This window comes from Onychomys torridus, chromosome 4 (assembly GCF_903995425.1).
Source record: "Onychomys torridus chromosome 4, mOncTor1.1, whole genome shotgun sequence".
NCBI lineage: Eukaryota > Metazoa > Chordata > Mammalia > Rodentia > Cricetidae > Onychomys > Onychomys torridus.
Window position 1 is genome coordinate 141,016,754 of NC_050446.1, and position 131,317 is coordinate 141,148,070.

At 46.3% G+C, this 131,317-nt stretch overlaps 3 protein-coding genes and 1 non-coding gene across 7 annotated transcripts; all 4 read right to left on the bottom strand.

The window, feature by feature from the left end:
- Nucleotides 1–1,780: 1,780 nt before the first annotated feature.
- On the bottom strand, nt 1,781–26,439 carry Mapre1 (microtubule associated protein RP/EB family member 1). 4 transcript variants are annotated; one of them, XM_036185850.1, is made up of 7 exons: nt 26,283–26,439; nt 21,509–21,632; nt 13,377–13,522; nt 11,656–11,863; nt 8,640–8,761; nt 5,900–6,052; nt 1,781–3,457 (listed from the first exon to the last, which is right to left on the bottom strand). In XM_036185850.1, the coding sequence occupies exons 2-7, from the start codon at nt 21,627–21,629 to the stop codon at nt 3,401–3,403; spliced, it is 807 nt and encodes a 268-aa protein (XP_036041743.1). In that variant the 5' UTR covers nt 21,630–21,632; nt 26,283–26,439; the 3' UTR covers nt 1,781–3,400. The 4 variants fall into 4 exon arrangements, with proteins under 4 accessions (XP_036041743.1, XP_036041745.1, XP_036041746.1 ...); XM_036185852.1 differs by lacking the exon at nt 26,283–26,439 and adding an exon at nt 26,031–26,094; XM_036185853.1 differs by lacking the exon at nt 21,509–21,632 and having other exon boundaries at nt 26,283–26,438.
- Nucleotides 26,440–34,587: 8,148 nt separating this feature from the next.
- On the bottom strand, nt 34,588–69,753 carry LOC118581961 (DNA (cytosine-5)-methyltransferase 3C-like). Its single transcript, XM_036184352.1, has 16 exons — nt 69,597–69,753; nt 61,803–61,930; nt 51,299–51,425; nt 50,188–50,310; nt 49,981–50,025; nt 48,480–48,559; nt 48,119–48,231; nt 47,348–47,534; nt 46,947–47,031; nt 46,294–46,439; nt 45,378–45,468; nt 44,888–45,036; nt 41,797–41,882; nt 38,425–38,494; nt 37,670–37,788; nt 34,588–35,000 (listed from the first exon to the last, which is right to left on the bottom strand). The coding sequence occupies exons 1-16, from the start codon at nt 69,751–69,753 to the stop codon at nt 34,859–34,861; spliced, it is 1,848 nt and encodes a 615-aa protein (XP_036040245.1). The 3' UTR covers nt 34,588–34,858.
- LOC118583323 lies at nt 64,409–64,568 on the bottom strand. The gene has a single exon (XR_004944903.1). It is a non-coding gene; the product is annotated as a U1 spliceosomal RNA (small nuclear RNA).
- A 10,039-nt stretch (nt 69,754–79,792) lies between the features above and the next one.
- LOC118582361 (DNA (cytosine-5)-methyltransferase 3B) lies at nt 79,793–117,916 on the bottom strand. The gene is made up of 22 exons (XM_036185167.1): nt 117,400–117,916; nt 104,246–104,423; nt 103,649–103,710; nt 103,010–103,129; nt 100,972–101,097; nt 100,183–100,389; nt 99,452–99,610; nt 97,187–97,294; nt 96,171–96,315; nt 93,884–94,006; nt 93,677–93,721; nt 92,395–92,474; nt 92,034–92,146; nt 91,259–91,445; nt 90,858–90,942; nt 90,204–90,349; nt 89,751–89,841; nt 89,360–89,508; nt 88,423–88,508; nt 83,858–83,927; nt 83,106–83,224; nt 79,793–81,301 (listed from the first exon to the last, which is right to left on the bottom strand). The coding sequence occupies exons 2-22, from the start codon at nt 104,415–104,417 to the stop codon at nt 81,160–81,162; spliced, it is 2,535 nt and encodes an 844-aa protein (XP_036041060.1). The 5' UTR covers nt 104,418–104,423; nt 117,400–117,916; the 3' UTR covers nt 79,793–81,159.
- Between the last annotated feature and the right edge of the window lie 13,401 nt (nt 117,917–131,317).

The window sequence follows — 131,317 nt, forward strand, 5'->3', positions numbered from 1 at the left end:
GAACTGGGAGTCACTAATTCCTCATCTACATGAAACATGAAATGTGTTTAGTGGAGAAAACAGGATGAAAACCGGCCTAGACAAAGGAGCTTGACGTCACCACCACCATGCTGAGAAAGAACCACTAAGAGAACTCAACACCCACTTTGCAAAATACCCAAAGCCATGTCCTGAATTCTCAGGGCACAAAATCCCATTCTAAATTTTTCCTAATCTATAAACAACTTCCGGCCATGAAATAACATCTCTGGAGAGCTTGCCAACCCTGCAGCTCCTGCACCGGCCTGTTAAGCTTCCTCTGATCCCAAATTGCATTGTGGGAGGCCCTCCAGCCAACATCAGTGCCCGATTTGCAGGCAAGAAAACAGAAGGTGGATTAGAAACCCTCATATCTGCTGTTCTCACTGAAACATTAAGACTTGATGCTACCTCTAGGCAAGGCCCACATCTAGGCCACCTGAGGGGCATGTTAAAATGCAGACTCATAGTCTCCCAACTCAAAGAACTTCTGGGGATGAATTTCCAAATGTTCTACTCCAAGCTCCCAAGAGATTAGGAAGCAATCAATTTAGTCTGAGGAACAAATCCTGAACCCCAATCTATCTACAGTACTCCATTCCTCTATGTGCCATAGACCTTGCCAAGCAGCATATTCAAACTCACTGCACCATTGCCTTAACATGAATTAGTCACACTGAGGCTGTGCATGGCTCAGCCAGGTACTGGACAGTCTCCACTTCACTTCTTACCTAGTAACTTCTCAGCTGACAGCACCCAACACGTCTCTGCAGGTGTCTTCTTAGAGATGGCCAATGCAGACAGTGCCAAGTTCTTCCCAAAACTGGGATGTTCCCTGGATGGAATCATGCCATTAATTCCCAGGGAAAGCAGTGAGTATAAACGTGATGAAAATCATCAAGTTCTGCTCCCAGGGCAGCCGTTAAGGTAGGTACTCTCAAGATCAGATCAATTTCCCTTCCCTCTATTTAACGTGGTTTCAAGGAGAAAAACCAGGGCAGGCCACCTTTTAAGCTCATGTTTAAAGGTGTTAAGATTTTACAGAGCAGAAAGGGACAACAACTGTGTTTTCTAGTTTGACACTGTGCTGCCTTTGAAAACGCATTTTCAGGAAAATGAAACAATCATCTCCACTCATCTGCCAAACAGTGTCCAGATGCATTTCTAAAAACAGCCTTAAGCAGCCAGGGAAAGCTTCACACTTCTGTGAAGAAAACTTTCTCAGGCTAGCAGGAATTTAAAACAGCAGGGGACTGAGAAATGTAATGTGAACGAAAGAGAGAGGGACAGAGAACCTTCGAAATAAACGTTTTAAAGCAGGCATGGTGGCACACACACAATCCAGCACTCAGGAAGCCAAGGAAGGAGGACTACTCTAAGTGTGAGGCCAGTCAGGGCAATAATGGTAAAGCCCTGCCTCAAAAAAAAAAGGGGGGGGGGGGAGGAAGAGAAGGATAGAGGAAGGCGAGAACCACATGGGTTTGAAAAAAGTGAGGGATTTGAAAAGACTAGTTCTACTTAAGAAAGCGGGAATCTGGGGAGGAGGAGATAGATGTGAGAGGAGTTAGCAGGAGTAAGGAGTGAATATGATCAAAATATATGAAAAAAACTAAAAATTTTTTAAAAAAGGCTCACTTCTCAGCCTGATGTCTAAAATCAGCTGAAGACCCTGACTCTGCCCCTAAAGGATGTATGGCTACCTTGTCCCTAAAATTAGAAGCTTATACCCAAGGCAAGACACATTTCAGAAGACAGGACACTCTTGAAATACAGAATTTTATTTAAAAACTGTTTAAAGTAGAAAAAAAACCCTGTCAAGAAAGACCAGGTGGAAAAATGGATTCCCAATAAAATGGAATTTGGGGGCAACAGAAGTCTAAAAGGCCACAGAGGAGAAATAATACCACTGTCATTTGAACAATGGCTAGTTACTTGCATTTTTTTTTTTTTTTTGGCATTGTTAATCACTAAATCTGGATTTTCCTCTGAATTCCACACAGAGCATGTACTACATAACAATCTGTCATAAAATACCTGTTTTCTACACACAGCATAAGACAAGCTACCACCAGAAACAAATCAATACAAACACATCAGGGGCTGAACAATCTCAGTAGTGGGTAACATACATTTTGCAGAATTCTGCCAAACAAAGAAAATAAATGAATAGGCTGCGGGCAAAGCAAATGAGGGAGAGTTAAGGAATGAAGTATTTTAAATATTAATATTCAGTCATGGTACTGTATATTCTTAAAAAAAAAAAATTTTAACATTTAGTAACACACTAGAGAATTTTATCTCCAAAAAGATTAGTGCACTGGCAAAGTATTCAGGTGACAATGGAGAGCTGTGGACAGCAGACACCGAACACCCCAGCCTCACAGAGCCCAAGGTGACACTGGCCTTCACTGATCACTTCTTTGCCAGAGGTCCAGAAAGAACTTGCAGCACGATCACCAGCCTGCTGTATTTACAACACTCAGCAGCAAAACTTAAGGAGCAGAGGAGTCCCCAGAGGTCAAGGGGAGTAGAGAAGAGAACGTGTTCAATGTAAACCTAAAAGACAGTACAATGGGGCTCAACGCCCATTCAAATCCCAGAGATGTGGGCAAGTCCCAGAAACACTATAATACATAGGAACTGTTTGAAAAGTCCTCAGGGGAAAGCCCAGTGAAGGCTGAGCTCTGTCTCAGGCACTGCAGGGCTGAGACACCCCCTATCTACCCAAGCTACTACCATGCTGCTTGCTTTTATAGCAGGATGTAACCAGTCAATGACATCAAATGGCTTTCCACAACAACTTTTCAAACCTTCCTGCTGGGCCAAAGACTACATCGGTGAGATTCAAGAGGCCTTGAAAGGCCTGTGACAGCAGGTTCCAAAGGGTCTAAAGTCTGGCCCTTCCTTCCCAGACACAACACCAGACACACAAAATCTCCTGTCATGTTATATTTTATATTTTGAAATATGGAAGCATATTTTAAATACTCTTAAGGCATTTATTTATTAAACGTTCTCTGCCAGAATTTCACATTAGCTTAAAATTCAGTCTTTACATTTCTCTGAGGTTGTCACCTCATTGTGTTACAAAACCCCCTTCTCCATCAGTCAGTGTGACCAGCATCCACATGAAGGCCCCATGGTTGGCCTCTCTGTTCCCCTGGAGAACCAACTAGATGTTAATACTGCTCTGCTACAAGGCAACAGCTCCTAACTCAAACTCATCGGAAAGAGACTTCTGCAAAGTGCACTTTGAAGAGGTACTTTTTGCTTATGAAAAGAAACCAGTGAATCCTCTAAGAATAATAAAAGGGAGTATTTAACAGTTAAGCACATGATTTGGAGTGAAGAATTCGGATGTTGCTCTGCTGGTCCAGGCTGCTTAATACTCTTCTTGTTCTTCCTGTGGGCCCCCTTCATCAGGTATCACAAAGCCTTCCTGAAACGGGAAATGAAGTGGGGGAAAGCTATTACTCAGCACTTAGAGCCAGTTCCTCCCTCTGCTCACTGACTCACAACTTAAGCCTCTCCATGTAGGCAGTTCTTCCTGTCTCACACCTCACACATACCTGGCAATTAAGCACATAGACCAGGTGACCACTATTTTATATTTTTAATCCTCCCCCCCCCCCCCAGCTGAGGTCTGAACCCAGGGCCTTGTGCTTGCGCTCTACCACTATTGGACAATAGCATCATTTCTTTTTTTGTTTGTTTTGATTTTTGATATAAGGTCTCCCTATGTAGCCTTGTTTAGCCTGGAGCTTGTTTAAACATAAACCAGGCTGGCTTCAAATTCAAATTGTCCTGTCTCTGCCTCCTAAATTCTAAGTTTAAATTCGTGTCTACCACACCCAACAACAGACCATTTCTTCTTCTTTTTTTGTTTTGTTGTTTTGTTTTGTGTTTTGTTTTTTCTTCCAGAAAGGGTTTCTCTGTGTAGTTTTGGTGCCTGTCCTGGATCTTGCTCTGTAGACTAGGCTGGCCTAGAACTCAGAGATCCGCCTGGCTCTGCTCCGAGTGCTGGGATTAAAGGTGTGTGCCACCACCACCACCCAGCTAGCACCATTTCTTAATGCCCAAAACTACACACAAATTCATCCTCAAAGCATTAAGTAATGAATATGTATGTGCCTCAATGCATGTTTAAAATATGCATTCCCAGCCAGGCAGTGGTGGTGCACGCCTTTAATCCCAGCACTTGGAAGGCAGAGGCAGGCAGATCTTTGTGAGTTCAAGGCCAGCCTAGGCTACCAAGTGAGTTCCAGGAGAGGCACAAAGCTATACAGGGAAACCCTGTCTTGAAAAACCAAAAAATAAAATAAATAAATAAATAAAATAAAATATGCATTCCCTCAAAAGTCCTTAACTCTAGTCCAGTAACAGTGGTTCACACTTAACACCTGTAATACCAGCCCTCAGTAGGCTAAGGTAGGAGGATGGCCATGAGGCTGGGGCCAGCCTGTGGCTAGAGACTTGAGTTCCAGGACAGCCCCGGATAGAATGAGACCCCGCCTCAAAAAAATTCCTGGCAGAGCACTTAACTACACAGAAGACAAAACTGGATTCAATCCCCAGCTACAAAACAAAACAAAAACATTTTTTAAAAAAATGACATTTGAGCAGGCAGAGTAGCACGCACATATAATCCCAAAATTCAGGATGCACAAACAGGAGTTCAAGGCCATCCTTAGCCCCATGGTGAGTTCAATTCCAACCTAGGTTATGAAACCCTTGATCAAAACAAAAAACCTGAAGTTGACTATCAAGTTCAGTATCCTAACTGGGTGTGGTGGCTCACACCTGTAATCCTAGCACTTCAAGAGGCTGAGGCAGGAGGATTGCTAAATTCAAGGTCAGCCTGGGCTATCTCAAAAGGAAAAGAACGGTTAGTGTTCTGCGGCTCTCAGGGCTGCCTGCATGCATCTGTGCTACACTGGACACCAGTGTTGCACAAAGGACCTGAGACAGCAGGACAGGGCTGGCCCAGGGCCAATGGGAGCTGGGAGGCAAAGAGCAGGGCAGACTCATGGCGCCTCCCCCGCTCATTACAGGGCACGCTGCTCTACCATAAAAATACATCTTGATTTTTCTTTGTAACTAAACTCTATAGCTTCAAGTAGCTAAGATGTACTTTCACTAAAAGACCAAAGAATCTTAGATCTTCATCATCTTTTCATTTCTAAACATGATGCAAACTTTAAAGATTTATTGCAAAAATTAGCAGCTTTTCAGTCATCTGTCTTAATCCTCCAAAAAATTCTAACAATATGTTTAGAAAACTACTAGTTTATATTTGTATAGTATTACATAGACCTTGTGAGGTGTGTGCAATCACAAATACTGAGAAGCAGTGGACACGGCCAGGTATCAGACCCTAAACCCAGGGGAAAGAAAAGCAGTCTTCTCTAATGAACGAGCATGTCATGACTACAAGCTACGTAATAAAGACAGATCCAAAGACAATCACACAGGGAAACAGGCAAGCTCCTGGGAGGGAGGAGGAGCAAAGGCACACAATCCCTGGAGGCTATGGGTGCAAACGGCAAGGACCAAGGACTTGCCTGGCTCCTGATAATGGCAACAACACCTCCAACGGGGTGGTTGAGCTGCAAGGGTGGGAGGCCTATAAACTACAGAAACTGGACAAGCCAGCCACTTCTCTAGTCTATTGCTTCCTTAAACAAAGACATAGGGACTTCAAGGGCTGAAGCTAGCTAAGCCAAGATGCTCTTTAGCTAACTTCCAGGAAATCAAAGATGAAATTTTCTGGTGAACCCGACACTAGAACACAGGTACCAGCACAAAGTGAGCTGAAATCAACAATGCCAATTTTTTTCTTAGTGGCAGAATGGAAAGACAAGACCTCCAGGTAAGCACGTACATCTGTGGCATAAAGAATGTCTACAATCCTCTGCAGTACAGGGTCATTTTCCCCCTCGTTCTCTTGGCAAATCAATTCAATGTTCCTTAGCTTTCCGAAGTAGAAGTCTCTCTCTTTCTCCAAGTCTTCAACAGTAAGCTTCAACACTTTGACCTGCACAAAACAGTGAAAACAGTGAGCATTGCTGTACCAGTATCAAACCCAAAAATGATGTGGTCTTTGATCAAAATAAAACATAAGCAAAAATCCAGTTCAGTTTGATGTCAATTTTCTTCAGCCTCAGATAAATAATATATACTAGTTCACAGCAACCTAGATTATGAGTTCCCAAGAGACTACACCTTAGTCAGGCACGGTGCCATATGCCTTGAATCCCAAGAAGGCAGAGGCAGGCTGATCTCTGTCAATTTGAGACTAGCCTGGTCTACTTAGTGAGTTCTAGGACAGCCAGGGCTACTCAGATAAACCCTTTCTCAAAAAAACAAAACAAAACAAAAACAAAGCCAGGCTATGGTGCATGCCTTTGATCCCAGCACTCAGGAATCAGAGCCAGGTAGATCTCTGAGTTCAAGGCCAGCCTGGTCTACAGAGCGAGATCCAGGACAGGCACCAAAACTACACAGAGAAACCCTGTCTCAAGAAAAAAAGAAAGAAAGAAGGAAAGAAAGACAAAACTGTACCTTAAACTATTAGGGAGCTTTTCCCTGAAATTGGATCAATGGAAAACTTCAGGCCAACTAAGATGGGAGTAGAACCCACAACCTTGCTTAGCAAGATCTCTGTGAGTTCTAAGCCAGCCTGGTCTAGATCCAGGACAGGCACCAAAACTATACAGAGAAACCCTGTCTCCAAAAAAAAAAAAAAAAAAAGAAAGAAAGGAAGGAAGGAAAAGAAAAGAAATTAAGAAACAAATCTTAGCCAGGCGGTGGTGGTACACACCTTTAATCCCAGTAGTCGGATCTCTGTAAATTCAAGGCCAGCCTGATCTACAGAGTGAGTCCCAGGCCAACCAGAGCTATATACTGAGACCCTGTCAATAATAATAATAATAATAATAATAATAATAATAATAATAATAATAAATCTTGTAATTTGGATCTGGAGAGATGGTTCACTTACTGCTCCTGCAAAGGACATGGGCTTAGCTCCTAGAACCAACATGGTGACTCACAACAACCTGTAACTTCAATTCCAGGGAATAGTATGTACCACTTCTGGCCTCCAGGAGCTCCTGAATGCAGCTAGTGAACAGAAACTCAGGCAGGCACACACATATCCACTTTTTTGTTTGTTTGTTTGTTTTTAAGTACAAATCCTGACAGTGTGACACACACCTATAAACTTAGGCCATACACAAGACATTCTAAAGACTTTTTTAAAGTAATTATGTCCACAATGACCTGCATATCAATCAAGAATGACTAAGTACTGCAAGGTAATTGGCACGGAATACAGTGCTGTTCTCAGCAGGGGTTCTCAACCTCCCTCCCGCTGGGACCCTGTAATAACATTCTTTATGTTGTGCTGACCTCCAACCATGACATTATTTTCATTGCAATACTCCGTAACTGCAATTTTGCTACTGTTAGGAATCACAATGTAAATATTTTTGAAGACAGAGGTTTTTTGAAGGCAGAGGTTGTTGAGAGGGGTTGTGACCCATAGGTTAAGAACCAGAAGTCTCCTTTTTCTGATGCACAAGCCAGCTCTAACTCATGTGAACTTTTAAAGAACACTGCAGCATCTACTCCATTCTATCCAGACTATAAGAACAATAAGCAGAACTGTCTTTTGTCCACTATCATTTATCCCAGTGGAGTCTATACCAAATACCATTCCAGACACCTGAATTACTGTGAGCAAGTGTTAGCTCACATCCAGGCATAGTGATACACATCTGTAATCTCAGCATTTGGGAAGCAGAGGTTGCAGCATGGCCACAAGTTCAAGGCCAGCCTAGTCTGCATAGTAAGACCCTGCCTCAAAAGAAAAAAAATGAACAAAAAAAACCCCACAAAGTATTAGCCCCCAGTTCACACATGAAGTATTTAGTCCAGAGAGGCTAACTGATAAGCATAAGTGAAATGGTGGCAGAGCTGGTCTCAGTTCCTCCAGTGCTCATCATGAAGAAAACTGTCTGTTCCTGCAGAATACAGGGTCAACTTGCCAGCCATGTGGCCTTAGCTGACCACTCTTCATGCTCTTGTATTTTTTTTCCTGCAACCACTTCCTCTGAAGTTTTAGGGAGGCCTCCCCTTTTCCTCCACAACTCTGTATTTCACAGTAACAGTGCCAGGTAGGTACCTGAGTCAAAATAATCACCCAAAAGCAACAAACAAGGGTAGGATTAATACAAAGAGGATCAACAGTCCCCAGTTTGTTTTTCTGATCTACCTCCTTAACTGTGAAGAACAGAGCCAGAAGAGCAACAGGCCTTTCCTAGCCCTTCCCTTCGCAATCTACAGAAAGCTACTCTTTGTTATCTTGTACACTCTTAATCCCAGAGAATCCAAGGGCATTCCAATGAGGCTCCAGACTATGATCCACACTGTGGGTCATAACTGCCTATAACTCCAGCACCAGGGGGATCCACTGACCTCTTGAAGCCTGAACCCTGTTCTACTCTGTAGCCAAAGGCTCACACATCAAGAGGACTGATCAGGCAAGCAGAGAAGCCCTGCCCTCATGAGTGAAGCAAGAAACCCACAATGACAGTGTCAACAACACAAGAGGAGCATACCTGCTGCATCAATTCAGCTGCTTCGTCGTCCCCATTGCCTACACCAGGATTCTTTCGCACCATCCCTGGGCCAGCCTTAGGAGCTGCAGTAGTTCTCTGTGTTGCAATGGGTCTCTGAGGAGCTGAGAGAAGACTAACCATGTTAGGAGAAATTTCAAAAACAGAAACACACAGAAGCAAGAAGTCTGTGATCAACTGCTTTCCACAGACAAGTCAGTGAGGGAACTGATATTAGAGGGCCCAGATAAAACAGCACAACACCCCTAACATAAAGTGGTTCTTATCATCCTGGCAGTAGACTTAAGCAGCAATTTTAGCAAGCTCCTTCATGCTGGAGATAGTCCTCCAATGAGATCTTAACTCTGTTGCAGTGAACTGTCAGCTGAAAGGTATAATGACACTGGTACATACAATGATGGACCTTAACCCACAAGCAGGCAGTTTCATGGATCAAAGGCAAACCTTGTATTAAGAACAAATCACAATCCCAGCTGGTACTGGAGTACTCTGTGCTCCATCTGGAAAACTAGCTCCCTCTAACTTATTGCCTCGGACTCACTGGATTAGGTAAAGAAAGGAGCTCATAAAGGCTAGTAGAGCGCGCCTTTCCCGCTGTAACTTCAGAGCTCACCTTTTAGATGTCTACTGGGTCAGGAGAGAAAAAGAACCTCAGTGACTAAGATTTACAGACAGACCTCTCAGTGTTTAAAACCAAAAGGCAGACAAAGCAGTGACAGCAAAGAATCTGCAAGTTAACATAACTAAGAATGCGCTACTTCAAGATAAACACAACACTTCTCACTTCAGTTATTCATCTAGCAATCATTCTGTAAAACAGACATCATGCCAGGTTTAGAAATATCCTATCCTCCCAGCACCCCAAAGTCTCTATCACAGACCTTTCATCCAACCATAGGCATTTCCTCTGGATGGCAGGCACACTAAATGTTTACTACAAGTCACCTGAAATACGCTGCGTCCAACAGCACCTATGCAGTCATCATTTCAACAGCTAAGGACTATGAAGTACAGTTTTGAGTGCGGTCAGAACCCTCCTACACCACTGACAGTAGACACTGCTGATGGTATGGCAGTGGCCAGCTGCTCTGGAAAACAGGCAGTTCTATACACACTTTAAAATACACTCTCGGGTATACATCCAAGAGAAATAAAATGTATTCCACACAGAAACTACACATGAACTTCACAGCAGTATTACTCTAGCAACAGCTCCAGTGACCACCAACAGACAATTGACAAGATATTCCACATAATGGAGTATTATCATGCAATAAAAATAATCAAGTACTAAGCCAGACAGCTTGGGAGGATAAAGCAAGAATATCACAAGTTCAAGGATCAACTGGGCAATTTTATAAGAGCCTGTCTCAAAATTTTTTTAAAAAGCTATGAATGTAGGGCTGATAGGGTTCAGAAGCACACAGTTTCCCTAGCATGTGTGAGACCGGGCAGGCGGGCGGGGGAGGAGAGAGATACAAAAGTAAAGTACCAGCGGAGTGTGGTGACACATACCTTTAATCCCAGCTTTTAGGAGACAAGCAGACAAGTAAGTCTCTGTGAGTCTGAGGCCAGCCTGGTCTACATAGTGAATTCCAGACAAACCAGAATTACATAGTGTGACAGTCTCCACAAAAAAAAAGTCAATAAATACTATAGCACAGATGAACTTTGAAATTAAAGGAAGTCACACACAAGATGACACAAATCCTAAGGTTTCGTTTATAGAAAAATGTTCAAAATACGTGAAGCCAGAAAACAGAAGTGAGTATCTAGAGCTGGGAAAGAAAAAAAAAAAAAAGATGGAGGAAATGAACAGTGACTGCTATTGAGCACAAAATGGGTTTCTTTTTGGGTGATCAAAATGTCCTTAAATTGTCTGTGGTAATAATAGTTATAAAATTCTTTGATTTAAAAAATAAAAGTTGCCTGGGGCAAACGTGTAACCCCAGCATTTGGGAGGCAGAAACCAGTCTGGTCTACATAGTGAGTTCCAGGACAGCCAGAGCTACATAATAAGACATGGTTTAAAAAAAAAAAAAAAAAAAACCACAAACAAACAAACAACAACAAAAAAAAAAGGTGAGGGCTTTTGTAAGCTTTACTGGCTTTCCGTCAGTAAAATGCTTGCCTTAGAAGCCTCAAGGCCTGTGTTGTATTCCCAGAATCCATGTAGCAATGCAGGTTTGTAATCACAGTGATGGAGAGGCAGAGACAGACAGATCCCTAGTGCTCCCTAGCAAGCAAGCTTAGCCTATTAAACAAGTTCCAGGCCAATGAGATATCTCAAAAAGCAGGTGAACGGTACCTGAGGAATATCCAAAGCTGTCCTTGATCTCCAAATGCACTGCACATACATACACACATGAATATATGCATGAACTACACACACCGAGGAGCTGGAGAGATGATTCAGAAGTTAAGAGCACTTGCTGCTCTTCCAGCGGACCTGGTTCAATTCCCAACTCCCACATGGTGGTTCACAACCATTTATAATTCCAGTTCCAGGGAATCCAACACCCTCTTCTGACCTCAGGAAGGCACCAGGTACATATGTAATACACACATACATGCAAACAAAACACCTATACACATAAAAAAACTTTTAATTTTTTTTTAGGTTGAACATTTTAGGAAGGTAAATTGTATGGTGTGTGAATTCTTTCTCAATAAAGTTATTCAAACAAAATTCCAATCGGTGGAGCAGGAGGAACAAACTTCAAAGTCATCCTTGGCTACAGTGGCTCGTCCAGGCCAGTGCAAATGTGATCTTCCCAGTTTAGAAAGAAGGAAGACCTGGGAGCACAGGAAAAGAGGTTCCCATGGAGCTGCAGAGCACAAGTACATATCTGCCGCATGCAGAATCCATGTCCCTGCCAAAAGCACAGGGCAGGCCTATGGCTACTCCTGATTCAGGGCTACAGCATAGTTCTACGTGAAGGACCTATGCCCAATGCTGAATGAGTGGAGTTAGTGGAACCAGGCTGAAGCTGTTTACCTGCACTGCCGGAACTGAGAGGTTTCTTCGGTTTACTCAGAGCTGGAGCAACAAGAGAAGGAGCCACTGCGGTTTCTTGACCTTGTCTGGCAGCTACAGGATCATACTCTTTTCCATCATAATTTGCATCAAAAAACTTCTTAAACCACTGAACGAATTCAAAATTGTCCTGAAATTTTCCTTTTACTAATTTATCCACAGGAATTATCTGCAGAGAAAGATCAAGACCATTTAGACAAAAGCAGAGGCTTTCCATCAAACCTATCCACTCGTCAGAACAACAGAAGTTTGGCCAAAAGGAGAAAATGGTTTTTTTAGAGATCTTACTGCTAAGATCAGTTTGCCTTCAATACAGTACCAACTCTTAGACCCTCCACAGAAAGGAGAATGCTGAACAAAAAAGGAAAAGGGACCAGGGATGGTTCAGTGCCAGCCTGGCTGCCCAAGGCCTTGGGCTGCATCCTCAGCACCACAGGGGAGCTAAGTCATAGCCACACATCAAGACACACTGAAAGGCAGCAGATGTTTCACTGTACCATAAAGAGAAATACCCTGGCTGGATGCAGTGGCACACATCTTGAACACTCTGGGAGCTGAGACAGGAGCATGTCAAACTTGAGGTCAGCCTAGGCTACATAGTAAGATTCTATCTAGAAAGGGAAAGGAGAAAGGGAGGGAGGGAGGGAAGAAAAGAGGGAAGGAAGGAGGGAGGGAAGGAGGGAAGAAAGGAGGGAGGGAAGGAGGGAAGAAAGGAGGGAGGGAAGGAAGGAAGAAAGGAGGGAGGGAAGGAAGGAAGAAAGGAGGGAGGGAAGGAAGGAAGAAAGGAGGGAGGGAAGGAGGGAAGAAAGGAGGGAGGGAAGGAGGGAAGAAAGGAGGGAGGGAAGGAGGGAAGAAAGGAGGGAGGGAAGGAGGGAAGAAAGGAGGGAGGGAAGGAAGGGTGAGTAGGTAAAAAACAAGTCAAACCGCAGGGTGGTGGCACTCACGAGGCAGAGGCAGGCGGATCTCTGTGATCTCTGGTCTACAAAGCTAGTTCCAGGACAGCTAGGCTGTTACAGAAAAACCCTTTCAGAAAAACAAACCAAAAAAAAAAAAAAAAAAGTAAATCTAGAAATTAATATAGCTAGGCCTCAGACTAGTAGAGATTAAAAAATACCAAGAAGACAAAACACTACTAGTACATATTGTGGAGTAATCTTTTTGTACACTGTGAAGAAATGTCACTCAGATTGGTTTCATAAAAAGCTAAATGGCCAATAGCTAGGCAGGATTTTCACCACTGCCCAGTCAAAAAATAAATTTTAAAAGAGCCAGCAAGGCCATGTGTGGTGGTATATGCCTTTAATCTTTAATCCCAGAACTTGAGAGAAAGAGGCAGACAGATCTCTGTGAATCTGAGACCAGCCTGGTCTACAGTGAATTCCAGTACAGCCAAGACTATATAGAAAGACTGTGTGAGTTCGAGGCACCAAAACTACAAAGAGAAACCCTGTCTCAGAAAACAACACAGGGTGGGGAGCAGAAGGATGGCTCCATGACACATGATGCCAAGCCTGGTGACCTGACTTCCCCCAGTTGTCCTCTTGCATGTGCATGTACACACACACACATACACACACACAGACACACACACACACAATCATTTTGTTAAAGATATCTAAAACAAATAAAAAATTTAAATATAAGAAAGAAACCTAAGCAGCAAAGGAATAAAGCTCACTTACTTTGTCAACACCCATCCTCTTGAAACCTGCTTGGAGTATTTTGAAGTTCTGGATGTACTCATGTTCTAGCTTAGCTTGGAATTTCACTTTCTTCAAAGCGATGGAGCCAGGGAAGAGCATGTCCATAAACTGACAGTATGCAGCCCCTGAATCAAGTGACACAAAAGAAAAATTCAATAAACTGGGTAACTGAATGCCATGTTTTCCCCCCAAGACAGAATTTCACTGTGTAGCCTTGGCTAGCCTGAAATTCCCAATGTAGCCCAGGCTGGCCTTGGACTCACAGAGATCCACCTGCCTCTGCCTCCTGAGTGCTGGGATTAAAGGTGTGCGCCACTATGGCCCACTCTAAATGCTACTAGTAAAAAAACATGGTCATCCACATCTACTTAACCCAAATACAATCTGTTAAAGATAGGTCTCATGTAGCCTAGAATAGATTCAAACTCAAAGGAGCAAAGATAACCTGGAATTTCTGATCCTCCTGCCTCCACTTCTGAGTGCTGAGATTTTTAAGCATGAGAAAATACACCCTATTATCTGTGTGGAGCTCAGGGGAAACCCAGGTCTTACCATATACTAACCAAGTGCTTTACATTTCCAGGCCCCAGATACCATTTTAAATTTGTACAGTGGACCACAGACAGCCAAAGAGATAGGGCTACAAAGACAGTTCAATGGTTAAGAACATACACAGCTCTCGTAGTGGACCCCAGTTTGGTTTCCAACAGCCACATCAGGTGGCTCTCAATCACCTGTAACTTCAGCTCCAGGAAAATCTCACACGTCTGTGGGCAACAGCACTCAGAAGGCAGAGACAGGCAGATTCTGTGAGTTTGAGGCCAGCCTGGGCTACAGAGTGAGATCCAGGAAAATGCAAAGCTACACAGGGAAACCCTGTCTCAAAAAAACCCTGTCTCCTGCAGAGAACCTGGGTTTGATTCCCTACACCCACACAGCAGCTCACAATTGTCTGTAATGCCATTTTCCAGGAGAACCAAATGCCCTCTTCTGGTGCCAAAGTACCTGGTGCACATGTAGCATACAGACATACATGCATGTAAAACACTCATATACATAATAATTTTTCAAATCTATTAACAAAATAAGGGGTCCTATGTTTGGTTTTAGAAATATGTAGCTCTGGGAGACCTGAAACTTACTGTGGAGCCCAGGCTGGCAATGAACTCAATCACACTGCCTCAATACGGAGTGCTAACTCAAAGCTGGTTTTATCTGACAAATTCTCTAACATACTTTCAATTTGGAAAACAGGAAGAAAATGAAGGTTGCTATGAAAGTCTAACTCTTTGTTTTTTGGTTTTCGAGACAGGGTTTCTCTGTGCAGCCCTGGCTGTCCTCAAATTCACAGAGATTCACCTGCCTCTGCCTCTCAAGTGCTGGGACTAAAGGTGTGCACCACCACCACCAAGCTGGACGTCTTAACTCTTGTTAGAAATTGTCATAAACAATCACTAGAAAGAAAAATGAATGCCCAGAAAAGGAACAAGGAAAAAAGAGGCAACACATTTCTAAATCTTCAAAGACTCACTCCTGTCCTGGGTGCAGTGGTGCAGACCTGTGGCCCCAGCACTGAGGGCAGGAAGCTGGGGCAGGCAGACTGGCTCAGTGAATGGCTCAGTACCTAAAGGTGCTAGCTAGACGACCCTGGCCATCTGAGTTCTATCCCTGGAACCCAGGTAAACAGAGAAACAATTCCACACGTTGTTCTCTGGTTTCCACTATGCCATCATGGCACACGCATGCCCACACACATACATCATACACACAGTTTTCGTTTTGTTTTGAAGCAGAGACTTACCATGTAGACCAGGCTGACCTTGAACGCACCTTGAATGCCTGCTTCTGCCTCTTAAGTGCTGGGATTAAAGCCATGCACCACCACCCACAGCACAATATTTTTTCTTAAAGCTAAATAGTAAACAAATATACTAACCAACCAACCAACTACTTAGCAGCCAAAGTCGCCTGCCTCTTAGTAAGTCTGCTCAAAGAATCATTAGTTTTTATTTTAGAACTCAAAGAATCCTTAGAAATACTATAACTTTCAAAAATAAACATGGGAGTTAGGGATATAGTTCAGTAATAGAGAATTTGCCAAGTACAAGGACTCTGAGTTTAAGCCTCAACACACACACACACACACACACACACACACACACACACACACACACACACAAGAAATTTAAAAACAAGAACCAAAATATGTGGCCCAATAAATATCAGAGAGGCCAGAAACCAATCACACTGAGCACCTGATTCCCATGCATGGCTGTTCGCATTAGAAGCCCATAGGACACCATACAGTTGGGAAAAGCAGCATTTTCTAGAAGGGGAGTATACCATGTGGCTACAATCTCATTGACCAAAATAGTGTTAATACATTTTTTTAAAAAAAAGGAAAGAAAAAAAATTAAGGTCCCACTAAAAGAGTTGGGGATAGAGCCCAACAGCGGAGAGCTTTCCAGCCGTGTACGAGGGTCCAGGGGGGGCTTGTTTGGTTGGTTGGTTGGTTGGATGTTGTAGAGACAGGATCTTGCTACACAGCCCAGGCTGGTCTGAAACTCTCAATAAATCTTCCTTCCTGCTACTCTCAAATTGGGTACTACCATGCCCAATCCTCCTATCCTTCCCATACATGTCTCAGCTAGAAGAAAATAAAAGAATCAAGTTAAAAGGGGAGGGGTCCTTTCCAGTCTCTGCCTGACTAAGCTTAACTAGGGCAAAGGTTGACAACCCAAGCAGAGCTTCAAGATAGCCCAACAATCTTCAGCAAGACAAGTCCATTCAGCCTCTAGCTTGACAGTGTGAACTGATAGGAGGAGACTAAGGCAGTGTCAGGGTGTCCACGGGCTGTCACAGCTCCACTCTAAGACTCTGCTTGGAAACAGAGACCACAAAATACAAGGCCAAGACACAGCCCAATACCAGACAATTTTTTTTTTTTTTTTCTTTTTTTTTTTTTTTTTTTTTTTTTTTTTTTGGTTTTTTGAGACAGGGTTTCCTTTCCTGGAACTCACCTGGTAGCCCAGGCTGGCCTTCAACTCACAAAGATCCACCTGACTCTGCCTCCCAAGTGCTGGGATTAAAGGCGGGCACCAGCACTGCCTGTCACCAGACAATTTCTTATCTCAAGTGTACTGATTGATGTTCAACCTGGTTCAGTTCAGGGCACTCTTGGAAAGTCTAATGAAAATCCTAGCCAATGGTACACATTTGTAATCCCAGAACTCAGGAAGCTAAAAAAGGTGCATCAGGAGTTCAAGGCCAGGCCAAACCCAGAAAAGGTCAGATATACAATATAATCTGTAGTCCCAGTATCCTAAAGCAGACAGGAAGGGGTCCCAGGAAATTGCCTGGAAGCTGTGGACCCAACCTGGAGACACAGAACTGCAGAAAAGGAGGAAACCTTGCCTCACCAAGGTAGAAGAGAATCAACTCAAGACCTGTCCTCTGACCTCACATGTACACCATGGCACACCAGACCCCTCAACACCCATACATCACACACAAAATAAATAACTCCAGTGCTTTAGTATTAACATACACAAAACACACATGACTGCTAAACATGAGAGTGTTTAGGCTTCAAAGAGCACCTGCAACTTGATCATCTTAGATGATGAATACAATCTGCAGAGAGAGGGCTGAAGAGTCATTAATACAGACCTTCAAATTCAAGCTCAAAATATTTTAACAAGGGAAAATACTATTTTGATTTTTAAAGCAGTAAACAGAACTGTATAACCAGCATTTGTTTTTGCTTGTATGTTACTCACTGTTAAGAATCTGGAAACAAACTACACAGCCAATCCACCAACAGAAGATTAATGCAAAGAAATGAATAGTACTGCCTGCCCACCAGACACAGGGAGGTAAAAAGCAACTCCTGGCTCCTTCTGGACAAAAGCAAGCTTGCTGTCAAAATCACTGTGTGTGAAGACACTCCTTCTCTGAGAGTATCTACGACAGACTTGACTGGCTAGCACTCCAAAGTTGATCCCTGACAGAACACAGGAAGCCTCTTTAATCAGCCTGCCAGTGTCACCAAAGTTCTCACTTGGAGAGTAGAGCCAAGGACGGGCTCCTTACTCTGTGAGCAGGTGGGAGCTAAGGGTTCTGACAACACTCGGTCACTCCACAGCCAGCAGCATATTGCCAGGGAAGGTCCCCCAGCTTTGTACTTGTAGAGAAAAATCTATCCTTACCTCCTAAAGACTGTGCTTGGTGGAAATTTCTGGTCTTTTTAATCCACTGCCTATTAGAAGTTCGATAAGGAAGAATCAGACCCAGTGCTGAAGGCCTTAGACACACAAGGAGCTGAGAAGCACCACCCCTCAACTCCTCAGGAATAGTCTGCAGCTTATCCTGTGTGGTCTCAGGCTACAAGTGAGAGCTGCCTTCCAAAGGCCAATGTGAAACATAGTGCAACCACCTACATACTCCAAGAGTCATCCCACGCAGCTTTCAAGAGGACAACTAGTAATGTATAAAATTTACTAACACATCAGTTAAATGTCCTGTACTCAACACTTTCTACTAAGGAAAAACACCTTATCTGGGATAAGTGGCAGAAGCCAGAAAAACTGAAATACTTCACAGAGTTTATGGTAAGAGTGTCACTATAATTAATTATACACAATTATATCTGTTCAATTCTTTTCCAAATGCCTCTATAAAAATGCAACACAAGCCATGTGTAATCAATCCCTTAGTAATACTACACAGGTAATCCCAACATGTGAGAAGTAGAGGCAGGAGAATGGCCACAAGTTAGAGACCACCTTGGCTATAGAATAAAACTTTGTCTTTTAAAAAAATGGTGGGAGTGGGCAGGGTGATTAAGAGCACTGGCTGCTCTCTCAGCAGACTCAGTTCCCAGACCCACCTGAGGCAGCTCACAGCATCTCTAACTCTGGCTCCACCATTCCAAATGTCCTAACTTTCACAGGCATCCACGTATATGTGAGACAGACAGACAGACAGACAGAAACACACACACACACACACACACACACACACACACACACACACACACACACAAACTAGGTTCAAACCCAGGCTCTGCAATATCTAAGCTATGCCCCATGAGCAATCTCCTCATCTTTAAAAGAAGAGATTTCTACTCACCACCAGGGTCTGACAGATAATCAATAATATTACAGGGACCCCGACAACAGCCACGCTGGTGAGCCAGGACTACTGCTCCAGTTCACAGCTGAGGAAACAGTACTAGAAGACCATCAAAGAATTCATCCAAGGTCACATGGCTCAGAGCAGACTAAAGGCCTCTTCATGCCATGACAAGTCCATGACAGCTCCCAGTCTAAAGAAGAGAAGCCCGAGGCCAGATCGGGACACACACAACTTATCTACACAGGAAGAGATGCATCTTCTAACTAAGTGAGAAATATTTTGGACTGCATTTATAGACAGAAAGAAATTTAGGGAAAAACTGCTAGTGAGCAAGCAGTCTCCAATGAAAACGAAGATGACCTCACCCCCACATTACTCATTACTCACAACACGAGGCAAACAAGTGCTTTAAAAAGCCTTCAACAAACTGTGGCACAGTAATAAAAAGCTGAGAAAATGAATAGGAGCTAGAAGACAGCAGCACAATTCTGAGGCAACCTACTTTATAACAAAATAAGGTTAGTAAAGGCCATTCATTCTTGGGAACCACGAGTTACTGTGTACCATGTACCACCTCCCTCTGAACACCTGTAAAACAGACTGGACCTCAGAGGGCATATGAAACAAACAAATGAAACCAGGGGTAAGAACCCTCCCTCCTCCAAAAAAAAAAAAAAAGGGGAAGTACAAAAGCTGAGCACCACAGGAAGCAGCTAAGGAATGGCAGTCTCTTTAAATCAACCCAAATGGCACCAGTCAGTTAAGAAAAAGTCCAGTGCAAATAGGGTGTAGGGACTGAAGAATACAGGTTCTTGATTTGGAAAAAAGTTCATATTCCCATTGCACTCTTGGCTCTATATGCCTAGATTCATTACTCAAATTCTCTAAGCCATCTATCTTTCCCATCTAAAATCGGAAGCACCTGTACCTTCCTCTTGGAAATACACTGAGTTATTTGAGATGTTTGAGAAATGTTTACATAGCTGAGCCTGGCTGTCCAGGCTGTCTGTAATCTTGGCTTCTTAGGAAGCTGAGATAGAAGGATGGTAAATTCTAGGCTCCACGATGAGTTAAAGCCAGACTGAGCCATTTAGGAAGCTACTGTCTCAAAATTAAAAAGGGGCTGGGACTCAGTGGCAGTGCACTTGCACAGCATGTGTTAAGTCCTAGGTTTAATCACTAGTACCAAAAAAGTTATTTACTAGAAGAGGCAGGGTTCTGATTCTGTGTCATTAATAAGACTTTCCCTCCAGTGCTGGGGACTGAACCCAGACTTGGGCAAGCTATCCAAGTGCTTTTACACTGCATTACATCCACATCCACTAAAACAAGAATTTTAGTAGTTAGAGGGAAAAATATCTTCTCTTCTCTTCCTCTCCTCTTCCTCTCCCCTCCTCTCCCCCTCCTCCTCCTCCTCCTCTTTTCTCTCTCCCTCCCTCCCTCCCTCTCTCCCTCCCTCCCTCCTTCTCTCTCGGTCTAGGGGGCGGAGGTGTTTTTGAGAAAGGGTTTCACCATATAGCCTTAGCTGACCCGGGACTTGCTATGAAAGCTATATAGACTAGACTGGCCTTGAACTCAGATCTCCCTGCCTCTGCCTTCCAAATGCTAAGATTAAACACATGTACCGGGTTGGGGATTTAGCTCAGTGGTAGAGTGCTTGCTAGGCCCTGGGTTTGATCCTCAGCTCCAAAAAAAAAAAAAGGGCTGGAAAGATGGCTCAATGGTTAAGGACACTGACTGCTCTCCCAAAGGACCCGGGTTCAAATCCCAGGACCCACATGGCAGCTAACAACTGTCTGTAACTCAAAGATCTGACCTGCAGGCAAAACACCAATGCACATAAAATAAAAGTTAAAAAAAAAAAAATGTACCCTCACACCCAGCTCTGGTATATATATTCTTGACTTCATATACTAACTGTGGAAGATCCAGTTTTATAACCCTGTGATGCAAGGCTGAGAACATGGCTCAGTGGGTAAGAATTCTTGCTCTCCAAACACAATGGAGACTATCTAAGTTTGAATCCCCAACACCCATGTTAAGAGTCAGGCATGGGGGGCTAAAGAGATGGGTTAGCAGTTAAGAATACTAACTGCTCTTCCAGAGGACCTGAGTTCAATTCCTAGCACCCACATGGCAGCTATCTGTAACTCCAGTACCAGGGGACCCTCACACAGACATACACGCAGACAAAACACCAATACACATAAAATAAATATAAATATTTATTTTTTTATATTTTATGTGTATGGGGTTGAGAGGGAGGAGACAGGATCTCAGTGAGTTTGAGGCCAGCCTGGTCTAAAAAGCGAGTTCCAGGATAGGCTCCAAAGCTACAGAGAAACCCTGTCTTGAAAAAAACAAAACAAACAAAGAAAAAAAAAGTCAGGCATGGTGTGCATGCCTAGAACTCCAGCACTGGAGGACAGACGGGCAGGTCTCAAGACCTCACCAATCAGCCTACCCTGGACTGAGAGCCTAGCCAAACCAGCAAGCTTCTACCTCCAGTCCTCAGTTCAGTGACAGACCCGTACCAAGGCAATTCAGTGGAGAGCAACAGACAAGACACTGATGTCTTGATCTCCACACAGACACAAACATTCATACACACACACTCTTCAGCCATCAAACTCAGTGTTTTGTGAATGCTAGCCAAGTACATTATCAACTGAGCCACACCTCCCAGTACTCAGCATGGATGGCTAAAAGAAAGAAATTATAATCTCTTTGTGGCTCTACATAGAGGTCTGTGCAAACCCTAAGGTCGCATGCATTTAAAAGGTGGTCTAGTGAGCCAGGTATGGTGGCGCAATCTTTAATCCTAGCACTTAGGAGGCAGGCAGGACAGCCTGGTCTAGAGTTCCAGAACAGCCAAGGCTATTCAGGAAAGCATTGTCTTAAAAAGAAAAAAAAAAAAAGGGTGTGTGTGTGTGTGTGTGTGTGTGTGTGTGTGTGTGTCTAGTGGGCCCTCTTACCTGAACACAACTGTTCTATCTTTGTCAGATTCAACTGCAGAGATTCATTGATCCAAGCCAGCATGTCATGTCGACTTAGGTTATCACTGGTGACTGACGTCGAATACACATTCACTGCCATCTTCTACAACATGCAATCAAAGAGAGAAGGCTCCTGTTATGGTGAGCATGAAAGTGAGGGCAAGCAGTTCCCAGGTCACCCAGAACAAATCTCTACAAATACTCAATTTTAAGCCCAGCCTTCTTCCCTCAGAGGTGAGACCAGACACTAAGATTCCAGTCAAAAGACAGAGTTCCATGCATAAATGACTTGAAATAAATGCCCCAACTAGTCAGTCTAAAACGTAGGCCCTACGTTAGTAAGACTGATACACAATTACAAGCCACAATAGGCACTAAGAGATTAGCACGTACTTTATGAAGGAAGGCTGCGGCACAAACAAGAACATTCTGTTCAAAAACACTAGTCCAAGGGCTTTGGGGCAGTTCACAGTATAGAACACGCCTGACACCTGCGCTCCATCATCAGCACCAGAGAAATAAGAAACACAGGTGTGTGTGGCAGTAGCATGCCTGTACTCAGGAGGCTGAGGCAGGACAGCCTCAAGTTCCAGGCCAGCGCAGGCTACAGAGGAAGACCTCTGAGTCCTCATCAACAGCACACACAGGACTGAGGGCCCTGCTCACCAGAAGAGTGCTTGGCACCAAGCTCTAGGCCAATCCATAGCAATACCTATCCACTTTCACAGTTTCCAATAACCTAGGTACTGGAGACAGGTGAGGTCAAGTGACAACCTCTCAAAGTCCCTGGCCCCCTCTTCTCTGCTGCACTCCAACACAGTATGAGGTCTCTAAAGACACCTGTTGCTGAATTGACCATCCTCTTAAGGCCCTCTTCACTCTCTTCATCCAGGGGTGAAGAAAAGGAGGCCCCGAATGTTTACATATACGCATGTGCGTGGAGGTCTAAGGAAAACTTCCTTAGTTCTCTCTTTCTACCTGCCCAGCCTCATTTTCCCATTTCTCAGAAAATGCTGCCCCTCACCTTTCAGAAAACTTCTGAAATAACCTTTTTATTGCCATGTTGCACAGGCAAGCCTCAAACTTCTAGGCTTATGTTATCCTCTTGCCTCAGGCTTGGGAGCAGTTGGGACTACATGCACCCATCGTTACATTCAACTATAAATTTCATTTGGAGCACTAGTAAATAATGGGTGCCATACTCTATAAATACCCATTCAATAATCGCTCTTCTGGGTATTTTTCATACTGTGTGTTTTTGTGTGCACATATACGCATGTGCGTGGAGGTCTAAGGAAAACTTCCTTAGTTCTCTCTTTCTACCATGTGATTCCGAGAGTTCAAATTCAGCTGGTCAGGCTTGGTTGGCAAGGACCTTTACCTGCTGAGCCATCTCACCAGCCCAAACAGTAGGTTTTATAGAGAACCATGACACTTAGAATTGTCCTAATTCCCTGAGACATCAGCCTTGCCACTGCAATAAGGGATGGAATTCACAGCAATTTACAGCAACCTTGAGACGCCCCCCCCCCCAGCTCTCCTGGGTGCTTCACTCCCTCCACCTAGTAACTAGTGTGTGAGGGGCTCTTCCCACACTCATCTCCTGCATGGAGCTGCTGCAAGCCTTGAGTCACACGCTCTAGTCTGAGAACCAAAGACGGGGTTCCTTCTCCTCCCACAGTGACTAGGAGAGGGACTTATGAGCAGTGGTGACTAGGCCTACAGACACAGATGACTTGGCAATCTATGCCCGATATCCCTGCCCTCTCCCCCACCCACAAAACCCCACCTCTCACACAGTGCCTTGAACAGAGTGAGTACTAGGTAACTGTGACGTGTTTCAGACTATGGAGGAGGAAAGAGTGTCTACAGAAACTCTCTTCAGAAAGCTAACAACCAACACTTTCCACACTCCCTAAAAGCAGCTGACAGAGCTAGCAAGAAGACAGCAGTGTAGCGCCTCATTTCACAGGGAAATCATTCCTCCTGCTTCCAGAGCACTTCATCCAGACCCCTGGGACTTCAAGTATCACACTAAAATTGTCATCATTCCTCCATTTTTGAGCTTCCCAGACCAGATGTAGGCCAGGAGGCAACTGGAGAGCCTGGGTCTGAACATGAGTCCATCACATTAGCCATGTGACTTGGGGCAAGTGACTGAAGTCAGTGTACCGCAACTCTAAATTAACACAACCATCTGAAAAGGACCTCAGAGAGAGGTATGAAATGAGGAACATAACATAGCTGGCATTATATCAAACATAAGTCATAGGAACAAACGGGGTCCAGGGTAGGGACCGCCTCTATTTTATGCTATCTTTGGTGCTGAAAACTGTGCCTGATATCTGCTGCCAACACCTCTCAAGATCCCCTGCAAGCCCTCAAATTAGTCTGTCTCAATCTGTTCCTACATGGCAGCCAGAAAGAATTTTCCTGAATCACAAATCACATGAGGTATTTCTCTCCTGCTTAAAAATCCCTGAACAAGTAAAATGCATACTGTGTGCAGAAGGCTATTATCAAGTATCAATAAGAGCCATCCAAACAAAATGACATGATGCCAGGCTGAGCACTTACAATCTGTCTTGGGCATACATGTATACATTGGGTATTGTGTGTCTCAGTGCCATAAAATGAAAGCAGCTGGTAAAGGCACATGTGTCTCCTGACCACACCCCAGCTCAGAAAGGTTAATAGCCCTTCACGATCATGTAATTTCAAACTCTTTCATTAGCAGTACATTAATACCAGGTCCCATGTGCTCCACAAACTCTGTGGCCACTAAATACATGGGATTAGGCACCCTGTGGATGTGCAATAAACATCCACTCACTCAACCAATTAATTGGCTCTTCCAGGCAGTCAAAACAGAGACACTCTCTCTCACTCTTCCTGGTAAGAATGTCTGATGTCTGAGCCAGAAGTGAGGGCCCATGCCTATAAACCTAGCACTCAAAAAGCTGAGGCAGAGACATCACTCCAAGTTCAGGACCAGTGGGCCACACGGTGTGGTGCATTCTAGGCCAGCCAGGCCTACAGAGTTAAGATCTTGTCTCCAAAAAGTACAAAAACGCCCGCTGCTTAGCCTTGGTTTAAGACCCCTGAGCACACCCCACCTTTTCAAGGGCTCTCTGAGCTAGGTATAACCAAAATGAAAACTATCCTTTCCACATACTCAGGTATCTCCCTCCCCCCCAGTGACTCTCCAGGAGTCTCCCTAACTCATTCTATCCCGCTCCTTCACAAAGTAGCTCATGATCTAGCTCTGAAGCTGGATGACCTTGAATTCCTCATTCTCCTGCCTCTACCTCCCAAACACAAGGACTACAGGCATGTGCCACCTCACCTGGCTCCTCGACTCACTCCAATTCAGCACAGGCTGAATTACATCATATTCCTCTCCAAGGACCATCCCTAGTCCTACGGAAAGGCAAGAGGCAGGTGGCACTAAAAAACCAAAAAACTATGTGACCCTGAATGAAACACTTCTCCTTTCCTCAGAAATGGCTTCCCTGTAAAATGGTAAGACCCTACCTTGTACAAAGCTGTGGTAAGGATTAAGAAAGAATCTGAGTGAACACCCCTAACAGAAAAGTTAGGCTGGCACTTTGACCCAAGAGGCATGCATGTCTGTATAAAATACCCTTGCTAGATGGGGAGAAGGGGTAACACACAGGCTATGCATCTGGACTGAGTTACCTTCTGGGCAACATAAGGCAAGTCATTTCACTACCTAAAGTCTCAGATTCGCCTCTGCAAGTGTCAGTGAACAGAGAGAGCAGCTCAGTGACCCAGGGCTTGCCCGATGTGGAGGGTGGGGGAACTGGAGTCAACTCCCAGCACCACCAAGAAAATAAAATGAACAAAATACATCAGAGGGGAAAGAAAGAAGGAAAACGAAGCTAACGTATCCTTAAGACAATGTGACTACTCAATGACACAATGCTAAATCAAGCTCTAATGGGCACTGCACACAGCAAGTGCCCATTAGAGAGCTATCTTGATTAATGCTCTTCAAGACATCCATCCCATCACGGGCAGACATCAGGCCTCGCTTAACTTCCCTCAATGGGCCTGCCTCCAGATCCTCATCTCCAAGGGGCAGAGGTCAGGCCGCACCCTGCGGTGCTAGTATCATCACCCTTTTGCAGTAATTACAGAAATCATCTTGACCATGTACTCATTTTCTTGCTTCCTAGCTCTCTGCCCACAAAGCAGACTCCTAGAAAGCATGTCTTTGCCTGTCTACTCCCTGATGGAAGCGGGGCCTGGCATCCACTAGGCACTCAACCAACACCGGTGACCGCCTTACACTTGCCAGGCACCGCGCCGAGACCTTTCTGTGCTTAATCCTACTGTCCCCATTTCACAGATGAGGAAGCTGAGACACAGGGAGGCTGAAGCGTCTGCCCTAAGGTCGCACTCTGGGGCCCAACACCGCAGACCCAACTCCCCACCCATCATGCAACGACGCCTCCTACACCGAGGGTCCCCACCTCACCCCTCGCGCACACCCTCCGGGCTCAGCCGTACAGCCAGGACCTCGCCGGTCGCCACTCAGTGGCCCCCCACTTCCGGCCCACGCCCCGCCCCCGGGACAACGGAGCGCGCGCCCCCGGCCCGGCCCAGGCCGCGCGCCGGGCCACGGCTCCGCCCTTCCCCCCACCGCCCGCGCGGCGCCGCGGCGCTCACGAGGGCCGCCTCCCGTGAGCTCCGGACCGCGGCCGCCGCCCGGGCCCGCCAGCCGCCTCACCGGCTCTCGGGGGACCCCGCGTCCACTGCTCGCGCGCCCGGCTCCGGTTCCGTCTTCGTCTCGTTCAAACCGTCGGACCCCGCCCGCCCGCGCGCAATGACTTCACACGCACCCCGCCGTGACGCGGCGACGCACGGGCTCGTCATCGCCCGCCGGGCCTTTTATAGAGACGGACAGGCCCGCGCGCCGGAGGCGGGGCCGAGCCCTTGATCGACAGCGGGGGTGCCCGGGGGCCGGGAGCAAGCCTGTTGTTGGGCACGTGGTCGGTTGTGGCCAATGAGTTGTGAGTCCTCTTAGGAGGCGGGGTCCAGTGGCACATACCGGTTCTCTGCTTGGTTTGACCGAGGTAAGCGTGTTGAATGGGCTCGGGATGAAGCTGGGTTGACGCTCGCCTAGCATGCATGAATCCTTAATTCAGTCCCCAACACCGCAGAAACCGGCTGTGGTGGAGCACACCTGTCACTCCAGCGGCTTGTCATCATCCCAGACCCTCTGTGAGTTCAGGCTGTGATAACATGAGACCCTGTCTCAGGAAAAACCAACAAACAAAGAAGAAACCGGCAGTGATGGGCCACTTCTGTACACTTGGAGAGGAAAGAATCGCTGCAAATTCAAGGCCAGCCTGGTCTACCTAGTAACTGGCCACCCGGAGCTACACAGCGAGATCCGGTCTCAAAACTAAAAGAAAAAGGGTCATCGAAATGGTTCAGCAGCTACATGCCCCCAAACCTGGGACCTACTGATAGAAGTTGTCCTCTGACTTCCACATACGTGTGGTGGCTCTTGCATGCCTACACACACACACACACACACACACACACACACACACACACACACACACTGTGCACACAAGTAAATGTAAAAATAAATGAATGAATGAATAAAGAAAGAACGAGAAAGAAAGGAAGGAAGGAAGGAAGGAAGAAAAAGATGGATTAGCCTGATGTGGTGGTGTAAACCTTCAAACCCAGGACTCAGTAGGTAGAGATAAGTGAATCTCTGTGAGTTCAAGGCCAGTCATAGTGCTGTGCCACAGTGAGACTTTGCCTTTAAAAAAAAAAAAGGTAGACACCTGTCTTAGTTAGTGTTTCTATCACTGTGATGAAACATGACCAAAAGCAACTTAGGGAAGAACGTGTTTATTTGGCTTAAACTTCGGTAACACTGTTCATCATGGAAGGAAGTCAGGACAGGAACTCAAACAGGGCAGGAACCTAAACTAGAGGCAGCAGGAGCAGATGCAGAGGCCATCAAGAGGTGCTGCTTACTGCCTTGCTCCCCATGACTTGCTCAGACTGCTTTCTTAGAGAACTCAGGACCACCAGCCTATCGCTGGCGCCTCCCCCATCAATGACTAGGCCAATGCCCTGCAGGCTTGCCTACAGGCCAACCTTATGGAGGCGTTTTCTCAATTGAGGTCCCTCCTCTCAGATGACTCCAGCTCCTGGCAAGTTGACATAAAACTATCCAGCATAGCACCTTAATAAAAAACTTAAGTCACCTCACAGGAGCACCTGCACCATCATGCAGTTTATTTCTGGCACTTCTGAGGAAGTTTCCTTGCCCTTCCTGCCTTTATCTTCTGCCTTCCCACGGTGAAGCTTTCCTATTCTAGTTCAGGACTGTGTCTCAGTCCTGTACGTTTGATGAAAGGCTGAACTATACCACTTCACAGCAGAGGAAGCAGCCTCAGAGAAGCCAGTTGGCTTGCCCAGAACCACAGAGTTGGATCTGTGTAACACAAATTACTAAATGTTCTTATTAAATAATAAATAAATCCTGGAACCAGATATTTGGGTGAAAGCTGGAAGATCAGAGAAGCAGAACAAGCCACAGCCAACCTCGCCTCGCCAACTCCTCAGCCGATCAATCCTGTTTCCATGAATCCTCAGACTGAAAGCCTCTGAGTCCTCACCCCTGAGGGTCTCAGTTGAACTGCTGCTTATTTCCTGTCTCCTCAGCCTTATATACCGTTCTCCACCCAGCCATGTCACTTCCTGGGATTAAAAGCATGTGTGCTTTCCAAGCAAAGGCATGAGATCTCAAGTGCTGGGGTTAAAGGTGTGTGCCACCACTGCCTGACTGTTCCCAGTGTGGCCTTGAACTCACAGAGATCCAGACAGATCTTTGCCTCTTGAGTAATAGGACTAAGGATGTGTGCCACCACTGTCTGGCCTCTACGTCTAATCTAGGCTCTGTCCTCTGATCCCCAGATAAGTTTATTAGGATACACAATATATCAATACAGATCTAGGTCTCAGAATGGTTTCTTTGTCTCAATACCACTTATTTATATACTTCACATTTTCTTGGAGAAGGGTCTAATATAGACCAAACTAGTCTCCCACTTCCTGTGTAGCTGAGGATAACCTTGAACTCCTGACTCTCCTGTTGCTACTTTCCGAATGCTGGAATTACAGGCCTGTGCTACCAGGCCTGACTGCAAGCATTTATTTTCTCTGACCAAACAGGCCCTAGGCACTTGATGGTGAGCTAAAACAAAACGGAGCCTCTGACTTCCTAAAGTTTCTACTGTGGCAAAAGAGGCAGAGTGGAGACATGAGTGACTCGACTCTTGGTCTAGGAACAGATCAGATTGAGGACTAGGCAAAGGTCGTGTATAGCAAGGTGCTTTCATTGTGTGCACTGGCTCTCTGAAAGTCTGAATCCCAGGGAATTTTTCTAAGAATGGCTAGAAATCTGACCAGGTAGGAGTAGAAGACTTACTGGCGATCCGTCTGCCTCCATCTGTGATGCTGAGGAGCAAACGCAGGCCTTCGGGCATCTAGGTGAGCACTCTACCGGCTGTATTCCCAGAGCACTCTACCGGCTGTATTCTTCCCAGCCTGCACACTGACAGTTTCCATGGTAGGCAGAACTCCAAGCACATCACAAGAGACTTGACTTCACTTTGCAGTATGGGAAAACATCCCAGAGTTGACATTGGTCCCAAAAGATGTGCTATTACCATTATAAAAGGGCTAATACAGGGAAATACCAGCAAGAGGAAACAGCAGAGCATGGTTTAATACCAGAATTTAGGAGGTCAGGAGGACCAGGAACTCTTAAGCACAACCTAGACTATGTGAGACTTTCTTAAAATTATTATGAAGCAGCCGGTGGTGGTGATGGCAGATGCCTTTAATCCCAGCACTTGGGAGGCAGAGGCAGGTGGATCTCTGTGAGTTTGAGGCCAGCCTGGTCTACAGAGTGAGTTCTAGGAAAGGCATAAAGCTACACAGAGAAACCCTGTCTCGAAAAACAAAAAAAAAAAAAAAAAAAAAAAAAATTATAATGAAGCATCAATAACAATAGTCCATCTGAAATACTTGTAAACACTCTAGAGAAACATTGGTAATGCCATTTTATATATGAAAACATATCCTAAGTAGCAAAGCTAGCAGATCTGGATTTAAACCCCGCCTCTGCTAGGAATTGGAATTAAGTGAGATATGTGCTGCCAGGGCCATAGCTTAGCAGTACAGTAGCTGTCTAACATGTACAAGACCCCGGGTTCCATCTCCACACACCCCTGGGAGAAAATAGATCTATATCAAGTTTTTCTTCTTTTACATATATATTTTTATGCATATGTATATATGTGCATGCATGCGTGTTTGATGTGTGCCAGTGTGCATGAATGTGTATCTATGGTATGGAGGCCCAGCGTTGACATCCAGTGTATTCCTCTATCACTCTTCACCTCATCTACTAAAACAGGGTCTCTCACTTGAACCCAGAGCTCACCAATTCTCTAGTCTAACCAGCCAGCTTGCTCTGGCGATCCCCACCTCTGCTTCCCATGTGCTGAGATTACAAATGGACCACAGTGCCCACTGGGCTTTTTTGTGGATGCTGAGCTCCCAACTCTTGTCCTCATGAATGGGCAGCAAGTGCTTTACCCAACCCTGTGTAAAGTCCTTAGCACCAAGCACACAGTAATTGCTCAGTAAGTGTTACTAAGGTCTCAGTGCTTTGACTTCGTGTCAATTATCAAATTGTGCAAGTTTACTGTTTCACTCTTTGCAGGCCATTCTGCTTGGGAGGTGAGGACATTCATGTGGGGATGAGACCAACGGACAAGGTGCTTTGAGATGTGCACACCTGGAATCCTAGCACTTGAGGCTGAGTTCTATGCCAGCCTGGGCTACACAGCAATACCCTCTTGTCTGGGGTGGGGTCGGGGTGCTTCCAATACAGGAGAGAAGTATAGATTCAGCTCTAGAAACACAGGGAGTCTCGGTGCCTGCATCAGAGTTTCTGAAATAAAGCTCACCTTCACTCCATGACAGCTCCCACAGAGGAAAGAGAGGAGCTCGTGGCCCACAAATCCTTAGTGACAATTTGATTATATCTAGAGTCCGCTAGAAGAGTCTGGGCATGGCTGTGAGGGCAGGACATTTTCCAAGAGGTTTAAATGAGGAAGGAAGAAGCCCCCTGCTGATCATGGTGAGGACCTTCCTGTGGGCTGGGGTCCTGGTATAGACAGAAAAGAGGGACAGGAAGAGACCAGCTGAGTGCCGGCATTCCCCTCTCTCAACTCCCTCTGCCACTGGGATGTAAACACACTGCCACACACTCACAGCTCCACACAGAGGCCTGTCACCATGTTCTCCTGACATGCCTGATGGACTTGCTCACAATGACAAGGAAAATAACTAATACACCAAGCTTATCTTCATCTCGCTACATTTTGATCAGAAAATAAATGGAAAAGATAATTTCATCCTGTCAGAGAAACAGTTTGGGAAACTGGGTACGGGTGGCCCCAGCCTCTAATCCCAGCACTTGGGAGCTGAAAGGAAGAGAATCACAAGTTCAATGCCAATCTGGGATACAAGCCACTCTCTCTCAGCGCGCGCGCACACACACACAAATACACATAAAAATTTAGTTCTAAGGTTTTTTTAATTCAATAAGTAAAATTCAATAAATTCTGACAGGAGAAGAAGAAAGGAGGAAGCAAGATAGGTGGTGAGGAAGGAGGGCAAGGGGCCTGGAAGGTGGGAAGGTGGCCTGAAGGCAACAAACTGTACAAGTGCAGAAGGCTACAGGGAATTTTAAGTTCCACCGAAGCAAAGCAAAACAAGATGCCAGCAGGATAGAGGAGCAAAGACAGACTGGCTGCAGGGATCAGGCTTCTACTTGCTACCCTCGGCCTGATAGCTGTGTGACCCTGTGAAGTGGCCTCTCCCAGTTCTCTGCCCCCATTGCTGCAGTGCTCAGGCCTCCCAGAAGTTGCTAGGAAGGCTCAACTACAGGAAACAGCATTTCTCAGCCATGCTTTCAGAACACTCAATCATTTGAGCCACATACCAGCCCTGTGAGGCTGAGAGTTCATAGCTGGGGAGTGGAGAGACCCAAATCAGATACCAAAACACCCACACTCACATGGAGGAATGGGCCGCCAATACAGGAACCCAGATAATCTGGCTCCAGAGAGGAATAAGGAACCAAGAACATCCCAGTGCAGACACTTAATTACTTAGCTAGAAAACAAGAGGGATGGATGGATGGAAGAGCCATGTGCCTTGTACTCACCCTACCACCACCACACAGCCATGGGACTGACCTGGGGCCAGGTCCTGACACTCAGACAAGGTCCCCACCTCTCACCAAAAGCCACCTTGCTCCTTCCCTAACAACACTAAGACCTCAAACAGTGAAGGACAATGAAGGACACAATACCAGATGCTGCTGTTGCCAGTGGGCAGCTGCTGCACATCTGGGCAATACTGTCTCATCCTTTTTAAGGACTTAATGATTCATAATCATTGCTTGTTGCTCTCATTACCACTGTCTTCGTTGCCATTAACATCAAGATGATGGATGGCTTTCGTTGTCTTAATGCCGTCTATTACAAGTGTAAGGCTTGCTGCCTAAAAGGCATGAAGCAAAGCATTTTCTCCAGATCTCGCCCATGGACTACCACCAACCTATAAAGTATAGAGGATGCATCATTCTCGCCTGTTAAATGTGAAATCAAAAGCTCCAGAACTCAAGGCATCTGCTTGAGGCAATACAGCCGTGTGTCAGAACCCAGACACAAACCCACCAGAGCGCTCCAAGAGACCTACATGGGATGCCAACTCCAACCTTTGTCCTAATATGTTCGTACTCCTCCACAGCCACACAGCCTGGGTCACTCACATTCAAGCCTAGCCCATGCTGAGAAAAGTTACAGATTACAACTGCCCCCATCGAGGCCTCCACCAGCTACCCCGCAAGCAGGCCAGAACACCCTAGAGCCCCTCACCTGGAGGGCCCGTCGGTTTCTTCTCTTGAGGTTCTGAGGGGGGAGCTGTTTATTCTGCTCCATCTTGTCCCGGCATTTGGTACAGTGCTGTGCACAAGATGGCTTAATTGGGCAGCAGCCATCCCTCGGGTCTCAAGTCCCTGGAGAGTAGAGTACACAGGCCCAGTCTTTTGCTAATTGCCAGTTGTGTCGCCATGGCAAACCTCAGCAGGGATGCTCGCTCTAGCCAGAGGCAACTTTCTAATAACCTATGTGGTTTTCCATCCTTCCACTTGCAAAGCTTCTTCTCACCCTAACTGCTACCAGTTAACCCTGGGCCAGACCCTTTGAGACCGGGACCTGTGAAAGTCATGTCACACAGTGAAGCAGAGAAGGATCAGTGTGAGGTTGATCCAGGGCCACATGCACCCCATGAACATCTTACCCTCTGTCCCGCATGCTGGTAACTGAAGTATGCTTCTTGACTAAAGGCTGGAACATGTCATGATGGGCTCTAGGTGTTGGACACCTTGATTGCTAGCAGGCTCCAGCCAAACTAAGGAGGAACCATCAGAGGCAGTTACAGTGTTGAGTGTGAAGAAACAAGTACATCTTTAAATGGTCAATAAATGTGATGTGAGTCTGGGCATCAACTCTCTATAAACCAGTCCCAATGAAAGATGATGTTAAGTGCCAGTAAGATGGGTTGGGGGAGGAGGGTACCTACTGCACAAGCCTGATAATTTGAGTTTGATGCCCAGGGAGAACCCATTCCACAAAGCTGTCCTGTGACCTCCACACACATGATGTGCTAAACACACATACATACTAATTAATAATAATAGATGAAATTCAAAGCTTGTTAGAATCACAAAAGCCATTCCCAGCAGGAAAGATAGCAGCACCATGTCAACTGGACAATTGGGAAATGAGGTTCAGCAGACTTCCACGGAAGTTGTGAGGAACAGTTAGGAAATCAGGGCTCGTGTTCTTCGTGGGTATCATCTAGTCAGCTTCCTGCGAAGTCTAGAGATGAGCGTCACAATCGAACTTTTGCCAATGTCCTAGTTAGTTTGTATTGTCAACTTGGCTCAACCTAGAGTGACCTGGGAAAGGGGAGTCTCGATTCAAGGAATGCCCAGAGCAGATTGGCCTATGACAATGTCTGTGAAAGATTATCTTGATTGATGACTGATTTGGGAGGGCCCAGCCCACTGTGGGCATCGCCATTCATAGGCAAGTGGGCCTGGCTATATGAGCAAGCTAGCTAAGTAAACCAGGGAGAGTGGGCCAGTAAGCAGCATTTCTCCATGGTTTTGCTTCAGTTCTTGCTTGAGTCCTGACTTCTCTCGATGATGGTCTGTGACCTAGAACTGTAAGGTTTGTTTTCTTTGTGGGGAGGGGATGTTTTGTTTCAGACAGGGTCTCACTGTGTAGCCCTGGCTAGCCTGGAACTTGATATGTAGACCTAGCTGTCCCTAACTCCTGGAGATCCACCTGCCTCTGCTTCCCCTGCGCTGGAATTGAAGGTGTGCCACTAGGTGTGCCCAGCAAGTCAGAGCAACAGAAAATAAACTGGAATTTAAGGCCTTTCTAGCCCTGGAGCAGCCACAGATGAAGCCGAGACTGTTAATGGGACTAGCAGCAAGGACCGGGAGAAGCTCCCAGGGGATGGTGGCGCAGTGTTCTGGGGGCACTGCAGGAGGTCTCAGGCTCCGTGAGCCCCTGCAGACCCTAGGCATCCCCGTGCTAGACAAATGGATGGCACACTTCCACAGAAGAACAAAGTGCAGATGAGAAATATTGATTTTAATTAAACAAAAGGGTAAACTATTCATCTGTCATCTTTGAGCCTAAAAATCAGCAAAAACTGTTGAAACAAAGCACAGTTTCTCCCATATTGTCACATGACTCTGGTTTGGGGGTTTTGGTTTGGGGTTTTCAGTACAGAGTTTCTCTGTGTAGCCTTGGCTGTTCTGGAACTTGCTCTGTAGACCAGGCTGGCCTCAAACTCAGAGAGATCCATCTGCCTCTGCCTCCCGAGTGCTGGGAGTAAAGGCGTGTGCCACCACCACCCGGCTTGGTTGTAAAGTTTTAAACTGGGAAAACATGAGAACCATGCTGGGCCACTGTGAGATGCCAGATCTGAGCTGTGCACAAATAGGTTTCCCTGTAGGGCCAGAAGGCTCTGCTACCATTGAGCAGAAGAGAACTGAGTATATAGTGAGACCCCACAGAGGCGAGCTAAGGAAGGGCAGACCTGGGGCACTTCGAGGATCAGTATGACTCCTAACAGCTGCCAATAGCCCCAAGAACCCAAGCTCCCCAGTCCTGGGTAGAACTATTCACATGCAAAGTAGTCCTTCAAAGGGGCAAAGAGGTGTCTGATGACTGGCACACTCCAGGACTTTCCCAGCAGCTTCTGGCGGGCGCCACGGCCCATGTTGGACACGTCAGTGTAGTGGGCAGGAAAGCCGAAGATCCTGGGAGAGCACAGAGCAAAAAGACACAAGGTTAGAAGGGCCCATGTCCCCAACACACCAAGAACAGCTGTGTTCTGGAAGCCCAGGCTTAGGAAAGCTAGCAGGCTGCCACTGTCTCTGCCCACAATTACACTTCCCCATGCCTTCAGTCAGGACTGTTGGGCTCAAAGGAACCTTCTAGACTACCAGTTCCACTGCTTCCTCAGAACACTTGCTGACAGCTGATAGTTGAGTCTCAGGGCACTGTGCTGTCTTGTGTCCCCCGCACTGGGACTATGCTTCTGGTCTTTACGTGCTGCACAGGGACCATTCTTAAGTGCCTAGTGTGAATTAATCCATGCACGATTGCCAGTCAGCCCGCACACTTGTATTTGACTTCAAAACACAATGAGAGAAGTTTAGCAATTTCTTGGGGTGGAGAGATGTACGTGTGCACACGTCTGTGGCCATGTGGCCAGAGGTTATCCTCAGTCCTCAGGTGTTATTTTTCAGGGGCCAGGCATTCACTTTTCTTTTTTCTTTTTCTTTTTTTTTTTTTTTTTTTTTTGAGACCAGGTCTCTTGGAATTTACAGATTAGGCTAGGCTGGCCGGTCAGCAAGCACCAGGAATCCTCTTGCTTTGCCTGCCATACTTGGCTTGAACTCAAGTCCCCATGCTTGCCTGACAAGCACTGTAATGATGGAGCCATCTCCTTAGCCCCATGGTTTCTTTGAGAAGGAACAAAGTAGCTGGGCGTTGGTGGCGCATGCCTTTGGTCCCAGCACTCGGGAGGCAGAGCCAGGAGGATCTCTGTGAGTTCGAGGCCAGCCTGGTCTACAGAGCAAGATCCAGTACAGGCAAACAAAACTACTCAGAGAAACCCTGTCTCAAAAAAACCAAAGGGGGGGAAAAAAGAAGGAACAAAGTCACTCCCAAAACAGCAGAGCTGATTTTTCAAGCCCAGTTCAGTTGAGTACAATTCAGAATTCAGAGTCTGCATTTGTCCAGGCACAGACAAATATGCAGGCAAAACACCAATAATAATAACATTTTAAAGAAATACATTCTTATAACCCAGTTCTAGAAACAGCACCAATGAGCCAATGACTGTCTCCAGTGTGGTTTTCCTTTGCTTTGACATTTCCATTGTGTCATCCTTCCTCACCAGGCCTCTGAATCATACCTCTGAACACCTTGCCAGAAGGTTTCCAGAAGGTTCTCTTCATAGATAGACTGAGCAATGTTATCTACAGTTCTTCTACGAATGAGAAATTACTATTTTTCAATTATTTGAGTTTATTTAGTTCGTGTATGTGCATGTGTATATGTGTTTGGGCAGAGGACAGCCTTCTCGGGTCAAATTAAGGTTGTCTGGCTTGTGTGACAAGCGCCTTTACCTGCTGATCCCTCTCACCAGCCCAGACACTAACTTTCTAGGCTGTGTATGGTGGCCCATGCCTATAGTGCAGCCATTGGGAGACTGAAGCAACCTGACTGCCATGAGATTGTGGGCAACCTAGGCTACATACTGAGTTCCAGGCTGGCTACAGAGTATGCTAGCTACAGACTGAGCTTTGCCTTACCCCTAAAAAGAGGTTACATTTTTATTAAAACTATTTGTTAAAGAAAAAAATAAAGGGTTAGGGATTTAGCTCAGTGGTAGAGCACTTGCCTAGCAAGCACAAGGCCCTGGGTTCGGTCCTCAGCTCCAGCAAAAATGGAAAAAGAAAAAAGAAAATCAGAACTAAGGTTTGTGATGAAAATATTCAATACTAAAGTCTTCAGAATAGAGCTGCAACATAAAAAGAAAGAAAGAAAGAAAGAAAGAAAGAAAGAAAGAAAGAAAGAAAGAAAGAAAGAAAGAAAGAAACTTGAAATCCAAGAGTCTGATCTCCACATGACAGTGGAAAACGTAGCCCAATAAAGTGTCAGAGGTTGAAGACAGACTGTGACCAAGGGGAAATCAGCTGCCCCATGAGGAGTGTGGCTGAAAGAGCTGAGGGGTTTCCCATTTTCCTAAAAGCCCAGAAAGCTGGGACAGGACAATGTCAGGGCAGCGCAGGTGACAGAGAGGCGGTGCTATCTACTAACCTCATGCCTGCGATTTCTCATCACCACAGTGCTGCCATTTCTGTGGGGAAATAAGGGGCAGTTCTGAAAAACTACTATCATGCAGACCCCACTGCTTAGGGCCAGTGGGACCTGGGGAAAACACAGCAACTAAGACTAAGGAGCGAGGGCTATGTGTGCTCCTGGCTCTGATTCCACAGGTTCCCGCTCCCAGTGCAGCCTTGTTCACTGTGGTGAGTAGAGTGATAAACACCGTGTAGTCTCAGATATTTGAATACAGTCCGCGGTTGGTAATGCTTTCTGGGTGGGGTTAGAAGATGCAGCCTTGCGGTAGTAAGTGTGTCACTAGGGGAGACCTTTGCGAGTCTAAAGATTCCACCATTTCTAGTTCTCTCTCTCTCTCTCTCTCTCTCTCTCTCTCTCTCTCTCCTTTCACGCTTGCTGTTCAAGATGTAAGTTCTCAGCTTGCCATCGGAACCACCATGCCTGCTTCCTACTTCCCTGACATGACGGACTCTTCTTCCTCTGGAACTGTAAGCATAAATAAACTCTTCATTTTATAAATGTCCTCGGACCTAGTGTCCTAGCACAGCAATAGAAAAGTAGCTGACACACTCACCTTTCGAGCTCAGTACACCACAAAACATCGTCCTTGCCGTTCATGACTACAGGGAAAAGCTGGTTTTTCCCCTGTCTGATGGAGTTCGACTTGGTGGTTATTGTCTGTACTTTCTTTAACTGGAGGGGAAAAACATTTCGGGGTGAGCACAGAAGGCTTCCAAGTGGGGTCAGGCTCAGAAGCATCCAGAGGGCAGAGGATAGAAGGCGTGAGTTAGAGGCGACAGGGACAGGCATCCACAGAGAGAGAACAAAGAGACTTACTTGAAGAGATTCTTTACGCTTCCCACAAATGCCACATAAATGTTAGCCAAAAGTGACCATGAAGGATCACATGGGAGCCAAGAAACCAGTTATTGATCAAAAGGGTCATTAAGAGCAAAAACCATCCAGACTCAGAATGGCCAACCAGAGCTTGGGCAATTGGCCTTTGCTTTTTGCAGACATGCAGGAGTAGGCACTCGGAGGCCTTATGTGCATCTCTGACTTGATAGCATCCGCCACTGCTCCTCACTGCAAAGACCACAGCCTCTAGACCTCCAGCATTAACCACTGCAGAGCCCGCTGGCATTTTCTCACTGAGGTTATTCACCAAGAATATCTCCTACTCTGTACTTGAAGAAGAGACAGGACAATTCCGTGGGGAGAGGAAAGAGGCCCAGCACCAGGAGTCTGTGAGGGAGTGAGCAGGAGCCCCATGGACAGAGCCAAGGTCAGTTTTCCAGAAGGTGCAGCACAGACCACTCAGCATCTTACCTTTGCTGTCCTACTGAACTCCAAGCAGTCCTGCAGCTCGAGTTTATCATTCTTTGAAGCTATCACGGGCCTGGGAACAGCCAAAACCCGTTACTCTCCAGCCTCTGCCCTGGAGGTCTACACTAGAGCCCTCACAAGTCAGGCGAGGAGAGAATCTAGCTTTACCCACGTGTACTCTGGCAGTGACCATGTTCAGCCACAGGATGAAAACTGACAATTCTGTGTGGTAAGACCAAGAATCCACTAGTCCCTGAAGAGTACAGCCCAGGGCCCAGAGGCAGTGTTTCTCTGAACTTTAGCTGTTAGTATTGGGCAAAGTGAGGCTCCACAGAGGGACAGGAACACTACAGTGAGATCTGTGCAGACCAGGAAAATGTGATAGAGGAACTTGGTCTAGATCAGCGGTTCTCAACCTGTAGATCTTGATCCCTCTGGGGGCGGGCAACCCTTCCACAGGGGTCGCCTAAGACTATTGGAAAACACAGATATTTACATTAAAATTCATAGCAGTAGCAAAATTATAGTTATGAAGTAGCAACAAAAATAACTATGATTGGGGGTCACCACGACATGCATTAGGAAGGTTGAGAACCACTGGTCTAGGTGTTGGTGAGTCATCTTCGTAAGAGAACCCCACACTTTAAAAATGAAGCCCAAGAGACTTTAAGTGGGTGCCACCCTTGCAAGGAAAAACACTCAAACTTGTCACTCTCTCTCTGGCAACCAGTTTTGCAAATGCAGAGACAAGCAAGCTGAGAAGGCAAGAACTAAGAAGCGGATGTCCTCGAAACATCTGCCTGCGGGAGCCATCAACACTGTGGCGGCCCCAGTTAGGGACCTCAAAAGGAAGAAAAGAGCAAGTGCCGCAGAGGGGCTGAGGAATCCTACCATAATTTCCCCTGACCACACCTTTCAGCTGTCCAACGCCAGCCCTAGTTCTTCTTTTAAAAACCTATTTATTGAGTTGGGGATTTAGCTCAGTGGTAGAGCGCTTGCCTAGCAAGCGCAAGGCCCTGGGTTCGATCCTCAGCTCTGGGGGAAAAAAACCTATTTATTGCTAATGTGTATATGTGTGTTTGATGTATGTGGACATGCATGCCACAATGCATGTTTGGAGGTCAGAGGACAACTTGGTCAAGTCAGTTCTCTCCTTCCACCTTTACAGGAGTTTCGGGGATCAAACTCAAGCCCTCAGGTTTGAACAGCAAGCTCCTTTACCCACTGAGCCATCTCACTGGCTCCCTATCTCCTTTTACATCCTCCATGGACCTAAATAAGATGAGGGGCCAGGACAAAAGGGACATGGAAAGCTTGGCATTATATAGATTCAAAGATTAAGATTCATACAAACACCAAGCATGGTGGTGCACGCCTTTAATCCCAGCCCTAAGGAGGCAGAGGCAGAAGGATCTTTGTGAGGTCAAGGCCAGCCTGGGCTACATAAGGAGTCCCAGGCCAGCCAGGGCTATACAGTGAAAAGATCTGCACAAACCAGATGATTCAGGCCTCAGCCCACCTGACGCCTCATACACCCGCTCTGTCCCACATCAGCGCTCGGTTACAGCAGCCCATCCTCTTAGCCTGGAAGCCACCAAATGTATAAACCAATGTTCAGAGGTCACTGCCACCAACCTCATTTGCTTTCTCACCAGATGGCACCTTCTGGGACACAGTGTAATAATAGCTGGCCATCCCACCTCCTTCTGCAATGTACCGCTTCACTAGTGTCCTCATCTCTGCTCCTTCTCTTTTCCTTCTACTAGACACAGTATACCTTAACTGCTTAAATTCACTACAATTAATCTCTTGTAATGCCCTATGCCCATGTACAACTAAGTGGCACCATGTATCAGGCCTTCAGGATCCAGTCAGAAATACCTGCATCTCTCTTTTCCAGTCACTCTTGACCTAAGAATACTGACCTACAAGCTGGTCTGGGGATTCCTGCCCACCATCTATCCCAGAGCCCTCCCTTCTGCCTGGATTGGCTCCATTCCTTTAGTTCTGTTGGACGAGGCCTCTCTCTTTCCTTACCCTACTTTCCAATGCCACACACCCCCCAACCATGAACACACAATTACTCACTGTGTTCTCTACCCTTCCCACTAATATGGCTACTCTACAAGAGCCGCTGACATCACTGTGTCTCTCATTGAATGGGTAGCAATACAGTGCTTGGCAGGGAGAGCTCGCATGTTGAATAAATCAGCCCATGTGACTCCAAACAAAAATATGGTGCCTTTTGATTAGATGGTTAGCTGAATAAATATTAACTATCTAAGGGGTAAAAACAATATTAAGAATTTGAATTTTAAAATGTCACAATAGCTAAGAGAAATCTCCACACTGTTCCAGGATCCTCTGACTTCTGTCCACACTCTGCCAGACTCCCAAAGTTTAGGCTTCTAACACATCTTTCTGAAAGTGTTTCACAGCTTAACTCATTTGCATATATGGGATGGTCACTATGGTCACATTGCGCATCTTAGTTATTAACAAGCTGTTCTTGAAATCACAAAGGATGGTATAAGGAGGCGTCTGCAAAACTACTCACTTGGGTCTAATCCTGAGACTAAACACTGGGGACGGCTACACAAAGGCAAGCTGAATAAGGACGACGCCAACGAACGTGCCAAGGTGGACGAAGAAAAGCCCATGAGGCCTCAGCCCTACACAGAGAACTATAAGCAACTGAGGAAAGCTGGGGACAGGAAAGGTGGCCTTCCCCAGGGAAGATCACACCCAATGGTTGTCTAGTGCCAAATAGTCAGCCCTGAAAACGTACATGCAAATAACATTATACGGACATAACAGATTATATTTAGGAGTGCATATGTATATACAAGTACATATATGAAATACAATAACAATTCATAAAGAGAAAGGCCATGAATTTGAAGGAGAGCAGGGGGGGGTATAATGAAGGACTTGGAAGGAGGAATGTTATAATTAAATTATAATCTCAAAATTTTTTTTAAGGGTGGAAAATGTTCCTGACTGAGCAAATGAGAGGGAGCCAGCATCTGTGCTACTGTCTGACACTCAGCTCTTCCCCCTGGTTGGTCACCGGTCACCTCACCTAGGCCAGGACCCACTTCATCTGAGGGGCAGAAGGAACAGTGTCTTTGACATTCAACATTCGCACTGGAAGACCGCACAGCAGGAAGGCCAGGGAGGCTTCACAGTTCTCAGTCATCCTGGGGACTCTGAGAAACGCCCGCCCTGCAGCTAGAGCAAGGCAGCTGCCCCAGGAGTCCTGCCCAGTGCTCCACTCATCCAGAGCATCCTAAAGCTCTAAAACTTTCTAGAAGGTTAGGATGTCAGTCAGACTTGTATAACCTGTCTGTTACCTGTCCCACTCAGGGTTCTTACCTGTTCATCCCAGGTAGGTTGCCCCAGAAGTATCGGGCCCTGTGAGCAGCAGAAACCTTGATGGCATCGATCATCACTGGGTTACACTGCAGGAAGAGAAGGGGAGCTGCTGGACACACCTCAAGACTCAGCTGTCAGCCCAGGTCTGACCTGTCAGGTGACAAGGCTTTCTCCTAGCTAAACAACGAGACGAACCAGTTCCCACCCAGAGACTGGCTGGAACAGAGCTGATGGATGTTCACATCAAAGAACAGGGGCCAAGACAAAAGTTGGTACAAGAAGTTGGGTAGTGCTGTGAGAGACCTGACTATGCTGTTTGTTGGCAGGATGTGGCCTTTGGGACTTTGGATAGAAAAACAGTTGAACACTGAAGCTTAAAAGTGGGGCATACTAGTGGGAACACGGATAGTAATGCTGAGAGCAATGTGGGCCCAGCTCAGGGGAGAAGAATATTAGTCAGTGGCCTAGAGACCATTCTGGTGATACTTTGGCAGAGAAGGTAGCTGCTTTCTGCTTTTATCCTAAAAATCTACCTGAGACTAAATTGAAGAGTTTCAGGATAACTGTGTAGTATGGTTATCAGTAATCACTCTTATGCAGATCTGTAATGAAAAGGACCAAGCTGGATAAAGAGAAATACAAAGTGTACACTTTGAGGAGAAAGGAAGCACCAGGAAGTGCAATGGAGCTAAATCCAGTGTTCAAGGAGATAAACAAGTTTTTTGAAAAGCATGATGCTAAATGGAGTAAAGGGAGTGGTGACCTCAGGGCAAGGCAAGACCCTGCCCAACGTTGTTTTCAGCTTGTGAAGAGGAATTAAAGAAAAGCTTAATCAGTGAAGGAGACCCTCAACAAGAGAAAGCTGATGCAGATGTTAATTGAAAAGGGCCCTTTTAGCTCAGTGGTAGAGGGCTTGCCTAGCAAGCGCAAGGCCCTGGGTTCGGTCCTCAGCTCCAGAAGAAAAAAAAAAAAAGAAAGGAAAAGGGTCCAAATTCCAGCCCCACCCAGCAGCAGAACTTGGTTCACATGGTTCTGGTTTTAGAGTCAAAAATACAAGAAAAGGGTTGTGGAATCTTCCTCCTCAGCGAAGGAAAGCAGCTGAGGCCATGAGTGTGTCAGGGTGTCCCTCCATAGAGGCCTAGAGAGGTCATTATGTGAAGCTGTGAAGGTGAAGCCTGAATTGTATTGGCGAACCCAAGACGCTGGAGATGCCAGAGCCGTGGGATATCTGCGGAAGAGAGCATCGGCCCAACTGTGAAACCAGCCCAAGAGAGAGAAGTGTGTTGTGTGTTACATTCAACAAAGCTGAAACGAATTGGAAATCTGAAATGCGCTTTGACATCAGATGTGGAGATGCAGAATTTAGAGTTTGCCCTGCTGGTTTTCAGTTCTCTATGGCCCAGCATTTCCTCACTATGCTCCCTTCTCTTTTGAAATAGTAATGTTCTGTGCCATTGTATGTTGGAAATATGCGATCTGCTTTCTTATTTTTACTTTTACAGGGGGTTACAGCTAAGAGATTGCCAGGAGTCTCAAAAGTGATTTTGAACTTTCGACTTTTAAACAGTATTGAGGCTGTGAAAGATTATGGGAACTTTAGAAGTTAGACTGAATGCATTTTGCATTATGGTATGACTATAAGCCTACCGGAGTGGGGGAAAGAGTAGAATGCGATAGTTTGAAAAAGCCTGGCTCCCACAGGCTCATATATTAGAATGCTTAGTCGCCAGGAAGTGGAACTGTTTAAAAGGATTAGAAGGATTAGGAGGTGTGGCCTTGTTGGAGAAAGTGTGGCACTCGGGTGGATTTTGAGGTTTCAAGAGCCCATGCCAGGCCCAGGCTGTCCCTCTTCCCGCTGCCTCTGGGTCAGGATGTGGAACTCTCATCTACTTCAGCAGCATGCCTGCCTGCATGCTGTCATGCTCCTCACCATGATGGTCATGGACTACACCTCTGAAACTGTAAGCAAGCACCTAATCAGTTTATTTTGTAAGAGTTGCCTGTGTTACGATGTTTCCTCACAGCAATAGAACAATAATAAGACAGCTGATCTCTGCTTGAGAATGGGGGTGACAAGTCAGACCAGACCTGCACACTCTGAGTCACGCCAGTGACAGATGTGCTCAAAGGCAGAGATACTTCACATCAAAATCTGCTAAGTCAAATCCCAGCTGCAGAAAGGCAGTGTGAGCAATGCACGACTCAGGACAGCCACCCAGCATGTGACAGCTGGAAAACACCAGATTCTATCACCTGAGGTCAAAATTGTAAAATTCCAAAGAAAACTAAGGTACAATCTAGGTGTGGCATACACTTGTAATCCTGGCACTTTAGAGGTGGAGACAAGAAGACCAAGGGCTGAAGAAAAGCCTGGACTACAAGAGACTCTATCTTAAAAAACAAACAAACATGGGGCTGGAGAAATGGCTGCTGTTCCAGAGGACCTGAGTTCAATTCCCAGCAACCACATGGTGGCCCACAACCACCTGTAATAGGACCCAGTGCCCTCTTCTGGCATGTAAATGTGCATGCTGACAGAGTACTCATATACACGAAATATATAACTTAAAAAAAAAAAGAAGAAGAAGCCAGGAAGTGGTGGTGCACGCCTTTAATCCCAGCACTAAGGAGGCAGAGGTAGGCCTCAGGATCTCTGAGTTCAAAGCCAGCCTGGTCTACAGATCGAGTTCCAGGACAGACTCCAAAGCTACACACAGAAACCCTGTCTCAGAAAACAAAACAAAATAAAACAAAACAAAAAATGAAATCCAAACACCTGCTTGCTACAGTGTTTGATGTAATGCAAGCAGCAGATAATCACTTCTCTGTAACTCCTAAAGCTACCATCTTCGGAAGGAAAAGGAAACAAGGAACCCACTAAAGTGGAGCAGAGCTGGTGTCATTGTCGCTGCCTTGCACAGGCTGCGTTGTGTCAGGGATAAATGTCTCCCGAGCACTCAAAAGTGTACTGTGTCTTCCTCCCCAGAACTAGCCACACACTGGGGAATCATTCCCACCTGTCAACACTCAGTAGCCTTAATGCCAACGTGGTCTCCCTGACCCAAGTAGTCTTGACACTCAGGCCACTCACCTCCAGGAATCGTGAGATGTCCCTCTTGTCACCAACCTCCATGGCCACCACATTCTCAAACATCCAGAAGAATGGACGGTTGTCGCGCTCCTCAGGGCGTGAGTAATTCAGTAACCGATAAAACTCAAAGAAGAGTCGGCCGGTGCCCTCTACATCCATAAAGAACGTCAGAGAACAGGGTGTGATCAAAAGCTTCAATGCAAGCCCCCACATTCCCTGAGACCAAGAGAATCTCAATAAGCCCCATCAGGGAAGCCAGTGCCCTCACATGCCAACCCCGTTAGTCCCCCGGAACAACCAGGCAAGGACACAGGGAGCAGCAGGACACCAGTCACTTCCTCTGGGGGCTGAGGATCTGCAAAGGCAGTGCTTAAGAACCAGCACTAAACAAGAATGAACCGAAGCCAACAGCTTCTTCTCCGGCCACCCCACATGGACCAGCACTCAGATATGGTAGGATCTTTGGGAGCCAGAACAAATGGCTGCTCACCAAACAGGCCTTTCCTGACAGGATTCACACAGGAGAGGTCATTGCAAGGGCTTCCACCAATCACCAAGTCGAATGGGCCCCACTCATCAACCTGGGGGAAAGCACAAAATGCTTGGATGAGCCCGAGGGAGGAGGGAATCCTTGATTCTGGGGCAGGCAAGATGGCTTGAAGGTGTATAGGTACCTGCCATGTGAGCCTGGCAAACTGAGTGTGATCCCTATGTAAATGTGAAAGGAAAGAACTGACAAAGTTGTACTCTCATCTCCATATATGTGCCCCGGTACTGGCACCCTCATCCAGGTACTTGCACGCACACAATGATGATAATGATAAATTGTTTTAATTTAAAAATTAAGAAAGCGGGGCTGGAGAGATGGCTCAGAGGTTAAGAGCCCTGGCTACTCTTCCAAAAGTCCTGAATTCAATTCCCAGCACCCACATGGTGGCTCACAACCATCTGTAATAAGATCTGGCGTCCTCTTCTGGCCTGCAGGTATATATGCAGGCAGAATACTGTATACATAATAAATAAATAAATCTTTAAAAAGAAGGAGAAGGAGGAGGAAGATGAAGAAGAAGAAGGAGAAGAAGAAGAAGAAGAAGAAGAAGAAGAAGAAGAAGAAGAAGAAGAAGAAGAAGAAAGCTTAGATTATTAGAAAAGTTGCTAAGAAAAGTCAGTTCTAGAAACTTGCTCTGTCAGCAACTACAGTTCCAGCACATGGAGCCCCAGTCAATGCTCACATTCCACTAGAAGTCCTGAATTATTCCTATTATGTCACTTTTTCTGAAATGTCTCTAGTTCTTTTATACCCACAACCCTAGGCCTGAGGGAGAGAGATAGCACACCATGAGACCAGGACCCAGGGCATAGAAGAACAAGCAAAAGATGAACCCCAGGGAAAAGGTCCCCCTCACATCTCCCTTTGTGATTATCCTGACGTCATCCACGTATTTGATTTGGCCTTCATGCTTAACAGTCCCCACAGCGATGGACTCTGAACAGACTTCGGAGGCGACGTACTTTTCCACTTGGATACCCAACTCTTTGAGCACCAAGTACCCTGTGAGGGGTCAAACAGAAATGTGAGGACAAGGGGCCAAGTGCAGAGCCATCAGCCCTGCAGGGTCCTCCTGAAGCAGAATGGAGATCCCCCCTCACTCCATCATGGTCACTTCAGAGTAGCCGTGTCAACTCCAGGGGCCCTCACAGCATCGCCCACAGTGGCTCCACTCACTCCTTCCATGCATGAGACATCTCACAAAACGGAAAGGAGCCAGGATTGAGGAAGGTCGCCTAACTGACCATAAATGTATTTATGCACACAGAAGGAAAAGTTTAAAAATCAAAGTTAAAATGCAAAGAAGTATGTCCTCTTAAAAAGGGAGCAAGCACCCTGCATGAGCCAGAGCAGACCTGTGCATGCTGACTGATTGCTGCGTGCATATAAACGGTAAAAACTAGAAGGAGCCAAGACTGAGGGGCTTGCCAGCAAGCTGATTATCCTCAACTGGCACAGGGGAGACACCTTCAGCCTGTCTAGAAGCTTCTTTCACTGCCTCAAACTCACCTGTGGCAATTCCATCAAACAGGGACAGGACTCTAATGGGCCTCCTCCTGGCTGCAGGAATCGCTGGGTACAACTTGGGCGGCTCCTGACAGATAAGCAAAGAGAGTGATGCCTCACTCAGGGTGTCCATCCTCCTCCTGTGCCCAGATGCTTTGATGGGAACCGCTGAGAAAGCATTAGCCACAGGCTGGCCATTCTGTCCTTAGATCGGAGGACAGCCGCCTCCTACAGACACACAGACCAGATAAGGAGCTGACCAGTAACTGCCAAGGCCTCTCAGCACAGAAGATAAACTCCTACAATGTGGGAGCAGCTGCTCTTGTCACCCCCAGGCTCTGAAGATTCCCTCTTGTTCCCTCCTCAGCAGGCACTGGAAGAGAGAATTGTCAGCTATGGCTTACAAATTCTTCGAGGTCAGGATCAGTAGTGAAGAAGTCTTGCAGGCGCATGTTCCAATCCTTCCTGCGCCTCAGGACCCCATGGCAGCGCTGGGGGAGGCACATATAGCAGCTCCAGGGTTCCTTCAGCTTGGCATCCTCAGCTGTCCCCGTACCCACCAGCACCTCCAGACACTCCACACAGAAGCACCTGTACCGGAGTATCCAGAGAATGGGCATCAAGGTTTCCAGACATTGGTCCTGCAGGCCCAGTGAGTTCCCCAGGGCACGGCCACTCCTGCCTGGTGCTCAGCCTCTGGCCTCCATCTATTTTGAGATATAGGATAACAAACCCTTTTTTTTTTTTTTTTTTTTTGGTTTTTCAAGACAAGGTTTCTCTGTGTAGTTTTGGTGCCTGTCCTGGAACTCACTCTGTAGACCAGGCTGGCCTCGAACTCACAGAGATCCACCTTGCTCTGCCTCCCAAGTGCTGGGATAAAAAGTGTGCGCCACCACCACCTGGCTAGCAAACCCCTTCTTGAATATGGATCCTTCACACTCCCTTCAGATCTAGAGCCTTTCAACAGAAACCTCACAGGGCTGACCTCACCGGCACACCGACCTGAGTCCAGCACTATGCAACAATGCAGTTCACGCCCGGGAGCACCAGATTCCACAGACTATCGACTGGGTGCTCATTTTCTGTTTGGTTCTAGCTGCCTACAGACTGCAGGAACTGTGAGGTACACCCGGGGATCTGAGGCCCTCTCGTCCGGCCCCCAGAACGACACTCACCTGCAGCAGCTCGTGTTGCTGCACAGAAGCAGCTCGCGGCCCTCGCAGCACACGGTGCAGTAGGACTGATAGCCGTCCTCATCATACATATAGAAGAGCTCCAGGAAGCGATCCTGACCACCAGAGAGAGCACGTGAGACCACAGCCCTGACCTCAGCCAGGCCTGGCCAGCAAGCTGGCTGGGGCCCTAGCTGGTGGCCTGGCCTGCTCTTCAGAGACAGTCCCTGTGATTGGAGGGGGCCTTCTCTGCTGCAGCACCTGTCCCCCAAACAGGAAGTGGGGGGATGTGCCCTGGGAAGCTGTTCACTATGGGGGCCTGGACGGGACGGACCTGACAGGAGGCAGGGGCAGGAAGACTCACCCGGCAACTCTGGCAGAGCCCACCCTCAAAGAGAGGGTGGAAGGACACAGGGTTCTTCCTACCGCAGGACAAACAGCGGTCTAAGAGAAAGACAGGTGTCAGAGTTAGGGAAATCAAGGGCCTAACATCTGCAGATGGAGTCTTACACAGGACAGCTCTGAATATGTGCCCCTGGCCAGCCATGTGTCGAGGACTCTGCACCACATCCAGTGTTTAAATCATTTCAGCAGCATTAGATGAGATATGGTGTGTTCGAGGTGGTTGGCCATAGACCCAACAATGTTTAACGTGCCATCCCCACTTCATAGTCCAGGAAAGACAAGTTCAAACTAACAAGAAGAAGCACAAGGGAGGCCAAGGCATAGCCAAGCAGAAAGACAAGAGACTGAGTATGGTTTTGGGTTTAGCATCTCTATCTTTTATAAACATTAAATCTCAGACATTGAGGCACTAGTAGTGATTCTGACTGGCTTGGTGTCAGATACAGAACCTGCCTGCAGCCATGCCCTGTAAACCCAGCACAGATTACCATCCCAGACTTTGGTTTTTGTGGGGTTTTTTTTTTGTTTGTTTGTTTTTTTAACCAGAAAGCCACTCTGCCTTGGCTCTTAACTGACTCACTATTCAAGAGGACAAAACCTTTAAATGGCCAATACTGTTCCACTGGTGGAAAGGGTCAAATGGTGGATGACTTTTGGGATGCATGGAGGACCATGGGTCAAATATTTGTAAAATTAGATGGGTGGTGGTCATGCATGCCCTTAATCCCAGCACTCAGGAGGCAGAGGGAGTGGATCTCTGTGAGTTCAAGGCCAGCCTGGTCTACAAAGTGAGTTCCAGGATAGCCAGGGCTACACAGTGAAACCCTATCTTGAAAAACCACACACACACACACACACACAAAAAAAAAAAAAAAAAAAAAAAAAAAAAAAAAAAAAATTCTAATTGTAGGTACTGCTCTAAACTGCAGCTTTTCTGGGGTACCACAGATCTAGGTCAAGGCATATTGGACCAAGAATTTGAATGAAGAGTCCATCACATATTCAAAGTCCATTAAGTCTGTTCTTGGAAGATTTCTGAATCCCAGTGCAATACCCAGTTGGGGAAAGGATAGCAGAGTTAGCTTGAGGAGGAGCCAATAACAAAATGTGTCTTATTTTAACCTAAAAGTTAGCTGTGCTTACTGAACGGCAAATTCAAGGTTCCACTGATCTTTTCAGGTATTAGCTAAAGTGCCACAGCTTCCATCCCTCCCCCACTCCAGTCACCCTGGTCAGTGGCTGCATCAGATCCAGCTAAGAATGGAAGCGAATCACACCGCTTGATCAAAAAAAAAAAAAAAAAAAAAAAAAAAAAATGTAGCAACGAATACAGAAGAAACAGAAATGGTCCTGACCTAGGGCAATGCACAGCGCTCTAGATTAAACCCATGCAGAAGGTCAAAGCCAGGCTAAGGCAGGCCTGGGGCATCCCTGAAGGGAGGGCCAGGAGACAACAGTACCTTCCAGATTGCCCTTGTTGTTGGTGACATCAGAAGCCATCCGTTCTGTTGAGGAGAGAGGGACAGGTGTGAGAGGAGGTGGGGAAGTCTCTCTTTTCCCACACAGCTGTGCCCCTCTGTACCCCAGAGCAGTGGTCCTGAGGACCTGCTGCTCCTGGTCCTGCACCATGCATGGCCAGACCTTTCAGCACCCGCCCCCCAAATCACCTCGGCTCTCGTCATCCTCTCCTCGGTCTTTCCCGCCACAGCTGTTTGTCTTGAGGCGCTTGGGTGGGGGACAGCACTCAGAAGTGGCAGAGTCATTGGTTGTGCGTCTTCGACCTTTGTTCTCTGGAAGGGAAGCAGACCATGTGACTGAAGATCTAAGAGGCGAGGCAGGCCTAGGACAAGACCATGCTTTGTCTGGGATCCAGCTGCATCTAGAGCAGGGGACAGTGGTGGGTGTAGAGAACCCCAGAGGGGAACCCAGAGCAGAAGCCAATTCAAAGCTCCTCTCACCCGGGAAGCAGGCCAGACTCGTGTTTGTGGGGTTTACACATCGGAATGTGTAAGAGAACCCATCCTTCTAGAGTCAGCCCAGAGCACATGCTGGACCATAGCTGGAACTCCGAGGTTCCTACAGTGATGCCCGGGACAATGCCCAGTGGGAGCATCGAGCCACTGAGTATTTGAAATGTCAGGAGGGGCAGGATTTCACACTGAGGTCAAGTCCAAACTGTCAAGTGATGTTACTGATTTGGTTAATTTGGACTGACCTGCACCCTGGAATCTACTTAGCCAATTTAGGAAATTACTATATGTTCATTAATCAATTTCAGTTTAATTTTTACCTAAAGACATCATTTTCTTAGGACAGCACTGGAGAAAAGTGAAATATATCAATGTTTTATATAGATTAAATGTTGAAATGCTAAGTTTTTAAAATAGTAACATAAAACTACTAGAAAATAAGTAAATTACATTCTGTGGCTCCCATTCAATAATGTTTCTTTTTAGCTTTATTGAATCTATTGAATCACAGTGGACATGGTTGAATCTGACTCTTCCCCATTCACACATACGAAGAAAGAAAATTAGATCCCCATCAAAAGTCACGAGGAGCCAGATGAGGTGACATGTGCTTACAATCCCAGCCTGAGACCAGACAGGACTACATGGTGAGACTGTTGTCTCAGAAAACAGAAACACAAGGAGCCTGTGGCAAAGTGACATTTGCCAACGCTTACATATGCCATTAATATTAAGACGTAACAATATTAAAACATAAACCCATGTCTCCTAGGTTCTAAGTTCCTGCTGTCTGTACCATCCATCCCACCTGGTTGCTTGTTGTTTGGTTTGAGGCCCTCCACGTCATGGGCCCACTCCAGCATGGGCTTCAGCTGGTCCTCCAGGGAGTCTCCCGGGCTGCTGGGGAAGGTCTTGCCAGCTCGCACCCTGGCTCTCTGCCAAGACACAAATAAAGACAAAGTCTGACCATGAATGGGAGCAGGCGAATGAGGTATGTGCCAGAGTGAACCAAGGGATTCCTCCTGCTGGGGCCTGCATTCCCTAAACACTGGTGTCTTTCAGAGCTGGACAGCTGTCCTTGGCTTTGTTATGTGTCTGCTTCTGAGAGACTGGTAACAAAACAATAGACTATAGGGCAGGCACCACATACGAGCTGTCCCCTGTAGAATCAGGGAGTGGTCAGCTCTCTCCCAAAAGAGAGCTTCAACTCAGCTTTGTTAGTTAATACGCAGGAGCCTCTGGCAGTCTTACCGTACCCTCCTGTAGCTTGTCTCAGACAGCAGACTTCTTGCTGTGTCTTCCCTAAGAAGATCTGGATATAGTCACGCATTCTTCAGTTTAAGGCCAATGCCAATTTACATGCCTAATTAGGCACTTGGCCAAGTAGGGCAGGCTGGTAGGGGTTGGAGGGAAGTGGTGGGGAGCCTAATGACTGAGAGGAGATGGAGTCTACAAACCAGGAGAGGAGGCAACAGGCTGCCTCCTCTAGGCCTTGAAGGACCCTGCTTGAAGAAAGAAAGCTCCCCCGTCTCTGGGGCAGCCTGTTCCACAGTATCACTGTTTCCCCTCTGACATAACACTGGTCCGAGGTCACGCAGTGCTTAAGCTCACTGAGAGCTGGCTCTGGAAGTGAAAGGCCCTCCCTCATCTCAGACTCAAGCGTATTGATTTCAAGTGTCTTCCAAAACTCCCTGTCCTGGGCAAGCTGGGCCCCTAACACTGTGACAGGGACACAGAAGAACAGCAAACAGCCAAGGGCATTAAAAACCTCACACCCTTGAGAAAAGGTCACGGTACCCATCTTATGCTCAGAGCCTCAACTCTGTGGTGCAGCCACCATGGGTGACAAGGAAGTGCCAGCTGCTGTAGCCAACATGAACAGAACACAGTGGATACTAGGTAGGCTCTGGACCATAGCACGGTGTAACCCTATCCCATAATGCTCTCTCACCATACTGCACTTTACTGCCATCTGACCCTGTCTAGAAATGAATATGTTACATCTCATTGGCTATAGCAAGCATCCCTCGTCTATGCCAAACAAGTCACTGTGCACATATCCCAGAGTGTGATGCTTCAATGGCCAGCATAGGCCCGGGACACTTATCCTTTTCCGCCCTCTGCTGGTCACACAGCACAACTGCATGAAGTTTCTCATAGATTTAATAACTTTTTCTTCCACTCTTGGGAAATTTTATGCGTGGAAATGACCCCAATGGAAAGTAACTCATAAGAAAATCAGAACCTCCAATTGAGGCTGAACCCTAGCAATGTTCTTTTTAAAGGACGTATAATTGTTTATGTGTATTTGTCCATGTGAATGTATGCCACATGTGTGCTAGTGTATTCAAAAGTCAGAAGAGGGTGTTATCAGATACCCTGGAACTGGAGTTGCAGGAGGGTCTTGAGCTGCCCAATGTGGGTTCTGAGCACTAAACCTCTAGAAGGGCATCAAGTGCTCTTAACTGACAGCTGAATCATCTCTCCAACCTCCTCCCTACCCCCAGCAATCTTGCAATGTTCTTTTTTTTTAGGATTTATTTTTTATGCATAGTGTTCTGCCCACATGTACACCTGCAGGCCAGAAGAGGGCGCCAGATCTCATTAGAGATGGTTGTGAGCCACCATCCTCCAATTCAAACTCTGTGTAGCTCTCAGAACATTTGTTCAACAGCTGTTAAGATCCAAACTGGGGTCTGGTGGAGAGGCTTGCTGACAGAGTCTGCCTCGCTCCTACCCAGACATGGCCTCCTGACCTCCATGCAGGACTACATGGCACTAGGGGCAGTGCTATCTCTCTTGTCTCTCCTAGGCTTCTTTCTAAATGCATGGTTGTATGCCTGGCAATTCCTCTGCTATCATGGCCGGTAATGGTGACGTTGACCCCAAAGAAGCAATTACCAAAAAAATGAATTTAAATCCATGGGGCTCTGAATCCAGAACTTTCTTTCTTTCTTTTTTTTTTTTTTAATTTTTTTTTTTTTTTTTTTTTTTTAAGATTTATGGAGTTGGGGATTTAGCTCAGTGGTAGAGTGCTTGCCTAGCAAGCGCAAAAGGCCCTGGGTTCGATCCTCAGCTCAAAATAAAAATCATTTTTAAAAAAAAATTTATGTATTTATTGTGTATAGTGTTCTGCCTGCATTTGTCCATGTGGGCCAGAAGAGGGCACCAGATCTCATTACTGATGGTTGTGAGCCACCATGTGGTTGCTGGGAATTAAACTCAGGTCCTCTGGAAGAGTAGCCAGTGCCCTTAACCTCTGAGCCATCTCTCCAGCCCTGAATCCAGAACTTTCTAACCCTTCACCCTTTTCAAGAGTAGACTTGTCTTTGATCCCACATGCCACCAAGCGTCAATTTAAGGGAAGTAACTCAGGAAGTCTTTGTCCAGACCCAGTGTCAAAGTTCAATGCACCCATTGGCAGAAAACTGTCTTCAGAGCAGCCCCAGTAGGGAAGCCAGCCCTCAGGTCTGTGAACCCCCAAACCTGCCTTGCCCTGAGGTCACCTCAGAAAACTTGCCATCACCAAACCACCATCCCCATTGCATGCCAAGCCCAGCCTGGTGCTGGGTGGTGGCTTCCCAGGACACCAGCATGGCAGGCCACTAGGAGAAGCCCTCCGTCTTTTCCCACATGTGGAAGAGGGGGCGGAAAGATGGTAACACTCTGGGAAGGACTGCAGGGAAACAGTGTCTTCAGGACATGAGAGTCTCACTGCACTCATGAACTCACCGCAGCTTGTCTCCACAAGACTGCACAAGAGAAAGCAGTCAACCTTCTCAAGTGAGGAAGGAGAGGCTCTAGAGCCCTCACCCCTAGCTGAGAACCACGGACAGTTGACAGCTTCTTGGGGAGGAAGAGTCAGCTTTCTTTAAGAGTGTGAGTTCAAGGCCAGCCTGGTCTACAAAGCGAGTTCCACGGGTATGTAAATGGTACACATACATATATGAAGGCAAAACATCCACATACATAAAATGAAATTTAAATTACATTAAATTCTGCATGCAATAAAAATAAAATAAAGTAAGGTAGAGGACTCATTGGATAAAGTACTTGCCATGCAAGTGTGAGCTTCAGGACCAAAACCAAAACCAAAACCACCATACTCCTGTGGATGGCCCCACACCCAGGAGTATATGGGCAGCACAAGTTGGATTAAGTGGATTAGTTTTCACACACACACACACACACACACACACACACACACACACAGCTGGGAGCAGGTTGGATTAAGTGGATAGTTTTTACACACACACACACACACACACACACACACACACACACACAGCTGGGAGCAGGTGAGGGAGGATGGTCTGGAAGAAGGGGGGAGGTAGAGGGTGAATGTGATCGAAATACATTACAGGTACTATGAAATTCTCATCTGATCACATTATGTTAAAAATCGTGAAAGCTGGGCTGGAGAGATGGCTCAGTGGTTGAGAGCACTGGCTGTTCTTCCAGAGGACCTGAGTTCAATTCCCAGCAACCACATGGTGGCTCACAACCACCTGTAATGAGATCCGGTGCCCTCTTCTGGCCTGCAAGGACACATACAGACAGAACATAATTAATTAATATTTTTTTTAATTGTGAAAGCTCAGCTAGAGTGACTCTCAAGAAGTCCATGCCTATTCTTGAGTGTGTAAGGTCCTTGTCCTAAGCCTCCCATTCCACAAAAGTCTGCTTAAATCTATGTTACTTCTTTTGCTAATTCCCACACTACTTCATTCAAACAAACCAAAACTGGGCTTGCTGTGGATATCGCTCTATATAAATAAAATGCTGTTTGGCCAGTGGCCAGGCAGGAAGTATAGGCAGGACAATAGAGAAGAGAACTCTGGGAGGTGGAAGGCTGGGAGGAGGAGGGAGAGACACCACCAGCCGTTGCAATGACAAGGAAGAGATAAGGTACTGGTAAGCCTTGAGCCACATGGCAAAGTATAGATTAATAGAAATGGGCTAAATATAAGAGTAAGAGCTAGACAATGATAGGCCTAAGCTAATGGTCAAGCAGTTTAAATAATATGAATGTCTGTGTGTTTATTTTATAAGTGGGTTGTTGGACTAACAGGGCTTGGAAGGGGCTGGAGAGAAGCTCTCCAACTACATGAGCTTTTTAATCACAACACTCAGGAGGCAAAGGCTGGTAGACCTCTGTGAGTTCAAGGCCAGCCTGGTCTACAGAGTGAGTTCCAGGTCAGTTAGGGAGGATGCCTATATAGTGAGACGCTGTCTCAAAACAAAACAAAAGCCAACAAAATCACAGAGCTACAGTACAAAGGAGTGTGAAGCAGTACACATAGAAAAGACTTCCACCGGGAAACACCCGGGTGCAGGAAGGCACCATCCAGTGATGCATACATGCAAGCTCAGTTGGCTAAATCAGTGGTGCTCCAGACCCTGGATTCATGATGGATGCTTGAATGTGAGCCCACCCGAGTACTTAGGTGGCAAAAGCCAGGATACAAGTCTGCACAGAAACAGAATGTACTTTATTCTTCGTGAGAGAAAGAAAACAACATTTGGGGTCTGGAGAGATGGCTCAGAGGTTAAGAGTGCTGACTGCTCTTCCAAAGGTCCTGAGTTCAATACCCAGCAACCACATGGTGGCTCACAACCATCTGTAATGAGATCTGGTGCCCTCTTCTGGCCTGCAGCCATATATGCATTGTATACATAATAAATAAATAATTTTTTTAAAGGAAGAAAAAGAAAACAACATTCAGAAAATAGTGTCCATGAGGCCGGGGCAATAGTTCCATTAGTGAAGTACTTACCGTGGATCCCCAGCACCCACATCAAAAGCTGGTTGTGCTGGCACGTGGGTGGAATCCCAGCACCAGGAAAGAGCAGACTGAAGGATCTCTGGAGCTTCCTGGCCAACCAACATAGCCCCATGGGTGAGCCCTGAGCCAATGAGAGACATTGTCTCACAAATAAGGTGGAGAAGGCTGGAGAGATTTCTCAGTGGTTAAGAGCACAGGCTGTTCTTCCAGAAGACCCAGGTTCAATTCCCAGCACCCACACAGTGACTCATAACTGTCTGTAACTCCAGTTCTAGAGGATCTAACACCCTCTTTGGATCTCTGAGAACATCTGGCATGTACACGGTACACATACATACATGCAGGCAAAACATCCACATACATAAAATGAAATTTAAATTACATTAAATTCTGCATGCAATAAAAATAAAATAAAGCAAGGTAGAGGACACATTGGATAAAGTACTTGCCATGCAAGTGTGAGCTTCAGAGTTCAGAACCCATTTAAAGCTGCATGCAATAATGCATTTCTGTTATCTAGCATGCCTAGAACATGAGATAGGTGGAGACAGCAAAACCCTTTGAAGCCTGGGGGCTAATGCCTGTCTCATAAAGTGATAAACAGCAAGAGACCATGTCTTAAGCACAGTGGGAGCCAAGGACTTGAGACTGTCCTCTGCCTTCTACACACACTATGGCATGTACAACCTGTACTCTCATAATCACACCAACACAACAATAACAGGTGGAGATGGGACTGAGGAAAACATCTGATGTCAACCTCTGGCTTCAACCTGCACATGCACAAACTATGCACATACACATGGGGGTGTGGGAGAGACACTGTTCATGTTGATGTCCAGGAACAGAACAGGGCAAAGGAAGGGCCATGTTGCATTTGGAAAATACTTAGAATTCTTATGTATGATAAAAATGACAACAATCACTGGGCATGATGTTGCACGCCTTTAATCACAGCACTTAGGCAAAAGCAGGTGGATCTCTATAAGTTTGAGGCCATCCTGGTCTATAAAGAGAGTTCTAGGATAAGAAAAATACTCAACTTCATATGGAAAAGCAAAAGACCCAGGATAGCTAAAAGAACCTTTGGAGGCATCACCATCCCTGACCTCAAGCTCTCCCATAGAGCTATAGTAATAAAAACAGCTTGGTACTGATATAAAAACCAACATACAGGCCAATGGAATCGAATTGAAGACCCTGACATTAATCCACACACATATGAACACCTGATTTTTGACAAAGAAGCCAAAACTATACAATGGAAAAAAGAAAGTATCTTCAACAAATGGTGCTGGCATAACTGGATGTCAATATGTAAAAAATTACAAATAGATCCATATCTGTCACCATGCACAAAACTCAAGTCCAAGTGGATCAAATACCTCAACATAAATCCAGTTACACTGAACTTGATAGAAGAGAAAGTAGGAAGTAGTCTTGAACGCATTGGCACGGGAGATCACTTCCTAAATATAACACCAGCAGCACAGACACTGAGAACAACAATTAATAAATGGGACCTCCTGAAACTGAGAAGCTTTTGTAGGGCAAAAGACACAGTCAGTAAGATAAAAAGACAGCCTACAGAATGGAAAAAGACCTTCACCAACCCCACATCTGACAGAGGACTGATCTCCAAAGTATATAAAGAACTCAAGAAACTAGACATCAAAATACTGAACAATCCAATTTTAAAAATGGGCTAAAGAGCTAAACAGAAAATTCTCAAAAGAAGAATCACAAATGGCTGAAAGACATTTAAAGAAATGCTCAACATCCTTAATCATCAGAGAAATGCAAATCAAAACAACTCTGAGATACCACCTTACACCTGTAAGAATGGTATGATCAAAAACACTAAGGAAAGTCAATGTGGGAGAGGATGCGGAGCAAAGGGAACACTCCTCCACTGTTGGTGGGAATGCAAACTTGTACAACCACTGTGGAAATCAGTATGGTGGTTTCTCAGAAAATTGGAAATCGATCTACCTCAAGACCCAGCCATATCACTCTTGGGCATATACCCAAGGAATGCTCAACCATACCACAAAGATACATGCTCAACTATGTTCATAGCAGCACTATTTGTAATAGCCAGAATCTGGAAACAACCTAGATGCTATGGATTAAGAAAATGTGGTACAAAAAAATAAATAAATAAAAAATAAAAATAAAAAAAAGAAAATGTGGTACATATACACAATGGAGTACTACTCAGCAGAGAAAAACAATGACAGCATGAAATTTGCAGGCAAGTGGATGGAACTAGAAATATCATCCTGAGTGAGGTAACCGAAACGCAGAAGGACAAACATGGTATGTACTCACTCATAAGTGGATTCTACATATAAAGCAAAGAACAATCAGGATCAGGGAGGCTATATGGGGGGGGGGGGGCTAGGATGACTGTGGCTTATAATAAGTTTTGGTTTTACTCAATTACTGGGCAAGCATCAATCAAACATTTCACTATTAGGATAAGAATTTATACTGTATCAAACTGATAATAGAAAAATAAATTAATTAATTTTTTAAAAAAGAGAGAGAGTTCCAGGACAACCAGGGCTGTTACACAGAGAAATCCTGTCTCAAAAAATATATGACAACAATCATAATGGTTGGTCACTATACAACTGTTATCTCTTCCCTATATTCAGAGGCCTAAGGCAGTGTGGTAGTTTGAATGTAACTGGGCCCCCTAAGCTCATAGGCAGTGGCACTATTAGGAGGTGTGACTTTGTTGGAACGTGTGTGGCCTTATTGGAGGAAGTGTGTCACTATGGGGGTGGGTTTTGAAATCTCCTATGCTCAAGCTACACCCAGCGTCACAATTCAATTTCTGTTACCTGTGAATCAAGATGTAGAACTCTCAGCTCCTTTTCCAGCACCACATCTGCCTACTTGCCATGTCCTACCACGATGATAATGGTCTAAACCTCTAAAACTGTAAGCTACCCCAATTAAATGGTTTCCTTTATAAGCATTGCTGTGGTCATGGCGTCTTTTCACAGCAATAGAAACTCTAACTACAATGGAAGTTGGTACCAGAGACTGGGGTATTGCTGTGATAGGCCTGACCATGTTTTGGTTTGGAGGAATTTGGACTTTGGTACTTTGGGTTAGGAACATGGTGGAATGCTTTAAGCATTGCTTAATGGCCATGCTGATAGGAACATGGAAGCTTTGAACTATGGGAGGCTGGCTCAAGAGGTTTCAAAGGGAAAGAATTTTAGTATGTTGCCTAGAGATCATTCTTGTGATATTTGGATGAAGGAAGTGGCTGCTTTTTGTTCTTGTCTGAAGAATCTATCTGAGGCTAAATTGAAGAGATTTGGATTAATTCTATTGGCAGAGGAAATCTCAAAACAGCCTAATATAGACTCTGTCATATGGTTATTAGTGTTAATTCTAATGAAGGTACATAATGAAAAGAAAAAAAAAGCTGAGCAAGGAAAAATACAAAATGTACAATTTGAGGAGGAAAGGAGCATTGGGAATTGGAATGGAGCTAAGTTCTGTGTTCAAAGAGATAAACAAATTAATAAATGGAACAAAGTAAGTGGTGACCTCAGGGCAAGATCCTACACAGCTAAGTTTCCAACTTGTGAAAAGGAATTAAAGGCTGGGTGGCAGTGGCACACGCCTTTAATCCCACCACTCAGAAGGTAGAGCCAGGCAGATGTCTGTAAGTTTGAGGCCAGCCTGGTCTATTAAAGAAAAGTTGAGATCTGGGTGTGATAGTGCACACTTTTAAACCTAGCACTTCAGGACACCCAAGTTTAGGAAATGAAGGGAACCATTGAAAAGGAGAAAACTGGGGGCTGGAGAGATGGCTCAGAGGTTAAGAGCACTGGCTGTTCTTCCAGAGGTCCTGAGTTCAATTCCCAGGATTCACATGGTGGCTCACAACCATTCATAATGGGATCTGGTGCCCTCTTCTGGAGTGCACGTGCAGCCATACATACAGGCAGAACATTATATACATAATAAATAAATAAATCTTTAAAAAAGAAAACAGAAAACTGGTGAGAAGATGTACTTGAATGACAGGGCCATGTTCCAGCCCCAGCAAGCAACAGAATTTGGCAGCTTCAGCCATGTGGTTCTGGCTTTAGAGTCAAGGATACAATAAAGAGGTTATGGTAGTGGAAACACATGAACTTTGGACCAATAGCTGTGGAGCTCTCATGGTACTGGACTAGGCCCTCTGGATAGGCGAGATAGTTGTTTAGCTTGAACTGTTTAGGGGGCCCCTAGGCAATGGGATTGGGATCCATCCCTAGTGCATAAGGGGGCTTTTTGGAGCCCAGTGTCTATGGTGGGACACCTTGCACAGCCTTGGTGCAGGGGGGAGGGGCTTGGACCTGCCTCAACTGAATGTACCAGGCTCTGCTGACTCCCCATGGGAGACCTTGCCTTGAAGGAGGTGGGAATGGGGGGGGTGAGTTGGGGAGAAAGGTTGAGGGGCGGGAGGAGGGAGGAGAGGGGGAATCTGTGGTTGATATGTAAAATGAATAGAAAATTACTTAATAATTAAAAAAAGAAGAAAGGGATTATGGAATCTTCCTCTGTGACTAAGGAAAGCCACTGAACCCAGACAGGTGTCGGGGTGTCCCTGAAAGGAGGCCTAGAGAGGCCACTGTGTGAAGTTGTGAAGTTGAAGCCTGGATTGACTTGGAGACCACAAGTGGTTGGAGATCCAGAGTCGTGGGAAACCTATCAAGGAAAGCTGCTAACAGAGAGTTGAACCAGTCCATGAGAGAGAAGTGTGCTACAGTCAACAGAGCTGGAAGGAGCTGGAGACCTGAAGAGCACTTTGAATCAGACATGGAGATGCAGAGTTTGGAGATTGCCCAGCTGGTTTTCAGTCTTGCTTTGGTCCAGTATTTCCACACTGTGCCCCCTTCCTATGTTTTGGAACGGCAATGTATATCCTGTGCCATTATATGTTAAAAGTATGTGATCTGCTTTTTGATTTTGATATTTCAGGGGATTACAGTTAAGAGATTTCATGAATCTCAGAAGAGACTTTGAACTTTAGACTTTTAAATAAGTTTGAGACTGTTATAAACTATGGGGACTTTTGAAGTTAGACTAATGCATTTTGTATTATGATATTGTTACAAGCTTATGGGGAGTGAAATGTGGTAGTTTGAATGTAATTGACCCCCATAAGCTCATAAGCAGTGGCACTATTAGGAGGTATGACTTTGTTGGAGTAGGTATGGTCTTGTTGGACAAGTGTGTCACTGTGGGGGTGGGCTTTGAGGTCTGCTATGCTCAAGCTATCCCCTGTGTCACAGTTCACTTCCTGTTGCCTGTGGATCAAGATGTAGAACTCTCAGCTCCTTTTCCAGCACCATGTCTGCCTGCATGCTGTGTCCCACCTTGATGATAACTGATTAAACCTCTAAAACTGTAAGCTACCCCAATTAAATAGTTTCCCAATTTATAGTTTCATGGTGTTTTTTCACAGCAATAGAAACCCTGACTAAGACAGGCAGAATCCCTTCTCAGTGGTACCTGATACTTGGTGTCATCTCCATCTCTGCTTTCCACATCCATCTGTGCGGTATCCATGCCCTCTTGATAGCTGTCCTGGCTCAAGTCAACCAATGGGGTACTGATGCTCTGGGGTATCACTTCTTCATCTGTGAGGTCAATGGTGGGGTAAAGGCTGGCAGGGGACAACCATGACATGCTTGCTGAAGTGGTTGCTTGCCAACTCAGGCACTGTAGACAAAAAGAAAAGGTTGAGTCCCAGCAAACCAAAGTATGTGGGGATGCATATGAACAGCCTCCCTCCATTGGATCCCATGCAAGCAAGAGTGAAGAAACAAACCAAGACCCTTTTGTTTTATAAGAACGAGAGTTGGTGGTCATTGACCCCAAGGCAGAGCAGAAACAGAATAAGGATGTGAGTGCAAGGGCAGGTAATGACCAGAGGCTCTGAAGCTGAGCTCAGAGAGGGCGGGGTCTCTGAGGAACTGGCTCCTGTGCATCTGGAAACAGAAGTAAGATGTTCTGGACCTGGTGGGGTTGCCTCAAGACAGCAGGAAAAGACACAAGAGACATGCAGAGTAGACACCAGTGGCTTTCAGCTCAGCTCTAAGGTAGGCCAGAGCTGGGCCATGGGAATTCTTGTCTCTTCAATGTAATTCCAACAAGGCCAGTCCAAGAGTGAAGCCACAGGCTTAGGAGCTTACCTAACACCCAGGAGAAAGAGGCAGACCTTGTCCTATAGATATATTTGTTTGTTTGTTGTTTTTAATGAAACAGAGCTGGAGCTAGTTAACAGAAAGATTTAGGGGCTGGAATGATAGCTCCAAAGTTGAAGTCTTTACTGATCTTTCAGGGGACTTGAGCTCAGTTCCAGGCAACTTCCTCATGTGGCTTACACTGCCTGTAACTCCATCTCCAGGAGACCCCACGCCCTCTTCTGGCCTCTGAGCACAGGCACACATGTAACAAACACACAGAAACATATGAATAAAAGTAAAATAGCTTTTTAAAGACTCAATACAGTTTTTTTTCCTCTTTTTGGTTTTTTAAGACAGGGTTTCTCTATGTAGTCCTGGCTGTCCTAGAACTCACTCTGTAGACCAGACTGACCTCAGATTCACAGGGATCTGCCTGCCTCTGCCTCCCGAGTACTGGGATTAAAGGTGTGTGACACCACAGTCCGGTTGATTTAATATAGATTTAAACACAGGCGTGGACAAAGACTTGCTGAACCATCTACGCCTCGTTTTCTCTGCAGGTCTGTGAGTGGTGGGAAGTGGCTGGGCTCAGCAAGAGGAAACTTACTGCTGGGGACTTGGAGGGTGTCCTGGGCATCACTGGAGTGCTACAGCCACTGTTCTCCTCCACCTCGCCATCGCTACCTTCATCTCCATCTCCTGTCAGGTCCTGTGAAAAGGAGACAGCTTTCCAGTGTAGCCAAGTCACACAAGCAATACAGCTAAGGAAAGCAAACGGCGTTGAAATGCCAAAAACAACAACAATGACGGGCACATGGAAGAAAGCCAAACCTTAGTAAACAGAGGATACTGAGCAGACCTCCAGAACAAAAGGAAGTGTCAAGATCTGAGAAAGAACAGCCGAAAGAGTTCAACAGCGCCGTCACCTGGGGTGATGGCAAAACCTTACAAAGCTCTGGAAGGCAAAGCCATGGCCTACCAATGAGAATATCCCTGTCTTTCCTGGCACAAACCTTTAATCCCAGTGGTCAGGAAGCAAAGACCAGAGGTTCTCTACCCATTCAAGGCCAGCCTGGTCTACACAAAACGCTACACTAGCCAGGGCTGTGCAGTGAGGCCTTGTTTTAAAAAAAAAAAAAAAAAATACTATTCCTGTTAAGATGTTTGTTGTAGTTACACTTTGTTCATGGTAAAATAATTTAAAACTATCTAAATAAACCACTCTGTATTTTATGAATTACATGGATATGCTTATTATTATTGTGGTGTTGGTGATTATGACAAGCTCATGTCCTTACCACCCTCTTTGAATTTAATGGACTGGGGCATCACATTCTACAATATCTTGCTGACTTGAACATGACTGTGTTCTAAATATTTGCACAAAAAAGTGCACAGTGTGGGATAATGTAGAGACGACTCAGCAGTTAAGAACACTGGCTGCCCTTCCAGAGGACTCAGTTCCCAGCACCCACAAGAGTTACAAGCTCTTAAAGACCGGTAACCCCAGTTCTAGAAGATCTGATGCCCTATTCTGGCCTCTGAGGGTACTGCATGCATGTGACACTCAGACGTACAATGCAGGCAAAATACCCATAGACATAAAAATAACAGTAATTTAAAAATAAAATAACAGAGAAATCCTGTTTCGAAAAAAATAAAATAAAATAAAAAGTGTACTGAAGCCGAGCATAGTGGAGCACATCTTTAATCCTGGAATTTGGGAGGCAGAGGTAGGCGGAACTTTGTGAATAAGAGGCCAGTTGAGTTTACAGAGTGAGTTCCAGAACAGCCAGAAGAGCTACATAATGAGTGAGATTCTGTCTGGAAATGCCGGGGGATGCAGGGGTGGGCATTACAAGGCCAGAAAATTTTACAATCTTTTTCCCGTATATTATGTCCAGTAGTAAGATTGTCCTCTTTATTTTTTTAAGGGAGAACCCAAACACACTGCCAGAAATTATATAGTCGAGCTTCCCCCATTTGAGGAAATCGCAGGGGTCAGTGCATCCAGCGTACAAAGAATAAGCATCATCCTGGGAAAAACCTCTCCATGATCGTGGTGGCATCTCCCCTCCCCGGAAGGTGTCACTTACCCTTTTTATGAAGTGAATTGCAAATGCACTGATTAATGTCCACTTACACATCCCTGTATAGAAATTATGATTTTGTGATTACAATAATCACAAAATTACAGTACAAACAATATGTCCCTGTGAAATATCGGCAATAAATTACCTCGGTGCATAAACGCTAAAAAGATTTTATGAGCGGTAACCACAGGCTCACAAATACCAAAAGGGACTGAAGGGCAAAACCGTGTGATCAGCAAGTGGCAGGAATTGGACAACACACAATGCTGCCTAGCAGAGGGTCCTGGCGATTTTTGACACTCACAACATGTGTGAGAAGGACACAGGCCAACTGGCCAAATCAGACACCTGTTAATAAAAGGACCAAGAAGCAACTCTGTCCTTGGCCTTAGACTAAGCCCAGCACACACAGACCACAGACACAGAACAGTAAAAAGCTCGGCGCCCTGGTCGAGGCATTAAGAACCTAACTTTTCATTTGGCAACTGTGTGGCCTTGCTGGTGTGTTCCTTTCAAATTAGATGACTAGTCCTTTTACCAGATCAGCATAGGCACATTTATTTCAGTGCCAGGTTTAGATTTAAGTGCTATTACTGCTAACTAGCCACAGAAACACAAAAGCAATCCCGGCCCTCTGACCCCCGCAGGCCACCTCTCCAGGTGTCCCTTTTATTTCTGAGACAGTCTCACAACAAAGTCCAGGCTGCCCTCAGAGTGCTGGGGTAGCAGGTGTGTACTACTTGCCTTAATTACATTGTTCCTGGACATCACCTAGGTCCCCTAAAGTGGCTTCCTACCATCTTCCAGGGGAACAGAAGCCGAGTGGAGATGCGTGTTTACTGCTGTGGTTTGTCTGGACTGTCCCTGCTGCCTGACAACTGGGGGAAAAGCTAACAAGAGAGTGATAAAATGAAGGGAGAAAGTCATGATGGAAATATAACTCAGCCAGGCAGTGGTGGCAGGCGCCTTTAATCCCCACAGTCAGGAGGCAGAGGCTGATGGATCCTTGAGTTCAAGATCAGCCTGGTCTACAAAATGAGTTACAGGACAGCCAAGACTACATAGAGAAATCCTGTCTCAAAAAAAAAAAAATGTGAAAAAAATAATTTACCAGTAACTAAGCTGAGTTTCTAAATAAAAACTAGATATAACTAGCTTGGGGTTTTAATTTTTGCAGTTTTTTATCTACTCAGGTTACCAAACTCCTGTCAAAAACCTGGTGGCAATGGTTTTCTCCCATTCTGTAGGCTGTCTGTTTCCTTTGCTGTGCTTGAAAGTTTTTTTTTAATATTCATTTATTTTTACTTCATGTGCACTGGTGTTTTGCCTGCATGTATGTCTATGTGAGGGTGTCAGATCCCTTGGAACTGGAGTTACAGACAGTTGTAAAGTGCCACGTGGGTGCTGGGAACTGAACCTGGGTTCTCTGGAAGAGCAGTCAGTGCTCTTAACCACTGAGCCATCTCTCCAGCCTTGCTGTGCAGAAATGTTTGACTTCATGTGGCTGCATCTCTTCCTTCTTGGGACTGTTTCAGATGCTACGGGAAGCCTGTTCAGAAAGTCCCTGTCAAATACCTTTGTGTTGAACTATATTTTGTACATTTTCCACTAGCACTTTGAGCATGTCAGGTTTTAAATTAAAGTCTTTGATCCACTTAGAATTGACTTCTTACAGAGTAAGAAATACGAATTTCATTTTATTCCTCTACAGGTATGTCTTAAACTTTCTATTGCTGTGACAAGACACCATGACCAGGGCAGCTTATAAAAGAAAACTTGTTGTTGGACTCATGGTTCCAGGGGGTTAGAGTCCTTGATGGCAGAAAAAAGACATGATGGCAGGAACAGCTGAAAGCTTACATCTTGATCCACAAATTGGAGCTAAAGAAAGTTCTCATCTTGATCCACAAATTGGAGCTAGAGAGAGCTCACTGGGAATGGCAAGAGCTTTGGAAACCTCAAAACCTACTCCCAGTGACACACTTCTTCCAATAAGACCACACCTCCTAATCCTTCCCAAGCAGTTCCACCAACTGGGGACCAAGTATTCAAACATATGTGCTACAAGGCACAAAAAATATGTGAAGTAGGAATTCAGCTGATTAGGACAAAGCTGTACCTGGAGGAGTTAAGAACTCTTCCAGAGGATGAGGACAAGGCTCAAGGAGTCTTGGTGATATTGGCTTTTGATATTAGCCATCTTCTGCTATGAATTTCTCATGTGCTATTGTAGCTTTTCTGTCATTTATTGGGCACAATTTCCCCTCTACTGAGGAGTATTTAGATAACCTTCTGTGCAGTAATACATCCAGGATCCCTAATTTCAGACCTTTCTGTAATTATCATCATTAGCAGCATCCGGCCAGGACCATCCCCAGACAGACGAAAGTATCTTATCTGAGATACCTCACAGATTCTCTAAGAACAGACTTAACATCCAGACTATCTATTTGAGAAGGCCTAGTGGGTTGCTAATTAAGCTTAACTTTCTCCTTTTCCAAATCTTATCTCTAGTTTTAGATCTCCTTTTTGTTTGTTTGTTTGTTTGTTTTTGTTTTTGTATGTGATACCTCCAACAGTTTTTTTTTCTGCTCAGAATCTATTCAGCTATTTGTCATCCTTTGTATTTCCATACGAGTTTTGTTTTTTTTGTTTTGGTTTTGGTGTTTTTTTTTTTTTTTTTTTTGGTTTTTTTTTTTTTTTTTCTTTGAGACAGGGTTTCTCTGTGTAGCTTTGCGCCTTTCCTGGAACTCACTTGGTAGCCCAGGCTGGCCTCGAACTCACAGAGATCCGCCTGCCTCTGCCTCCTGAGTGCTGGGATTAAAGGCGTGCGCCACCAACGCCCGGCTCCATATGAGTTTTTAATTGCTTTTTTCTAGTTATCTGGAAAATGGCATTGGAACTTGGTTCCAGAATAGTCCTTTACACTGTGTGAAGGTGTGTCACTGTGACTGGTTTAATAAAGAGCTGAATGGCCAACAGCTAGGCAGGAAGAGCTTAGGCAGAACTTCTGGGGAGAGAGGGAACTCAGGGAAGAAGAAGGCTGAGTCTTCTCAGACTTGAGGAAGCAGCATGAGCAGAACAGAGAGATGAGGTGACGAGCCAGGAGGCAGAACACAGATTAAAATAAGTGGTTAGTTAAGTTCTAAGAGCTGCTGGGACAAGCCTAAGCCAAGGGCAAGCTTCCATAATTAATAATAAGTCTCCGTGTCATTTGTGGGGAGCTGATGGGACAAAGAAAGACTCATTACAGAACTTTGAAGAGGATGGCATCAAATTATTTGTGTATGTACACCCATTTTCACAATATTAACTCTATTAATCCAAGACCATGGAAGGTCTTTTTATCATCTAGTTTCATCTTTAATTTCTTTTCTCTATGTCTTAAAGTTTTCATTATAGAAGTCTTTCATTTTCTTGGTTAGGTTCATTCCTAAGTATTTTATGTTTGGGGGTTTCTTTTGTCTGGGTCTTTTCATTTGTTTACGTTGTTTCTTGTTTTTTGAGGTAAGAATAGAGGGATTTAAAAACCAAACTTTAAGGACTGGGGTATAGTCCCATGTTAGACCATGTGTGAAGCTGTGGCTTGATTCCCAGGTAAGAAACAAAAAGTCAGATGTGGCACAGAGGTCTCCAGGCCCAGCAGGGCTACCCAAACAGATCCTGTCTCAACATGAAACAAAATAAGACAAAACAAAAAGTCCAAATACGGTATGACCGTGTTAGAATAAGTGAAATGTGCTGTATTAATTAACTTATCAACAATATTGATAAATTAAGAACTAAGTTCAGAAACACACAAGAAGAACCCAATAACTCAAAACTTTCCAGCTTGATAATAAGTGAAGATTTTAATTTAACCTCCAGATTTCACATTTTTTGAGCCTCAGGACACTCATATTTTGAAAGTGAAAAGAAATGCCCAGAACCCCGGAAGGGAGGAGACAGTACCTGAATGTGTGCAGTCATGCTGGAGACCTTCCTCTTGGATGGTTGTGAGCTTGCTCTGCAGTCTATGGAGGACAGAGTCAAAGTACCCATTCAGAGGAAGGGTTGGCAGGCTTCTTGCTGACAGGCCTCCTCTAGTGTCTCCCCCAAACCAGTCATCGGCAGACACTATGCAGTGCCCCTGTCTCCTCTGTGTACCCATAAAGCGACAGGGCACAGACTCATGCCTTCCTTCCAAAAGCTAAGTAGTAACATTTGGGGTCCTAGTATGGAGGGGAGGCATCCAGCTCCTTCAAGAAAGTCACTGCCTGCCAGGCGGTGGTGGTGCACGCCTGTAATCCCAGCACTCGGGAGGCAGAGCCAGGCGCATGTCTGTGAGTTCGAGGCCAGCCTGGGCTACAGAATGAGTTCCGGGACAGGCTCCAAAACAACACAGAGAAACCCTGTCTCAAACAACAAACAAACAAACAACAAAAAAAGAAAGTCACTGCCTAATCCTATGAGGACAGTTTCTGACAGGGGATGCATCGCAAGTATTTCTATGTGGTCAAGTGGTTACAGGGGTGAACAAGGAAATTGGCCGCTTTTGCCCTTACAGAAAGTTCTGATGGCACCACAGGTCTCAAGGACAGGAATGGACCACACGGGAGGCTTCACATAGGGGGCTGAACTCCAGGTGTTCTGAGAGGTGCTAAGAGGAAGGGGCAGTAGGAGGCACGTCTCATCCATGATGATGCCAAAGTTAGCACAGCAAGAGGACCCATGGTCCAGTCCACACTGAGACCAGCCCTACCAGGAATGGCAAAGTAAGGGACCCACCATTTTGGGTGCTCTTGCTCAGAGTCCCAAGAAGAAGGAAGAGGCAGGAGGCTGTGGGCAGAGACAAGACAGAGCTTTGATGTTGCCTGTGTCCTGTGGGAGTAGACCAGTCCCCATTTGAGGAGCCCTGTGAGGGTGCTCAGAATCCCCACAGCTTCTTCATGAGCCAGGGAGAAGTTCTTGTCCCAGCCAAGGTGTGCAGCTGTATCTGTTGTGTCAGAATATAATCCCACCCCAGCTCCTCCCTGCCCACCTACCTCTGCTCTCCACTGTGCAGACTGCCTCCAAGACGTGGGTCAAGGGAACATTGTTAGTGTCTGAGGACTGGTCACTGCAGATCCCGTTGATGATGACACTTGGCTCACATCCACTGATGCCCTCTTCATCCTTGAGGTGTCTGCTCTCTCCCTCCATTGCTGTCTGTGGGAGAAGGCCAGAATGGATAAGAAGGCTCCTGAACCCTATCCCAGGTCCCTCATCAAACTCAGAGGCTCGGGATTTGGTTCCATGTACCAAGTAGCCCAGAAGGCTCAGACACCAGCACTCAGAGCTTGGGGTCTGAGACGTTAACTGCTGTATGACAACTCTTACACCATCATTCAAGGCATGCTTGCCCCAGATACCCTAGGTTCCCACCTGTCCCTGTCCCTTTCTCCCTGCTCGGCTTCTGCAGAGCCTCAAGAAGCCTGCACTCTTTTCCCTCATGGCCCCTTTGTTGGCTCTGCCTCCAGCTCTCCTTCCCTCTGACCCTCCTCAGACAGGCTTCTCTCCTCTCCATGGCAGCATAAGCCCCACCCCAGCCCATCCTCTGGGGCCCATTGGTCAGTTGGCCTCTCACTCATTCCCCCCTCATCAGCTGGGGGTGAATCCCAAGTTCTGAAGGGAAGGAAGGATACAGGGAAAGCGGTGGCAAAGGGCTGTGGCAGTCATCAGTGACAACTCTGACCTGCTGTGGCCTCACTTCCTCTCCAGGACCTGGTCTTCCCATTGCCATCTCTCTAGTAAGCCAGCTTAGACAGTGAGCCAGGTCCTCACTGATGGGTCCATAGGCCTGTGTGACCTTTGCCTTGGCTCACACAACGTTGTGGGCACCAATTAGGCACACACACACACACACACACACACACACACACACACAAGAAACTGCCCCTGTATCTGGGGGCTGCAATCCTATTCTGGAGAAAGAAAAATAATATACCAAGTGCTCAAAGATTCAACACCAAGGGCACCTGGGCCTCATATGCAATGGTAGCACTCAGGGTGCCGCGGCAGGAGAATTGAAAGCTGGCAGCCTGGGCTAACAGGGGAGAAGTTGTCTCAAAGCCAAAAAAAAAAAAAAAAAAAAAAAAGACATGTAAATGTTAGGTGTAGCTAAGTCTCATAACATGTGCATGGCAAGACACTAGATTCAATTCTTAGCATTTTAAAAAAAAATGTTAGGTCAGAAGACTGTAACAGGGGCTGGAGAGATGGCTCAGTGGTTAAGAGCACTGGCTGCTCTTCCAGGGGACCTGGGTTCAATCCCCAGCACCCACATGGTAGGTCACAACTGTCTGTACCTCCAGTTCCAGGGGGCCCAACATCCCCCACACAGACATGCATGCAGACAAAACTTCAATGCACATAAGATGAAGAACAAATAATTTTTTTAAAAAATGTTAGGCCGGGCAGTGGTGGTACATGCCTTTAATCCCAGCACTCAGAGGCAGAAGAAGCAGGTGGATCTCTGTGAGTTCGAGGCCAGCCTGCTCTACAGAGCAAGATCAAGGACAGGCACCAAAATTACACAGAGGAACCCTGTCTCGAAAAATACAAACAAATAAAAAAACATGTTAGAATTGGGCTGGAGAGGTGGCTCAGAGGTTAAGAGCACTGGCTGCTCTTCCAGAGGTCCTGAGTTCAATTCCCAGCACCCACATGGTGGCTCACAGCCATCTGTCATGATATCTGGTGCCCTCTTCTGGCCTGCAGGGACACATACAGGCAGAACACTGCACACATAATCAATAAATAAATCTTAAAAAAAAAAAAGAAAGAAAGAAAGAAAGAAAAGAAAGAAAAGAAAAATGTTAGAGTTAGCCACCACAACAAAACAAACCACATAAGCCACCACAGATGTCCATACTTGTCACTTAGGAGGTGGAGGCTCCAGTTTCCGCTGCTGAAGACAGCCTGGACCACTCAGGGAAAGCCTGCCTTTCACTGAAAAATTACATAAAACTATCTGGGAAGTGGGCCCAGGACTGGGATAACACTCAGGAAATGAAAGCTAAAAGTCTCTGTTTGAGGCAGGGTCTACACCCGTAGCTTAGGCTTCTGGGAACTCACATTAAACACACTGGAGCTTCCAAACTGAGTCTCCTAAAAGCTCCAATTACACACCTGAGCCACCCTTCCTGACTTGCCTTTGCTTTTAAAATCCATGTTGAGTTTGCAAAAATTAAGCCAAGTTAAAACAGTATTATGATCTACAACACTGTTTCTCAACCTGTGGTTCGTAACCCCTTGCACGTCAAAGAACCCTTTAACAGGGTTCGTCTAAGACCATCGGAAAACACGGATATTTATTACGATGCATAACAGTAGCAAAATTACAATTATGAAGTAGCAACGAAAATTGTCTGGTTGGGGGTCAGCACAACATGAGGAACTGTATTAAAGGGTCGCAGCGTTAGGAAGGTTGAGAACCACTGATCTACAAGAACTGTTTGATCAAGTTATCAATCATCACCACAGAAAAAGAGACTCAATGTTCTAAGTAAGTTTACAGTTCTGTGTTGGACTGCACGCAACCGGTCTCTCTGTAAGGCAATAGGTTGCACAGGTCTGAGCAGGAAAAGGTTCTAAAGTACCATCTTTTCACTTCATGAGGCCCAAGGTGGTCACTCTGAACTTTGCCTAGAGGAAGTTTACTACTGAGTAGCTGCTATCTAGCTCCAGTTTTCTCCTCGTTTCTGTCCCATCCAGACACTCACCAGAAAAAGGCTATCCTCAGAGAACCTTCTCGAACCACCTTAGCTGCCTGGGGATGCTATAAGCTTCACATCCACCAGGGGGCGCTATGTAGCACAGCCCGGGACAAGCCATAGACCCAGAGACGCTAAGTAACAAGGGGGAATGCATGGATCTCCCTGGGAAGGGGAAATAGAATAGATTTTGTGAGTGGACTGTGGGCAGGTGGAGATGGGAACCCGGGGATCAGGTTGGGGAAGGAGGGACACAAGGAAAGAGTATGGGGAAAGGTGAATTGGGCGGAGAAAAGAAAAAAAGGCTGCAGGCAAGCCTGTAGGGCATTTTCTTAGTGATTGATGGTGGAGGGCCTAGCCCCTTGTGGGTGGTAACATCCCTGGGTTGGTGGTCCTGGGTTCTATAAGAAAACAGGCTGAGCAAGCCATGGGGAGCAAGCCAGTAAGCAGCACCCCTCTGCGGCCTCTGCATCAGCCCCTGCCTCCGGACTTCCACACTGTTTGAGTTCCTGTCCTGACTTCCTTCAGCAGTGGACTTTGAATGTGGAAGCCTAAACCAAATAAACACTTTCCTCCCCAAACTTGCTTTTGGTCATGGTGTTTCATCACAGCAATAGTGACCCCGACTAAGACCCTGGCTGATTAATCCGTACATTAAAGATCCGCTGTTCTTACACAGACAAACAGAAGATGAGACTCCTCAGCCTGACATGGCCCACAGTGCTGGGACTTTTCTCTCAATACAAGGACTCTCTTGGCTCCCCACAGACTAGGGAAGTGTCTGATCCAGTCCCATCAGCGAGGCACCATTGCTTCATACAACAAACTAGCTCACTGTGGCCAGTTCACCACATCAGTGTCACTAAGTAATCTGAGTGGCCTTCCATGAGTGGGAGGCTGAACCCTAGTGGGAAGCTTGAGGATTCACTCCCTCAAGGCACACTGTGAGGGGGAGGCATGCAGTCAGGAGCTGGGGTAGAATCAGAGGCCTAAAGCAAGGACATGCATGACCTCATGCAGGGTCAGTGGTGGGTTCTCACACAGCCTTGGACTTCAGTCCCTCAGACGGTCCCTAACTGGGTCACCAGAAGCCAGACAGGAGTGTGCCCTCTTTCTACACCAGTCCAAGCAGACCTGCTGCCCAGAGCTGACAATGATTAACTACCTCAGACCTTCCCCCAGGGCATTAGCAGTGCCTAGGAAGCCAGTGTCTGAAAGGTGGGCAGCATACCTTCCTGAAAACACATCAGTATCCCACAAAACTCCTGCCTGGACCCACAACCAGGGCCTGGAAATGAGCCCTGTCATTCTGCCCATGACCTGGGTGTCCGGGGATGCACTGTACAGGGGACTGTGCCTCCTTCACAATGCACAACTCAGTGTCATATCAGAAACTTTTGTTGTTTTGGCTTTTTGAGACAGGGTCTCACATGGTCAGGCTGGCTTTGAACACACAGCAATTCTCCTGCTTCAGCTGTCACAGTGGTGAGATTATACATATGAGCCTGTTTCATTAAAAAAAAAATCTCAGCTGGGCATGAGGGCACATGCTTTTGTTCCCAGCACTCAGGAGACAGACAGAAGTAGGCAGATCACAGAAAGTTCCAGGTGAGCCAGGGCTACATAGTGTGACCCTGTCTCAAAAAACAAATAAATAAATATAAATTATTTTTCTCCAAGTTTGAGGGATAGTTCCCGAGTTGGGCTAGCCTGGGCTGCATAGTGACAGCCTGCTTTGTCAAATTCTCTATTTTACTAGCTACTGTCACTGCCTTGCAGCCTCTAAAACACAGGTTCTGTGGCCATGACTAAAATATGCCTAAAATAGTTCCTATCCTCTATTCACGTTCTACAGACAGGTTCAACAAGTCCAATTCCCATGACTCAGGATGGAAAAAAAAAAAAAAAAAAAGGCAGGGAACATTATGGAAACATTGAAAGAGAAGGGAGCCTCTCACCTAACAGTCCAGGTGAAGTCACTGGCCTGTGGAACATTTAAAATTCCAACACAATTGACATTTGTTTAAGGCCTTTCTCTGTCCCCAGCTATAAAACTACAGTCTGCTAAGAATCTCACCAGAAAACCCACTTACGGGGAAAAGATCCATCCTAGCCGCTGAACAATCCTAACAGCTCCTGAGCTTTTTATCAGATTAGAATTCTGAGACTGCTTCCTGTTGCCTGTGAGTCAACATGTAGGACTCTCAGCTCCTTCTCCAGCACCAGGTCTGCCTGCACACCACCATGTTACTCATGATGATAATGAACTAAACCTCTGAAAATGTAAACCACCTCAATTAAATGTTTTTCCTTAAAAGAAAGAGAAGGAAAAAAAAATGGTGTCTTAGCAACCTTTTGAAATTAACTTGACAGCCACGAAAATGGTATATATGGCTGATGCTAAGACATGTAAAGACTGCTCTCCCTTTGAAGGCCACACCACACCTGGGTGTCTTACCTTAGAGTCTCTTCCTCTAGATGTCTTGCTTAAATCTACATTTAAATGTTCTTTAATAAATAGTTCTTTTTAAATTTGTATATATTGTGGTGGTTGAGTAAGAATGGCCCCCAGAGGCTCATATAATTGAATGCTTAGTCACCAGGGAGAGGAACTGTTTGAAAGGATTAGATAGATTAGGAGGTGAGGCCTTGTTGGTAGAAGTGTGCCACTGGGGGTGGCCTTTGAGGTTTCAAAAGCCCAGGTCAGGCCCAGGCTCTCTCTTGCTCTCTGATCAGGATGTAAAGCTCTCAGCTACTGCTCTAGCACATTTTTCTGCCCCCCCCCACCATGATGATAATGGACTAACCCCCTGAAACTGTAAGCCAGCCCTCCATTAAATGCTTTATTATAGAAGAGTTGCCTTGGTAATGGTGTCTCTTCATAGCAATAGCACAGTGTGTGTGTGTGTGTGTGTGTGTGTGTGTGTGTGTGTGTGTACATGTTATATGTGTATGTATACACTTGTACCACAGTGTTCACAAGGAGGACAAATGACATCTGGCTGGAGTATGCTCTTGGCTTCTACCGTGTGGATCTCTGTGGAGCCAAGTGCCTTCCCCACCACCACCCCACCCTACCACCCAGTCATTTTTTCAGCCCTGTGGTTCTTTACTGAGAAATTGACATTTATGGTTTCTGGCACAATTTTATCTTTTTTTCTTGAGCATTTTTCTATTTTTAATAAGCACCCCAACTCTGTTTCATGCTGGCCTGTTCTAGAATTCTTTTCTGTGTTGAAGCTACAACTCTTGGGGTTGGCTAAGTCACTGGGGAGAACAGTGTGGAGCTCTGCCTCTGTTCCAGTCACTGGTGTCATCTTTGAATGTGCTATTGCTGTTCCTGTAGCCTGGACACCCTCCCTGTCACAACCACCACTGTAGCCAAGGCCTTTTCATTGCCCAGACTTCAAAGCCAGGATGGGTCCTCTCCTGGGCCTCTCTTCCAGGATCTCCAAGAGGATGGATGGGCCTGAGTAATTAATGCCTAGCTGCAGGATGCCTTGGGCTTCATTCCAGCACTAAAAACTGATGTGGTCCTTCAACCTACAACAACAAAAATATAAATCCCCTACCTGATAATAAGGTAGAGTTTTTGTTGTTGTTGTTGTTGTTTTGAGGGCTTACAATGTACCACCTGCTACTAGGTGTTTCACCTAGTTAATTTTATAGTAGCCCATGTAATCCTTAATTGTAGATGTTACTGTTTTGGTAGTGGTGGTGATTTTGTTTGTCATTGGGATAGGTGTTGTTTTAAAAATAATAAACAGCGTTGGTTACCATGCACAGAGGTCACAAGCCATGACAAAACCCAGTATCAGAGCTTTATTAGTGGGGCAGCAGCAGGGCAGGTGTGTGTGGGGGGGGGGATGACACAAAAGAACCAGGCCTGGGGAAGAAGCACAGGGAGCAGAGAGAGAGATAACAGAGAAGACACAGTGTGGGAGGAGAAGAGAGAGGAGGAAATCTGTGTCTGGCTTTTTAAGGATTCCCATGCTCATGCATAGGCGTGGGCTTACAGAGCTATGCCATGCATGCACTGATTGTGTGAGCACGCCATGAGCACATAATCACGAAGCACGCATTGATGACATAAGACCCCTTGCTTAGCTGCTGGACTGCATGTGTGGCCATGCAGCTGGAGGAGCGGCAGTATCCTAACATTCCAGGCTTTTGGCTTACTATAAAAAAGCAGGTGAACAGGAATAGGAACATTGTTTCTCCTGGAAAAACTGCTTCCAGCTGATTTGGTGGGCGTCAGTTGACTCTGGGGGGGGAGGGGGGAGGGAAGGAGGCTTCTGACATAGACAGGCATCCTGGGGTGGTGAGCTGTCGTCTGCTGCCTCAGAGCTGGTCATCTTTCTTGGCTTGCCACCCTGTGTCTGATGGGATGCTGGTGAGACTGAGAAAAGCTTACAAAAAATATTATTTTTATTTTTTTCCTTTGGGAGTTCCCAGGGTGATAGAGGGGTCCCAAGACCAGCAAAGTTTGGGTTTGGTACTTATCTGAAGTAGATTCAACCTGTCCAGATGGATTTAAGCTGGTTTCTGAAGCTTAGAAAAATATTTGAACATATTAAGAAGCAGCCATGAGAAAAATTAAAGCTTAGGCTGGTGACCATTGTAGTGTTTGGTACTCTGCTTACATTGGTTAGTGTTAATGAGAGAGAGAGAGAGAGAAAGAGATTGGAATATATCTTTAATTTTTACCTGAGATAAGCCTCATCAGAGACAGATTATTTTTGAGGCACCTGTTTCCTTTATTAGTTTAGCATCCAGGAGACACAGGTGATCAATTGTTAGGAGCATTTAACAATAATAGATGGTTATATTAAAGTCTAGAGGGTTTTTTGTTGTTTTGTTTTTGCAGAGCCCAGACCTTTTTTGTTCTGGGGGTGTAAATACCTTTTAACTGTTACTGTTCCTTACCATGTGGGTATATCTGATGATCCTTGGACTCCAGCACTATGGTGATCCTGTAACAATTAGCTGAGTAGTTAATTAGAAGAGGGAACCCGGAAGAGAAAAGCTTATGGGGTAGAGAGAGCAGGGTCCTGTCTGTGTCCCTGTGCATGAGAAGCACTGCTGACTAGTCAGGAGTGAGGCACATGGAAGGAGCTCCTACTTTAGCTGGAAAATCTCTTCCCATTAATTAACCCTGAAAGTACAATCAAGTCTGATGAGGTGGATAAGGCTGTCCCCCACCACAAGAATAGGAAAATGAGGACAGATGGGACCTCAAAATTTCCTCAGGACTGATGAAGTGGCTCAGTTTCCAAAAGAAAGGAAATGGATCATCCCATGCTGCATCCTGGGTTCCCTGTGAGGATCTTGATAGCATAAGGGGCTCTGATTTGGATCCTTTCCTTCCGGCATCCCACGATGACAGCTATGCTCAGGAAATGACAAACTAGCACCTCAGTCTCATCCTCTCTTGTATCAAACCCACTTGCCAAGTCTGACCTAAATTAAGCAAGTTCCTTCTGGGCAGTCAACTTAACCTAGGAACTCCATTGGTCATGTAAAAATTCTTCCTCTCAGGCACAATGCATTCTCTAGCCTTCAGCAATTTCGATCCTCAGCTCCACCAAAAAAAAAAAAAAAAAAAAGTTTTATTGCTGTGAAGAGACACTGAGTATAACAATTCTTTTAAGATTCATTTATTATGTATACAGTGTTCTGTCTACATGACAGAAGAGGGCACCAGACCATTATAGATGGATCATTATAACCTATGCTCTTGACCTCTGAGCCATCTCTACACAACTCTTATAAAGGAAAACACTTAATTGTAGAGTTTAGTCCATTATTGCCACAGTGCAGAAGGAGCTGAGTGTCATGATACATTGTGCCATCAAAGATTGTCTGAGGATCAGAAGACAGATCCAGACAGAGGCCAGGCAGTTATGGCACACATCTTTCATCCTAGCATTTGGGAGGCATAGACCCATCTGGATCTCTGAGTTCAAAGCCACCATAGACTACATGAGATTAACTCAGTCTAGGAGAGCAACAGAGCCAGGCAGTGGGGAAACACTCCCTTAATCCCAGTACTTGAGATCTCATACTTTTGCTACTAGTATTTGGGAAGCACACACACCATTAATCCCATCACAAGAAAGAAGCTGAAAAGGCTGGGCAGAGAAAGGCATATATATAAGGCCTGAGACAGAAACTAGAGGCTCTTTTGACTGAGGTTTTCAGTCTCGGGGTTCATGGTAACAGGATGTGCTGAGGAGTTGGTGAGGTGAGAAGTAGCTGTGGCTCATTTCCTCTGATCTCTCAGCATTTACCCCATTGTTTGGCTCTGGGTTTTTTATTATAAGACTATTTAGGGCCAGGCAGTGGTGGCTCATGCCTTTAAGACTTTAATCACATACAAACCCTGTCTCAAACAAACCCAAAAAATTAAAAAATAACAAACAGTAGGTGCTGCTGGGGAATTTCTCCAGCCACAATAAACTTATGCTTTACCAGATTTTTTTAAAGATTTATTTGTTACTATGTATACAGCATGTATGACTGCAGGCCAGAGAAGGGCACCAGGTCTCATGACAGATGGTTGTGAGCCACCATGTGGTTACTGGAAATTGAACTCGGGACCTCTGGAAGAGTAGTCAGTGCTCTTAACCTCTGAGCCATCTCTATAGTCCCCTAAATTTATCCTTTAAAAACAAAAATCCATTGGGGATTTAGCTCAGTGGTAGAACACTTGCCTAGCAAGTGCAAGGCCCTTCGATCCTCAGCTCAAAAAAAAAAAACCCATGTGTGGGTATGTTGCCTGGATGGATGCCTGTTCCTGTGGAGTCCAGAAGATTGCAATGCATTCCCTGGGACTGGAGTTGTTATGTGGGTGGTGCTCTGGAAGAGCAAGGCACTACTCAATCCCTTTAGCTTGTAAGGTGTTGTTTTTTCTCAAGGTGGGGTATCTGTAGCCTTGGCTGTCCTGGAACTTGCTCTGTAGATTAGACTAGCTTCAAACTACCTACCTCTACCTCCACCTACCTCTACCGTGCTGGGATTAAAGGTGTGACCACCAACACTTGGATTTCTTTTTGGTCCTCCTTAAATACGATACCCATAGCTGGAGTTTTCTCCTGTCCTGCCTGGCCCGTGGTCAAGACAGGATACCCAAGCAATAATGTTCTACAAAATGAGTAGAACTAATGAGCATCTTAAGCTAAAGGTGCCAAAATTTTTCACATGGTCAATTATAACAATTAATTCCATGTTTAACAATCAACGGTAATTTAAATTGCCCACTAAACTAACCTTCGGGATAATTATGGTAACTAACCAAGAAATCTGTAAGTAGGGATATTTATTACTCACAGTGTAATGTAGCCCAGGCTGGCCTAGAACTAACATGGATGTACCTGATCTGGCATTCAGTGATGGTGTTAAAGACCAGGAAGTAGACCAAGCCCCATTTGTAGAGCAGACATCCTGTGTATGTCAGCACACATCAGCAGACAAACACACACACAAGGTTAGAGAAATACAATTTTAATCAAACAGAAAGGAAAATTCTAGGCATCTGTTAGCTTTCTGCCTAAAACTTAAAAAATAGCGGAGACAAAGCCGTTGAAACAAGGCATTTTCCACTTGTGACACTGCTCCATTACCAAATAAAAAAAAATTAAAAAAACCTTTAATGAAAATAGAAGTCTGAGAGTCGTAAAAAGTGTATAAAAAGCCCCCAAATGTGTCAAGGTTGTCCTTTTTCTACAAAATAGCACCAGTAATCAGAGTAAAAGGTGTTAAAAAAACATTGAGATAGCATTTCTGAAATGCAGCTTTTCTTATCTCCAGTGATACCCCTAAAAAAGAATGCCCCTTAAAAACACAATGTATCATGGGGTAAAAAGGTTTTAAAAATCTCCAGAAGATCCAAGTTTCTCGCTGTAGTTTCCCCATCATCTCTTAGATAAGGGAAAATAGTGTGCTTCTGGCCCTAGCTTCTCATAAAGTATTAGAGGATCATACTTATCTGGAGACCTGAGCTGGCGGGGGAGGAGGGTCCCATCATTTGGAGAGAGGGAGTGGGAAATAGTTCAGCTAGAGTCCCTCCTTCACATCCCTCACACATGGAAGAGGGGCCACCCCACTTCCTGAGCTCAAAAACATTCTATTCCAGTCTTGAGGATTAGCTACATGGGCCCCTGCCCAGGGAATCTTGGGGGAAACAGCCCTGAATGTGATGATGACATCATCCCTGCTGACATCATCATCATACTGGAAAATGCGACAAGACCAAAAGGACTCCAGCCCTTGCAGCAAAGCAAGGGGAAGGTGCCACTAAGACTTAAGTCATAAACCTTTTCAGCTTCTACTGTCCCTAGGGAAAATTAAAAACAAAAACCAAAAACATTTCTAGCCCCTTGACCTTGTTCATCTGAGCCCACATTGACACTAGCATCTCTAGCAAATAAATGTGGAGCACAGGTTATTTAAAAACAAAATCTGAAGTGATTTTGCAGCATTAACCTGAGTACTGGGAGAGCTGTCATTTTGGTATCTTAGCCATCACTTCTGACTGATTAACCCAGGAGGGGAAAAAAAGCCATCTTACAATCTACTTCAAGTTTTAAAGTTTCAAGGTAAGAAAACATGAGCACCATGTCGGGCTACTCTAAGCAGCCAGGTCTGAGCTGTGCACATTAAGGGAGCACCTTGGGCTCCCCTGCAAGGGCCAGGAGGCTCTGCTCCCACTGAGCAGGAGAAAGCTGAGGTACACAGTGAGGTGAGGCCCCAAACAGGTGAGCTGAGTGAGGAAGGGGAGAGGTGAGGTGCCTTCAGGGAAAGGGTGACTCTGGGGACCTGGCTCAGACCAAGAGCACCCCAGTCCTGGGTAGAACTATTCACATGCAAAGTAGTCCTTCAAGGGGGCAAAGAGGTGTCTGATGACTGGCACACTCCAGGATCTTCCCAGCAGCTTCTGGCGGGCGCCACGGCCCATGTTGGAGACATCTGTGTAGTGTGCAGGAAAGCCGAAGATCCTGGGAGAACAACACAGAATGAAAAGACACAAGGTTAGAGGGGCCCATGTCCCCATCACACCAAGAACAGCTGTGTTCTGGAAGCCCAGTCTTAGGAAAGCTAGCAGGCTTCATCAGGACTATTGGTTCAAAGGAACCTTCCTGACTACCAGTTCCACCGTTGGCTCAGAACACTTGCTAACAGCTGACAGTGACGGGAAACCAGCGCTGTGCATCTTCACTGGGACTGTGCCCTTGTTCCTTACATTCCATGCAAGGCTGCTTCTTAGGTGCCTAGTGTGAAATAACCCATGAATGACTGCCAGTCAGCCAGCAGACGTGTATCTAGGACCATTCTTCAACGCTTAGTGTGAACTGGTCAGCCAGAAGACACATGTATTTGGCTTCCAAACATAATGAGTGGTCAAGCAATTTGTCTTCAGAGAGGGAAAACACAAGACGAAATTTTCAGTGGCAAACACAGGGGGCTCACAGCCGCATGAGCACATGTATGCACACAGCCCGCTCTCTCCTGCTCTCGCTCACAAAATACTAGAGAAAAATAATTCCAGCGCTTGCCAAAGGGACTTCATCAAGGGTGCTGAAGAGAACAAGGACTGACCCTCAGTATTGCAGGCTTACAACAGCTCTAATGTTACCTGTAGGAACTCACCACCTCAAGCCCAGGCGTTGTTATTCCTGGCATCTACATAGTACCAATCACACCTCAAGAATCACTTTAAACTGAACTTTCAAATTCCAGAACAAGCTACAGCATGGACATAATTACAGTGTTCCCAGGACCTTTGTAGAAGAGGGCACTGAGGTTGTGAAGACGTTGGTAGTATCCTGAAACTGTCTCTAGACATAACAAGCAGATGCAGAACTCACAGTATTGCGATGGCATGCACCAGGCCTGTGCAAGTCCCCACTATAGAGTGGGGGAAGACAGGCATCCCAGCATTAGGTAGATGACTAACATTCCCAGGAATGGGAAAGTCAGCTGATGTGAACCCTGTTGGGCTTATTACACAGCAGGGCAGAGTCCACTCTGCAGTAATAGCTGGGGAGCACAAAAGGGACTTGATGAGAAGAGGGGGAACGGTAACATCAAAATTGGGTGAATGGGAGTGGAGAGGGTAGTGATGGAGTTAAGGGAAAAGGGTAAATATGTTCAACTTTGAAAAAGAATTGTTTAAAAATTACTTGGACAAGGTGGTTCACATTTATAAGGCCAACATTCAGCAGGCTGAAGAAACACAGGCATGCCCAGACTACAGTAGGTTCCTGCTCGGCCAGGGGACCAGAAAGAAACAGACATGCAATGAAATATGGAGTACTAACACCTTCATGAAATATCTGGAAAACAGGGCGAGTGCTGGTGCGCACACCTTTAATCCCAGCACCCAGGAGACAGAGGCAGTGGGTCTCTGTGAGTTTGAGGGCAGCCTGGTCTACAGAGTGAGATCCAGGACAGTCAGGGATACACACAGAGAAACCCTGTCTCAAAAACAAAAAAATAAAAAGGGGGGTGCAGGAGGATCTATCTCTGAGTTCAAGGCCATCCTAGTCTACATAGTCAGCTCCAGGACAGACAGAACTCCTTAGAGAGACCCTACATCATCCAAACAATAATAACAACAACTGCAATCAATGAGATTGTTGCTCTACACAACAAAGGTAAGAGATTAGAAAGATTGGAGCAAGGAACCCCAGGAGCAGAATTCTGGGGATAAATAAACCGGACTTCCCATCCTATCTTTCTCACACCATTTTCCCCTTCCTGCCTTTGTTCCCACAGCTTCCCTCTCCAAGTGCAGCTCACCTTTCGAGCTCAGTACACCACAAAACATCGTCCTTGCCATTCATGACTACAGGGAAAAGCTGGTTTTTCCCCTGTCTGATGGAGTTCGACTTGGTGGTTATTGTCTGTACTTTCTTTAACTGGAGGGGAAAAACATTTCGGGGTGAGCACAGAAGGCTTCCAAGTGGGGTCAGGCTCAGAAGCATCCAGAGGGCAGAGGATAGAAGGTGTGAGTTAGAGGTGACAGGGACAGGCGACAGAGAGAGGACAAAGAGACTTACTTGAAGAGATTCTTTACGCTTCCCACAAATGCCACATAAATGTTAGCCAAAAGTGACCATGAAGGATCACATGGGAGCCAAGAAACCAGTTATTGATCAAAAGGGTCATTAAGAGCAAAAACCATCCAGACTCAGAATGGCCAACCAGAGCTTGGGCAATTGGCCTTTGCTTTTTGCAGACATGCAGGAGTAGGCACTCGGAGGCCTTATGTGCATCTCTGACTTGATAGCATCCGCCACTGCTCCTCACTGCAAAGACCACAGCCTCTAGACCTCCAGCATTAACCACTGCAGAGCCCGCTGGCATTTTCTCACTGAGGTTATTCACCAAGAACATCTCCTACTCTGTACTTGAAGAAGAGACAGGACAATTCCGTGGGGAGAGGAAAGAGGCCCAGCACCAGGAGTCTGTGAGGGAGTGAGCAGGAGCCCCATGGACAGAGCCAAGGTCAGTTTTCCAGAAGGTGCAGCACAGACCACTCAGCATCTTACCTTTGCTGTCCTACTGAACTCCAAGCAGTCCTGCAGCTCGAGTTTATCATTCTTTGAAGCTATCACGGGCCTGGGAACAGCCAAAACCCGTTACTCTCCAGCCTCTGCCCTGGAGGTCTACACTAGAGCCCTCACAAGTCAGGCGAGGAGAGAATCTAGCTTTTTAAATAAAATTTCCTTTTTTAAAATGTATGAGTGTTCCCCCGTGTTTGTAAGAGCACCACATGCAGACAGAGGCCATGAAAGTGAAAAGAACTATAATCCTCTAGAATATTGGGCACTGAGAACAGAACCAAGAGCAACAAGTACTCTGAACTGCCTAGCCAGTTCCCCAGCTCCAGAAGCTGATTCTAAATGTACTTTGGTAATGATCATGTCATAAACATCAGATGGAAACCATCCTGGTGAGAACATAAGGCTGTGCCAAAATGGCTAATGACAGCCCGGTCACCACACACGTGTCTGCTACCACTGAATGAAGTGCATTAAGGAGAAACCAAGTCCTGTGCAAAGCAGAAAGTCTTCTTCCACTGTTATATATAGACAGCACTATCGCCTTGGTCTAGATCACCGTAGGCATCGTCACTATGAGACATAATGCCGTGGAATAATCCATCCTCTTGTACATTGTAAGGATTTGTCACTTGAATCGGTTAAATAAAATGCTGATTGGCCAGTAGCCAGGCAGGAAGTATAAGTAGGGCAACAAAACTTAAGAATGCTGGGAAGAGGAAGAGCAGAGTCAGAAGTCACCAGCCAGACGCAAAGGAAGTAAGATGAGAACAATGTACTGAGAAAAGGTATCAAGCTACATGGCTAAACATAGATAAGAATTATGGGTTAATTCAAGTGTAAGAGCTAGTTGGTAATAAGCCTAAGATATTAGCCAAGCATTTGTAATTAATGAGTCTCTGTGTAGTAATTTAAGAAGCAGCTGCTGGAAATTTGAGAGTTGCTGGCTGGACAGAAAAACTCCACTTACACATACACAGCTAGTGATGGGAGCTCGGAAGGCTAGTAATTAATTGTAAATGTCACCCTCCCATGAAAGACCTTCGGGGATTGCTTCTTCTAACTCTGACTCTCTGATTTACAAATGTGGATTCAAATATCAAGAGCTGGGTGTCAAAGCAGAAACCTGTCTGCATCTGTACATAGAGGCAATGAACTACAGAGCCCCTATCAGAGGACCCAAATACCACAGAGAGGTCGCAATGGAGGCAGTTTAGTTAAGGAAATCACATCCAGCCCTGACAGCCTTCTAGTCAACCAATGAGGTCTTCATGAGAACAAGAGAAAAGGGTCAGAGCAAGCCTGGATCCGTGCAGATTCAAGATCCACACAAACCTTCAACACAGGTAGTGAAGTGTGGTCAAGTCTAAGCCCAGGGACCCAAGAGTAGATGATGAAGACCAACACAAAGTGTTCAGGTGTTCATAGCACACACAAAAGTTCTTCCTCTTTTCCTCCCACTAGACAAAAATGTATCTCACTTGTTAGCAATGTCCCATGATTTCCAATGCCAATATGTAAGTATGCGGCACTATGTTTAGATGAAATTACTTATGCCTATGCCTGTAGTTTCTTCCCAAGGTGTTCCTGTCCTAAGAACACTAATCCAGAGTCTTTCCTTCGCCATCAGATTCTCATTATTCACATGGCTGCATTCCTTCTGGTCTACTGAATGGGCCATTTTCTTGTCCACATCCAATTTGCTAAGCTACCCTCCCAGTGCTGACTGTACCCACTAGCCTCACTAGCTCGTCCACTCCACAGGTACCATCAACAGAGTCTACCATTTAATGGGCAACACAGCGGCTATGAAAGAGCTTGATTATCTGGATTAAGTTAGCATAGGGTACCCCAAGAATGGACATAGTATGGTACAAATAATTCTCAAGCTCCAGTGATTTAATGATACTTGCCACCACCACCCCCCAAAAAAACTGGTCCACCCCAGTACAGGCTCCAACTCTAGCCACACTTGGCCAATATCCAAAGTTGTTATCCCTAGATCCTTCCTAAAGTGTTTCAGAGCTCATGGCAGGTCAGAGATGGTCAATACCACTGCACGTAGCATCTTCATTAGCACGGTCTTGAAAGAAAACCTAGATAATCAGGCCTCCAGAGAGCCAACTGCTTGTGTATAAATTCTCTTGACTCAGCAACTTTTGGTTCACGATAAAAGGGTGTGAAATACTCACTGAGAAAATCAGAGGAAGCCAGATTCTGTGCTATTTATAAAAATTAATTTATTATATGTATGAAAGTATCTGCATATCACATCCATACCTGGCACCCTCAGAAGACAAGACAGCATCATACTCCGTGGAAAAGGATATTAACACCAGTAACTAATATTTAGGATGCTATAAACTTATAAAGCTTTTTTTTTTTTTTTGAGCTGAGGATCGAACCCAGGGCCTTGCACTTGCTAGGCAAGCGCTCTACCACTGAGCTAAATAGACACCATCTTTTGGCAGTACTGCAGCCTATAGAATGGGAAAAGATCTCATCAATTATGCATCTGATAGAGGCTTAGTATCTAGAATGAAGTAACAGATGGGGAATAGGAGTAGTAAAGACGTCCTCAAAATAAGAAACACAAATGGCTGAGACACAGTAAGACAGTCAGCATTCCCAGCCATTACGGAAGTGCAAATTATAGATGGGCAGTGCTGGCGCATGCCATTAATCCCAGCACTCGGGAGGCAGAGGCAGGTGAATTCTGTGAGTTCGAGGCCAGCCTGGTCTACAAAGTGAGTTCCAGGACAGTCGGGGCTACACAGAAGCACCGTCTCAGGCTCGAGAGAGATGGCTCAACAGTTAAAAGAGCACTGGCTGCTGCTCCAGAGGTCCTGACAGCAACCACATGGTGGTTCACTACCAATCGTGAGATCTGGTGCCTGCTCTGGCCTGCAGGTGTACATCCAGACAGAAAACAATATACATCATAAATAAATAAATCTTTAAAAAAAGAAACATTGTCTCCAAAAGAATAAAAAGGAAGAAAAGGAAAAAGAGAAAGAAAAAGAAAAAATGATATTATGACCAAGATTTCATCTTACATCAGTCAGAATGGAGAAGACGAATCAATAAACAATAGCTTGTGGGGGCAAGGACGTTGGCCAAGGGAACCGTGTCAGTGCTGGTGGGAATGCAATTGGCTCAGGCATTACGTGCCATGTGGCAGCTCCTCAGGAAATCCAAATGGATCTGCTTCAAGATGCAGCTACAACCACTCTTGATGATAATACCCAAGACTCTACAGCCATAAAGAGCAGCTTGCTCAGCCATGTTCACTGCTGCCCTAGTCATAATGGCCAGAAGGTGGGAACAGCCTAGAACTCTGTCAATCAATGAATGGGTAGTAGAATTATTCAGCTATTAAGAAAAACGAAATAATGAAATGTGAAAATAACCCAGAACCAAAAGGAGAAATATTGTGTATTCTCCCTTATATGTGCATAGTAGCTTTTAAGCCTTCAATGTGTGTGCTACAACTCATCCAGAGGATAGGTACACAGTAGGGACATGGGGAAATCCAAAGAAAAAGCAAATAGAACATAGTGCTATAGAGAGGAAAAGGGAAACTGATGGATTAAGTAGGGAATACGGGGAAGGGCAAAGCGTTACATTTTTATGGTTTATCTGCATGTGTTACTTGCATACCAGGCACATTCCTGGATCCCTTGGATGACAAGAGGGTATCAGACCATTTGTATTACAGATGGCTGTGAAGTACCATGAGTCTGCAAGAGCAGCAAGTGAGCTTAACCACTGAACCATCATCACTTCTCCAGCCACCATGCCACAATTAATACCTCAGCTCAGCCCCTGGGTTGGTCACCAAGGGCCTAGTCCAGGACCCACTTCATCTGAGGGGCAGAAGGAACTGTGTCTTTGATATTTAACATCCACACTGGAAGACCGCACAGCAGGAAGGCCTGGGAGGCTTCACAGGTCTCAGTCATCCTGGGAACTCTGAGAAACGCCCGCCCTGCAGCTAGAGCAAGGCAGCTGCCCCAGGAGTCCTGCCCAGTGCTCCACTCATCCAGAGCATCCTAAAGCTCTAAAACTTTCTAGACAGTGGTTCTCAACCTTCCTAACCCTTTAATACAGTTCCTCATACCATGGTGAGGCCAACCATGAAATTATTTCATTGCTACTTCATAAATATAATTTTGCTACTGTTAGGAAACGTATGCAGGATATCTGATATGCAAACCCTGTGAGACAGTCATTGAACAGATCTCTGTTCTCCCCTGGGATCGCTACTCACAGGTTGAGAACCACTGTCCTAGAAAGTTGGAATATTGTGCTGGAGAGATGGCACAGAGGATAAGAGCACTGGCTCCTCTTTCAGGTCCTGAGTTCAATTCCCAGCAACCACATGGTGGCTCACAACCATCTGTAATAAGATCTGGTAACCTCTTCAGGCATGTAGGCATACATGTAGGCAGAACACTGTACACATAATAAATATTTATTTTTAAAAAAGGAAGAAAGTCAGAACGTCAGACTTGTATAACCTGTCTGTTACCTGTCCTGCTCAGGGTTCTTACCTGTTCATCCCAGGTAGGTTGCCCCAGAAGTATCGGGCCCTGTGAGCGGCAGAAACCTTGATGGCATCGATCATCACTGGGTTACACTGCAGGAAGAGAAGGGGAGCTGCTGGACACACCTCAAGACTCAGCTTGAGCTGTCAGTCAGCCCAGGTCTGACCTGTCAGGTGACAAGCCTTTTCTAGCTAAACAAGAGGAGAGGAGACAGACCAGTTCCCACCCGGAGGCTGGCTGGAGAGAGAAATGCATGATGGTGGGTAAAGAGGTGAGATCAGACCTGCCCATATTGATTCATGTCCAAATTCTATTTGCAGAAGGTTGTGCAGGCAAAGAATGCACACCTAACCACGGGTTTAAGACAGCTCTATCCCTTAAGGCTAGATAACGTATAAGCTAGCTGTGGTGGTGCACACCTGTAATCCCAGCTCTCTACAGGCAGAGACAGGAAGATTTAAGAGTTCAAGGAAAGCCAGGGCTACGTGAGACCATCTTCAAAAAGAAGAACAGAGTCAGCGGGATGGTTCAGCAGGCTTGGGTGCTTTTATGCTGATGACCAGAGTTTGATTTCCAGAAGCCACATTGTGGAGAGAATGGACTCCAAAGTAATCCTGTGACCTTCAAACATTCAGCATGGCAGGTGTGCCTGTGTGCACACATACAAAATAAAGCTTAAAAAGGAAGGGAAACAAACCAAGAAATGGAAAGACAAAAGCCTATTAATTTCCCCACAGACCTTACAATAGCTATTATCAACACAAACAGAAGATAGGATAAGTGCTGACTAACAAGCAGGGGGTGACCTAAATGGATTACTTTAAGTTCAAAAAGCCTGCGGAATTGCTCATCCTCTAGTAAGGAAATCAACTGCTCAGCAACACTAAGCAGCTTTCTGTGTTAGGGTGCTTTCCCTGCCTAGTTCCCCTGACAACGGACTCACCGCCAAGAATCTGGAGATGTCTTTCTTGTCGTTGACCTTCATGGCCACCACATTCTCAAACATCCAGAAGAACGGACGGTTGTCGCCCTCCTTGGGGCGTGTATAATTCAGCAAGTGGTAAAACTCAAAGAAGAGCCTGCCGGTGCCCTCTATATTGGTAAGAGCATTGGAAAATGGGGGTTCAATCAAGAGCTTCATTCAACACAAGCCTCAAATTTCCCAAAACCAAGAGTTTTCCAAGGACACAGCAGTAAAGGAAAACCTGTACCTGTTGTGCCCTAGAATGACAAACAGTGGAGACTGGCCTAAGCTATGAGCAAGCCTGAGCAAACTACCAAACCTATTCCACCTGAACTCAAGCTGATGATAGTTCCCTCCTCATTCTACTCACCATACAGGCCTTTCCTGGCTGGATTGACATTGGAGAGGTCATTGCAAGGGCTTCCACCAATCACCAAGTCAAATGGGCCCCACTCTTCAATCTGTGGGAAAAACACAGACTAGGATGAGCCTGGGGAAGAAGGAACTAAAACCTTGGATTCTGGAGGAAACATTTAAAACAAAACAAAAAAAAGAACACCAATTCTAAAATCATCCTTTGCCGCACTAAACGTTTGATCCCAGACAGGTCAATGCTCATGTTCTAACAGAACTACAGAATCTTGAATTATACCTCAAATTGCCCTATTTGTACTTTTTTCTATCTAATGTGTCCACAGCTTCTCCGACATGCAACCCTGAACCTGAAGGATGGGGACAGTATGCCATGATATCAGGGAAAGTGCAGGGCATAGAAGAGGGATAAGTAAGATTAGATGAACCCCAGGGAAAAGGTCCCCCTCACATTTTTCTTTGTGATTTTCCTGACGTCATCCACGTATTTGATTTGGCCTTCATGCTTAACAGTCCCCACAGCGATGGACTCTGAACAGACTTCGGAGGCGACGTACTTTTCCACTTGGATACCCAACTCTTTGAGCACCAAGTACCCTGTGGGGGGTCAAACAGAAATGTGAGGACAAGAGGCCAAGTGCAGAGCCATCAGCCATGCGGGGTCCTCCTGAAGCCGCATGGAGATCCACCCCTCACTCCATCATGGTCACTTCAGAGTAGCCGTGTCAACTCCAGGGGCCCTCACAGCATCGCCCACAGTGGCTCCACTCACTCCTTCCATGCATGAGACATCTCACAAAACGGAAAGGAGCCAGGATTGAGGAAGGTCGCCTAACTGACCATAAATGTATTTATGCACACAGAAGGAAAAGTTTAAAAATCAAAGTTAAAATGCAAAGAAGTATGTCCTCTTAAAAAGGGAGCAAGCACCCTGCATGAGCCAGAGCAGACCTGTGCATGCTGACTGATTGCTGCGTGCATATAAACGGTAAAAACTAGAAGGAGCCAAGACTGAGGGGCTTGCCAGCAAGCTGACTATCCTCAACTGGCACAGGGGAGACACCTTCAGCCCGTCTAGAAGCTTCTTTCACTGCCTCAAACTCACCTGTGGCAATTCCATCAAACAGGGACAGGACTCTAATGGGCCTCCTCCTGGCTGCAGGAATCGCTGGGTACAACTTGGGCGGCTCCTGACAGATAAGCAAAGAGAGTGATGCCTCACTCAGGGTGTCCATCCTCCTCCTGTGCCCAGATGCTTTGATGGGAACCGCTGAGAAAGCATTAGCCACAGGCTGGCCATTCTGTCCTTAGATCGGAGGACAGCCGCCTCCTACAGACACACAGACCAGATAAGGAGCTGACCAGTAACTGCCAAGGCCTCTCAGCACAGAAGATAAACTCCTACAATGTGGGAGCAGCTGCTCTTGTCACCCCCAGGCTCTGAAGATTCCCTCTTGTTCCCTCCTCAGCAGGCACTGGAAGAGAGAATTGTCAGCTATGGCTTACAAATTCTTCAAGGTCAGGATCAGTAGTGAAGAAGTCTTGCAGGCGCATGTTCCAATCCTTCCTGCGCCTCAGGACCCCATGGCAGCGCTGGGGGAGGCACATATAGCAGCTCCAGGGTTCCTTCAGCTTGGCATCCTCAGCTGTCCCCGTACCCACCAGCACCTCCAGACACTCCACACAGAAGCACCTGTACCGGAGTATCCCAGAGAATGGGCATCAAGGTTTCCAGACATTGGTCCTGCAGGCCCAGTGAGTTCCCCAGGGCACGGCCACTCCTGCCTGGTGCTCAGCCTCTGGCCTCCATCTATTTTGAGATATAGGATAACAAACCCTTTTTTTTTTTTTTTTTTTTTTTTGGTTTTTCAAGACAAGGTTTCTCTGTGTAGTTTTGGTGCCTGTCCTGGAACTCACTCTGTAGACCAGGCTGGCCTCGAACTCACAGAGATCCACCTTGCTCTGCCTCCCAAGTGCTGAGATAAAAAGTGTGCACCACCACCACCTGGCTAGCAAACCCCTTCTTGAATACAGATCCTTCACACTCCCTTCAGATCTAGAGCCTTTCAACAGAAACCTCACAGGGCTGACCTCACCGGCACACCGACCCAAGTCCAGCACTATGCAACAATGCAGTTCACGCCCGGGAGCACCAGATTCCACAGACTATCGACTGGGTGCTCATTTTCTGTTTGGTTCTAGCTGCCTACAGACTGCAGGAACTGTGAGGTACACCCGGGGATCTGAGGCCCTCTCGTCCGGCCCCTAGAACGACACTCACCTGCAGCAGCTCGTGTTGCTGCACAGAAGCAGCTCGCGGCCCTCGCAGCACACGGTGCAGTAGGACTGATAGCCGTCCTCGTCATACATATAGAAGAGCTCCAGGAAGCGATCCTGACCACCAGAGAGAGCACGTGAGACCACAGCCCTGACCTCAGCCAGGCCTGGCCAGCAAGCTGGCTGGGGCCCTAGCTGGTGGCCTGGCCTGCTCTTCAGAGACAGTCCCTGTGATTGGAGGGGGCCTTCTCTGCTGCAGCACTTGTCCCCCAAACAGGAAGTGGGGGGATGTGCCCTGGGAAGCTGTTCACTATGGGGGCCTGGACGGGAGGGACCTGACAGGAGGCAGGGGCAGGAAGACTCACCCGGCAACTCTGGCAGAGCCCACCCTCAAAGAGGGGGTGGAAGGACACAGGGTTCTTCCTACCGCAGGACAAACAGCGGTCTAAGAGAAAGACAGGTGTCAGAGTTAGGGAAATCAAGGGCCTAACATCTAGGTAGGTAGGTAGGTAGGTAGGTAGGTAGGTAGGTAGGTAAATAAGAGTTAAAAAGTATATATTAATAATGGTAACCAAGGCTGTTTGACTGGGAGGTGGTGGGTGAATTCTACATGGGAGGTGAGCAAATATATTGTCAGAGCCTGCTTTACACACCAGCTTTCACAGGATGAAACAGACACAGTGCTATGCCTCTTTCATTAATGATTTTTAAAGTGTATTTCTATATACACAAGTGCACAGTTACACATATGCAAACTGGAAATAACAGTTCCATTTTGAGCCAGGTGGTAGAGGCGCACGCCTTTAATCCCAGCACTCGGGAGGCAGAGGGAGTCGGATCTCTGTGAGTTAAAGGCCAGCCTGGGTTACAGAGTAAGTTCCAGGAAAGGAGCAAAGCCACACAGAGAAACCCTGTCTGGAAAAACAAAGAAACAAAAAAGTTCCATTTTGGGCTTCTCATACCATTTTTTTGATTGCTTTCCTGCTCACTGTGTATGTGTCTGTATGTATGTATGTGTGTGTATGTGTATATTCAGACTGCATGCTTGAACGAAGACATTCCCATGAAACAGGTCAAGAGTATACCATGGACCTTCTCCTCTACCTCATGTGACACAGTGTGTATCACTCCTGTGTCTGGACACTACTCTTCCATGGATTCCCTTGCATTGACCTGAAGAAGCCCCAGGACTGTAGAAGCTGGCTTAGTCATTGCTGTTGTGGGAAAATAATCTCAGGGAAGCACGTTACCCTGCACTGTGTTAATGAAACCTTGCTGGCAACTCGTCGCTGCCTCAACAGGCCCATGCTACTGGAAAAAACCAAACTTCTGAGCCAAAATGAATGCAAGAAAAAGTCATTACTTGTACAATAGCAAAGTAGTTCATGGAAAGCTCAAGGTACCAATGTTTGGCCAAAATGCCAGAGCTCCCATTGTCCTCTTCTGTGATCTCTCTGATCAGTAACCTCAGGGACAAAAATCAGATTACTTGGCCTAATGAATTTAGGAACTAATACACAGGGAACAGGAATAGGTCCTGACCTAGGGCAATGCACAGGGCTCTAGATTAAACCCATGCAGAAGGTCAAAGCCAGGCTAAGGCAGGCCTGGGGCATCCCTGAAGGGAGGGCCAGGAGACAACAGTACCTTCCAGATTGCCCTTGTTGTTGGTGACATCAGAAGCCATCCGTTCTGTTGAGGAGAGAGGGACAGGTGTGAGAGGAGGTGGGGAAGTCTCTCTTTTCCCACACAGCTGTGCCCCTCTGTACCCCAGAGCAGTGGTCCTGAGGACCTGCTGCTCCTGGTCCTGCACCATGCATGGCCAGACCTTTCAGCACCCGCCCCCCAAATCACCTCGGCTCTCGTCATCCTCTCCTCGGTCTTTCCCGCCACAGCTGTTTGTCTTGAGGCGCTTGGGTGGGGGACAGCACTCAGAAGTGGCAGAGTCATTGGTTGTGCGTCTTCGACCTTTGTTCTCTGGAAGGGAAGCAGACCATGTGACTGAAGATCTAAGAGGCGAGGCAGGCCTAGGACAAGACCATGCTTTGTCTGGGATCCAGCTGCATCTAGAGCAGGGGACAGTGGTGGGTGTAGAGAACCCCAGAGGGGAACCCAGAGCAGAAGCCAATTCAAAGCTCCTCTCACCCGGGAAGCAGGCCAGACTCGTGTTCGTGGGGTTTACACATCAGAATGTGTAAGAGAACCCATCCTTCTAGAGTCAGCCCAGAGCACATGCTGGACCATAGCTGGAACTCCGAGGTTCCTACAGTGATGCCCGAGACAATGCCCAGTGGGAGCATCGAGCCACTGATTATTTGAAATGTCAGGAGAGGCAGGATTTCACACTGAAAGTTAGGTGGAAATATCAACTGAAGCCATTGACTGGTCCAATTGGAGTAACTTAAATAATGGAATCTACTTTAGCCAATTTTATAATATCAGTTAATATATATTTAATAATCAATTACTAATTAGGTGATATCATTAACCAATATATAACTCAAGACATCAATAAAAAACTGAGGGCTGGAGAGATGGCTCAGGTTATTAGCACCAACTGCACTTCCAGGACCACTTCCAGAGGTCCTGAGTTCAATTCCCAGATGGTTCACAACCATCTGTAATGAGATCTGGTACCCTCTTCTGTATACATAATAAATAAATGAATCTTTAAAAAAAACTACAATATTTTAATTTTTATAATAATAATTTAAAAGTAGAGTAAATGTATAATTATTAATTTTAGTTGTTCCATTATTAGAAAATTATTGATTTTTTTTTATTGCTGAGTGATAGTGCATGCCTTTAGTGACAGTATTCAGACAGCACAGACAGGAAGTTCAAGACTACCCAAATCTACATAGAAGATTCTAGAACAGTGAGGGTTATACTAAGACCCTGTTTAAAAAATCATTTTACTGTGGCTCACATCCTAGTGTTTTTATTTTGACTCATAATACAAATGATTAAATTTGACTCCTCCAACTAAGGAAATAGTTTTTTATACTATTATTATAGGGTTTTTCTGTGTACCCCTGGCTATCCTTGAACTAGCTGGGTAGACCAGTATGGCCTCAAACTCAGAGACCCGAGTGCTTCTGACTTCCAAGTGCTGGCAATAAAGGCATGCGCTGCTATAGCCTAGCCAGGAAATGAAATTTTCAACCCATCAACGTCCATAAGGAAAGCAGGTGTAATGACACCCTCCTATACCAAATCCAGCCTGAGGTATATGGTGGGGCCTTGTCTCCAGAAACAAACACAGCCCCCAAGATCGCTCTGTGGGTAAATGTGTTTGCAGCTAAGTCTAGCCAACTGGTATGATACCAGTCACCCAACCTTTGCGACTATACTCCTGAACACTGTCCTCTGGTCTTCACACGTCCTCAAACATAAATAAACACAAAAAAGAAAGATAAATATTTAAAACACACCAAAATTCCAAGAGCTTTTGATGAGAAAGTGACCATTGCCAGTGCTTAGATGTCATTAATTTTAAGACACAAGAGAGAAGGCCATAATCCAGAGTGTAGAAGGTTGGATGTGCACCCATGGTTAGCCCGAGGGTAAGTGAGGGTGGGGAGTGACAGTGAGGGAGTCTTATCAGCTTAGGAGACTTGATTCTTCTCCCGTGAGCACCATAGATGCCAAGAAATCGCAGGACAGAGCAAAGAAAACAGAACCTTCAAAGATGGTAAGGGAATACCGTGTCTCCTGGGTTCTAAGTTCCTACTGCCTGCACGACGCACCTTCGACTTATTAACCACTTTCGCAGGAAAACAAAACAAAAACACTGTATTAGACATAGGGGATTTTCGGGTCCATCCTTCACTTCATTATGTTGAATCATGAGTATATTCAGGGAGATAAGAAACCTGTCATTCTGACAGGCAGCCAAATTTACTTTTTTAATTTTAAAGAAAAAAATGGCCACAAAGGTAAAGGATGAATTTGGACTTGTGGAAAAGATTAATGGCACACAGGGAAGCCTGACAAGGCAGGTAATAGTGGCCCTCAAGACTTCAGCCCTGGGGTCCACAGGGCACACTAGGGCTTGCTTGAGTTGGCCCAGTAAGAGTGCTGGGGGCTGCCAGTGTGGCTGAGGGTTATCCCATCAACAGTGGTTCATAATCATTCCTACCTGGCTGTTTGTTGTTTGGTTTGAGGCCTTCAATGCCAGTGGGCTTGAAGCCCCCATGGGCCCACTCCAGCATGGGCTTCAGCTGGTCCTCCAGGGAGTCTCCCGGGCTGCTGGGGAAGGTCTTGCCAGCTCGCACCCTGGCTCTCTGCCAAGACACAAATAAAGGCAAAGTCTGACCATGAATGGGAGCAGGCGAATGAGGTATGTGCCAGAGTGAACCAAGGGATTCCTCCTGCTGGGGCCTGCATTCCCTAAACACTGGTGTCTTTCAGAGCTGGACAGCTATCCTTGGGCTATGTTATGTAACAGGGGTCTGCTTTTGAGGGTCAGGTTAGGAAACAATAGAAAGGGGGCATGACAGATACCTTTCCCTATAGGCACCAGACATGTTCATATCCCTGGAAGAGATTGATTAAGCTGAGCTATTAAGATGGAGAAGCAAGCCTCAGGCTGTTCCATCCCCATCTCCAATAGCTTGTCTGGAGAGACTACCTTTGGATTGATTAAGACTTATGAAGGGATTTAGCCAAACATCCATTGTTTCAAGGGCCAAAAGAATCTGTACATATTATTTAGGCACTTGCCTACATGGCACAACAGTTGGTAGAGCTATAGAGAGGGGGGAGGGAGGGAGGCAGGGGAACAGCCTAATGATTCTGAGGAATAGACAAATGTCTACAAACTATATTAAGAGAAAACCAGCTACTACCTCCTCTATTCCTCGAAATCATGTTCAGGTCAATAAAGGGCCCTTTTTAGTAGTATGACTATGTGACCACCCAAGCCAGGAGTTATCCTGTCATACCTATTTTATCAGTATTAGCAACTTACTAGTGACCCCTTTGGAACCAATTCAACCCAGTTGAGGTCAGAACCCATCTTCTCTCCGTTCACTTTCTTGGTACCTCTACCTCCAAGCCAGTGTTGAAGGACACCTTCTACCCACTTTCCCTCAGCAGGTTTCTTCATCCCTGCCTATAGGGTGACACGCTAGTTAAAACCCACACCCATGTTACCTCCAGAGTGTGGTACATGGCCTTCCTATAAGAAACCAGCTTATTGAAGGTGGCCAGGTTAAAGTGCTGGCTGAACAGCCCCAGGGCCATGAGTTTGTCAGCTGAGACCTAGGAGAGAAAAACATAACTATGATCGACCCACACCCGAGCTTAATGTGCACTGGTTCACCCAGAGCCCAATCTAGTGACAACGTACAGATGCCAGTACTGAAAAATAAAGGGAAAAGGAGAAATGGCACACAGAGCAGATTTGGCACTGAGAAATTCCAGATGTGAGTAAGAAGGATAACTGGATACCTTCCTGAGTGATAACTGTTGATTCCCAATCAGTAAGTTGAAAATATGCTTGAGTTCTTAATACTCACAATGACTGTATAACTTATGTTTTGATCATTAAAGGCAAATTGCCTTGTGCCAATGCAGAAATGAATTGTGGGTAGGATCCCCAGTGAGTGCAAAGATAAAAAAAGAGGTGACTCAGGCTGCTTATCACAACTGTAGATATGGGATGTCCAGGATACAATGTTTGCTTTCACGCTCAGCCCCATCTTATGCTCAGAGCCTCCCCTCTGTGGTGTGGCCACCATGGGTGACAAGGAAGTGCCAGCTGCTGTAGCTGGCAGGCCTAAGAAAGAACCCAGTGGGTCCTACATTACAGGCTCTGTGCAGGTCTTGGCCTTCCTATAATCCTACCGTCGCCATACTACCCCTTATTGCCATGTAACCCTGGCTAAAAATGAGTAATTATGTCTCACTGGATCAAACTAATCAAACTACAATATCCCTGTAGTTTGATGCTTTAAAGACCAGCATAGAATGGGGCGTTGGTGGTGCATGCCTTTAATCCCGGCACTTGGGAGGCAGAGGCAGGCAGATCTCATGACTTTAAGGCCAGCCTGGTCTACAGAGCTAGTCCAGGACAGCTAGGGCTGTTACACAGAGAAGCCCTGTCTCAAGGGATTAAAAAAAGACCAGCACAGGCCCAAGTCCTACTGCTCCCTCTGCTGTTGAAACAGAACAACTGCGTGTAATCTCAGATCAGATTTCATTATTCTTACCCAGGGAAATGCAGGATACATAGAAACCCAATTTGTAGGAAAGAAATCTTGAATTGAACCAAAGTCCTAAAGACCACTTCAGTCTTACCTGCTTGTTGTATCTCAGGAACTCCTTCCTGTCTACAGCTGAGCATTGAGCTAACACTGACATTTCTAAGGAAACCCATTCTGCATCACTCAAAACAAAACCTTTGCAGAGCACTAGACAATGTTAAGGGGTTAAGAGCAGAGCGATTCGTCCTCTAAAGGACTTGGGTTAGATTCCTAGTACCCACATACTGGTAGCTCAGAACTGTCACTAAGCCCAGAGTCAAGATCCATGGGTTCTACAGATCTTCCTCTGGCCTCCCATGGTGTTCAGAAACACATGTAGGGAAACACCCATACTGGTAAAACAATTTTATAGCAGATCTTGGAACATGTGTTTAACAGTTAAGAATCAAAAGCAAGCTGATGAGATGGGAGAATCTGTCTTGCACATGTGAGATACATGGATTGGATCCACAGCACTTCAAAGACAAAAAATAAAATCTCTACTTTAGTTCCAGAAGACTCATTATAAAAGACTCATTTTAAGTTGCTAAAAGAAAGATTCAATTTAAATTGCTAATACTAGAAATTCATGTTTTTAATGAGACAGGGTTTCTTTATGAAGCTTTTCTATGTAGACAAGGTTTGTTTAAGGTGTTTCACAATACCATGTGAGTGTGTGTGTGTATGTGTGTGTGTGTGTGTGTGTGTGTGTGTGTGTGTGTGTGTGTGTACAGCTACCCACAGAAGCCACAGCAGGGCATTAGAAACCTGGCTCGGGAGTGTGGGCAGCCAGATGTAAGTGAGTTACCTTTCTAAATGATTTCTAAATGCTACACCATCTTCCAGTAGACTAGTCACAGGTGTGGCTGCACACACATTGATTCCCAGACCTCAGGTAGCAGAGCCAGGCAGATCTGAGTTCAAAGCCAGACTACTGTACATACTGAGGTATAGGCCAGTGGGTGACGCTGAGAGCCTTTCACTAAGAAAAAGCAGCTTCAGCTTATCTCCAACCCTACAAGGAGGAGTTTAAGACAAGTAACCCAAGAAGCATTTTTCTTTACTCTGGTCCCAATGCCAAACTTAATGCATCATGTACAGAAAGTTGACCTTAGAGCCACCCCAAGAGAAGCAAGGCCTCAAGTATCAAGAGCCCACCTTGCCATGGCCTCACCTCAGAAAATTTGCCGTCACCAAACCACTGTACCCATCGCATACCGGGCATGGCCTGGCGCTTGGAGGTGGCTTTCCAGGATACTACCATGGCAGGCCACCAGGAGAAGCCCTTGATTTTTCCCCACACAAGGTCACCAATTCCAAATTCCTTATCATCCTGGAAGAAGAACCAACAGAAAGAATTGCAGTCAACAAGGGAGGTGAAACCAGAGAAACCTCCCTGACCAAGGGCAAGAAAAAAAATGTTGGTCATAAAATGTGATGCCGAGTTTGAAAAATAGCTCAGTGGCACATACAAAAAGATGTCCAGGAAAAATAAGTTGGTTTTTATATAATCCCAATCATCCTTGGCTACACAAAACCTTTTTTGTTTTTTTGAGACAATGTCTCAGTATATAGCCCTAGCATGGAACTTATGTAGATCAGGCTTGCCTCTGCCTCATGGGTTTTATGATTAAATGTGTGTGCTATAAAACCATCTTTTAAAAAACAGAAATAAAATACCAAGTGGTCCTGGCCCACATCTTTAATCCCAGCAGAAGCAGGAGGATCCCCAAGTTCGAGGCCATCCTGGTATAAAAAAGTAAGTTCCAGGACAGCCAGGGCTGTTAGAGAGAAATCTTGTCTTAAAAAGGGGGAGAGAAGGGGGCGGGCATCATTTTACAGTTTCCTTTCCCCCGTACTTTGGATGTTGTGCAAACCTGGGCCCAAATCCCTCCTCAGTGGTACCTGATACTCCGTGCTGTCTCCATCCTTGCTATCTGCATCCAGCTGTGCAGCATCCATGCTCTCCTGCTGGCTGTCCTGGCTCAGGTCAATCGATGGGGTACTGCTGCTCTGAGGTGTCACTTCTTCTATGAGGTCAATGCTGGGGTAAGGGCTGGCAGGGGATGACCACGGTGTGCTTGCTGAAGACGATGCTCGACGTCTCCGAGACTATTGATGGAAGGACAAGGTTGAGACCCAGTGAAGCAAAGCAGAAAGGGGTACACAAACAGTACCAACAAGTTCCCAGAGAATCAACAAGAATGAAAAAACAAACCAGCACCCCAGAAGACAGGGTTACAGGGACAGGAACTGGCAGTCATTGGACCCCAAGGCAGAGAGAAGACAGAATAAACAGTGTGAGTGCAACGCCAGGTAACGAACAGAGGCTCTGAAGCTGAGCTCAGAGAGGGCGGGGTCTCTGAGGAACTGGCTCCTGTCCATCTGGAAACAGAAGTAGAATGTTCTGAACCTGCTGGGGTTGCCTCAAAACAGCAAGGAAAGACACAAGAGACATGCAGAGTAGACACCAGTGGCGTTCAGCTCAGCTCCAAGGTGGGCAGAGACCTAAGCAATTAATTGGGAACTCCTGACTCCTGGAAGTGGTTCCAAGCACGATGAGTCAGAAGAGAGAGTAAGAAGCCAGACCCTGGAAGGCAGGAGCAAGTGAAGCATAGCTGTGCTATACACACAACAGGCAGTGCTGTGCAAGTGAGTGAACAGGCAGATCTTGCAATCAGAGACAGGACCAACCCTGGTAGCTGGGAACTCCACGGGGTACTCCTGTACATGGTGGCGGCCCTGGCGGCCTCGGGTGATTCTAGGGGAGGCTCTTTGCCTCTCCAGGCTGGAGGTACTGTTGCTATTTCGGGTTCGCACCTGAAAGTAAGAAATGATAGACACTGGGCCGTAGGTGACTGGATGCAGGGGGTCCAATAAGGGCTTCCAAAAGGATTGGGCCTTAAGGAAGCCTTAGGTTGACCTGCTGAAGTAAAGAAGACAATTGGATATAAACTCAGGAATGCCTTTAACAAGGATATCTTTGAAGGAGACAATCACACTGTCCCATGTCACCACAACACAGATTTGACTACCCAAATTGGCAGCAGCAAATAGTGATTAAGCAATTGTTTGCCTTAAACCAGTGGTTCTCAACCTTCCTAATACTGTAACCCTTTAATACTGTTTCTCATGCTGTGGTGACCCCCATCATAAAAACATTTCATTGCTACTGTTATAAATTATAACCTAAAATATCTGATATTCAGGATAACTGATACACGAGACCCGTGAAAGGGTTATTCAGCCCTCAAATGGGTCACAACCCACCTTAAGCCAAGCGTTATTCCAAAAAGCTCAAACCTAAACACTGGCTTATTGAGGAAAGCCCTGGATGGGGCTGTTCAGAAAAACTCAGCTTCCTCAGAATGGTGTGAAGCGGCCTGTTGCCGCCACTGATTCAAACTCTCTGCAACAGCTGACGGTTAGTCACATGTGGCATTGCCTGCCTCCAATCCCAGCATTAAAGAGCCTGAGGTAGGAAAGCCTGAGACCCAAATCCAGTTAAAAAAAAAAAAAAAAAAAAAATGCAAGGTAAATGGACTCTTCTCCTATGTGCAGATGAGGAGAATACCAATTCATGGAAGGTGATACATTACAGTAGCTGCCACGTGCTGAACTGACCTGCCTGCTTTCCATTTCAATAACTCTTTGTTTTTTGTTCTGACTGACACATGTTTGTTTTGTTTGAGATAGCATATCATTCCTCTCTGGTCAAGGGTGGATTAGAACTCACCCATTCCATGTTTTCTTAAGCCAAGACATACAGTAATGGAAGAAAATGACTTACATAAGCAACAGGCAACTCAGTCATCCACCCAGAAAACTACATATCCATCCACGGTCGTCACAAATAAACGTATCATCTCTCACAGGAAAGAAATGGCATTTGAATAAATAAAATACCAGCAATGACTGAGGTTAGCAGACATTTTCCAAAGTTGAAATCTTTTGAGAGTTGTGGATACAGCTAAACTGAGAGAATGCTTATTTCATAGAAGCTCTGGGTTTAAGCCACAGCCCACACATCACCAGGTGTGATGGTGCACGCCTACAATGCACCACTCAGGAGAGGTAAGTCAGAGGACTAGGATTATGGTCATCGTTTTGTCTTGTAAGACTGATCCTGCCTCCAGCTCCCAGGCTCCATTGTTCCTGGAGGAGCTCCACACACCCTGGCATCAGCAGGGATCTGCACTTAAACCTGATCACACAGTGAGGGTGCAAATAGAGCCTGTTGTTGCACTGTGACATTAATTCAGTCCCCTGGAGTTTTAGCAGGAAAAGCAAATGATTGTGAAGGCCTCCCCCAAGGAATCATAATCAGAAAATGTTGATGATGGCCAAACACTAAGGGGTTTTGTTCACTAAGCTTTCGGTGCCATTTTCGGTGTGTTAAACGGCCAGGACTCATCTGCTCTTCACTCTTATCAAGTGTCATTTTTACTTTGTGGTTCAAGTTATGGTCTGAATCATCCTTTTGTGGCTGAGGGATATCAAAACTTAACCAAGGAGCTTAGTGGATTAGGGGACTTGCCGAAGCTTGCCAATCCTGGAGTTTGGTCCCTTTAATCTACATGCTGGAAGGTGATAAACTACTCTCATAAATTGTCCATTGGCCTACATACATCCACCACAGTGTCCACAATTTTTTCTGATTAAATAACTGTCTAATCCTTATTTTCTATGCAGGAACAGTGGCAGGAGCCTGGGCCCAGCCGGTGGGACTCACAGCTGGACTTTCAGAGGGTGACCTGGTCTCCTTGGTCTCACGCGTGAGCTTTGGCATTACAATGTCAGAGCCATCCCCATCCTCTGCCTCACCATCACCGTCTCCATCTCCTGTTGGATCCTGTGGTAAGGAAAAAGGATGAACTAAGGGAATCAATGATACAGAAGCATCATTACATTGACATTACCCTAGGAGTCCCAAAAACATATCCTATAATCACCTGGTTTTTCTTTAGTGAAATTCCACACCTGCTAATCATATGTTCGCAAATTCAAATTTGGTTGAATCCCAGGCCACCAGCAAGTTATGGAAATGCAGAATGCTGCCTGCCTGGCACCCTCAACTTATCCACCGCACATGTGAGAGGACATGGGACATCCTGGCTTACAGTGACATCCAAGCCAGCCACACACTGTCTCAAACAAACCATACACCAAACACCATGGCCAAGGTGAGCCCATTCCAGAAATGAGTGAGTTTTGCTCCATTAGTATAACTGAAGACAGAGAGGGAGATATAATTTCAAACACACAGGAAGGTTTGAATAAAAGACTTTCCTGTGTAATAAAGAATTTCATGTCTTGTTTCTCATGCAATCAAAATGGAAAGAAAGGCGCAAACCACGTGAAAAGATGGTACCTGAGTATAAGACAGCAGGCTGGAGACCTCCCTCTTTGACAGCCGTGAGCTTGATCTGCGGCCTGTGAGGAAGATTCAGGAATCCATATTTGGAAAGTAGGACATTGGTCACCAACCTGGAGAGTGTACTTGCTAAAATGCATCCTCAACAGTCTGTCTTGGGCCAACTCCAGAGCAGTCATTTTAGGAAGCCAGTGTCCCTCATGATCTCCATGAAGACACAGGGCAAAGGGACACACACATGGCCTGGTTTATGCCTTCCTCTTCACAAGCTAAGCCCATTCCTTCACAGCCCATTCCATGAAACTGGTTAACACTGGCTACATTTCAAATGTTCCCATGTAGCCAAGTAGCTCTTGGGTTGAACAGGAAAATAGGCCATTTTTATCCATTTCAGAAAGTCCTAATGGACACTGTAGATGTCAAGGACAAGAAGGGACAATACAGGGCTCCAAACCAGTGGGGAAGAACTTTCCGGGAGTCTATGAACTTCTAAGAGCAAGAGGCAAGTGATCTCCTGATCAACAGAAGAGAAGCAATGAGCTGTCTCCACTGAGACCAGTCATGAAGCTGCTGTGTCGGAGCCTGGACACCCACCTCTGCTCTCTGGCGTGCTGACTGCCTCTGTGCAGATTGCCTCCAAGACTGGGGGTGAGGGAGCATCCTTAGTGTCTGAGGACTGGTCACTGCAGTTCCCGTTGATGATGACACTTTCCTCACATCCACTGGCACCCTCTTCCTCATTCAGATGTCTGCTGTCTCCCTTCATTGTTTCCTGTGGAAGAGATGAGGAGAAATGGGGGCATGAGGGGCTGCACATTCTGTTTCACACCACAGTCCTCTATTCCCAGCCCAAGAGACCCCATGACCCTCTCTGAGGATGACATCCTACCCATATTCCCTTCAGACTTCTCCCGATAGCCTGTCTTCTCACCAAATTTGGAGGCTCAGGACTTGGTTCCATGTGGCTGGCTAGGTGGATTCAAAGCCCCTGATGCCAGGCCCCAGGACAGAGGAGGAGGATGGTGCTAAGGCTAGGGTCTGAGGCCAGATATGTTCTGCAATTGGCCCATGCTTCTTCTAACAGTTCCATTTAGGACAGGCTTGCCTGGGCCTGCTTGAGTACCCTAGGTTCCCATCTGTCCCTGTCCCTTTCTCCCTGCTCGGCTTCTGCAGAGCCTCAAGAAGCCTGCACTCTTTTCCCTCATGGCCCCTTTGTTGGCTCTGCCTCCAGCTCTCCTTCCCTCTGACCCTCCTCAGACAGGCTTCTCTCCTCTCCATGGCAGCATAAGCCCCACCCCAGCCCATCCTCTGGGGCCCATTGGTCAGTTGGCCTCTCACTCATTCCCTCCCTCATCAGCTGGGGGTGAATCCCAAGTTCTGAAGGGAAGGAAGGATACAGGGAAAGCGGTGGCAAAGGGCTGTGGCAGTCATCAGTGACAGCTCTGACCTGCTGTGGCCTCACTTCCTCTCCAGGACCTGGTCTTCCCATTGCCGTCTCTCTAGTAAGCCACCTAAGACAGTGAGCCAGGTCCTCACTGATGGGTCCATAGGCCTGTGTGACCTTTGCCCTGGCTCACACAATGTTGTGGGCACCAATTAGGCATATGTACATGTAAGAATCTGTCCCTGTCCAGGAAACCTGTATAAGCCTTAATCCCTACACTCAGGAGGGCAGAGGCAGATGGATCTCCAGGCCACACAAGGCTACAGGGTAAGAACTTGTCTCAAAAAAAATTGTTAAAAAGGCAGAGACTGTCGCTTTCTAACAGTCAACTGTGAGCCCATTCTGGAACAGGGCAGTGGTGCACCAGGAAAGAATCCGAAGTTTCCCCACAATGCAGCATGCTCCTACAGCAGAAACACCGGGGAACCTAAGGAAGGGTTGAGGGCAGCCTGGGACACAGGGAGGTGCTGCCTCCAGAGGCGAAGGATACCAAGAATGTATTTCAGTCCTAGTACAATGCTTGCCCAGCACTTCAGGAAGCAGCGTTAGAAGACTGTCGCTGCAAAACATCATGAACGTTAAATAGTGACCCCGGCTCTAAACTGTAAAAAGGAAACAGTACAACAGAAAAGTCAAGTGCAGCTGAGATAGATGGTTCCATCAGTGGTGGTGCTTGCCAGGAAGAGTGGAATCTTATTTCAACGCCCGAACTCAAATGATGGAGCTGCGCCTGCATTTTCCTGACAAATGCAAGCTCCCGTGTACACACGAGTAGATAAAAAAAATTAAATTGTAGGCCAGGTGTGGTGGCGCATATGGTGATATTTTATTTGTACAGAAATGTGATTTTATTTGTATGTTAATAAATAAAGTTGCCTGGGGGTCTGTATAGACAGGCAGTGATGAGGAAGTCATGTGGTTGGCCTTACAATCAATGAGAAGGCAGAACAGAAAGTCAATAAAAGGACAGACACACAGAAGTAGGCCTCTGGCACAGGGAAAGGACTGTAGCAGCAGTGAAGGGTAAGAAAAGCATTTCAGCTCTCAGCTACTGCGCTAACCTCTTGGGCTTTTAATTCTGCAACTGGCTCTGTGTTGCTTATTAATAAGACCGTTACACCTACAGGTGCATGCCTGTAATCCCAGCACTTGGTAGGCAGAGGCAGGCGGATCTCTGAGTTCAAGACCAGCCTGGTCTACAAAGCGAGTTCTCAGACAGCCAGAGCTGTTACACTGAGAAACCCTGTCTCGAAAAACCAAAAACGAAAACTTTTAAAGTTGATATGTAGGCATGGTTATTCACATCTGCAATCCAAGAACTTGGTATGCTAAGGAACAATAGCTTCATGAGTTAAAACCGAAGCTGGGCATTGGTGGCACACATGTTTAATCCCAACACTTGGGAAGCAGAGGCAGTTCAAGGCTAGCCTGCTCTACAGAGCAAGTTCCAGGACAGCCAGGGCTACAGGAGAAAACCCTGCCTTCTAAAAACAAAAAGACAAACAGCCAGCCTGGGCCATAGTGAAATCTACTTGAAAACTATAACCCAGCACTGGGAGGCAGAGGCAGCAGATCCCTATGAATTTGAGGCCAGCCTGGTCTACATAGCAAGTTCCAGGCCAGCCAGGGCTACTTCATAAGACCCTGATAAATAACTATAAAAGCTTGAGAGAAGGCCCAGTGGTCAAAAGCTTTGGCTTGCCGCTCTTCCTTCCAGCGTGGTGGCTCACAATCCTCTCTGTAACTGCAGTTCCAGGGAATCTAACAACCTTTGGAGTCACTGGGCACATACATCAACATTTATGCAGCCAAAACACCCACCAACCAAAATAAATAAATCTTTTTAAATAATAGGATTATAAGTGAGCCTGGAATCCAATATAGACAAAAAAGGGCTTTTATACCCTCAGGAAATGACAGTCAAGTTTGCTTTTTCATTGTGTGACAGACAGGTTCTACCAAGAACTCCTGGACAACACAGGCTTTGAACACCTATCAGTTAACAGTCTCAGAAGTATTCAGACAGGAGGCATGAACTAAGCCTGGCTTGCTTTGTGAGCATGCTCCTTCAACTGGTGTGTGTTCACCCTTTTGACACACAAGGTTAGCTACAAGTCACACACACACACACACACACACACACACACACACACACAATCTGTTACTGTTTGGCTTTTCAGTTTATTGTTCTTTGCTTTTTGTTCCGCTTGTTTCTTTGATACAGGGTCTCTACATAGCCCTGACTGTTCGTTTCAGAACTGTCTGCCTCTTGCTCCTGAGTGCTAGAATTAAAGGTGTACATACAGTCGTCAGTTTGAGTCTGAACTGATTTTACAGCTATCCACAGGCATCAGGTTGGACCAGGCCTAGATTAACACTCATCCCCTCTGTTCACGCTGCACAGCCCAAGTAAGTCACACACATTTGTGTTCAGGAACTCTGCCTAGAGAGCAGTTGCCCATCTGGTTTGCGGTCTCTTCCCTGCTCCCGTTTCAAACACTCACCATGAAAGGCTATCTACCCAGCGAAGCTTCTAGAAGCAGCGCCTAGTGCTGCCGCCAGAGTACAAGATATGCTTCTTGTCCACCAGGGGGTGCTGTGTGGCTCAGAATGAACAGGCCCTGTGGCCCCCAAGGGTGTATTTGTGATTTACTCAAGGGAGACCATACTGCATCCTTTGTACCTGCCCAAGCATGAGCACTCTGCAAACTGGGCATGTGGACTTCATTACATGGGTAGGCCAGAGCCAGTACCTTGGATTTGATATGCAGGCATTAGGCTCAGGCTGAACCTAACTAACCTGCTCCACCAGGGTTTGTTTTAAACTTTATCAAGATCCTTTGGCTGATTAATTCGTACATTAAAGATCCGCTGTTCTTACACAGGCAAACAGAAGATGAGAACCCTCAGCCTGACATGGCCCACAGTGCTGGGACTTTTCTCCCAATACAAGGACTCTCTTGGCTCCCCACAGACTAGGGAAGTGTCTGATCCAGTCCCATCAGCAAGGCACCATTGCTTCATACAACAAACTAGCTCACTGTGGCCAGTTCACCACATCAGTGTCACTAAGTAATCTGAGTGGCCTTCCATGAGTGGGAGGCTGAACCCTAGTGGGAAACTTGAGGATTCACTCCCTTCAAGGCACACTGTGAGGGGGAGGCATGCAGTCAGGAGCTGGGGTAGAATCAGAGGCCTAAAGCAAGGACATGCATGACCTCATGCAGGGTCAGTGGTGGGTTCTCACACAGCCTTGGACTTCAGTCCCTCAGACGGTCCCTAACTGGGTCACCAGAAGCCAGACAGGAGTGTGCCCTCTTTCTACACCAGTCCAAGCAGACCTGCTGCCCAGAGCTGACAATGATTAACTACCTCAGACCTTCCCCCAGGGCATTAGCAGTGCCTAGGAAGCCAGTGTCTGAAAGGTGGGCAGCATACCTTCCTGAAAACACATCAGTATCCCACAAAACTCCTGCCTGGACCCACAACCAGGGCCTGGAAATGAGCCCTGTCATTCTGCCCATGACCTGGGTGTCCGGGGATGAACTGTACAGGGGAACTGTCCCCTTACACACTGGGACTGGAGATGACTCGGTTGTTAAGAGCACTTCTCTGGCAAAGCACCTGGGTTGCCCTACAAGGTGGCTTACAACTACCCTAACTCCAGTCACATGAGATCTGACTCCTTACATCCTCCCAAAACACTAGGCAAACTCAGGCAAAATACCAGGCCACTGGGTCTCCATGTCAGACCATGTCTACCAAAACCAAAGGAGAGGGAGGTGTCGGGATGGTATATAACTTAGGTAAAGAGAATGTACTTGCCTAGCAGTCAGAGCCTGGCACCACTCAAAAATTAGCTCACCCTCTGGGATAGGTATGTAAACTAGATTCAAATCTCTTCCTGGGTATCTCATTTGGCTTCTGGCAGTTCAAAGCTAGCATTTTCTCAGTAATATGGCTCTTATCATAAGCCAATTGCTTTATCTACTGTGATTTTCTAGTAGGGATGCTAAACTGGCTTCCTTCCCAGGGGAGGTCCTAACTTCATAAGGGACTTTCCAGTGTGGCTAATAGGCTACCACACTAACTTGTAAAACTGAACACAGGTAGTGTTCTCAAGTCTCTGTTCTATGTACCCTGAACACAGCACATGCATCCCCCACTGCCAACCATGAAGGAAGAATTAGGATGCCAAAAGTGGCGTGCCAATTCTAATGCCCAGGCAGTCTAGAGCACATACATGCCTTACTAATGTTTCTGGAGACAAGCAGACAGACCCCCTTAAATGCTACTAAGGATGCATTAGTCACCCCGGGGCTTGGGGGCACGATCTAGTGTTGTGTTTACCGTCCCAAGAGTGACTACCTTGGGAGCAAAGGTAACCTCTAACTGTTTCCCAGAGACTGGGGTCCAGCATGTGACTCAGGGGTGGGCAGCAGTGCAGGAACCAGGTCAGAGCAGATCAAATGCAATGTGGCAGACAAGAGGGATAAATGACACCCCCAATTAGACTCAAGAGAGGGCCCAGGAACTCCTAACCTCAGCAATGAAGCGGAGGGTTGATGGGAGAGTTGATGTCATCCACTTCCTCCAGTCTGGCCAGCAAAACAGCTATTCCATAGCATCTTGTAATGTTAATTGCATTCATCAAACCTCACTGACAGGAAGGAGGGTGTCAAGGGCACCAAGGGAAAGTAAACAGAAGTCTGTCTCACCTGCATCTCCAGGACAAAGAGAAGTAGGAGAGGCTGAGAGAGTATCACCTGCCCCTTTAAGAAGTTCCTGTATCGGGGTGTGGACAACCCACAGCCGTCCAGAGTGTCTTTCCCCCTGCTTCTCCGCCCCCCCAAAAAAACCCCAGCAGACAAACTACTTTTTACAGGAGGATCTACTATAGCTCAGTGGAAGCAGAGCCTTGTCAGGTTCCCAAGCTGCAAGAGGCAGAGACTCAGGCCACTCCAGTTCTTACAAGGCCTGGGAACATGGTAGCTAGAATTAATGTTTGTGGGGCTCCAGTGGGCTCAGAGGCTAAGTTACTATTTGTTGTTCTTCTGCTAGACACCCTTTTCTGGCCCCTGAGGATAATGCATGTATGTGGTACAGACATATGCAGGCAAAACACCCACAAACATAAAAAATAAACCTTGACTAAAAAAAAAAAAAAAAAAAAAAATGCAGAGGGCCAGAGAGTTGGTTTATCATGTAAAAAAGTCACCAAAGCCTAGCATGTGAGTCCAATCCCCAGGAACACAGAAGAGAAACTGAAAGTTGTCCTAACCAAAGCATGCTGTAGCATAGGTACACAGGTATATGTAGTCTTACATTTTTAATTTGGAGGTATGTTTTTGTTTTGTTTAGGTTTTTCAACCTGGTACTCCCTATGTAGCCCAGGCTGGCCTTGAACTCAGACCCACCTGCTCTTGTCTCAAGTGCTAGGATGAAAGGTGTGCCAACATGCAAAAGGGAAAACCCTTTACCCCAAACAGTCATGCTGAGGCAAAAGCACCAGAGCTCATCTTAGAATGAAATTCTGCCCAAGTTCCAAGAATCACATCAGGTTCTCTTCTTCATGTTCACCTCACACATTAGTATGTCATTTGTGATAGAAATGGTCCCTGATGGACACATACGTAGCGCGCGCGCACACACACACACACACACACACACACACACACACACACTCCCCCTCAGTTCTACCTTTGATACCAGATGTCCTTGAAGCCAGCCAAGGTAGTGAATGACTAAAATACCAGCACTTAAGACAAGAGGATTAGGGGTCCAAGGCCACCTGGGCAGTACAGTCAGATCCTGTCTCCAAAATAAGGCCAAGTGCCCTTCATCCTGTGACTCAGGACTGCCCAGGTCCTCAGGGTGCCTGTAACACCCACCATTCAGGAGCCTGAGAAGTATGACAAGTTCAAAACACCTAGGGCTACATAAAAAGCTCGCAATTTCTTAAAGGGTGAGGCCAGACAGAATGCTCAGCGGTTAAGGAGCAGTGGCTACTCTTGCAAAGGATTCATGTTTGTTTCCACATGGTAGCTCACAAATGCCTGTATCTCCAGTTCCAGGAGGTCTATCCTCTTCCAGCTTCCATGTGCAATATACATACATACAAGCATACAATAAAACACTCATACACATAAAATTGTAAAAATTGGGGTTAGCTGGAGAGATGGCTGTGTTTAGAAGCGTGTATCAAGGGGCAGTAGAGGGCAGCCCCTGCTAGAAGGGGCCATGTTAAAGAAGAAAACCTTGCACCTCACAACCCATGTTACTCTTACCATATGCAGTGAGCCATACTCCTCTAGCCTGTTCTTTTTTTCCTTTCTTGGTTTTTTTAAGACAGGGTCTCTGTGTAGCTCTGGTTGTCCCAGAACTCTGTAGACCAGGCTGGCCTCAAACTCAGATATCCACCTCCCTCTGCCTCCCTGAGAGTAGGCTACCATCGCCCAGCTAAAGAGTTCACAGTTCCAGGACTGGGGCTGTAGTTCAGTTCTTGCCCAGCATGCATGCATGAAGCCCAGAGTTCAATCTCAAGCATCAAATAACCCCAGGCACGGTGGCACACACCTAAAATCTACCTCAGAACTGCTTCAGAATTCTCACTGCAGAGACTCAGAAGCTCAAAGCAATCCTCACCTATAAAAAGAATGGCATTAGTCTTGACTATGTGAGACCTTGTCTCTAAAATACAAAAATAAGAAACTGTAAAAAAGTATGAATGCCACAATTCTAGCACGAAGTGTCAGAAGTTCAAAGTCATCCCAGCTTCAAGCCCAGCCCTGAATACTTGAGACCCTGTCTCAAAAGCAATAAATGGCAGAAGCAAGGGTAGGGTCCTTTAGAACTGGAGTTCCATGTGGTTGGGAACCATCATGTGGGGGAATGTAGGTCCTCTCTATAAGAACAAGTGTTCTTAACCACTGAGCCCCCTCTTCTAAAGACTGCCACATTACCTAGGGAGAGAGGGTCAGATTTGTCCACTCCAGAGCCCTGAAACAGGTCAGCAGGACAAGTGCTACTGGTACCAACCTACATTGGAGTGTCTTGATCCAACACATCCTGATAGCAGATTTTTGGATGAAGCCAGGTTGTGGCAGGGGTTACTGGAAAGTCATTTCCAATGGGATTCCAATGAAGAACCCACCTGTCAGTGGTACCACTGAATGTAACCCTGGCTAACCTGGAACTCACTATGTAATACAGGCTACCCTAGCTCCTGAAAATCTTGTCTTAGCCTCCTAGAATGCTGAGTTTAGAGACACCAGCTTTTTATCTATTAATACACTGTCAGGGAAATAACCGTACTGTGACCACAAAGAAATAGTGGGCCTCGCTACCACACCCAAGACAGGAGAAAAGCAGGGCCAACACTAGGTTTTTCCTAATCTACTTTTAGTTAGGACACAGCTTCCTTATGTGGTACCCAATATCACTAATGTCAGTGTGGGAAGCAACTGAGGCTAGACCACCCACGTCTTCCATGAAAGAGGGACCTATACCAGGCTTTAAGGTTCCCTCCCCAGGCTCCTTCCTTCACACCTGCAGAAAGGCTCCAGTATGCATCACACAGTGCTCCTGCTAGAAGCTTGGGAAGTCAGGCAGGGATGTTGGGGTCAACCCCAACTAAATGAAAATTCCACTGAACCCATGAACATCTACAAATAACGTCAGAAAATTAGTTTTGCTGGGCGGTGGTGGCGCACACCTTTAATCCCAGCACTTGGGATGCAGAGGCAGGCAGATCTGTGAGTTCGAAGCCAGCCTGGGCTACAGAGTGAGTTCCAGGAAAGGCAAAAGCTACAGAGAAACCCTGTCTCGAAAAACCAAAAAAGAAAAGAAAAAGAAAACTAGTTTTGTTTTGTTTTTTAAGCTGCACAGTGACATTTATTGTTCCAGCCTGAAAAAACATCCCTTTGAAATTTCACACAGCAAAGCAAGTTAAAAACTTCACTTATCAAATAAATGATAATTTAAACATGGACTTGCTAAAGAAACCTCATCACAACAACATTTTAGGGCCTGATCATTTTAAGTTCATGGGGCCATTATGAATTATAATCTGCAAGCCGTTTTCCTACAAGGAGGAGCATGTTTCCTTGACTCAGGTGACACACAGAGAAAAGAAACCATGATTTTTTTTTCTTTTGCTGTAACAGGCAGACACTGGACCTGTATATGCCGCAAAAATGTTCCACGAGCAACCACATCCTTGTGCCAAGGACCACGCATCCACCCAGGTGCCATTTGCGGCATGCACAGAATCAGATGATTCTATTCCTGGACTGGCTAAGGCTGATGGAAATGTCTCAAAGAACTTTTAACCAGAAGAGATTGGGGAATATTTGTCATAAATAAAAGTGAGAAAGTTTAAAAAAAAGACAAGAGACTAAGCAGTCCAAGTCCGGAACTCCCACATCTCACTCAAGCAGAACACTGAAGAGCCCACTGCCCAGAAACTGAAACCTTCTAGGATACCCAAAACAGGTCCATTCACTTGCTGTCCCACCACACTTGGGTGTGTTTTTTTTCTTTGAAGGGTGTTGCCAGTTGACCTCATGCACGCCTCATGTTCCCTACAGCAGAGCTCCTGGTCCCATTAACCAGTAAGCCCTATAAACAACTAGTCCCACTCAAAACAGAGGTAAAAGTTTAAACATCAAATGTTGAGCTGAGCTCAACAGTGGTGGTGCATACCTTTAATCCCAGCTTGGGGGGGGGGGGGGGCAAGGCAGGCGGATGTCTGTGAATTCCAGGCCAGCCTGGTCTACAGAGTAAGTTCCAGGACAGCCCAGGGATACACAGAAAAACCCTATCTCCAAAAACAAAAGGCTAAAAACATGTTGTCTGTGTACATAGTACAATGCATTAAAGCCAGGGCCTCACTGCTGTCCAGGGGTGTGCTCTACCACTGAACTGCAACCTCAACATTTGACTCCTCAGAGTCCTTCCTTCTATTAACTCAATGGAACTTCAGCATCTCAGGAATTAGCCAGCAATCAGCTGCTATAAAACAAACTCTAGAGAGAACAAGGGAGACTCGGGGCATGGCCTTATAGGCAGAATGCTGCTCTTGCCTCAGCCTTTCACCCTACAGACAATGGATTTGAATTAAACTTGGGGTTTTCCTCAACTAATTGAGAATGAGCAATTAGTTCACTAACCTAAAAATCTAAACATACTGTGGCTCCCACTGATGGGTAAAGGTGCACCCATAGCCACTTCTCAGCTGGGAGGAAACCTCAGAAAACTAACTCACCACAGCAACCAATATGTATGTCTCCAGCCAGAGACAGACCCATCTGAATGTCTGCACTGGGCTTCTATCCTTCTGCAGGGCAATGTGTCCTGAGATGGTAACAAGTGTTAAAGTGTAAATGTCCCCCATTAAACTAACTAGTCACAATAAAGGAAGCAATTAGATCTGAGCCTCAGCCCCCACCATCTTAAAGGGGCTCCATGAAATACACAGTCTCACTTTGCAAAAGACACGAGGAACATTCAGACATGACCTACTCTGGATTAAAACGTATTGAGGGAGGCAATGGATGGAGGTTAGGGCACAGAGGAAAGGAGGTCAGGCCAGGTCAGGCCCGACCATCCAACAGAACACACCTGAGGCCAGGCCTGGAGACACATGCCAGCACATGGGGGCAGAAGGAAGGCTGTGTTTGTAACAGCTTATGCAACATAGAAGGCCCTATTTCTCAAGGAAAAAAAAAGAAAAAAATCCACCAGGTCTGAGACTGCCCTGTACCACAGTACAGGACCCCGGAAACTTCAGATTTAGCTATCTCAAAAATGGTATCCGGAACTAGAGGTGGAGCTGACATGGAGGTGGGTCTGGGACAAAGGAATGGCAAGGGCCAGTTCCCGGGATGGAGTGCTTGTCCAAATGTCCACTGAACTCGGGTGCCTGGGGCTTCAATAATGAGGGGTGACAGGCGTCTCCAGGTCACAGGCACCACATGGCTGGAGGAAAGGCAGGCTGGGAAGCAGCCTCCTCAGCTCCACCTTCCTTCCTCCTCCCTCAGCCCCCTGCAGCTCCCAGATCCTCTTCTCCCCTCCCCCAACCTTTGTAGGGGTAAGGGTTTTGCCTATAGCTTTAAAGAGGATGTGGCTGGCCCCGGCAACCTCACCAGCCCCTTTGTCTGGCTCTCTCCACCCCAACAGGAAAGGTAAAGGATTTTGCTTAGCTCCACAATTACACCTTCAGCCAGCCTCAAGCTTGGTGGGGGAAGGAGCAAAAAGTGGCCCAAACCATAAAAACACAGCCCTTTTCCAAAGGGAACAAAGGGGCTGGTGATGGAGACGGCTCTGCGGGTAAAGGCGCTTGCAGCCAAGGCTGACGACCCAAGTTCGCTCTCCACATTCCTCTGACCTTCACAATGGTCCCACGTTTGTGTACACACATACAAAATGAAGTGTAATAATTTTTTTAAAAGGAAACAAAGGCAGCCCTTCCTGCCAACTCCCCAGTCACAGACAATGATGGTTTAGAAATGCTTCCATATCTGAGAATGAAACAGAGTACTTCAGCAAGGCAGGAAAAGGAGGGGCTGGCAAAGGTGACTGTCCATTCCGCTCTCAGCACAGGCTACCTCAACATTCGTGCGCTGGGGCCTAGCCTAGGTGCTGGGCCCACCACCTTAAAGATGGAGGGCTCAAGAGCTCAACCTGGCTTCATCCCTAAGTCTTTGTGAGGACTGTTCCTATTGCACAGATGTAGCAATTAAGACACAGGAATAGAACTGTACCGGCTTTGCAATAATACGACGTAAGCACAAATCCAAAACTATGCTTGCCTGAGAAGGATAGCCTGCGCTGGGAGGTAATGAGATCATCTATAGTAAACACGAATGCTTTGCTGTATTACCAACCCCACGAAAGTTTACCTTGAAGCTGGGAGATGTAACCCAGTGGTAGATGGCTTGCCTGAAATAAGGTCCTGGATTTGGGCCCAAAAGCACTAGGGGTGGGGGAAGGGATACTCCCAAATCTGGAAAAGCTAAGTATATACCTGAGGTTTCCAAGGGTCAGCACACAAGCCTCAGCAGGCCTGGTGGACACAGGAAGGTCAGTGTGAGTACCACTAGTCCACCAAAACCCACAGCATCCACAAGGCAGGAAGAAGCACTCTACTGGGCCCTTTATTCCTTTTAATTCACTCAGACTGCAGAGCGGGAATCACAGGGACTCCATGCTGCAAGCCTCAGGGATGCAGGGGGGTGGCAGGCTGGAGCCAGAGGCGTGCAGGACTGCAGCCACAGGTGGACTCGAGCAAGTGGGCTCAAGCCAGAAACGCTGCGCCTCTGGGCTGTCCATCCTTGTGACTGCAGTGATCTCGGTTTTCTGATTGCACCTTCTACCCTGCAAAGACTCCACAGACGTCTTTAAGCAATTCCTAAAGTACAGGCGCTTGTACGCTAGAAAGTGAAGCCAAGTTTGTTTTTTTGTTTTTTGTTTTTGTTTTTGTTTTTTTTGTTTTTTGTTTGTTTTTTGTTTGTTTTTTTTTTTTTTTGAGCTGAGGATCGAACCCAGGGCCTTGTGCTTGCTAGGCAAGCTCCCTACCACTGAGCTAAATAAATCCCCAACCTTTTGTTTTTTTAATTAAGGCTTCATTGTATAGACTGGAAAATGGGGCCACCTCACCCCGGAAGAAAGTTAAGAATGGAAAGTGAGCCCCTAGGGCAGCCGGCAGGGCGAGGCACCGCCCCCAGCCAGCTCCACCCTGGCCAGGTGTGCTCAGCCGGCCCCTCCCAGCAGCCGGCTGCGCCTCAACTCAGGTGGCTCTGCTCCGGAGGACCCCGAGGACAACGCCCATCAGGCATCCCCACTTTTTGGTACCCAGAGCACCATCCCAACCTGGAGGTGTCCGTCATTCGAAGTTCCACGCCAGAAGGGATCCACATCCACCGCCACCTGAGGAGACAGCTTCTTCCTCTACACCCCGGACCATCCCTCCTGGAGGAGGCTCGGGGTGAGACCCGGGCCAGGTAAGGACACTGGGACCGGAGACGGACAGCCACCCCTGGAGCCCCAGATTCCAGAGAAGCTACATACACGTCTCCTCCCCTCAACTCTTCAGAGTGGTGGGGTGCAGCGGAGGCGTCGCTTTCTCTGTCCCCATGCCTGTTCCCGTGTCCCCCGTCCCGCTAAGCACCATGCGCCCCATTCCCCTCCGGATCCCCGCAATCCTCCAGGCGCCTCTAGGGGACCTGTCGCCCCGGGATCCCCCCCGGCCCTAGCCTCCAGGTTCCGGCTCCCTGGGACCACCCTCGGGGCGCGGGGCGCTCACCTGCCGCGAGGTTTGCTGTGGCGCGGCGCCTCGGTCGCGCCGCGGGGGGTCGTGGCCAGCGGACGGCGCGGGGTGCCGGGCTCGCGAATCTCCGGCGCCGATCGCCGCGCTACGTTTACTTGGGCCGCTTAACCCCCGCGCTGCCGGCCGGGAGCGGCCGTGCGCTCGTCCGCGCGCCAGTGGGTCACCCGGGTTGGTCCGGGGCGCTCGGGCGGGAGCGTCCACGCGGGCTGCAGCTGCGAGGCGAGGGGCGGCAGCGAGGACGCTGCGGGCCGGGCGTGCACGGGAGTGGGTGGGGAGGGGGCGGCGCCGCTGCCCTTGTAGCCCCGGCCCGGCCCTCGCCCCGCCCCCGCCCGGGGGCGCCCCCGCCGCAGCCACTCACCGACCGGCGGGGCCAAAGGGACGGGCGAGGGAGATTTGAAATCCCTCCCGAGCCTCCTCGCCCCGCCTCCTCGGGCGCCGCCCCGGGGGGCCCCCTATGCCTGGAGGGTCACCCTCCCGAAGGACCCAAGCCCACGGGGACTCCACCTGAGAGCCCCCCCAACCCCGTCCCCCCCCAACCCCGAGCGGACGCACACACGCACATGCAAGCATGCACAGATCTGGATGCACGGCCCAGAGAGGGAAAAGCCCCAGCTGGAGTCACACAGCAACCCCGCATCCGCTTTTCCACCACCCCTCCGCTGCAAAGGCTGGCCCAGGGCGCTGTGGTGGCTGGCCTTGCAGGTCACCCGCTGGGGACCCCGCTACTGCTTCCTGCCTTCACCTAGCTTGGCCTTTGTCAGCCATTTTGAAGGGAAAGGAGGCCCTTGGAGGAAGAAGCAGCTTTCTGTGTTCCCCCGACTACCTGGGTTCCCGTGCCAGCTGGGGAGAAGTCCTACTCCGCAGCTTAGGGCTGCCTCGGCCAGAAATCCCACTCTGAGATCATTGGAAAAACACTAATATTTATGATGGGCACCTGGCGTTTGTATTTATTTCTTTATTCGCTCGTTTGCCTGCTTCTTGTCCGTCTCCATGCATTAGATGGTGAACGTCAAAGTAGATACTTAATAAATATAAGTTAAACGAATGAGCAGAACGACTGATCGCAGTGACTAACTCCAAGGCCAAGCATGCGCAGGCTCCACGAATCTCCTACTCTGTTGGCTTCCTGACTTCACTCCAACCTCTTCTGTGCTTTGCTGTTCTGCCTCCGGTGCATTAAGCGTTTTCCTTACGATGGATGCGTTGGACTCTTTCCTCCTTAGCTTCCTTAGATCTGACCCAGGAAGAAGCTTTCTCATTACTACACGGACAGTCTTTGCATCCTTCTTCTATCGTTGTGTTCCCATAAGTAACACCTTAAACCTCTCTGAGATTGTTTTGTGTATTCTTGTCTGCATTTCCCTTGGGGTGGGGGCAGGGGGCCTCACTCTAGGAAGATGGAAGCCATGTTCTCTCTGTCTCTATAGCCCACGGAGGGGGTGGGGGGAGTGCTGGCATCAAAAGGAACTAACTCAACACAAGTTTGTTGAATGAATGAATCTCCACAGGTTTCCTGCCTCTGGGGCTCCAGCTAGGGTTAAACACAGCTTTCCTCCTGTACCTATTCCTGGGAGTAAATGAGCAAATGGGGGCTACTTTGGGAAACGTCAAGTTTCAACACTTTCTGGGCCTTGTTCCATTTAAAAAAGAATAGAAAGGCCAAGAAACAGAAGGAGGAAAAGCCCTTAAAATAGAACTCAGCCTGGGCCTGGCTTCATGGGGAGGACCAGTGGGAACTTCTTGGCAAATGGGTAAACAGCTCTGAAGTGTGACCGGAAGGTTGGTGCAGAAAGAAGCAGATGTCTTAAGCATCCAGATTAGCAGGCGGTCCTTTGAAAGGACCATAACTATCAGGAGACTAGCAGGGCGTAGTGGATCCTGCAGGGAATCCCAGCACTTGGGAGTTAGACCATCCAAGGCCATTCATTCTCAACTACAGAGCAAGTTCCAGGCCATACTAGGCTGTGTGAGACCCTGTCTAAACCCCCTCTCCCCTACCCAGAAAAAAAAGATCAGGAAAATGGGAGTTAGAAAACTACCTACAGGGCTGGACAGATGACTCAGTGGTTAAGAGCACTTGCTGATCTTCCAGAGGATGAGGGTTCGATTCCCAGCACCCACATGGCAGCTCACCACACATCTGTAACTCCAGTTCCAGAGGATCCAGCACCCTCTTCGGCCTTCCACAAACATACATGAAAGCAAACTCTGAACACACAAAATAATAAACTGATTTTAAAAGGAAGAACACTACCTCTAGGGAAGTGTGGCCCATACCTTTAATCTCAGCGCTTCAGAGGCAGAGACAAAAGGATCTCTGTGGATTGGAAACTGGCCAGCAAGTCTCCATTGCAAGTTCCAGGTCAGCCAGGGTTATGCAGGGAGACCTTGTTGAAAGAAAGGAAATAATCTTGAGAGAGCACAAAACTTTACAGTTTGAAAACTCATTGGTCAACTCACTTGAGCCACCAGACTCCCCAAGAAGAGGTAGAGCAAGGAGCATCAACCTGAGTTTGGAGGAGTGAAGAGAAGCCCGGAAGAGGGAGGCATTTATATAATACTACCTTGATGGAACACCTGTATGTGGAGGTTTGCCAGCAGAGTTTATTGTAAGGTATAACTGGTCATAATCATTACAACCATGATGATAATCACTGTGCCTGAAGGAGATTAGGGTTGGTAGCTCTGTGGTAGAGGGCTTGCCTATCAAGTGCAAGCCCCAGGAACTCCATCCCTAACACCATAGCATGCATGCACACAGAGATCTGTGGTTAAAGCCTACTTGTTTTACATTCAAGAGACAAAAAGAAGCTGGGGTTGGTGGCACACACCTTCAGCTCTAGCTCTTGGGAAGTGGAGGTGGCAGGGTTGATAGGAATCTGATACAAGCTGGGCTACATGGAGAGTTCAGGATAAGCCTGGACTTATAGTGAGATGCCTCCCACATCCTTCAACAAAGAAGGGAGAAAGAAAACACATATGCAAAAGGATGTCATTGCTCTTCTAAGTAAAGAGTATAATGTCACCTGTTTACCCTCTCATACAGGAAAACAAATGCATACATATGCAGGAGGCAGATTTGAAAGCAAATGAGACAAAATATAAACAAATGGGTTATCTGCTTTTAAAAGTTTGTATATTCCTTGTCTTACGATTTTTTTTTTTAATGTGTTTCATTTATTTATCTAGGATGGCAGCTGGAGGTCAGAGGACAGTTTTTCAGGGCTCTGCTTTCCACTGGGTGGGTTCTGGGGCTTGAACTCAGCTCTTCAGTCTTGACAACAAGCACCTTTACCCACTGAGCCCTCTCCAGCCCTCTTAAGTTAAACACTGGTATTCAAGAGCCAGGTGTAGTACACCTCTTTAATCCCAGCACTTGGGAGGCAGAGACGAGTAAATCTTTGTGAGTTCAAGGCCTAGCCTGGTCTACATTAGGAGTTTCAGGCTAGCCAAGGCTACACAGTGAAACCCTGTTTCAAAGATCAAACAAAAATTGCCCATTCATCAGGGATTATAGAAATAAAGTTACAACATAAAACTTACATTAAAACTAGGCCTGGTGGCATATAATTTCCAGCACTTGAGATGAAGAAGTAGGAAAGATTAGGGATTCAAGTTCCCCCGTATAGGGAGGCCATCCTGATCTACAAGAGACCCTGCCCCCCACGGAAAAAAAAAAAAACCAAGCAAACAAGGGCTGGAGAGATGGCTCACCAGTTAAGAACACTGGATGTTCTTCCAGAGGATCCAGGTTAGATTCTAACACTTAGAACCATTGTAACTCCAGTTCCAAGGGACCTAATACCTTCTTCTGACCTCCTCAGACATCAAGCACACCATGTAGTAGACAGACATACATGCAGGCAAAACACTTACACATATAAAATAAAAACAAATCTTAAAAGCCAAACAAACAAAAATATGCTCATCAGGGAAAGGCTCTTGCCACCAAGCCTGAGGACCTGAGTGTGATCCCTGGGACCCACACACATGATAGAAGGCACAAACCAACTCCAGCAAATTGTCCCCTGACCTCCACAACTGTGCTGTGTCACACACACAACATAAACAAATAAATATAGTTTGGGGGTGTTCTTTTAAAAAAAAAAAAAACTATATTACAGCTAGGTGTCACATACCTGCTATCCCAGCAATCACAAGGGAGAGGTGAAAGGATTGGTAGGGTTTCCAAAACAACATGCAAAAACAAAAATCAAGCGTGGTGGAGCCCACCTGTCATCCGAACACTTCGGGGACAGAATCAGCAGGATCTCTGTGAGTTCCAACCACAGCGACAGCAAGCCTGTACCAAAGAGGATTCAAAACAATAGCCACGCTTTCCTCCTCAGCCAGGCATAGTGGACCTGGACCCATAATCCTGGGTCTTGGGTAGTGCCAGAGGAAGAAGGAAAGACTGAGCTACCCGAGACTGTCTACAAAGAACGCTACCTGTGCACGTATACATCCTACTCACCCTTCTGCTCATGAGTGAACGCTGATGGACTTCCACTCATGCCAAGGATCAATATTTGTGTGCAGCCCTGTGTTCTTAGAGCAGCTGTGGGTATTTGTTTGTTTGTTTGTGGTTTCTCAAGAGAGGGTTTCTCTGTGTAGCTCTGGCTCTCCTGGAACTAACCTGTAGACCAGGCTGGACTTGAACTCATAGAGATTCACTTGCCTCTGCCTCCCAAGTGCTGAGATTAAAGGCGTGCGCCACCACACCCCGCTTAATTACTGCTTAATTAATTAAGCAGTGCTGGGAACTAAACTCTGGACCTTACACATGCTAGGCAAGCATTCTACCACTGAGCCACATCCCCAGCCTGACAGAATTTTTTGACAGAGTATCTAATAAATACTAGGGCTCACTATGGGGGTGGGTATTTTAATGAGTACCCAACACTAGATTCTATATGTCTCAATCATCTTTAGAGCAGAGATAATAATTTTAGCTACTTCAAAGTTTATTGGAGAATTATGTGATTAAACACATGGAAGGCATCTCACACAGTGCCTGACCCAATGGAAACTCATTAAAGTGTTGTTACATAAAACCATAGTGGAATAAAACCAGACATAACGGCCCATGACAGTCATTCCAGCACCCCTGACACAGATAAACGGATCAAAACTTCAAGGTTGGAAACAGGGAATGATGGCCTATGCCTTCAATCCCAGCACTCAAGAGGCAGAGGCAGGTGGATCTCTGAGTTCAAGGCCAGTCTAATCCACAGGACATTGGCTGGGGGGGGGGGGGGAAGGGGGGTAGGAGGGCTACACAGAGAAACCCTGTCTCAAAAAGAAAATTTCAAGGTTAGGCTGTTAACAAGGCTGATCAGTTAAAAGCACTCCCAGCTCTTCAGAGAGGACCCTGGTTCAGTTCCCCAGCACCCATATCAGACAGCTCACAGCTGCTCGTAACTCCAGATCCTGCCTGGATGTGGTGCACATAAACTCGTGCAGTCACATACACGTGCATAGGAGTAAAAGTAAATTAATAAAAAAAAAAAAATTAAAGCTCCTCCTCAGCTATGGGAGATGGGAGGCAGCATGAGATATCCACAACCTTGTTTAAAAATGGGGTGGGGGTGGACTCAGCAGGTAAAGGTGCTGCCACCAAACCTGATGACCAGAGCTCAATGCCTGGGAGCCACGTGGTAGAAAGAGTGACTCTAGAGAATTGTCCTCTGCTCTCCACACAAGCTGTGGCAGGAGAACGTGCGTGCATGAGGACACACCCATGCAGCCCCATACCCTTGCACAAATAAATAACAAAATTAATGAGAACTTTAATGGAAACCTTGTTCTGCCTGGCTGAACATCCTCCTGGCTCTCTTTACACCCACCCCCACCCCCGCCCAGTCCTCTGAGCACCTGGCTTCCAAGGCTAGCCCATTTCACACAAGGGCTTCCTTCATACTGCCTCAAATATGAAGGACCCTGTTTTCACAGTGGAGGCAACTAAGACTCCACAAGGGGAGAAGGTTTGCCAGAGAGCCACGGCTGGGTTGGTGGCCGAGCTGGGACAATACAGCCTGCTTGGTCATCTGCCTCCCTGTGATTTCCCCCCTCCCTCCTGGGAGCTGAGGAGTTAGAGCCCCATCCCAACCCTAATTGGAATAATAATGTGAGTGGGGCCCATTTCCCAGAGGGACGGCAGGGGTTCTCCAGCCCTTGTAAGTAAACGAACCCAATTGTAAAGTACTCAGGCATGATTGCTGTGTCATTAGAGGCCACCACCACCACTTGTGAAGCTTGCCCCTCACTTTTCATTTTCAACAGGAACACACATGCCTATTGCTCTGGTCCGTTCATTTAAACCCCCTGCAGTCCCCCATGGGCCACTGATGATTTTCTTAACTGGCAGGGACCAGACTAGTGTTCACCAGTTTGTTGGTGGTGGTTGTAGTGCCTGAGGCTGGAACCCAGGGCCTCACACTTACTAAGCCAACATTCTGGCCCCTGATGGGACTTTAAGTCATCCACCATTTTTGCTGACCCAGAGCAGGCAACATCTCTACCCTAAATTATGCGTTCAGTAAACACCTGTTTCCTAAATCTCTCCATTATCATCTCCCCACACCCACTGACCCACTGCCTTCAGACAAACCAGTGAGTATCCCTGACACTTCTTGGAAGCTCAGGCTTAATCCCCAAGGGGGAAGATGGGTTAGGGCAAACATACTCGGCCAAGTTTATGCTCTGGGAGCCAGTGAGGGACCTAGGGGGTCCTGTGGCTTGCCATCTCTGGGTGCAGACATCACGGCAGGGACTGAGGCCTGGACCTCGGTGTTGCCCTTGGCTGCCTGCCTGCCTTCATAGCCAGTGTCTACTTCCTACTCTGTTCTGGATTTGGGCTCGGCCTGCTCTGAACTATTTTTGTTTTATTTTATCTTATTTTTATAGTGTTAGGGAGAGACCCCAAGGTTGTACACATCCTCAGCAAGCACTCAACCACTGAGTCCAGCCCTGGACTGCTAAGAATCCCACTGTTCAGCTGGGCGAGGTGGCTCATGCCTTTAATCCCAGCAATCCCGAGGCAAGAGCAGGCAGATCTGTGAGTTTGAGGCCAGCCTGGGCTACACAGAGAAACCCTGTCTCGAAAAACAAACAAACAAGCGAAATAAGAATCCCCCAGTTCAAACCAGTCCTTATCTCTTCATTCTAGTAGCTTCCCTCCTCCAAGCTCCCTGAAGTCCGGATTCACAGCCTGCAGATAAACCTGCTTGGGCTGGGCTTAGAAAAATGACCTGGCGGATGGGGGGGTAAGTGGGAGAATGCAGGAATGGTAGGCCCTCACACCCCTGCCCTTCGCACCCTCACCTCTGTCCAGGACCTGACAAGGGTTAAGGACTGCTTTATATTTGCTCATATTTCAGGCCTACCCACAGCTCTCCTTCCCCACCAGCCTGCCATAAACTCTGCTAACAGCCTCTCATCCCCCTAGATATCTTCTCCTTCAGATGACTTTTCAAACAATGTGTGTTAAACTCTTGCCTAGCATGCAGGAGGCCCTGGGTTCTATCCCCCAAAAAAAAAAAGAATCAATCAAACAAACAATGCACATCAGCCTCATTAGACACAAAGACGCAGAAGAGAGGAGTGATATCTCTTGTCCCTAGCACATAGTAGGTGCTTAAGGAATAGCTACTGCCTTTCATTGAATGGGCTCTGCCATATATCAAGAGAGGAAAGTATTTTAGAAGGAAGCATCGCTCAGGTAGCACTTCCCAGGTTAAGCCCCCAGCCAGGTTCACAGCATCCAACAGAGACCAGCTTTGCAATTCTCCACCGGGGCATGCCAGGCATTCACTTTATAATTGTTCTGTAGAGAAAAACAAAGCACACAATGGAGAAGCTAGGCCTCATTTTCTCAGGCAAAGTAATTCCTCCCATGAATTTGAAATGAGGGGTGAGATTTCCGAAAGATACAGGCATTATCACCCCTGCGCTCAAACTAGGAGCTGGCAATAGATCCTTTAAAAGGCAAATTTCCCAGGTGGACAGCTTTAATGTCCCATGGTGATTAGGCAATAGACTCTTTTAATATATATATTTTGAGACTGGGTTTCTCTACAAAGTCCTGGCTGGCCTGGAACTCACTATGTTGACCATTCTAGCCTCGAATTCACAGACATCCTCCTGCCTCTGTCTCCTCAGGATCTTTAAAAGAATCTTTAAAGGGAAACACTGTTACCTGAGGAATTCGACTTTTAAAATAAATGCCAAGAAAATCATTTGGGATTTGGAGGAGTTTTTAAACAAACAAGCAAGTTCACAACCAAAATCTACAGAGAAACCAGAGAACTAGAGCCCCCCTTTAGACATAACAGCCAGGCACAGTGGCACACAGCATTATCCCAGTACTTGGGAGGCAGAGTAGGAGGATCTTTGTGAGTTCAAGACCAGCCTGGTCTACATAGTGAGTTCTAGTACAGCCAAAGGCTACATAGTGAGACCCTGTCTTGAAAAACAATCAAACATAAGAGAATATGAATAACCACAGAGGGCTCTTTCTTTTTTAAAGACAGGGTCTCATGTAGCCCAGGCTGACCTCAAACTCACTATACAGCCAAGGATGACTTTGAATTTCTGAGCCTCTTGCCTCTGCCTCCTAAGAACCAGAATCAAGAAGATGGGACCGTCATCTGCTTTTTCAGCCATGCTGGGGATCAGGGCTTCATGAACCCTAGGCAAGCACTCTCTCAACTGTGCTACATCCCTTGGAGGGCTACAGAGTTTTCAATGAGTTTGTTTCCCTTTCCTGGGTTCCTCCCTTCTCTGTGCTAACTGGAAATCAAACCCCCAGGACCCTTGAGTGGTAGACAGGCCCTCTACCATCTACCCCAAACATATTACATTATGTGTATAGAGGGGGTGGTTCTGTATGCTGGCCTGGCCTGGAATTTGCTATGTAACCAGGTCTTTTCTGAAATTTGTTAACCATCCTCCTGCCTCAGCCTCCCAACTGTTATTACATGCATGAGCTGACTGAGAAATAGATTTCATCATCAACAGGAATGAATGTAGTTTGTACTGTAAGACAGCTTTCAAGTGGAAGTGGAGGCAGGCTGGTTCATCACGAACCATGCCTGGCTTTGGCTTCTCTTAGCCTCTAATAATTCTTTGTCCTTCCTTTATCTGCTGAGGACTTGCACATCTTTGACCAAGATGGCAGGACTCTGAGCTAACGGAATTTTTGCGTTTCTAAAGTGCTGTTAGGACAAAGATACTAAATTGAAGATTAAGCTGAGGACAACAACAGAGAGGAGAAAATGCCCATTGTATTTTGTTGTTCAATTTTCTGATAGAAACAGGACCTGCAGCTAGCTAGGCCTTTTGTGAAATGGCCCTTAGGCCCAAAATGAGGCCTGGCTGGGGTGTTTTGAAATTGGAGGAATCATGCAGCCAGACAAACTAATAAAGATGACAAGAGATATTATTTCTCTCAATCAGATATGGAGTCACAATAATCACATTTAAAAGCTTAGTTTAAGAAAATGCCTTTAGACCCGGGTTCACCTCCCATCATCCATATGGCAGCTCACAACTATCTATAACTCTGAGATCTGACACCCTCACACAGACATATATGGAGGTGAAACACCAATGCACATAAAATAAAAATAAATAAAAAGAAAGGAAGGGAGGGAGGGAGGGAGGGAGAGAGAGAGAGAGAGAGAAAGAGAGAAAGGAAGGAAGGAAGGAAGGAAGGAAGGAAGGAAGGAAGGAAGGAAGGAAGGAAGTCTCTAGGTAGCAAGAAAGAACGTCTTTGGGCAGCATTTCCTAGCTGCAAGCTTGGATCCTTTACCTAAGGGAAGTGTGGTCCGTGGTGAACCTCACAGTAGGAACTCCACCTGAGCAGTCCTGTTTAACAAGGCTTTTCACTTGGGGGCTGGGGGGCAGGGGACATTTTAAAGTGAATGAGGGAGCAGGTCCCTCATTAACTCTGAAGTGGGGGTGGGAGGTCCTCTAGAAGGGAGGCCTCTGGGCCTGCATTTCCTGGCACCTTCTCCCTCCTGAGCAAGGCTATGGAGACCAAAAAAAAAAAAAAAAAAAAAAAACACTGTGGCCCTAAGCACATCCCTGATAGGTCGGTCCTAAGACCTTCAATGAGCACAGGAAAAGTACCGCCCCTCCCCCATGCCTGGGATATAAATTTGTGAGGGTTTTTTGTTTGTTTGATTGATTGATTGTTTTTGCAAAAAAGTCTCACTGTGTACCTCTGGCTGGCCTGGAATTTAATACAGAGATCAGGCTCACAGAGAGATCCACTTGCCTCTGCTTTCCAAGAACTGGGATTACATGTGTGCTTCACATTCCCTATAGTCCTTCTTCATCAGTCCTCTACACTGCCGGTAGTGGTGTGTGTGTGTGTGTGTGTGTGTGTGTGTGTGTGTGTGTGTGTGCGCTTTTAATGCCAGCACTCTGGAGGTGGAGCCACTCAGGTGGATCTGAGTTCAAGGCAGTCTGGTCTACAGAGTTCTAGGACAGCCAGGGTGACACAGAAAAACCATGTCTCATGTCTCAAAGATAGATGGATGGATGGATGGATGGATGGATGGATGGATGGATGGATGGATGGACGGACGGACAGATGGATAGATAGGTTCTTCAAAGGTCGAGACAGCCTCTGCTGGGTGTACATATTTTCCAGTCTAAACGATTCCTCCTCAGTGTTACAGTCTCTTACTTGTAAAAGGCTCAGTGCCACACCCTTCAGGGCACTGATTCCTTGATGAAGTCTTCTGCAGGGTTTGTGCTTTATGGTTCAACACATTGTTGTCATACAATCACACTTTCTAACTACAAATTTAATGTCACATCTGGGGGTGGGGGGTCCTCATGTAGCCCTGGCTAGTATGGAACTAATTATGTAGCCAGTGTTTGTCCTGAACCCCTGGTCCTCCAATGTGCCACCATGATTGTCCTCTCTCTCTCTCTCTCTCAACTGACTCTCCCTATATTGCCAAGTCTGGCCTCAAACTCTGAGTTCTGAGTTCTCCTGCTCCCATCTCCCTAATACTGGGGTTACAAGAATTTGCCACCACTGCCAGATCCAATTTCACCTAACTAAGCCTTGTGCCTTCAACTTTCTGTAGTATGACATCAGTAGGAATCTCTCTCAGTCCATCATCTCTCTCTGTTTCTCTCTGTATTTTGGCGTTTTGTTTTTGAAACAGGGTCTCACTCTGTAGTTAGTCCTGGCTGGCCTCAAACTCAGCAATTGTCATGCCTCTGCCTCCCAAGTACTGGGATTAAAGGTATGAACATATGAAGACAGCTTTTAACTTTTTTTTTTTTTTAAGTTTTTTGAGACAGGGTGTCTCTATGTAGCCCTGGCCATCCTGGTACTTACTCTGTAGACCAGGCTGGCCTCAAACTCAGAAAGGCTTTTAAATTTTTAAAAATTACATGTGTGTGTGTGTGTGTGTGTGTGTGTGTGTGTGTGTGTACGTCACATTTGCTTGTGGAGTCAGAGGACAACTTTGGGGAGTTGTTTCTGACACGTGGGTCTCAGTGATCAAACTTGTGTGTTGAGGCTTTCTATGGTAAGTGCCTTAACAAACTTAGTTTGTTTTTAATACACATACTTTTTTGTTTGTGTGTGTGTGTGTGTGTGTGTGTGTGTGTGTGTGTGTGTGTGTGTGTGTTTCGAGACAGGGTTTCCCTGTGTAGCTTTGCGCCTTTCCTGGAACTCATTTGGTAGCCCAGGCTGGCCTCGAACTCACTGAGATCCGCCTAGCTCTGCCTCCCGAGTGCTGGGATTAAAGGCGTGTGCCACCACTGCCCTGCTTAGTTTGTTTTTGAGACATGGTCCCACTGTGTAACCCTGGCTGGCCTGGAACTTGCTCTGTCAACCAAGCTTTGTTCTCTGTTCTTTGTTTTTTCTTTATTGAGGCAGGGTCACATATAGCTATGCTTGCCATGTACTTGCTGATCTTGAGTTCCTGATCCTTCTGACCCTGGCTGTGCGGTTTACCAGAGAAAGAAATTGTTCGCACTGTAGACCTTAATGATAGCACAAATGTTCATGTTGTTTGAGAGAGGATTGCTGTATGTCTCTGTGCTCTCACTATGTATCCCTGGCTGGCCTTAAAGTCCCATCCATCTTCCCCCCTCAACCCCTGCTAGGATTACATCTGGCTAATGTTGTTTCCTTTTCTTTCTTTCTTCTTTTCTGTTTGTGTGGGGTTTTTGGTTTTGTTTTGTTTGGTGTGATGTGGTGTGGTGTGGTGTGGTTTTGTTGTTGTTTTGTTTTGTTGTTTTGTTTCTGAGGCAGGATCTCACTAGGTAGGTCTGGCTGTCCTGGAACTCACTTTGCAGACAAGGTTAGCCTCAAACTCACAGAAATCTGTTTGTTGCTGCCAACGTGAGTGCTGAGATAAAACTATGCCCAGTTTGTTTTCTTTCTTTCTCTCTTTCTTTCTTTCTTTTTTTTTTTTTTTTTGGCTTTTTAAAAAAATTTATTTATTTTTTTATGTATACAGAAGAGGGAGCCAGGTTTCATTACAGATTGTTGTGAGCACCATGTGGGTGCTGGGAATTGAACTCAGGACCTCTGGAAGAGTAGTCAGTGCTCTTAACCTCTGAGCCATTTCTCCAGCCCTTCTTTCTTTATTACATCCAGAACTTTCACCTTTTACTTCGAGGAGGCTCTTTATAGCTTTTGTCTGGCATAATCATACTGCCAGCATCACCCTACTGTTGTGCTTTGGGGCCTTTATAAAACTTGAATGTAGCCACAACAACATAGGATGATCCTTCTATAAATAAGAAGGTTGTGTTCAGGTGTGGTCCAACATTCCTGTAATCCCAGCATTTGGGAGGCAAAGACAAGAGGATTGCTATAAATTCAAAGCTAGCCTGGTCTATGTAATAAGCTCCAAGCCATTCAAGGCCACAAACTGGGACTTAGCTCAAAAAGCCAGGGAGAGAACCTTTGACTGAGAGGGATGAGATGCCTATACAATGTGGATACACAAACAAGGGTAAATCAGTGGGCTGGCCAAAGAAACTGTCACTGCTCAGAATGGTGTGCAGTTTCAACCTTTTGAGTTGGTATTTTTCTGACAATTTCCACTTCATATTTTCAGACCAAAACCAACCAGGAAAAGCTTAGAAAGTAACAAAGAAAGCCTACTGTGTTGCCTGGGTGATTTGTGAAGTTTTTACGTTTTCTTGTTTTAGTTTTAGTTTCTCTTTCTTTTTTAAAATATTTACTTTATGTGCATTGGTGTTTTGCCTGCATATATGTTTGTGTGAGGGTCTTGGAGTTACAGACAATTGTGAGCTGCCATGTGGGTGGTGGGAATTGAACCCAGGTCCTCTGGAAGAGCAGCCAGTGCTCTCATTCGCTGAGCCATCTCTCCGGCCCTCCCTTTTCTGTTTTTAGTTTGTCAAGACAGGGTCTCTTTGTGTATCCCTGGCTATCCTGGAACTCACACTGTAGACCAGGCTAGCCTCAAACTCGGAGATTCACCTGCCTTTGCCTCCCCAGTGCTGGGATCAAAGGTTTAAGCCACTTCTTAATAAAGTTCTTAATAAGGAAGGAAAGTTAGGTATGGTAGCATAAGCTGACACTATCAGCACTCTGGAGGCAGAGGCAGGTGTGGTGCTTCATACCTATAATCTCAACAGCCAGGAGGCAGCAAGAGGATGATGTGAGTCCTCTGAGGTCAGTCTATTGAATACCAGGCTAGATGTTGTGAGACCCTGTCTCAAAAAACATAATAAGGACCAGAGTTATGGCTCAGCAGTTAAGAGAACTTGTTCTTTCAGGGGTCCTGAGTTAGGTTCCCAGCAGCTACACGATGGCTCACAACCATCCATATTTCCCATCAATAACTCTAGTTTCGGGGAATCCAGTGCCCTCTTCTGACTTCTCAGGCAC

Coding starts and splice junctions, on each gene's coding strand:
- Mapre1 (XM_036185850.1), bottom strand. CDS start 21,629: ATGGCAGTGAATGTGTATTCGACGTCAGTCACCAGTGATAACCTAAGT. Junction 6,053..8,639: donor CAGCTGAATTGATGCAGCAG/GTATGCTCCTCT, acceptor TGTTTTGTGCAG/GTCAAAGTGTTGAAGCTTAC. Junction 3,458..5,899: donor ACATTCTTTATGCCACAGAT/GTACGTGCTTAC, acceptor TTCCCGTTTCAG/GAAGGCTTTGTGATACCTGA.
- LOC118581961 (XM_036184352.1), bottom strand. CDS start 69,753: ATGGAGGGAGAGAGCAGACACCTCAAGGATGAAGAGGGCATCAGTGGA. Junction 50,311..51,298: donor ACCAAACAACAAGCAACCAG/GTGGGATGGATG, acceptor CTTCCCTTCCAG/AGAACAAAGGTCGAAGACGC. Junction 35,001..37,669: donor TGGTGTACTGAGCTCGAAAG/GTGAGTGTGTCA, acceptor GTGCTCTCCCAG/GATCTTCGGCTTTCCTGCCC.
- LOC118582361 (XM_036185167.1), bottom strand. CDS start 104,417: ATGAAGGGAGACAGCAGACATCTGAATGAGGAAGAGGGTGCCAGTGGA. Junction 103,711..104,245: donor CAGCACGCCAGAGAGCAGAG/GTGGGTGTCCAG, acceptor TCTTCCTCACAG/GCCGCAGATCAAGCTCACGG. Junction 81,302..83,105: donor TGGTGTACTGAGCTCGAAAG/GTGAGCTGCACT, acceptor TTGTTCTCCCAG/GATCTTCGGCTTTCCTGCAC.